This window comes from Taudactylus pleione, unplaced genomic scaffold (genome assembly GCF_031769625.1).
Source record: "Taudactylus pleione unplaced genomic scaffold, aTauple2 ptg000814l, whole genome shotgun sequence".
NCBI lineage: Eukaryota > Metazoa > Chordata > Amphibia > Anura > Myobatrachidae > Taudactylus > Taudactylus pleione.
Genome location: NW_028285216.1, coordinates 29,185 through 173,363, shown reverse-complemented (window position 1 = coordinate 173,363; position 144,179 = coordinate 29,185). Strand labels below are relative to the sequence as shown.

Sequence of the window (144,179 nt, the reverse complement as noted above, 5' to 3'; positions counted from 1 at the left end):
CCATTTTGGTAAATAAACAATTATTAAGAGCTGTGGACCAAAGTAGCACTGCCTTTTCACCACCAGGATTAATTCAAATTCTAATTCAATTTTATTAAATTTGGCTGTGACCTCTTTTTTCCATTCTATACAGTTGTCTGTGTCTTATTTATTATTTAAGTTAAGCAAGAGTGGTGTGTAAAATATTAAAACTATGGGTGGCTTAAGCAGTATTTCAATAGGAAGTTTAAAATGTTTGTTATGACTCAATAATAATATACATTTTTGTACACATACTTTAGTAAATTTACCACTAATATAAATAAAATAATTAACTGTGTAACTTACGTTCATGCTATATTAGCCCAACGAAACTGCACATGTCTCTTTCCGTCTTACTGGATGTCCCACTCTGTCACTAAAAAAATTGTTTTTTTGTACAAAGAACAAATGCACAAATATTTAAATAATGTATTATTAAACCATTGGGTCTGCTTACCCTGCACAGGAAAAATCAGAGTCCAGCCCGGTCTAATTTCAGAGAAGTTTAATGTTATGTTACCTCGGAAGGATTTTGTATATTGTCCTCTTCCGTCACTAGTACTTTGTAATTTTCTTTGCAACTTTTTTTTTACTTTTAGTTTACTAGAATCAACTTTAAGCTTTAACTAATTTATGATTAAAGAAAGAAATTTCTAGATTCATTATTATTTATTTATTTATTAACAGTTTCAGTTAACAGTTTCAGTTAACAGTATATTCAGTTGTGCTTTACAATTTGAAACAACATTAATAGAACAAGACTGGGTTGTAAGAGACAGACATAAAGGTAAGAGGGCCCTGCTCACAAGCTTACAATTATTCAACCTTATTCATGGAATGGGACTTAGGGCCTGATTCAGAGCTGAACGCTCTGACCAGAGCGCTCGCTCTGAAACAGGGCCCTCCTCCATGAAAATGGAGCGGCCTCCTGGCCGCTCGTATAGCTGTGGGTGACCACCCACAGCATATGCGAGCGGCCAAAAAGATGGTCGCGATGGTCTTGACCATCACAACCATCGGACTTGTGATGGAGACCTTGCGGTAGGGTCTCCCTGCCACAAGCCCTGGAGTGATTTTGGCTTTATCAGAGCCAAAATCACTCCCACTGACATCACTAGTGATGTCAGTGGGGCCGGCTTCAGACGGTAGGCGTTCCCATGGGAACATCTCCGTCTGGCAGGCACGCCCACCAAAGGGGGCGTGCTGTCAATCAACATCGACAGCACGCCACCTTTGGTGCAAGACCCGGAGAGATGGACAGCCCGTCGCTCCCCGGGTCTCGCGCATGCGCACGACGGAGCTCCCTCCGTCGTGCGCATGCGCAGTGGGGAACATCGACCCACTTGCGAGCGTACTGCTGCTCGCGAGCGGGTCTGAATGACCCCCTTAATTTTAAATGTATCCAAATGTCCCATTCCGTCACATGCAATTGCCCTCTAGTATTCAGTGGGTTATGAAGTTTTGTTAAAATCTTGTGAATAGAACTAAGCGTTTCATACCTAGTTCTTGAATACTAAGGAGGAATTAAATAAGCAGTGAGACTTACAACAGGCTTTTAGCTCCCGGGTTAAGTCTCTGTAACTATTCAATGATATGGTAAGTCCTGCTGCTAATACGCGGTAAGGCATAGTTTCTGGGCTAATTACCCAGAGCTATGCAATAACTGCGTGCAATAAGCCCGCGGTAAGCAGATTTCTGATCGCACCCTCCTGAGGTAGGAACAGATATCTGCATTAAGTGCACCCTTAAGCTTACAGGTCTGTGGTAGGTTTCGCAGCCAATTGAATTACCCCCTAAGGGACAGATTCAATTAGCTGCCAGTCTCCAGACTAACACTATGCAGGATGTTAGGGAAGCAAAACTTTGCTTAATTTTGTAAATACTCCATAGATCTACGATAAAAAATTAAGTGGAATCTCACAGCTAATTGAATCTGCTACTAAAGGGTCATGATCTATTACCACCCATTTGATGATTACAAAGTTGCCAATGAATTGTTTAGTACTGGAATTGCTTATACTACATATTTCTTTACAGTAACACATATTGCTGATGAACACAAAGAGGAAACGTGTAAAATAGAAGTGCTGCTATAACATCTGACTTTTAGAAAATGGTATTACAGTCCTTATGCCTATTTTTTGCAATCCCATTTGATGTTTGAACTCCAGTGGCAGAAGAACTTCATCCAGCACAAGAAGGAGTGTTTAACACCACCATCTCTGTATACACAAGTAAGACAATTTATCATTATATTGTGTATGAGTTTTTAATCTACTTGGGAATAAAAATATTTTAAAATTGTACTGCTGTATCATACTGTAGTTCCCTTTTGAACCTTTTATGTTCCTGAGGTATAGTGATCCATACACCACCTTCTGATTGTGTTCCTTTTATTGGAAACTAGGGGCTGACTACTTTTGATACCATTGACACAGACAAGATTATATGAAATATATATTATCTGGTAAGTGCATTGTTTGCAATTAATGGACACACTTCCCAAAAGTACTTCACCACTAGATAATCTCTGTATTTATTTTCCCACTATATGCAATCAGTATGAATGACCGCAGGACGTCAGCCCGGCGGTTCAAATCCCTATGCCGGCAGCCTGATGGGTGAAAATCCAGACAGCGCAGTATAGTATACTATCCCTACCCCTCTTCCGCCCCTAAACCCTCCCATTAATGTGCCTAACCCTAACCCCCCCCTTCCCGCACCCTAAACCTAACCCTCCCGGAGGGTTGCCTAACCCTAACCTCCCCCCTAGTGCCTAAACCTAACCTTAACCTTCCCGGGGAGGTGCCTAACCCTAAGTCCCCCCCAGGGGTCCCTAAACCTAACCCCCCCATTCCCAGCTAAGTGTATACTCACCCCCGGTAGAGGACGATCAGTCTGGCATCCTCTCGGTATTTCGGCGCCTATGTTAAATCCCTCGCCGGGATTAGAGTGCCGGGATTGAGACCGGCGCCCATGCAGCCGCCGGTCTCATAACTACGTTCCCACTATATAGGTATTATTATATTTATTAACATCTAATTGTATAGCACCAGTATATTTTGTTGTGCTTTACAATTGGTAACAAACATGTTGATAATACTGAGACAGTGACGGATTGGATCTGAAAACCAGCCCGGGAAATGTATGGAAGAAGCCCTAATGGGGGTGGAGTCTGTTGAGGGTGGGTCCTCGTAAAAGGGCAGGACACTCTCTTCTCAAAAGATATTTTATATATATAAATATATATATATATATATATATATATTCAAAACGTGTATAAAACACTGCAATACAGTACTGTATATATTAATATGTATATTATATATGATATATATAATATATGTGCGTATATAAAAGATCATATTATAATTGATATATACACAATATATCTATAAGTATATATATATATATATATATATATCTCATATGTACAGTATATCTCATATACATATATATCTGTATCTCATATAGTATTGTATATTAATCATTACCTTCATTATTTTAATGACATCTGGCTGGCCGCCTCCCTCCTCTGTTCAGGCTGGTCACTGCTAGGCTGGCTGTCTGGCATTGTGCTGCAGTCGGTGCCTGTAACTGTGTCTGGTCACTGTGGCCAAGCTGGAGGCGGGCCGCAGAGTGACTGGAGGCGGAGTCATCAGTGGTGACTGTCGGCCCCGAGCTCTGAAAAGGCTGATGGGAGGAGCTGCTGCTGCTGGGCATGCACAGCAGCTTTCCCGCCGGCCATTTTTTTTACTTTCACTAAGCTTCTGCACATACGCAGAAGCTCTACATCTGCCCGATCGGAGCTAAGCTCCGATTACGGCCGTGGAATGGGGGAGCGGAGGCACAGGGAAGGGTGAACCATTGAAGGGCAGGCTGGGCAGACGCCGACCACCAAAGGACCAGCCCAGTGCGAACCGGCCTGGTGTCCCAGCGGCCCAATCCGCCCCTGGACTGAGGGGTCTATTCATCCTTACTCAATTTTTACAAAAGCAGGTAAAAATTAACATTTTCGCCTGCTTTTGTATAAATTAAGTGTCAGGGCCATTCATCAAGTTCCAGTTCCCGGTATCTAATTACCGGGTCCGGCAGCCCTAGTGTAATACGGGGCAGCTGGCAGGTGGTTCTCCTTGCTGCCATGAGCTAAATTCGCTCGCAACAATCTGTTCCATGAGACATCAGGCCACTCGCCATTCTTTATCCAGTACAGTCTGCAACCTGCATTACTGGAATTGCCAGCCATTAGGTCAGTATCACTCCCAGTCGTCCGTGATATGGTTAAGCAGTTCCTCAATATCTGGAGAGAGGTAAAGAATTTGTGCAGAGCCTCTTTGATGTATAAGGAGTGGTGTTCCTACATCTTGTGACACCTGGTGCGGGTAGGGGTGGACACGCCAGCAATAAAGGAGGCGTGACCTCACGAGTGGGGGCACGCCCAAACCCCCGTTTTGTCACAAGATGCGGACTGCCCCATGTAATGCTACAGTGCAGCACCTGGCTCCTGAGGAGGAGTCGGTACTTTGGTGTCACCCCTCGGCAGGGTGACACCCGGGTGCGGTCCGCACCCCTCTTGTGACGCCACTGGGTATAAGCTGTTTGCGGATAGGAAAAGGAAGAAGGTTCCATTACTGAATGCTAGTGACAGAGTCTGATTGTCAAACAAACATCTGCGACTGAAGGTGCCCATGATGAAGTTTTGGTCCCAGGTTCATGGGGCCATACCAGATTCTCCAAGTGATCAACCCAGTGTCATATCGCCTGAGACTTCCTGGCATGCTTAGGATACAGAATGTCTCCCTCTTGAAACCGCTGATTCTGAATCCGTTTTCGGGACCCTGTGACCCTCCTTCAGCTATTCTAGTCAATGATCAGGAGGAGTAAGAGTTGAAGCAAATTTTGGACTCCAGAGTTTCTCAAGGTACAGTTTAATTCCTGGTAGACTGGAATGGATATGGTCCTGGGGATCGCTGTTGGGTCAAGGCCTTGTATATTCACTCAACTCCTTAGGAAATTCCACCAGAAGTTCCCTAACAAGCCATTTGTGAGGTATTCGGTGCCCACCCCTGGAGGAGGGGGTAATGTCACAGCATGCCAGATCCTGGCATCTACTTACTGATGTACTACGGGGTGGGTGGTTCCCAGTGCCCGCTTCTGCAAGGTCCGGCCAGCTCTCCTGCTCTGCAGCTGCTCGAGGCACACTGCGTGCAGTCTCTGTGGCTCCCGTTACTGGTTGGCAGCTGAGGCTCACATAGGACTGCGCGGGCCACTCAGAGAAAGGTGACATCACATGGGTGCCAAATTCAAGTCTCCTCCTATATAAGGAGGGTACTCAGGACACTCTGGTGCCAGAGTATAGGTTACCAAACCATACTCCAGTGTTTCCAGTGATTGCTGCCGCTCGTTCCTGACCTTGGCTTTGGTCATGACCAGAATTCATCTTCTCCCTGATACTGCGCTTGTATTCCAGTTTTGAACTTGGCTATCCACAGTGACCTGTTTTTGTCTGCTTCTTGTTATCATCTTGCTCGTTTTGGTCTGACCCAGCCAGTAAGGTATTTACCATAGCAGGGCTATAATGTTGCTGCAGCTGCCAGGACTTGGCAGCTGAGCTCCCAACGCATCCTAAAGACACTCAGGTAAGCTCTCTGGTGGATCTGCAGGATGCCAAATTACTATTTTGTGCTGTGGGAGATACAGACAGGAGTTTTCCTGGGTGGAAAGCTGACGGGGGGATGACACGACTGCATTGTGGTTAATGATTTTCTTAAAAAAACATGAGTGGAGCGAGGCACTGAGAGTACCAACTACTGTATAAACAAAGCTATCCTTAACACATCACATCCTCTGGGTGGCAGCTCAGCCGGTGTTACATATATATACTATACCTGCAAACAGTGGATGTAATAACTTGTCCATATCCATGTTGTGTGTAGAAAGTAAATGTTTTCTCTATGACCTGGCTATATCAATGGAACATAAAGCTGTAATTGGCAACTTCATTTACAGTATGCGGCTGGATTTTGGAGTGCATAGATTCAGTATCCAGACAATGGTAAGATCAGCTGGGTGAACCTTAAAAATGTCTTACCATTTTCATGAGGACAATTGTATTTACTCTCGGAACTGCAGATTTTACATTTCATTTATTACATTGCTATATGAACCACATGACTAGTTCAAACCTCAAACACCAAGAGGACCAAAAATGTATGAAGCTGTGTCAATAAAGTTGATTTATTGATTAACATTCTGATGCTGGGTACACACTGAAACGATGTGTACCAGAACGGTTACGGAACCGAAAGGCCAACATGTCGTATCCTGGGTACACATTAGAACAATGTAATGAATGACAAAACAATCTCTCATTCTGACCTACATTAACATGCATGGAGCTGCAAGCAATATCATCAGGAGCGGGATATATTGAACCCAAAAATGTGGTAAAACCCCCAGAAAATGCCAATTTTGGGGTTTTACCGCATACCCCATATGGGCTAAGCACTGGAATGCGATGCATTTAGGTGCTTCGTCCCAATGGGTAACACCATCTTCAGGTGGCATTACCCAATAAAAGCTTATGGGTTTCTTTTCGGGATGCTCCCCTTGAGAGGGATCCAATCGAATCCCTCCTATCACCGCCCACAGCCTGCGTCCTTCTGCGCATATGCAGAACAGGGCCGTTTCTAGGGGCAGGCGCCGCCTCCGACCTCTGCAGCAGAAACAGCCTATTAACTGCCGGGCACCCGCTGAGATTCAGTTACCAGCGGGCGCCTGGCACAGCAGAGCAGAGCAGCTGGAGAGACTGAGGCTCCGGCTTCCGGCTCCCGGCTCCCCCAGTGTGCACTATGGGAGGACATCATGATGTCTTTCCCATAGTGCAGAGGAGCAGCCGAGCGGAGTGGACCCCGGAGCGGGGCTGAAGGTAAGTATTACTGTTTTTATTTATGTGCAGGCAGCCTGGGGACATTACTCTGGGGGCACTTCTACTGGGGGCATTGCTTAGGAGGTACCACTACTGGGGGCATTACTCAGGGCCCAGGGGCACTACTGGGGGCACTACTACTTGGGGCTTTACTACTTTGGGCACTAGTACAAAGGGAGCATTACTATTGGGGGGACTAATACAGGGTCATTAATTCTGGGGACACTATTACAGGGGGCATTACTATTTCGGGCAATACAACTGGGGACACTACTACTGGGGCACTACAACAGGGACCATTACTATTGGGGGCATTACTGATGGGGGCATGACTACAGGGGGCACTACTAATGGTGGCATGGCATAGGGGGCACCACTCCTGGGGGCACTACTACTGGGTGCACTGTATAAAGGGCACCACTACTGTGGGCTCTGCATAAGTTGCACTACCACTGTGGGCACTGCATAAGGGGCATAAATACAGGGGACACTGCATATGGGGACAACTACAGGGGGCACTGCATAATGGGCACTTTTGCCTGAGAGCCAGTGGGGGGGAAGCCTAAGACCTGTCGGGATGGAATAGCAAGGGAGGGGGCTGGAATGAAGTGTTTGTTATGTGAATCTTGTTTTTTCAATGTGTTTTATGTGGTTCTGGATTGAATAATGTATTTGAAGTGGATGTGGTTTTAAAACGTAGTTTATGTGCCTCTGGCTTTTCCAATATATTATGTGGAAGTGGTTTGTTGCAGTGTATTTTATGTGGATCTGGCTTTTATTTTCAATGTGCTGGGTTCGCTCCCAACGCGACTAAAAACGAGTGTGATGCAAGGTCATACTTCTGCAAATGTCACACCAAAGGCATGCACACAGAAATGCGGCGTGGGCTTGTGACAGCTAGGCCACACCCCATTTTTTGAGCGCATGCTGTTTGGCTTTTGTTTAGCTACATATATTTTTCAGCGCTTTGCCACTAATAGGTTAGCCAACCCAGTACTCAGTAGTCACAGTGGCTGTAATTCTGTGGTCTTTCGAGATCACACTCCCTTACTGTGATACCACACCCCCTCATGGTGAGGCCACGCCCACTCCACAATATTACTGCTTGGGGGGGGCGCATTTTGACTGCTCGCACTGGGAGCCTCAAACCCTAGAAACTGCCCTGATGCAGAGGGACACAAAAGGATGTACCCGATGAGAAGTGGCATGTGATGCTTAGTACATACCCCACCAGGTTTTAAGTGCAGTACATAAAACCAAATGACATCGCATGCGACTGCGGGAGCATGCACCCCATGCATGCACACTACACGATATGCACGATATATCGTTACGATTTCGCCAAATCATCTCAGTGTGTACCCAGGTTAAGATCCATTGATTTTGCATACATATGAAAACACTTAAAATAAATGCACTTGATCATACTCAAGAACTATCTCTTCTGGAGCTTTATATATAAAAGTCAGTAATTAGATATTAAATATTGTGATAAAATTTCCCTGTTATATAGAAAGCCTTCTTTGGATTTTAATATGCAAAATTCAGTTATCAATAATTACTATCTAATTTAGACCTGTAATACGGGTTTGTCATGGACTAGTCATATGCAATGGAGTGTCTAGGGATTTGTGCATATTGATTCAATTTAAATCTATTAGCCTTACAGTCCTTTGGATAGACGAAAAATGAAAATGAATTGATCAGTATGGAGAGACGGTGGTGCAGAAGTCACGGCTATCTTAATATGAAAGAACAAGCAACATGTAGGACATGTTTTACTGCCCGTGCCAGGCGCCACGGCTCCTTTATCCACTATAATAAGACGGTCATGAGAACTGCAGTGGTATCTCCCATTACATTCCAATCATCTTTATTTAAGCCCCCATCTCCTCTCTGTTCAGAAGTCAAAAATTTAGCGGCATAAGAACTAAATTAATTCACATTTGTATGCATAGCCAGACACATACAATATAGTCCAAAATTACAATGAAGGTGTCACTGACAACATATGTAGTAAAATTTGGCTGCTTTGTATAAAGGGTCATAACAACCACCAATGATAAGATAAAAAATGACAAAGCAAGTCAAGGCCTTATTCCTCTGTTCCAGTCAATATTAATTTAAATAGTAGCTGATCAATATTTGCTGTAACCTGTCATGACCCTGTTCTCCTTTCCTTACTCTACTATCAGTCAGAATCCTACACCTAGGCCTTGAGGGAAAATCTATGCATCAAGTGATGTGACGACCCCAGCACTATAATTAATGCAAGATTTGGTGACCGACAATAATGTTTTCTGTTTGGTTATTACAGAATGTATATTGCACTACTGAAGGACCCAGTCGTAAATTTGTAACTCTGCAAATGCTTGTTGCCTGTACTAACCCAACACAAACTATCAATCTCACAAAAAATTGCTTGTGTTTACCTTTGACTATATAAAACATGAATAATACGATACCTTTTAAAATATTGACTACTATTAAACTATTTATATTTCATAAATACTACTTCTGCCAGTTTTAAATCCACACCAATCAACAGTGACCAGGTTAGTTTAACATTATTATTGAAAGATATGAAATATCGAGAAAGACATCTTATATATAAAATTCATTGGTGTGTTTGTTTATTTGTCTGTTTGTCTGTCCGGTTATGCATTCGGACACCCCTGCACTGATTGGGTTAAAACCAATGCAAGGTGGTCCAGTTGGATCCTGGCCAGGTTTTTGGGGGCTGAGGGTACTGGTCGGACCTCTCATTGGTGTACACTGGGCAGAACTTTGACCCGGGGAGCCTGTTCTGAGCTTTCAACTGGATAGATTTGGATGAAAACTTTACAGAATGGTAACATTGGATCCCCAAAGACATACTAGAGGGTCAAGGTTGGACCTCCTGTTGCGTATGCTGGACAGAACTTTGACCCGGGGACATTGGCCAGAACTTTGACCCTTAAGCCTGTTGTGGGCCTTCCACTGGATGGATTTGGATGAAAACTTTACAGAGGGGTGGCAATTGGTCATGGATGCCTAATGGAGTGGTTGGGGTCCTGGTCAGACCTCATGGCGGAGTGCGCCGGGAAGAACTTTGACCCAAAGAGCCTATTCTGGGCCTTCCACTAGATGGATTTGGACGACATCACATAATTTGGACAAAAACTTCACAGAGTGGTAATATTTGATTCCAGAAGACATACTAGGGGGATTGAGGTCCCGGTTGGACCTCCCTTTGGTGTACGCTGGGCAGAACTTTTACCCGGGGAGCCTGTTCTGAGCTTTCCACTGGATGGATTTGGACGAAAACTTCAGAGTGGTAACATTGGATCCCAGAAGTCATACTAGGGGATTGAGATCCCAGTTGGACCTCCCATTGGTGTACACTGTGCAGAACTTTGACCCGGGGATGCTGGGCAGAACTTTGACCCAGGGAGCCTGTTCTGGACCTTCCACTGGATGGATTTGGCTAAAAACTTCACAGAGGAGTGGCAATTCATCTGGGATGCCTAATGGAGTGGTTGGGGTCCCAGTTGGACCTCACGGCAGAGTGTGCCAGGCAGAACTTTGACTTAGGGAACCTGTTCTGGGCCTTCCACTGGATGGATTTGGAAGACTTCACATAATAAAACTTAATAACTTGAAAATGTAAACCCGGGCACTGCCAGGTACTTCAGCAAGTTTTACATAAATTATCAATTATAAGTTCTACTTCCAGATCACTGCGAGTAAAGAATCAAATATGAAAAAATCCTGAGTAAGACAATTTCAGATGGTATTAGAAATGTAGCAGATAAATGATGGACGTTCTTGGGCAGTGACTGGGAGGTGGCTACTAGTGCAAAAATACAGTGAGTGTATTATGGGAGTGTTGCGGGCGTGTCAATGCAAGCGGCTGCATTCACAGCTGCACAGCTGCAGACATAGGAAGCTATGGTCAGATGGAGAAAGTGCCATAGTATAAGGACTCACCAACAGAAGGTGTGCTGGCTGGGGAGACAGAAGGGATGCTGGCTGGGGAGACAGTGCGGGCTGGAGTTGCAGAAACATGGGGAGGGCGGAGGGCCCTGCCTATTTTGTCACTCCTGGGCTCCACAATTTCTGATGGCAGCCCTGGTAACACCTTACCCCCTCTCACCCCTGTAGTAACACATTCCCCTCCCTCTCGCATGTTGTAACACATTGCCTTCCCTCACCCCATAGAAACACATTTGACATTCCCTTCACTCACCTGTGTAGTAACACATTCCATTCCATCGCATGTATAGTAAAACATTCCCCTCCAGAACCTGTGTAGTAACACATTCTCTTCCCACAGTTCTATAGTAACACATTCCCCTCTTACTGCTGTTATAACACATTTTCCTCTCTCACCTCTATATTAACACATTCCCCTCCCTCACCTCTATTGTAACACATTCCCCTCCCTCACCTCTATAGTAACACATTCCCCTCCCTCATCTGTGTAATAACACATTACCCTCCCTCACCTCTATAGTAACACATTCCCCTCTCAATGCTATTGTAACAAATTTTCCTCTCACCTGTGTAGCAACACATTACCTTTCCTTGCCTCTAGAGTAACACATTCCCTCCCCTCACCTCTACTGTAACACATTCCCCTACCTCAACTCTATAGTAACACATTCCCCTCTAACTGCTGTTGTACTACATTTTCTTCTCTCATCTCTGTAGTAACACATGCCCTTCCCTCACTATTCAAATAGGGGAGCAACATCAACTGCCAGTGATTTTTGGCAGCACTTGGAATGACAGTTGGTGTTTGTCTCATTGTGGCTGTAGCACAGTTCAATATTCAGGCAGTCAGGACATTGCACAGGGTGAGTGAACATATTAGCCTTTTCACCCCTTTAGTAGTCAAATTTAAAAAAAATACCTTCTTAGTGGAAATACCTTCTAAGTCATGGAAGGAATATTCTCCCCGATTTTTATGTTTCTCGGTCCCGGACTTTGGGCTGGGCGTAGATGAGTCAGTCAAGACATTTGATTTTATATATACCGATTTGCATAAACTCATACCCTCCAACATTTTCCAGTAAGACAGTACATGGAGGTGTGACCGCAGATAAAGGGGCGTGGTCATGGATAAAGGGGCGTATCCATGGGGCTGGAGGCATTGGGCGCTGGCTGGTTTAGAACTTGCAGTAAGTGTTATACTACATGTTCTGTATGCTGGCACAGGCGACGGTCAGGGCAGAGAAGCACAGAGGTCGGAGAAGATCCGGCTGTCACTCAGCAGCGCTGCGGGCGTCCTGTGTCCCAGCAGCGCTGCTTAACTGCTTAAGAAATCTGGTGAGTGTACCAACCCGGTACAAAACGGTACAGCCCCATTTGCCGGTACAGACCATTAAAAAACGGTACTGTACCGGCTAAAACGGTATAGTTGAGGGTATGTAAACTTGCAGACGGGTGACTGCCAATAGAAGCTGCCACATTTGCTTTTGCATGCAACTCATAGTCAGGCTCTAATGAGCCATTATTACAGAGACCAAATTGGAAGAGGGGAAAAAACCTGATTGGTTTTATTGAGAACCTTTAATTGTACAAATAAACCAATTTTTTACCATAGTGCATAGTTTGAGGCATAAGATAAGGGTTTGCAGAGGGGCAGACATGTGCCAATGGGACTCACTAGCAGAATAAAGTAGTAAAGTTGCAACTAGGTCTGCGGAACAGTGCGTTATGCAGAGCGAGGTTCGTGAAATAAGATAAAGAGGAGTAGCAGGCACATTTTTACATGCCTTACTTGCTGGGCTGAGGGACATTGTCAGTTTACAAAAATATTTTTGCACCAGTTTAGAGCTGGTGAAGATTAGGCTTTGACTTCCAGTTTCCAGTTTCACTTTGACAGGCTGAAGCACATATCTATGTACGTATTTCCCATTGTAATAACAATCTTTATACTAATACTAGTTTAAGCTACATACTGTAGGCTCAACAGATCAGCATTTTAGAATAACAATTTCAGTTAAATGGGTGCATTTACAGTGGTAGGAGATTGGACTATTAATGTGAAGTTTACACTCCTGAATAGAGCACCTCTTCAGATTTTTCTCTCATCACTCACCTAGCTGCACATCTAGGGTTGATGCTGACTTGGGCTTATACCTGTTTGCTTAGCTTAAAATTCATACATTTTCATCAAAGCCATCCAACTCTCATCTTAGCTTGCTGCTGGAATGGGTTCGATTCCCGTCAGCGGCAGCCCGACAGGAGCAGAGTTCGAAGCAGCGGAAGCCCGACAGCGCTGGAAATCCCAATCGTGGATAGGTAAGTATAGACTAACCTAACCTAACCCCCCTAACCCTAACCCTCCTTAGGGGTGCCTAATCCTAACTTCCCCCCCAAGTGCCTAACCCTAACCACCCCCTTCCCCGCTGCCTAAACCTAAGTCCCCCGGGGGTGTGCCTAACCCTAAGTCCCCCCCGGGGGTGCCTAACCCTCCCTCCCCCTAGCCTAACCCTAACCCTCCCGGGGGGGTGCCTAACCCTAAGTCCCCCCCGTGCGCCCTAAACCTAACCCTCCCCCCCGCGGCTGTCCACTCGCGGCGCCCGGCATCACTACAATCATGATGCCGGGCGCCGGTCTCCCGGCGTCGGGGAAATGCGGGCGTCTACATCTAGACGCCCGGCATTTCACCCATGCCGGGATAAGACAGTCGGGAAGCCGGCTGCCGGTATTTAGGCAGTCGGCTTCCCGATTGCTTCCCCTTGCTGCTACATGCTTCTTCCTCCCTGTCTACCCCATCTGTGTCAGACCTGTTTGTTTGCCCCTCTCCTGTAGAATGTAAGCTCTTATGAGCAGGGCCCTCTACCCTCTTGTGCTTCTCCTTACTTTACTTTCATCTACTTCATACTCACCACTAGGGCACCTAACACTTGAAATGATTTGCTCTGTTGCTTATTTGGGTGTTATGGTACCTAATGTAGCAATGTATGTTATCCTTGTCCTCATCCTGTATTGTATTGTACTGTAAGTCACTGGTCAACCTATTTGTTTATGTACTTTGTAAGGTGCTCCTGAACACTTGTAGCATCATATACATAAATGATAGTAATGATAAATTTGTATGACACATGACGGGCGGCCCCTGATATTTAAGTATCCAACTCGCTGTGAGTAGCGAGAGGTGGTATAAAAAACCACCAGAGCAATTCATCATTGCTCCGGTGCAGAGTCAGCTGATTCGAATATATCAGATGTCTCAGCGATCCATAGCAGTGAAACTTAGCACTGCCAAGTCTGGCTTAGCTGTACTACTGTGCCTGTGTGAACTGGGCTTCACAAAGGTACACAAAGCCCCCCGTCTAGTGGAATGAGCTGAACAGGGGTGGAGGGATCTGAATGGGGAAAGGAGGGAAGGAGCAGGGGTGTGGGAGCAAACACCATCTGAAGATGGCGAATGGTCCCGCAGATGAATTTTTGTCCCATAATAGTGTATGGGGACAGTGGGAAAGATCGGGGCTGAAAGGTAAGTAGGATATATCAGTGATATCTCCTGCATTACCTTTATAATAAACTAGCTGAAGTACCCTGCGTTGCCTGGGTTTAAATCTATAAGTTATTATGTGATGTTGTCCAATCCATCCAGTGGAAGGCCCAGAACAGGCCACCTGGGTCATAGTTCTGCCCGGCGCATTCTGTTGTGAGTTTCGACCAGGACATCAATCCCTTAGAATGTCTTCTGGGATCCTAAGTTACCACTCTGTGAAGTTTTTGTCCAAATTATGTTATGTCGTCCAAATCCATCCAATGGAAGGTCCGGAATAGGCTCCCTGGGTCAGAGCTCTTCCCGGCGAACTCCATCATGAGATCCGACCAGGACACCAACCACTCCATTAGGCATCCTAGACCAATTACCACCCCTCTATGAAGTTTTCATCCAAATCCATCCAGTGGAAGGCCCAGAGCAGGCTCCCCGGGTCAAAGTTCTGCCCAGCATCCCCAGGTCAAAGTTCTTCCCAGCATACACAACAGGAGATCCAACCAGGACCTCGACCCCCTAGTATGTCTTCTGGGATCCAATGTTACCATTCTTTGAAGTTTTCATCCAAATCTATCCAGTGGAAGGCTCAGAACAGGGTCCCCGGGTCAAAGTTCTACCCAGTGTACACCAACGAGAGGTCCGACCAGTACCCTAACCCCCCTAACACCTGGCCAGGATCCAACTGGACCACCTCGCATTGATGTAATCCCAATCGGTGCAGGTGTGTCCGAATGCATAACCAGACAGACAAACAGATCAATTAATTTTATATATAAGCCCCGATACTTAATTTCTACAAAAGTAGGTGAAAATGTTAAATTGGCGAAATTTAAAAACCAACACTTAAGCTGGGTACACACTGTGCCGAGGGTTCGCTAATGGGGGGATCCACTGACACAGCGGACGATCGGGCCCACCTAGCTGAGCTGTCAGTCACCGGCGGATTACAGATGATGTGCTGCATTGCAGATGCCATTCACAAACATATCGGGGGTACACACCCGCCAGCCGTTTCACTGAACGTAAGATATATCACCCAGTCAGGGCCGGCGCAACCAGCTCAGCAGATCCTCCACTGCAGGGAGGTGCCAGGCTGGAGAGGCACTCTCCATGCAGCTGCTGCTGAGCTGAGTAAGTTCTCGCTGCTGCCGCTGTGCCTGTTGCACTGCATGACAGGCAGCAGCAGCCTACTGCAGAGAAGCAGAGAAGCGCTGCCGAGTCTGACTGGCTCTTCATACAGTGTGTCACAGTCCCACCACTTGCTGATCAGGAGTACGGCTGCCTGTGCTGCTCAGTGCTGATGCCCCAGGGATCACTCCCTTCTGCCTGAGAGGTCTCCACCCCCTCCTACCCTATCCTTTACCCTGACTTTATTATTCTGTCCAATTGAATCTCCTGACACTGTCCCTAACTAGGCTCAGTCACCGCAAGTCTCTGCCCCCTCCTGGCACTACAGTACTCTGACTCTGAAGATACCTCTTGCCTCTAGCCAAGACCCCGCCTCTCAACACAGAGTTTCCGCTCCCTCTACTACTCTTTGTGACTATTCTAATCTACTCCCTCCTGGCTAAGATCCTGTCCCTCACCCGAGACCCCGTCCCTCACCCGAGACCCCGCCCTCTCATATACCCTCTCTTACTTTTCTAATTCACTCTCTCCTGTCCCTTGCCAAGACCCCGCCCCCTTGACCGAGTCTCCACCCCTTTCCCAGTGTGTCTCTGAATTATTTTCCTGTAGTGTACCCTGGAGCTCCGCAGAGACCAGAAACTTCCTCCTTCAGGACAGGTAAGTGCTAATGGAGGGGTAAAAATGTTTAAATGTTTTCTAGGCAGATGGTATGCTTATGCAATGGGGAGGGTGTATTTGTTTTCTACTTCTTGGTGGTTAATAATGCTGTCTGTGCTGAGGGTGGTGCAGTGGAGTAACTATGGAGGGTGCAAGAGCTGCACTTACTTTGGGGCCTGGCGGCCCAGCAAGCAACCCACTGCACCCTTCATAGTTACACCACTGTGCTAGGTGTACTCTGCAGAGAGTAGGTGGGTGGATTGGCGGCCTGTTTGGCCCTGTGTGCGGCATAGCAGCCAATAATAATCCTACATGGAGGTGCATGGTCTGTGCCCGAATCCAACATGGCGACACTGTGCTGGAAGTGTGGCACCGACTGGGGGCTGTCCTGAGTCCATGTGGGCTGGAAGTGCCTGCTCTCCATTTCAGTCGGGAGCTTCAAGGCTGCCCTGCAGTACCCGCAGGAACACTATCATGAGTTGGAGAGGAAGTGATGAAGTGTTGCGGTGCTCAGCCTGAACATGTCCAGCAGCCCCACACCGGGTAATGATCTTCGGGGTGTAATGTATCACTGGAATCCCTTTGACTCCCCACAGCTACTGCAGAACTACAAAAACCAGCATGCCCTGTCAGATCACGCTGGCATTTGTAGTTCCTCAGCAGAGGCACAGGCAGTTTCTATACAGATTGTGTGCCACACGAGCTAATTACTCTCAGCATGCTACCTCCTGATGCCATGCATGTGCTGGGTTACATTACATGTCATAGAGCAACAGATCTGTTATGTTACATTACATGATATCGTATCATGTTGCCCCCCCCCCCCTTATCCCACAGGTTGTGTCACATCCCTGTCAGTGTGTAACATAAAACTACACAAATTTAATATTCTGTCAGTGTGACATGGGAAGCTACATACATGTAACAACATCTTAGTGTAACATAGGAAGCTGCACAAGTAATTATTTGAATGTTATGTGTGTAGCTTCCTATGTCAAACCGACAGAATATTACATGTGTGCAGCTTTCTATGTTACACTGGCGTAATATTCTGTTAGTGTGACATAGAACATAACACGTGTGCAGCTTTCTATGTCACACTGGCGTAATATTCTGTTAGTGTGTCATAGAACATTACATGTGTGCAGCTTTCTATGTCACACTGGCATAATATTCTGTTAGTGTGACATAGAACATAACACGTGTGCAGCTTTCTATGTCACACTGGCATAATATTCTGTTAGTGTGACATAGAACATTACATGTGTGCAGCTTTCTATGTCACACTGACCTAATATTATCAGGTGGTCATTGTGACGCTCTCTGCATTATTTGGCAGTCACTGTTACACTCTATGCATTATCTGACGGTCATTACTACGCTCTCTGCATTATCTTGTGGTCACTGCGATGCTCTCTGCATTATTTGGTGCTCACTGTTACAGTCTGCATTATCTGACGGTCATTGCTATGTCTGCATTATCTGGTGGTCACTGTGATGTTCCATGCATTATCTGGTGTTCACTGTGACACTCTGCATTATCAGGTGGTCACTGCAATGCTCTCTGCATTATTGGGTGGTCACTGTGATGTTCCCTGCATTATCTGGCGTTCACTGCGACACTATCTGCATTATTTGGTGGTCACTGTTACGCTCTCTGCATTATCTGACTGTCATTGATATGTCTGCAATATCTGGTGGTCACTGTGATGTTCCCTGCATTATCTGGTGGTCACTGTGATGTTCACTACATTAACTGGCGTTCACTGCAACACTCTGCATTATTTGGCAGTCACTATTATGCTCTATGCATTATCTGACTATCATTGCAATGTATGCATTATGTGGTGGTCACTGTGATGTTCCCTGCATTATCTGGTGGTCACTGCGATGTTCACTACATTATCTGGCGTTCACTGCAACATTCTCTGCATTATTTGGTGGTCACTGCTACGCTCTATGCATTATCTGACTGTCATTGCTATGCTCTCTGCATTATGTGGTGATCGCTGTGATATTCCCTTACTTATCTGGCATTCACTGTGGTGCTCTCTCTCTGCATTATCAGGTGGTCACTGTGGTGCTCTCTGCATTATTGGGCGGTCACTGTTATGCTCTCTGCATTATCTGACTGTCATTGCTATGTCTGCATTATCTGGTGGTCACTGTGATGTTCCCTGCATTATCTGGTGGTCACTGCGATGTTCACTACATTAACTGGCGTTCACTGCAACACTCTGCATTATTTGGTGATCACTATTACGCTCTATGCATTATCTGACTGTCATTGCTATGTCTGCATTATCTGGTGGTCACTGTGATGTTCCCTGCATTATCTGGTGGTCACTGCAATGTTCACTACATTATCTGGCGTTCACTGCAACACTCTCTGCATTATTTGGTGGTCACTGTTACGCTCTATGCATTATCTGACTGTCATTGCTATGCTCTCTGCATTATGTGGTGATCGCTGCGATATTTCCTGAATTATCTGGCGTTCACTGCGATGCTCTCTCTCTGCATTATCAGGTGGTCACTGCAATGCTCTCTGCATTATTGGGCGGTCACTGTTACGCTCTATGCATTTTTTGATGGTCATTGCTAAACTCTATGAAATATCTGGTGGTCACTGCGATGGTCTCTGCATTATTTGATGGTCATTGCTAAGCTCTGCATTATCTGGCATTCACTGCGACACTTTCTGCATTATCTAGTGGTCACTGTGATGCTTTCTGCATTATTTGTCAGTCACTGTTACGCTCTGTGTCATTGCTACGATCTCTGCATTATCTGGTGATCACTGCGATATTCCCTGCATTATATGCTGGTCACTGGGATGTTCCCTGCATTATCTGTCATTGCTACGCTCTCTGCATTATATGGTGATCACTGCGATGTTCCCTGCATTATATGGTGGTCACTGGGATGTTCCCTGCATTATCTGTCTGTCATTGCTACGCTCTCTGCATTATCTGGTGATCACTGCAATGTTCCCTGCATTATAAGGTGATCACTGGGATGTGCCCTGCATTATATGGTGGTCACTGGGATGTTTTCTGCATTATCTGACTGTCATTGCTACGCTCTCTGCATTATCTGGTGATCACTGCGATGTTCCCTGCATTATATGGTCACTGGGATGTTCCCTGCATTATCTGACTGTCATTACTATGCTCTCTGCATTATCTGGTGATCACGGCGATGTTTCCTGCATTATATGGTGGTCACTGGAATGTTCCCTGCATTATCTGACTGTCATTGCTATGCTCTCTGCATTATCTGGTGATCACTGCGATGTTCCCTGCATTATATGGTGGTCACTGGGATGTTCCCTGCATTATCTGACTGTCATTGCTATGCTCTCTGCATTATCTGGTGATCACTGCGATGTTCCCTGCATTATATGGTGGTCACTGGGATGTTCCCTGCATTATCTGACTATCATTGCTATGCTCTCTGCATTATCTGGTGATCACGGCGATGTTTCCTGCATTATATGGTGGTCACTGGAATGTTCCCTGCATTATCTGACTGTCATTGCTATGCTCTCTGCATTATCTGGTGATCACTGCGATGTTCCCTGCATTATATGGTGGTCACTGGGATGTTCCTTGCATTATCTGACTGTCATTGCTACGCTGTCTGCATTATCTGGTGTTCACTGCAATGCTATCTGTATTATCTGGGGGTCACTACAACACTATCTGCATTATCTAGCAGTCAACTTTACTTTAAAAGTAACTCCAGCCGATACGGTAAGCCGACACTGTGCAGCAGAGGTGCCAGGCTGGAAAGGTGCCACTGCCGCCACCTCCATTTGCTGTTGTGCACGCTGAAGGCAGTCACTGTTTCTTTATAAAAGCTGGGAGTAAGGGTGCAAATGTAAGTATTGTAGGGGGGCGCCGAACACCCTAGCACCGGCCCGGCGCCTAGTGTATACCCTGCTTTAGTACATGTATCCCTATGTACCCATTGAGTTTTGTAAACGAGAGCCTGTGTAACACTTGTTATTGGTTCTGTTTGAGTTCCAGGATAATATACTGATAATATAATATTCCTACATGATACAATTCTGCTTTAATAACACAGAATTTATGTGAGCGATGAAAAAACTCTGCAGTTATTTAAAAGACGGGTTTGCTGTTATTTTTATTTTACTGTGTAATAACAAAAGACAATTGTTGCACTGCACCTCAGATAATAAAGTAATGTTATGCTGTATAAATTGCAACTTGCAGCAATGAACGGGTTAACGTGTGCAATGCAGATTTTTGTTTTGTTTTTTGTTCATGTTAACAGCATCAACGTAATCAACATTGCCAGGTCTCCAAAAGCAGTGCTCGGCGGATTAGTATCTATTCCAGACCTCTGGGGTTTCCCTCCTTCTTTTCCATTCTGCAGACTGATTTAATGCGTGTGCATGGTCAGACTCTGCACAGAATCCTAATGTAAGCAGGAGGTGCCTGCAGTGTACAGGGAGATCCCATTCCCAGTCCCCTACCCCCACCGTACACACCACATGGCATTGCTCATTCTGCGGCACCAGGCAGGAGGGGACCTGTACGCATTGCTGACTATTACAGCTGGCACTGCATCAGCACATTGAAGGCTGCACTTCAGGTTTTAGGTTTCCAATTCCAACAAGTCTTTTGACCTTGCCAAGTAGGGAGAACACCGCATTTATTTGTTTAGGGATAAACAACAACATAAAAAGAAAAAAAAAATTCACTGACAACATGTAGCTATAAATGTATGTATATGTAATCTGTGACAGTTTGCATGTATCATTTAGATCAATATGGGCTTCAATGATACAATATTTCTTATTCTTTGTTGCAGCATTTTTCCGCATGCTCTTTTTACTTTGAAATGAGAAAGTGGACAGAATTGTTGTGTGCAGTCTCTCTCTACGTTATTTTGTACCTAGTTTCTCATTTGTGAGATGTCTTCTATCTTTGTAAGTAGCCTGTCTCCTGTGTACAGTCTCTGTGCCCCTGGGCTCAGCACTCAGACTGATCAATATGTGAGATCCTGGCTGAAAGTCACCTTCACGCAATACGGGAGGAGGGGGTAATGTTTTTTATGTTGTGTGTGAGCTGCTCATGTGCCTATATTGTAAGCTGTATGCACCATCATGACCTTTTTCGCTATTGCTTCTGTTATTGGACAGCATACTTTATCATTAAAGGAAGTGTGCTTAATGTGGCAACATAATGCATGCAACTAATGTATTTTCTAATGCCTTCATAATGTTAACTAAGCTTTAGTTGCCAGTATCATTGCACATGACAATTATAATTATTTACATTATATCAATAATAGTGGAAAATGTGTACTATAGTACCAATCTGTTAAATAAATAGCTGCATTACAGGTTATGATTGCATATTTCAATAGCCCTGACGCTCCAGTGAGGTGTTGCAGGCTATTCTGTGACAGCTGAAATAGAGAGAAAGGGTTATGCATTTGGGAACAAGAATATTAGGTTGACAGTTTTAAAGAATCAGAAGTATACAGTAGACCTGAACAATTATCACTTCTGCAGTGTGAACAGTTCTTAGAATGGTATTAAATAAAACATACAGTACAGCTGTAGCAAAGCTGACTATGGTAATATATGGTAATATAATCTAGATTACCTGATATTTGGGGTTTATATAACTAGCAAAACTGCCTATGATAATATAATCTAGATCACAGGTTCACAAACGCGGTCCTCAGGACCCCAAACAGGTCATGTTTTCCAGGTCTCCTCACAGAATCTCAAGTGAAATAATTAGTTCCACCAGTGGACCTTTTAAAACGTGTCAGTGAGTAATGAATACACCTGTGCACCTGCTGGGTGACCTTGAAAATGTGACCTGTTTGGGGTCCTGAGGACTGAATTTGAGAACCACTGATCTAGATGTTGCTGATTATTATTAGAGATGACTACGAAATCTGAAGTGGTATATTTTATTGTAGAAGAGCTAATGACCATATTGCTCTGGAATAAAGGGTCTGATTCAGCTGTGGACGCAGTAGTTATCACAGCTGTTTACATGGTAGTAGCTACGATAGCTCTAATATCGTAATGCAGCAGGAGACGTTATGCATTACGGATTCTAGTTGCATTCTAGAACGCAATATTGGATCATCCGCGATACCTTCGGCCAGCTAACTGACCCGTGGGGTCACACAAGCCGGCCACCGCAGATGCTGAAAAGAGGTTAGGAAATCTCCGTCAGCCGATGGAGATCCTGGTCTCATCTCTCCCTCACAATGCCGTCGTCACGCCTCAGTTTAGGGGAACGGAGGCCATCGACCACCCCCTCCCCACCCCGAAACAGCAGCAGACTGTCAATCACTGACAGTCTGCCGCTGACCTGCGAGCAACATCGCAGACCCGTACTTCACATGCGCAGTATGGGTCCGGCGCAAGCGCAAATTCCCAAACATCGGAACCTGCGTAAAAAACTAAGATGCATTCGCATCTGAATCAGGCACAATGTCGCATATGTTACATTTTGTGACCAAGAAACCATGATGGGCAGCAGAGACGGTATAATGGTCAAAGGTCAGCATTACTGCCTCACAGCACTGAGGTCCAGGGTTCGATTCCCACTACGGCTCTAACTGTGTGGAGTTTGTATATTCTCCCTGTGCTTGTGTGGGTTTCCTCCCACATTCCAAAAATGTACTGGTAGGTTAATTGGCTCCCAACAAAAATGTATCTCTAGTGTGTTTGTGTGTGAGCATGTGGAAGGGAATATAGGGCCTGATTCAGAGCTGCTCGTAAGCGGCCGCTCGTTCGTTCCGAGCGATGTTCGCACAACTGCGCATGCGTACGGCTCGTAATACGCATGCGCGAACCAGTCAGTGCGGTCGAAATTCATGTGCTCGCAAAATAGCGAATGCCTTCTAATTTGAGTGACAGGATGAGGCGTTTGTGGGTGGTAACAGGGGAAGGTGCTTGAAAACGGGAGAGTGGAGATCCGAACGCAGGCGTGCTAAACGGTCAAAACGGGCTTTTTGTGGGAGGGCATAATTAACAAAGCAGCGTCATTGACCACGTCACTTGGTTGTCTTTTAGCCAGAACTGCTTGCATGATTGCGGTAGGAAAATGCTACCACAAGAATAGCGAGCCGTTCGATGTACTCGATTAATCTAATAAATACCCGAGATGACGTATGATGCGAGCAGCCAGGGGGCGTTTTTATCAAAATAGCAGCCGCAGGTTTTGTTCACTCGTTCAGACTTAGAGGCGTCAACAGACCACAAAGAGCGAGCACTTCATTTAAATAGCCAGCCCCTTTTTCAGAACGTCCGTCCGCAAATAGCGTACGGCTCTGAATCAGGCCCATAGATTGTAAACTCCAGTGGGGCAGGGACTGATGTGAATGGGCAAATATTCTCTGTAAAGAGCTGAGGAACATATGTGCACTAAATACATAACTGATAAAAAAATTAATGATGTGCTGGGGAGATAAAATTATAACCCAGCACAATGTTAAAGGGAATGTAGAAAAAGGTAAATGTTCCAAAGAACAGTTTTGAGCTTTTAGATTATCTCTGACTAGGAGGTGAAGAAGGGCGGTTTCAAACATGCTAGCTAATGCTTATATAATATATATCACCAAGATATATGACTTTCTATACATGTCGTTTATTACAAATGACTTATTGACTGAACACACCTCTGTTCCACTTAGAGCTGGGTAAAGTGCAGTGTAGTAGTTAGACCTGGCCATTTTGTATGTGTTTGCTCTTTCTGGTTACTTGTACAAAATATATTTGGACCTTTGAGGCAAGAGCATTCTCTTCTGTACACTCTAGTTTTCTGTATGTTAGGTCATTGAAAATAACATTTAGAAAGTCTTGATTGGTTATTGTAGGACACTAGCATAAAAAGGATACTGTATGTTTTCAGATGCAATTCAACCCAGCATGTTTATAACCTACTGGAATAGTAAAATGGACAGTTTGTTGTAATGAGCTTTTATTATTGTTACTAAATGTTTTTAAATGTTGGATGCAGATAACTGAATACATTACATTTATAGCCATAAAACCTAAATGGTTTTCCTTATGACCACTGGCCCTTTATTTAAGAAAACAAATAATTTCTTCTGGCCTCATTTAGTAGGTACATATAGTACTCTGCTCAGTAATATTGCCCGGTGGGTAGTCGAGGTAGACAGAAGTAGTCATTTGCAAAATTGCTCAGATTTATTGGGTTTGCATCCAGTCGGATATCCTCCAGAACACGCCTGATGAAAGTAAGATCCCGGCTGTCGCAGAAAGTATCTTTATGTATTGTCTGGATGTTGTTATTCTACATGTACACAAAAAAAAAAGTTCAGTGGATTATTAGTAAACAATTTTAATACTTTAATATGCTTCAGCGAAGTAGATTAGAGAAAAGCGCTAGGGTGGAGGCACTTATAAGCAAACATAAGTTGGGCTGCTCAGACAGGGTCATTGGGCCAGTATTCCATTGCAACAGGGTCTTTGGGTTTAGAGGATAGGGCAGTTATGTTCTTGGGTTTGGAGCCCAGATCATTGGGGCCTTCATTCTAGAGTCCAGGGCAACAGTCATAACATGTGGGGCAGAAATTGTTGGGGTCTCTGATAGTGCCATCATCCCAGGCCGCCCTGAAGGAGAAGTAATTTTGGGGCCTACAGGCAGAACAACTACTGTATCTTTGGAACCTGTAACAGAGAGGCAACGACTAAACACTCAGGCTGGTACTAACGTAATAAGTCTAGGTAGAATTATTTTGTCAAAAGCAGAATATCTGTATCAATGGAATTGGACATATCTCAGTACATTCTGGCAATTATATGGCTGAAACCAAAATGTTGTGATTGAAATGAGAATGCTTGTACTAGTGGATCAGGTGGTAGTAATGGATCTAGCGGTATCCCAGGAGATTAGACACTTCAACAGTGTCTGGGGTGCCCTGGAGAGGGGGATCTTTATTGGGGAGGTCCCACCTCCTCAGGGATCCTCGGTCTGGGCGTCATTACACCTCAGTTCAAAAGAGTCCAGTGCTGCGTGTGGAAAATACAGGGGACCCCTACTCATTTAGTCCCTGTATTTCCACAACCAGGACTGGCTCACTGAGCCTGATGCTTTTTTGATGAAAATACAGGGGAACCTAAAGTTTTTCCCCCCCTGTATTTACGCAACCAGGACCGGCTCAGAAAAGCTTGGTGCTGGTTGTGCTTTTAGGGGGGACCTCACATATTTTTTTTTTTTTAACATTTTACTATTTTTTTAACACACAAGCATGAACGGATTTCACAGATCTGTGCATGTTTCTGTGTAACTCAGACCTGCTTAGGCTATACTCGCTAGCCTGAAGCAGGTTTGTTATTTAATGTGTTTTACAGTAGATCAGTAATAGTGTGCAAGTTAAAAACCCACACTCTTACATTGGCCAAGTTGTATCCTCACAATGGGAAAACATCTGGATTCGAGTTTTGCCATTGTAAGGCGGTCGCACAGGGGCGCCACCCATAGAGGGCGCACCCCTCCCCAACATCCCGATTTCAGCGGGACAGTGCTGTCCCACTGTTCCACACGTGGTCCGAAGTGGCCCGCTGGTGGTCAAATCGGGAGGTTGGGGATCCCCGCCGCCACAGCTGTGCGGTGGTGCCAGACCCCCGGAGCGTGAATCCATTCACTGACGGCAGAGGGCTGGGAGAAGCCCAGCCAGTGACTGAGGGCTGGGCTTTACCCCCAGCCTGACGTTATTTGGAGGCGTGCCATGCAGGCCTATGGAAATGTGGTCACGCCCCCAATTTTGGTTGATTACAGGGCGTTATGTACCGGGCCGGCACAGGGTGCTCAGACCCCTGGAGCCGGCTCTGGTTGCGGGGGTGTAAGAAACATGCAAGTTTGCATGTTCTTGCACCATATGACATAGGGTGAGTTCTAAAAAATGTGCGAGTATAGCGCATTTGGCCCCATGTAAGACCAACTTATTTTGACACAAGATTTGTCAGGGTTCAAGATATTTGGGGCCATATTAAATTTGGGGTGAAAAGTACATTATCGGCGATAATTTTTCGCCTATTTTCAATATCCCCGTATTCAATTACATTGACTTTTCGCCGGTGCGAAAAGTCAATGTTAAAAAAAGGGGATAATTTTTCGCCGGCCTATTGCTGGTGAAAAAAAGTGCAGAATTGGGGTTTAGGGGTGCAGGCTTAAAACAAATAGCCTGCACCCTTGGGAATGACCCCTTAAAACGACTTGTGTCAAAAAAAGTAAAAAAAAAAATAGGGACACCCCAAAAAAATTAGTTCAATTTTGGGGTTAAAAAAAATAAAATAGGGGGAACAAATTTTAAACTAACGAAATAAAATCAGAGGGGGGTTCCCAAGTATGCGGCAGGTGTATTAAAGAATGCGGGTGATAGCAGCAGGTGCAATTTTGAAGAATTTTAAAAATGCACCTTAGGGACTTAAGTAGGCTTGCACCCATTTTCATGTACCCCAAACTTGATGCACCTAGTTTTTTTTGTAAAAAAAAAAAGCTAAGTGCTCTTCTTCACCCCTTCTTCACTGTTGGGTAAAAACACTTGCCGTTGCTACGGTATTTAAAAACCATACTTACCTTCCGCAGGCAAAAATGGGGGTACCCATAAAGATAACCCATGTCAGGACATCATTAGGGGGGTCCCTGGATGCTTTCCCGAAAGAAGCGGAATTTTCCCCGATACTTAGCTTTCCGCCGGGTCCCGTTTTCGCAGCTTTCAAATTCTTTACAGGGATAAAGCGGGCGTGCGCCCGATTCTTTATCCCCGTCAAACCTCCGATATGGAGCAAAAAGTCCAGCACGGACTTTTCGCTCACATATTGAATACCCCCCTTAGGAGGATACATATGTGCAGGGGAGAATTTCAGTTGCTGCAAATAAACTGAATAGCAGCACTGGATGTCTGGAACCACAGGGCACCCTAGAGACAAGGTCAGGTAGCAGTATACACAAATAAGAAGCATTGCCAGGTGTAAGGCCAAGGTGACTGAGAGAGATCAGGGCAGGGGATGCAGTCATCAGGTCAACATTCACAATGTCTGTAATCATAATGTCGACGGTTATGTTGGCATGCACCATGTCGACACTCTCAGAATGTCAACATTAGGCTTAGGTTGTGGGATGGGAGGGTTAGGATTAGGCACTTAAGGGGTGGTTAGGGGGTAGGAATAGATGCACTGTACTCCCCAGAACTCTGGGGCATAAGATGACTGTGCCTGCACTGCTCCTCACTTGACCGCCGGTTTCGGGAAGCCGCCGCTACTGTCGGGACCAGGGAAAACACCACTAGACTACCAGGGAAGGTTTGTCAACCTTCTATCATGTCAACATTTCAGTAGTGTTGTCAACATGAATGTCAACATGATCAATACTGCATGTGGACATTTCGACCATCTCGAGATTATTATGTCGACATTATGAATGTCAATGTAGTGTACCCCAGGGCATGAGTGAGGAATCACAGCCAGGAATCCAGGAACTATGAAAGTGAACTACTGCCTAACCCCAATCTGACAGTATTGCTTTGCCAGATACTGTACCGCCTCAATAGGAGTGGTAATCATTAGTATGAGACACAGCTAACTTTGGCGGAGTGGGATTGCAGTGAGCAAGGTTTTTCATAAAGAGAGAAAGACTGAGAAAAGAGTAAACATTTGTGGATACCTGTAGATGAAGACAGCGAAGGCTGACTGGAAGAGAAACAGGGACATAGTCCAGTTTGTTGTTTGACAGATACAAAAACTGCAGCTTTGTGAGATCCTGCAAAAAAGTTAAACCAATTTTTTACCAGAGACAACTAATACAATATGACAATATGAACAACATACTTCAACAGAACTCATACTGCTTTGGCGATTATTGAAATGTATTTTGATTTATGAATTGCATTCCCACTGTGTTCTGTGTCTAAATATTTTTTTTCTCTTCTCCTCTATTCTAAACTGTTGGTTGCAAGAAGAAAAATCATAGTTGTTAAACGCAAGGAAATCAGTGTTTTCGTCACCCCATATAAAGGGTATAGTTTCGGGATTTTTTTTTTACAGAATGGCTCTGAGGAGTTTTTTTTTTACCCAAGATCCACTAGTTGCAGGAGAAGGTCAGTAAAGGTTAATCCTGTAAGATTTCCCAGTTATATGTATACCAAAGTAAGTGTGTTTCAACTGTTATCAATGATTGCCATTGTATAATGTCTGTTAAAGATCTACACCTACCCTGGATAGATCTGTTCCTGCCATGAAGAAGCTAAGAGCATCTTGATCCACATATGTGCAAAATGTAAGTGCAAACCAGGGTGGGCTTCCTGAAGACTAGTTAGGGAGTGTAGATCGTCCAGGAAGCACTCATCTGCTGCTTAGCATTGTAGGGTTTAACCCTGAGACAAAGACCATGCTAATCCCATCACTTAGGCTCCTCCAGGAAGAGCTAGTGTGTGATCCTAACAGATATTGTGGAGCTGCTGCTGGCAGAAGGACATCAAGGAATATGGGCAATACCATATAAGGTAAGTGGTGATGGATAAAATCTGCCCTATAATGAGGTAAGAAAGTACAGCCGTGCCTGGTTTCTGCAGTTGCCGTCATGGACGCGGCCATGACCGTTTACATCACCTGACGACTCTATGTCACAGTTGGTGCTAGTGAGTTACCTGTCTCAGGTGATGAACTGGAAACACTGGAGGGCAGCTGGACTGGAAACGTGGATAACATGAATAGCTCTTTTAATATAAGAAGTGGGTAGCAGTGAGAACTGCCTTTGGTGATGAGTGACTGGAACTGGAAACTTGAAGCGTTGGAGTGAGACCAGAAGGAACTTGGAGGGACCGGACTGGGACCGGCAGGTAGGCTGACTGAGCTGGTTGGGGTACCAGTAGAAGAGCTTGCAGACGGATGGTAGCGTGGAAGCTACTTGTTGTGGCTTGGGAAGTCGTGGGCAGATGTTGGTAGCTGGGTGGCTACATGGAGTGGCTGGATAGCCGTGGGTAGATGCTGGTAGCTGGGTGGCTACGTGGAGCGGCCGGATAGCCGTGGGTAGACGCTGGTAGCAGGGTGGCTACGTGGAGTGGCTGGATAGCCGTGGGTAGACGCTGGTAGCTGGGTGGCTACGTGGAGAAGCTGGATAGCCGTGGGTAGATGCTGGTAGCTGGGTGGCTATGTGGAGCGGCTGGATAGCCGTGGGTAGATGCTGGTAGCTGGGTGGCTAAGTGGAGCGGCTGGATAGCCGTGGGTAGACACTGGTAGCTAGGTGGCTACGTGGAGCGGCTGGATAGCCATGGGTAGACGCTGGGAGCTGGGTGGCTACGTGGAGTGGCTGGATAGCCGTGGGTAGACGCTGGTAGCTGGGTGGCTACCTGGAGTGGCTGGATAGCCGTGGGTAGACGGTAGCTGGGTGGTTACGTGGAGCGGCTGGATAGCCGTGTGGAGAAGCTGGCAGCGTGGAAGCTACTTGGAGTGGCTTGGGAGCCGGAGGTTAGAGATGGTAGCGTGGAAGCTACTTGGTGCGGCCTGGGAGCTGTGTGGAGAAGCTGGCAGCGTGGAAGCTACTTGGAGCGGCCTGGGAGCCATAGGTGAGAGATGGTAGCATGGAAGCTACTTGGTGCGGCCTGGGAGCAGTGTGGAGAAGCTGGCAGCGTGGAAGCTACTTGGTGTGGCCTGGGAGCCGTGTGGAGAAGCTGGCAGCGTGGAGAGCTGAACGCAGCAGGCTTACGAATAACACTGGTCTAGGAAACAGCAGGAGCCTGGGACATACTGGTACACAGAGGTACAGCTATATCACAAGTAGTACACCACAGGACGTAACAAGATGTTCAAGCACTGAGTGCTATTAGAGGAGGATCTATGGGCCTGATTCAGAGCCGCTCGTAAGCGGCCGCTCGTTCGTTTCGAGCGATGTTTGCCCCAACTGCGCATGCGTACGGATCGTAATACGAATGCGCGAACCAGTCAGTGCGGCCGAAAATCGTTTGTTCGCTAAATAGCGAATCCCTGCTATTTTGAGTGACAGGAGGAGTCGTATGTGGGTGGTAACAGGGCAAGGTGCAACGGGGAGTGGAGATCCGAACGCAGGCGTGCTTAAAGGTCAAAACGGGCGTTTTATGGGTGTGCATAATTAATACAGCAGTGTCATTGACCACGTCACTAGGTTATTTTATAGTCAGAACTGCTCGCAAAATTGCGGTAGGAAAAAGCAACCACAAGAATAGCGAGCAGTTCATACGCTGGTCGATGTACTCGATTAATCTAATAAATAGCGGAAATGACGTAGGATGCGAGCGGCCAGGGGGCGTAGTTATCCAAAAAACGACCGCAAGTTTTGTTCGCTCATTCAGACATAGAGGCGTGAACAGACCGCAAAGAGCGAACGGTTCATTTGAATAGCCACCCCTTTTTTCTGAACGAACGACCGCAAATAGCGTCCGGCTCTGAATGAGGTCCTATATACCTAGAGTCTGGCAGCGATTGGTGGATACAGACAGGTGGTCTGGCAGTGGCATTCAGAGTGGAGCAAGGCACAACATGCAGAGGGAGTAATCATCTCTGCAGCCCTTGAGAATCAGGACCACACCTGTGATTCCAATTAAGACTAGCAATGCTCACAGACAGGGCAGAGTCCAGGTGATTAATCGGTGTGAGGAGGAGAGCAGTCTGCAAACACAGGGTTTTCACAGCCAGCATGATTCAGCCAGAGCAGATCTCCCAGGGGAATTACAAACACAGATCCAAGGAGCAGCTGGCAGAGGTAAGTCTCAAAAGGTAAAAACTAGCCAGGATTGTGACAGTACCCCCCTCTTCATGGGTGGACTCTGAACACCCAAACAAATACATAGGAGAACACGAAAAAGTTAGACACTCTTGAAACTGAAGAACTTTCTTCCAAACATGACATTACAGGAGCTTCAAACATAGGGACACCATCTCTCTTGAAACATCTCTTTAGACTTCCTCTAAATTCTTACATTTATTGGGATACCAGGAGTGAAATTTCTTCAAAGGGGATGATTCAAGACCTTCATCGATTCTTCTTTCTGCTGCGAGAACGTTTTGTGCCAGCCAACAGACATGGAACCTCTGGTAACTCCCGTGGAAATATATGACTGGGAAGGACAGGGTCAAATGACAGATGGTGTTCAGGGAATGGAGAATTATCATATGCAGGATTGAGTTCAGATTCCGAGTCAGCATCTAAAGGTAAAATGGAAGGTTTAGTAGGACTTGACCAATGATAGGACTCCTGGGAGGAACTAAGCGAAATATAACCATTTTTTATGGTTTTCTGGGAGGTACCGCAGTATGAAGAGGACAAGGAGGTGGACGCACATCTCATGTTCAGGGATGCCGATTCTATAGCACCACTCTCCTTGGATGCTTCGAATTCAGCATGTTGGCCCTTGAAAACTTGACCTTGTTCGAATTTTAGGGAAGTGGAGGACTCAGCAGGGGATGATTCCTTAGTAGAACCAACAGACTGCTTGGACTGATTTTCAGAACTGAGAATTTCACTAGAATTTCGTTTGACAGGTTTAGGAGCAAACTCTTTAATAACAGCTTCACTGAAAGTTTTTATACTTAGAAGCTCAGGATCTTTTGACTCGATGAAAGGGTTGGCCCAGTCCTTACCTCTATAGGAAGCGAAAAGGTATTTAGTAAAGTTGGTTGGAGTGATACCACAAGCTGGATCTGCTTCCATGATTGTAGCATAATGCTTCAGTAATGCAAAGTATTGCGATAAGTCCCCATCGAAGTATATGCATTCTGGAGTATCCGATGAAGTTTGTGTGTTCGAGGATTGTGAAGTTGATAGCTGTTCGGTACTTGGACTAACTAAAGGAACTGGAAGGAGTCCTGAGGAGCCAGAGACAGTAACTTCAACAATCGAGGCTGAGAACAGACTACAGGAACTGTCATCCTCTGGAACGATATTTTCAGGAGATGCTGAACAGCAGCCATGATCAGGATTAGTAGTACATGACACTTTTCCCTGGGAACTGGAACCTAGAACCCACTCCTGGGGCATGAGACTTGAGACCCCCTCCTGGGGTGCGATAGTTGAGACCCCCTCCTGGGGTGAGGCACTTGAATTCTCCTCCTGGGGAATAGCACTAGAAACCCCATCCTGGGGCATGAGACTTGAGACCCCCTCCTGGGGTGTGAGACTTGAGACCACCATCTGGGGTGCGAGACTTGAGACCCCCTCCTGGGGTGCGAGACTTGAGACCCCTTCTGGGGTACGAGACTTGAGACCCCCTCCTGGGGTACGAGACTTGAAACCCCCTCCTGGGGTACGAGACTTGAAACCCCCTCCTGGGGTATGAAACTTGAAACCCCCTCCTGGGGTACGAGACTTGAAACCCCCTCCTGGGGTATGAAACTTGAAACCCCCTCCTGGGGTATGAGACTTGAGACCCCCTGCTGGGGTGCGATACTTGAGGCCCCTTGCTGGGGTGCAAGACTTGAAACCCCCTCCTGGGGCTCAAGACCTGAGACCCCCTCCTGGGGCGTGAGACCTGAGACCGCCTCCTGGGATGCGAGACCTGAGACCCCCTCCTGGGGTGCAGGACTTGAGACCCCCTCGTGTGGTGCGAGACCCCCTCCTGGGGTGCGAGACTTGAGACCCCCTCCTGGGGTGCGAGACTTGAGACCTCTTCCTGGGGTGCGAGACTTGAGACCCCTTCCTGGGGTGTGAGACTTGAGACCCCTTCCTGGGGCATAATTCTCGTAACCCTCTCCTGGGGTGAGAGACTTAAGGTCCCCTCCTGGAGTACCGAACTTGACACTCCCGGTTGGAGTATGGGACCCAAAATCCCCTTCTGAGGAAGCTGACTCGACTTTTCCTTTTGGGGTATGGAACATGAACCCCCCTTTTGGGATGCGAGGACAGAAACTTCCTCCTGGGGTGAGTGACTCAGAACCCCTGCTTGGGTTACGAGACTTGAGGACCCTCCTGGGGTTGAGACTCTGGAGACCCCTCCTGGGGTTGCCAACTGAGTCCCCTACCAGAACAGGCAAAATCCAGGCTGGGACCAGAACAGGGAGAATCCGGGACGGGACCGGAACATGCAGAATCCTGGCTGGGACCTGAACAGGCAGAATCCGGGCTGGGACCGGAACAGGCAGAATCTGGGACGGGACCGGAACAGGCAGAATCCGGGCTGGGACTGGAACAGGTTGAATCAGGGCTGGGACCGGAACAGGTTGAATCCGGGCTGGGACCGGAACAGGCAGAATCCAGGCTGGGACCGGAACAGGCACTGAGACGTTGACACCTGGAACCACTGCTTGAATTGCAAAGGGAACAGTCTTTGATAAAGTGGTCAGAAGCTCCACAATAGAGACAGAGATGTAAATCTTTACGCCGCTGGGGTTCAGCCACAGAGTGCTTGGAGCGCGGGTAACTTCGATGTCTCTCTTTACTTGGCATGGAAGAATCTTTGGTTCTTAGAGATTCCAAGACAGAGTTTTTAGTTGAGACAGAGGTAGCTCTAAGAAATTCAGGAATGATCTGAAAGATTTTGCTGAGTAGAGCCTGTAGCTGTTCCAGCAGTTGATGGAAGATAGTTAGGGGTTCAGGTAAGATTTGAGTATCATCTAGCTGGTTAGTCAGAATTTGCAGAAGCTGTAGTACTTGATGCTGTACCACCTCCTGTGAATCCAAGCGAGTGATTAGGTTACGGAAAGCACTTGATCCAGGATTAGGTGCTTGATCCGCCACCATCATTAGGCTTGAACATACTGTCACAGTTGGTGCTAGTGAGTTACCTGTCTCAGGTGATGAACTGGAAACACTGGAGGCCGGCTGGACTGGAACCATGGATAACATGAATAGCTCTTTTAATATACGAAGTGGGTAGCAGTGAGAACTGCCTTTGGTGATGAGTGACTGGAACTGGAAACTTGAAGCGTTGGAGTGAGACCAGAAGGAACTTGGAGGGACCGGACTGGGACCGGCAGGTAGGCTGACTGAGCTGTTCGGGGTACCAGTAGATGAGCTTGCAGATGGATGGTAGCGTGGAAGCTACTTGGTGCGGTCTGTGAGCCGTGTGGAGAAGCTGGCAGCGTGGAAGCTACTTGGAGCGGCCTGGGAGCCGTAGGTGAGAGATGGTAGCGTGGAAGCTACTTGGTGCGGCCTGGGAGCCGTGTGGAGAAGCTGGTAGCATGGAAGCTACTTGGTGCGGCCTGGGAGCCGTGTGGAGAAGCTGGTAGCGTGGAAGCTACTTGGTGCGGCCTGGGAGCCGTGTGGAGAAGCTGGTAGCATGGAAGCTACTTGGTGTGGCCTGGGAGCCGTGTGGAGAAGCTGGCAGCGTGGAAGCTACTTGGTGCGGCCTGGGAGCCGTGTGGAGAAGCTGGTAGCGTGGATAGCTGAACGAGCAGGCTTCCGAATAACACTGGTCTAGGAACCAGCAGGAGCCTGGGACATACTGGTACACAGATGTACAGCTATATCACAAGTAGTACGCCACAGACGTAACAAGATGTTCAAGCACTGAGTGCTATTAGAGGAGGATCTATATACCTAGAGTCTGGCAGCGATTGGTGGATACAGACAGGTGGTCTGGCAGTGGCATTCAGAGTGGAGCAAGGCACAACATGCAGAGGGAGTAATCATCTCTGCAGCCCTTGAGAATCAGGACCACACCTGTGATTCCAATTAAGACTAGCAATGCTCACAGACAGGGCAGAGTCCAGGTGATTAATTGGTGTGAGGAGTAGAGCAGTCTGCACACACAGGGTTGTCACAGCCAGCATGATTCAGCCAGAGCAGATCTCCCAGGGGAATTACAAACACAGATCCATGGAGCAGCTGGCAGAGGTAAGTCTCAAAAGGTAAAAACTAGCCAGGATTGTGACACTCTATAGCCAATGGTAGCATGACAGTGGTTAGCTGACGCTGTCCACCAATAATCTGCTACTGCAAAGGATAAAGCCAGACTGCGTACCACAGGAAGTTTTCTGAGCAATGTTGTAATTTTCCAGTGTCTACTGAAGATCTCGTTCCAGGTCCAACCTCATGTTTTCCCTGTGCTTACCAGTGCCAACTATTGTGCAGAAGTACATCCACAACACCTCACCTGTCTGTGGATCATTTGCCACCTCATTGTGCAGAAGTGCGTCCTCAACATCTCGCCTGTCTGTGAACCACTTGCCACTTCGTTGTGCAGAAGTGCGTTCACTATACCTCGCCTGTCTGCGGATCATTTGCCACTTCGTTGAGCAGAAGTGCGTCCTAGACATCTCACCAGTGTTCAGAGCCAGCCTCAGTACCACTGTCACCACAACATCCAGCCTCAGTACCGCTGTCACCACAGCATCCAGTCTCAGTACCGCTGTCACTACAGCATCTAGCCACAGTGTCACTGTCACTACAGCATCCAGCTTCAGGACCGCTGTCACTGCAGCACCCAGCGTCAGTACCATTGTCACTACAGCGTCCAGACACAGTATCACTGTCATTACAGTATCCAATCCTCCGTGCCATTGTGCTTCCTAGATCATCCGGTGTATATATTGGAAGCTATTCAAGGGTATAGCATAATCCTTGTAAGAAGCATCCTCTAGGGCCACGTTAGCAAGGCTCTCTATTCCTGTGAGTACCAGTTACCTGACCAAAGGACCGCGACCTGCCAGCTGGGTGCAGCTAAACCCATATCCTGCTTGGAGGGGTCACTGGAGGACACCTCCCGGCTGCTTAGACTCCTCACCTTTGGTCAGGTCTTGCCAGCGACTGGTACTCGTGGATGAGGAGACCTTGTTTACAGGCCCTACATCTCAGACTTCCTCTAGCCCTGAACCTCAGCTTGCATCCCTCAGTAGGGGATTCCATATAGCTGGTCGTAACAACTAGAAGATTCTCTATCTTCAATAGTAAAGAACTGGATGTCAGTGCTGGTGTTGAAGGGGATATACTCTCATTGATTTGATAATTTCAGTGCGACTGAAGTACTGTAGGAATTGAAAATTCATCCTTCATCTGGATCCATGCGGGTCTTATAGATCTGTATGCCCACGGAAAGTGGAGTGACAGTGAAGCTGGAACCTACTTTGATGGCTGCACCAGGGAAGAAGCCCCTGCAACACTAAAGCAAGCATGAAGCAGATATCCCAGGCTACTAATAGGCTGATATTATGATGTACTCGATACCTTGTATGTTATGTTGCATCTGCAGTGTGATTAACACATTCTTTAAAATGCTTTATTCACGTGTTTTGTATCTACCTAATGTATTGTTTTATCTTTGCCTGGCTGTGTAAATATGTTTCTATGTCCACGATACTGAAGGTGGAAAGTAGTTCAATAAGCCTCAATCTGGTGCAGAAGTCTGTAATCCCCTACCAGTAGGACAAGGTACATATGTTATGTCTGACCTCCTTTAACATGATCAGTATGTTTGAGGTGCTAGTAATGTCTTGTTGATTAGGTCACCTTGAAGGACTCTGTTCGTACTCCAGAGTTTTGCAGCTGATTAAGTTGGGCATCAAGTCTAACTAGGCTTGAGGGCAGCTCAGGTAAACCTCTCAACTGGTTCTCAGTCAGAATAAGTTCCTGGAGTGAGGGCAGCAGATGAAAAGCATCATCATCAATTGTGGACAGAAAGTTACTTGAGAGATCCACATGCTTCAATTTGCCTAGAAACAGACAGAGAAAGATATGAAGAACAATTGTGTGACACCTGTTAGAACATAATACTTCATACTTGAATAGATCATAAAGTAGAACCATTGAGCCCTTATTTGGTAGATAATAAATGGAAAGAGTATACACTTTCAAAAGTTATTTTAAGTGCCAGGCCCTACCTTGGCACCCCATCCCCTTCTGAGTACACTTCAATCTACTTTTACCTATAAAGTCCTCACCCAATCCTCTCCCCTATAAATCTCTAACCTCATCCTCTACACTCCTGTCTGCCCTCTTAGCTCCTCCCAACTGATTACCTTTTCTCACTGACCCACTCCCACCTCTAGGACTTCTTCTGTGCTGATCCCCACCACAGGAACTCACTCCTGCTCCATAGCATACTCTTCACTTCTATGCAAAACTTAAAACAGGCTCTAAAAACCCATCTCTTTATCAAATCTTACAAACTTTTCTCCTAACAGTCTCCTTTTGACCTTGCACACTGACTCAATCCCTCTCTGTCACCCATGTTTGACTACATACATGGACGTAACTAGGGTGGTCGACCAGGTTGCAAAGGTCCCCCACACAATTGCCCTAGTACCATTGGTCCCAGCGGTCTGAAGAGGCTCCCCTGCATCCAGAAGACTGCAGCCGCCAGCGCTCATTGCTAACGCCCGGCTTCACACTATGACCCTGGTAATGTTGCACATGTTATGTAACACGCTGTGATGTTTCCTGTCAGCATGCCTGCACTGGATTGGAGACCCGAGCCGCCACTGCTCAGTGCTGCTGGAATGTGTGAGGAAGAGCTGAGGTAACTGCCCAAGGAATAGGACAAACAGAGGCCGTATACTGTAAACTATGGGGGAGGATCATTACATGCTATACTCTGGGGAGGCATATTATATTCTATACTTTGGGTCACACACATTACATTCTATACTATGGGGTGCACATTACAGACTAAGGGGTCTATTTACTAAGCAGCGTTAGGAGACAGAGTGAAAAGTGATAAGAAAGTGATAAGGTGCCAGCCAATCAGCTCCCAACTGTCATTTTTCAAAAACAGCCTATGAGATGACATTTGGGAGCTAATTAGCTGGCACCTTATCACTTTCTTATCACTTTTCACTCTGTCTCCTAACACTGCTTAGTAAATAGACCCCTAAGGGATCTATTTACTAAGCTTTGGATGGTGATAAATTGGATGGAGATAAAGTAGCAACCAATCAGCTTCTAACTGTAATTTTCAAACACAGCCTGTAAAGTGACAGGAGCTGATTGGCTGGTACTTTCACTTTATATCAAACCAAGGCTTAGTAAATAGACCCTAAGCTTTGTGGAGGGGAGGTATATTAGAAAATATGTTATGGTGAGGGGGGAAGTCACATTACATGTTATGATAAGGGGAGGAGGGAAGACACATTATAAGCTGTACTCAAAGGAAGGGGGCGGGGACATTACTGGTTATACAAATGGGGGGAGCATAATGATGGACATACAGACAAGGTGGGTAGTGAGTACATTACTGGATATACACGATGAGAAGAAGAGGGCAACAGAATATAGAACATACAGATGGAGTAGCATTATATAGAACTTATAGACAGGAGGGGGGTGAGCTTAGTGCAAAACACACATATATGGGGAGTGAGAACAATCGAGAACATACATACATAGAGGAGCATATGCAAACAGGGCTGTAAGGAGGGCGGAACCAGACATGCTGAACCACAGCCACAATCCCTATTGCTGGGTGACCGCTATGAAACATGCTATGCTAGCGGAGCAATCGAGTCCTTTTCTACTGTCCACTCTGGACATCCGCCCAGAACCCGCAATGTGTGGGGATTTGGAAGAGATGTCATGACATCTCCCACAGCGGCATTCGAGTCGCCGGGCCACCTTAGTAGTCTGCAACTCTTCACCCCCAGGCTGCTGGGTCAGGTGAGACGCCCAGACCCATCATTATATTACATCTATACACAGAAGAGGGCTGCTGGGCAAAATGAGACCCCAATACCCATCATATTACTTGTATATACAGGAAGGGGGCTGCTGGGCAAGATGAGACCCTCCAGACCCATTATATTACCTGTATATACAGGACAGGGCCTGATGGGCAGTGGGAGACCCCCAGACCCATTATTATAATACCTGTATATACAGAAAGGAGTTGTTGGGCAAGGTGAGACCAAAAGACCCATTATTATATTGCCTGTATATACAGGAAGGGGCTGCTAGGCAAGATGAGACCTCCCAGACCCAGTATTACATTAATTTATATACAGGAGGGAGCCATGCAGGCCCATAAGGAGGGCGGTTCAGATGCTGGAGCAAAACCTGCCATGTTCACCCGGCACTGCAATCCCTATTGCTGTGTGCCGGCTGCAATGCAATATAACTTTTGTTTTTCCAAGAAAGATTTCAGTGAATGTATTTGCAGTAAAATTATACTGTATTTGCAAACATTACTTTCCTTAATCTAATTTCCTGGGGGTAGGGGTTCTGCAGGGCCGGATTGAGGGCCACATGGGCCTGGAGCTGAAAATGACCAAGGGCCTATTATGAGAAGAGCGGAGGTGTGACCAGTGCCATGTGGGCGTGTACACCCCTATACTCTCAGACCCAATGTCTCCCTAAAAGAAATAAAATACTTAATTTTGTTAGGTAAATAGAAATACAATTTTGTCATACTTATAATTTATGGCCGACTGTGTGGAGAGCAGATGGCCAGTCAACATCATGTTGTCATGACAATGGGCCTATTTTTATGTGGAGGCCTGGAGCTGTAGCTCCATCCACCCCATTGTTAATCTGGCCCTGGGGTTCTGGATGGGGGGTTGCCAATGCTCTTTCTCACACAGGGCGTCAAAATGTCTGTGCAATCATAAGGAATAATGGAAGTCAAGACAAAGAAAAAAAATGGAAGATGGAAAGAATAATCCAAGTAAAATATATACAGTATTACAATTACAAAAGCAATTTTAGGAAAAAGGCTATCTAAATATATACGTGTGCATGTGTGCGTGTATATATATTACGTTCGGATGTGTGCGTGTGTATTTATATATATACGTTAATTTATAGTCTTTTTCTTTTTGTGATTCCCCCCTATTGAACGGCCTACCTTGTGTGCCCCAGGCCCCGGGCCGGATTAAGGGGGGCGACAGGAGTGGTCGCCCCTGGGCCCCCACACATGGAGGGGCCCTCACTAGCAGCGGTGCGCTGTCTGCGCCCGCCGCTAGTGTCCCCTCCGCTAGCGTAGTGTAGACCGCGCAGTGAGCGCGGCCACACTACACAGTGAGATACACACAGCCACCGTCGGCAGCTGTGTGTATGTTACAGCAGCCGATGAGAGTCACACAGACTAGTACTGGGGGCTACTACTGGGGGCACTGTATGCCGAGGGACTACTGGGGGCAGAGCATGGGGGACTACTAGTGGGGGCACTGTATAGGGGGGGACTACTACTGGGGGCAGAGCATAGGGGACTACTAGTGGGGGCATTGTATAGGGGGGACTACTACTGAGGGCAGAGCATGGGGGGACTTCTACTGGGGGCAATATATAGGGGGGACTACTACTGGGGGCACTGTATACCGGGGGACTACTACTGGAGGCAGAGCATGGGGGACTACTAGTGGGGGCACTGTATAGGGGGGGACTACTACTGGGGGGCAGAGCATGGGGGAACTACTACTGCGGGCACTTTATAGGGGACTACTACTACTGGGGGCAATGCTTTCGGGGGAATACTACTGGGGGCACTATATAAAGGACACTGCATAGGGGAGATTACTACTGGGGGCACTGAATAGGGGTGGACTACTACTGGGGGCAATGCATAGGGGGAACTACTACTGAGGGCAATGCATAGGGGGGACTACTACTGAGGGCAATGCATAGGGGGGACAACTACTAGGGGCACTGTATAGGGGGACCACTACTGTTGGCATTATATAAGGGACACTGCATAGGGAAGACCAATACTGGGGGCACTGCATAAGGGGCACTACTACAGGGGGCACTGCAAATGGGGAGGACTACTACAGGGGGCACTGCATAAGGAGGACTACTACAGGGGGCACTGCATAAGGAGCACTGAATAGGGGGGACCATTACTGGGGACATTGCATAAGGGGCACTTCTACAGTGGGCATTGCAAGAGGAGCATTAAGGTGAATAGAAAGAAAAAATCATAGGGTGACAAGAAACAGTGGTATATAGGGTCCCCACAAGTTTGTTGCCCAGGGGCCCCCACAGACCTTAATCTGGCCCTGCCCAGGCCAGTATTACAATACATCCTCAGGAGTAAAAGCATCCGAGTAGTACAGCTGACGGAAGCAGGAATGCATCGCAACGGTTTCAATGAGATGTACTGTAGGACAGGATGTAGTCAAAATACCGATGGCTGGCATGCCATCTGTTCAAATCCCGGCGTCGGAATCCCGACCCGGGACTAAACATAGGCGGCTAAATCCCGAAGCCGGCCTACACACTGATGCCGGAATCGAAGGCAAGCGGGGCGCCCATAGCTGTTAGCCAAGGGATGGTGGGGTGGGGGGTTAGCATTAGGCACCAAGGCGGGGTTAGGTTAAGGCTTTGGGGGGAGGTTAGGGTTAGGTACCTCTGGGGGGGTTAGGGTTAGGCACTAAGGGGGGACAGTTAGGTTTAGGCACCAAGGGGGGATGGTTAGAGTTAGGCACTAATGGGAAGGGTTAGGTTGCAAGAAGGGGGGATTAGGGTTAGGTAGAGAAGGAGGGAGGGTTAGTATACTTACCCGACCCCTGTCGACATTTTGACATCAGGCATCCCGACTGCCGGGATATCAACCCCTGTAGGACAATTTAAATTAAGAAATAAAAATTATACACAATTTGTTTGAGTCTTTTTTGTCAGATTTTAGAAAGGGTATTTTGTGTGTCACTTAACTTATAGCGTCTAAGCATGATTGCGAGATATATGCCTCATTACCAGAAGTTATTACTATTGGGCTTCCAAAACAGGGCAATTAGGAGGGAGGTGGGGTGAGGAGAGATGCTAGTGTTGTATCTTGTCTAGGGTACCAAAATGTCTAGTTATGGCTCTGACTATATAGGTTGAGCAGCTTTCATGGGTACAGGGATGGAAGATCTACAGTGTCTAGATAGACAGTCAATAGGTCGACACCAAATGGTCGACATGCAATAGGTAGACAGTTAAATGTCGACATGGACTAAGGTCAACAGGGTCAAATTTCAACACACAAATGTTTGACACAGAAAAGGCCAATACATGTTTTTTCATCATCATGATTTTTAGGGTTAGGATGAAAGTGAGGGTTATGTTTAGGGATAGGCACATGGCAGAGGGTTAGGCTGTGGATGGGGACAGTTAGGGTTAGGCACTAGGGCCAGGGTTAGGGTGGTGATTAAGATTAAAACAATGTGCCAACCTTTTCTCTGTTGACCAGTTGTGTGTCGACGTTTTGACCCTGTCAACCTTAGTCCATGTCGACCATTTCACCCTGTTGATCTTTTGACCCTGTCTATCTATTACGTGTCAACCATTTGGTGTCGACCTATTGATTGTCTAGACTGTAGATCTTTCAATGCACACCCGCTTTCATAAGCAGAGCCCTTTTCCCTTGTGTTCTCTTCCTTTCCTTACTTATGCCCTCATTTTCTCCCCCATGGCATTTTTTGGCTATTCATAGCTCTCAACCTGCCTGTTACTGCAGCACTGAGTTTCTAGCAACTACCATGTGCATGCTGTATTGTTTTTATATGTACTATTATGTCTGTAAGAATGTATTGTACTTTTTAGTGCAGATTATTTCTGCAATGCCTGTTTCATACTTTTCTATGCACCTTGTGGTACACAATAAACAAAGAATAATAATAATAATAATAATAATAATGTGCTTTGTAAGGGTTGCCTTTTGATTATACTGTGCAACAGTGAAATTGTATCTGACGTGAAAATAGTTATTTGTAATTGAGTTCAACATGCTAAGAACAAATATGACATTTAAAACTCTCTGTTAGCTCTCGGTTCCAAGATATGGCCCATTTACGATGAGGTAGGGAATTTTTTCGTCTATCTATTACGTCAGCGTTCACAGACATATCGCATTGGCTGTGCTGCACAGCTGATGGACAGATATGTCTGCAGACATATCTGTCCATCGGCAGGTGTGTACGAGTGGTCTGCAGACCGCCCGTACACACACAGCGGCAGCCACGAGTAGGGGGGCCGCCGGGACCTGATGGCACAAGCAGATGATGGCCGTTGAGTGTGTATGAACGACCATCATCTGCAGACATATCTGCAGATCACTCGATCTGCATATATATATATATATATATGTCAGGTGTGTACCCACATTTAGTCTGCAAATTTGTCAACTTTTTAAGGATGAAAACTTCGACTTAGTCATCAAGGTTAGTAGGAGAGCAGCTTTGGAAGCCTGTAAAGGGATTCTTGGGTAACACAAGAGATGGAAACTATGTAGAATTTGTGGACAACCAAGTATCAACAATTAGGCTGCAGCATGTCACTCAAAACCCACTTTCTCGGCTCTCATCTGGACTTCATCCCTGACAACTGCAGTGCAATGAGTGACAAGCATGGTGAGCGATTCCACCAAGGCATTTCAGCAATGGAAGGAAGATATCAGGGTAGACAGAACGCTTCTATGCTTGCTGAATGCTGTTGGACAATGATAAGAGATGCCCCAGAAGAGTACAAGCGACAAGCAGAGAGAAAGTGCTCTCATGAGTAGGTCATAATTTGAGATAGTACTTTCGGTTGCTGTATGTTGTTTTGTTTTGTGCTCTTATTTGTGATTGATTGAATTGAAACAACTGTTATTTATGTTGTATCAAGAAAATATAAAATTATTTTAAAATTGATTTTCACTATGACTATATTACAGCTCAAAAACTAGAGCTAATAAAAACATTCTGAAGTTATATTTGTTTTTCTTGAACGTAAATTAGTAAAGTATGAATATTTTTAGAAAGGAAACAAATGAAAATGATATCTTTGTTGTACAGTGTTACCTAGACAAGAAAAAACGTACTGGGATACATTTACGACAGGCTTAAATTCCCATCACAACAAAAAGTTGTCATATTTTGAAAGGTTGGACAAGCTTTGTGGATGAGCAGAAACTCCAGGTGAACAATGAGTGAATTGAGGCAGGCTATAGCTCAACTGAAAAGTGCAAAACTGGTGGTTTTCTGAGATTATTAATGCTTGTACTTTAAGCTGGTAAAAAGAAATATACTCTATGTGTAAATATTGAGATTTAACATCTATTTACATTACTTAATTGTCTTTTCCATATGCACAGCTGCAGGAAAGACAACTCACATTTTTAAAAGTATAATCAATGTGTGGAGGTGATTTATATATATATTTTTTAACATTGTAAATATGACTTTCACTTTTTTATTAATAAGACATTATTCTCCCTTGTGTATCTATTTGTATTACCCTTTTTTCATGCAACATAATAATGTATTAAACATGTTTTTATTACATTATTTACACATTGGGTAATGCCACTTCTGCATTGAGCAATAACACACATGTCTAACACATATCCTACAATTCTGCCAAATACATATACACTAAAATGGCTGGAGTACATCTAGTGCAAGCTTGGGAATAGCACCTTCAGCAACGGGGTGGGTGCCGACAGTGGTGGTTGTATTTATGTTTTCTGTATATGTTTAATATACAGGCTTTTTTTGTTGGCAGTGAAGCTAGGGCCTCCCCGACTTATTAGAGCCAATCCCAGTCTAAAGAGGGCAGCCAGGGCAGTGAGTCAAGCTTGGCAGTCTGTCAGCAAAACCAGATTTGCTCACTTAGCATGAAATTTCGACTCTAAGGGATGTCCATGCCATCCAAGCACAGACAAGTACTGGAGGCATGAAATAACTTAGTGAGAGCGAATGAGATGGCAGTGAGAGGGCCAAGAAATGGCTTGGCAAGGGGCATGATATGGATAGGTAAGGGTCATATGGCTGGGGATATAGCATGATATGTCTGGAAGTTCTTAATCTATTTACTGTGTAGTGGTGACAAGGATGCTCTCTGTATATTGTGGCGGTGACTAGGGTGCTCTCTGTCTTGTGTGGAGGTGATAATGTTAGACTTTGTATTTTGTGGCATTTGTGTACATTTTCCATAAAGGCCCCAACATTCCAGAATTCAGACAAGAAACCAGCAGCAGGTTGTGAAAGCTGCAATAACAAGACAGTCTACCAACAGCCTTATCCTTTAGCCCACCTAATTTTATTTCCAAACCTCTCTCACTCTCTTTATTATTTACCTTGTTCAAAGTGCCATTGCTCCATCTATGCCTGCCATTGAGTGCTATACTTTATAGTTTTTAGTATTGCAAGTGACTCTACATAAGTATACATATGTGCTTTTTCTTGCCCACTTCTTTTTTTTTATACGCATTTGTGTCCACATAGAAATTAGACCCATTGTAACATTGATGACAGTGATTGTTATCATACATTGAAATAAAAGGGTGAAGCTGTGACTTGCACTATAAAATGTGCACTAAAGTCTTCACACTACCAAGAGCAAAAGGGGGCACTCTCTGCCGATCATTTGTGCAATCATTTGTGATCTCCATTCGCTGCATCATTAGTAGAATGAACAAGACAAACAGATGTGCTGAGAGGGGAATTGGGTGGTTTTAGACTACTCAAGCTTGGGCCTGACTGTGAGACCCAGGTGATCTGGCGATGCCCCCTCCAGCAGAGTGCTCATTGTATTAGTGCGGAACATGCCGAGTGATATGGCCTTACTCCCATAATTGCCTATGCTCCCACACGTCTAATAAGGGATCTATAGCTCCTTACTTTGGCTTAAAGGACAGCATTGAACTATGACTCACTGAAGTGACCTCTAGAAACGGGTAGCTGAATTATTTTCTCAGTTATTTCCACACCACAGAGTGTTTTGCTGTCCATGTGGAAAGCATTAATGGCACGCCATAGTAATTATTAAGAAACATGATAAAAGGCAGAGTTAGGCAGTGTAGAAAAGGAACCGCACATAGGATAAATAACTGCAATTATAAAACATAACCCAGCCACCTAAACTGGTTTTTGAGTATCTGATATCTGATTTCAGGACATAATTGATGAAAAAAGTAATGCTTAAAGCATGCAAGACGATGAGAATCTTCCCCACTGGCAAAAAATTTTCCCCACATTTAAAACTCATGCAAACAATGATTTTCAAATATAACCAACATACTCTGACTGTTTATTTAAAATAATGTAACGTACTAGCATTATAATAAACAAGTGATGCTAATATATCTATTTACGCCTGTAAATAATGTCTGTATAACAGTGAATTTCTGATGCTTTAGTGTTTATTAGGAAAACTTGTTCATTCTAAGCAATAATGCAGCAAATACTGTCAATTCTCATAAATGTTAGAAGAATCCACCTGTGACCTATATAATGCCAGCAATGTATTAATGCCTGGGGGTTCCATGTCCAACACCTCCCCCCCCCCCCGCGCACCCCCCTTCCCCACTCCCTCCGCTGTACAGCAGCCCTTCCCCGTACTCTTTGTTGTTGTCGTCTTCTTCAATGTGATATATTCGGAAGAAGATAGTAAAGTACACAAAAGGAAAAAGGTGACCTGCTGTAGACATACCATTCTGGGTCAGAGTGTGTGGTTCAGGGCCTCCCCCTGACCCAGGGGCCTGTGAGCACTGCTAACCCTGAGTTATTGATACACCAGTATCTAAAACAGTTACATCACCAAAGTGAACAACTCTCTTGTGCATCTATAGATTGTGAGCTTATGAGCAGGGCCCTCTTACCTCTTTGCCTGTTATTACCCAGTGTTAAGTAAATGTTAATAAATATATATATTAGGGATGTGCGCCGGACCATTTTTGCCGGCTTTGGATTTGGTTCTAATTCGTTGTCCGGCTTTGGATTTGGATTTGCCAAACTGCGGTGACTGGCTTTGGATTTCGATTTTGAGTTTTTTACAAAAATTGACAAAAAAAGCTAAAATCACATAAATTGGTCTTTTTTTTCTTCCTAGAGTATTATTAACCTCAATAACATTAATTTCCAGTCAATTTAGAACACCTCACAGCTTATAATATTGTTTTCAACATTATTGGCCAAAGGTTGAGGTGAGCTGACTGGTTACTAAGCGACAAAACAGCGGCGCAACGACACAGACACCACAGTGTAAAGCACATCTATGATACATTGCAACACAGCAGTGGCAGAAATGAAAAGTAGTGCACCCACCCAGTGGGGTACGGCCAGCAGAATCACAGTACTTGTTTACAAAGTGGGCTATGGCCCAAGGAGTCACAGTGCACAATCTTATTCACATTACACCGCACATAGTGTCCCTGATTCACATTACACCATAAAGTAGTGTCTCTTATTTATGTTACGACACACAGTAGTGACCCTTTTACACAATGCCCACAGTAGCGACCCTTTTAAACAATGCCCACAGTAGTGACCCTTACACACAAAGCCCACAGTAGTAATGCCCCTTATACAATGCCCACAGTAGTAGTGCCACTTATACAATGCCCACAGCAATAGTGTACCTTACACAATGCCCCCAGCAGTGGTGTCCCTTACACAATGCCCCCAGTAGTGGTGCCCCCTATGCAGTGCACCCAGTAGTAGTATGCCCCCCAGTAGTATGCCCCCCTTTAGCAGGCCCCCAGTAGTATGCCCCCCAGTAGTATGCCCCCCATTAGCAGGCCCCCAGTAGTATGCCCCCCCAGTAGTATGCCCCCCATTAGCAGGCCCCCAGTAGTATGCCCCCCCAGTAGTATGCCCCCATAAGCAGGCCCCCAGTAGTATGCCCCCCCAGTAGCAGGCCCCCAGTAGTATGCCCCCCCCAGTAGTATGCCCCCCATTAGCAGGTCCCCCTAGTAGTAGGCCTCCCCAGTAGTAGGCCCCCCAGACACACATAAAAATAAAAAAAATAAAAAAACGTACCTGTATCCCCGCTCCAGCCACCGTCCGCTCTGCTGCCACGCGACGAGGAGGGAGCCGGAAGACGGAGCTCCTGAGTGAGCTCCAGCCGGCTCCCTCCGTGGAGCAGCCAATGAGCATCTGTGTGACTCTCATTGGTTGCTGTAACAAACACACAGCTGCCGCTGGCGGCTGTGTGTTTGTGTCTGTGTAGGGCAGACCGCTATCACAGCGTCTGCCCTACACTCGAGAAGCCCTGATGTCGGATTCTCTAGCGAGAATCCGACATCAGGCGGCCGCCGTTCGGCCCTGAATCCAAGTCATGCGGGGAACACACGGTTCGGGTAGACTCGAATCCCCTATGTTCGGAGCAGTTCGGATTCCACAGAATCCGAACCGCTCATCTCTAATATATATATATATATATATATATATATATGCAACAATTTTATCACATAAGTTCATAAACAAATCTCTAAACACGCGTAGCTGTGCAATGACATACTTAGCCCTGCAAAGTCGTTGGATCGAACTCGGTTGATCTTGTTAAATCTGGCATACAAGTAAGTAGTCTCCTTGGGTAATGGGGGGATGCTTGTCAGGTCCACATCATCACAATATACAGAGGTTCCGAGGCACACACACACTAAGCAGGTTGGAAGACCTAAATTGTTCGGGAGAAAATACATATTAGAGCTTACAGAATTTATGAAATTCCACATGCTTTTTGGGGAAGAGTGATATCCATCACAAGCTTTTTTATCAAAAGGTAAAAAGGAATTATACAGAATATTATTCAGTGATTTTCTTTGTATTAGAAAAGAAAAAAAAGTGATTTAGTTGACAGATCGCCTACTCCCTGGCTACTTAAATGTCTCTCTGGTTGAGGTACATTCAGCAACGTATGTCCCATCTTAATCAAAAGACTTTCATATCCAGGCTTCTACCGTGCCCTCGGCACAGTATGATGTAAACATATGTATATAACCACAGACCGCACACTGGGAGCACACTGGACCCTGGGTGTACAGGAAGTTAAGTGAGTTGCACAGCCTATATGGCTCTTATGGCTGGGAGTCGAGTGCAATTCCAGTCTCCTAGAATGCTGAACAGGAAAGATGTGCCAGCAGGGCGTGCATGCACAGTAGCGTATGTCATAGGTCTCCTGCTGAGCCTCAGTGAGTCCCACTGCTATATAAACTTGAGGCAGCACAGAGCGCTCCTCATCCAACACCTACTATTATTATTATTATCCTTTATTCATATGGCACCACAAGTGTTCCGCAGAGCCTTACATAGTACATAAAACAAGTAAGTGAACAAGAAACAAGTAACTTACAGTACATTACAGTGCAGGACAAGGACACGATTTATATACATTGCTGCAATAGCGATTAAAGCACTCACAATAAGCAGCAGGGAGTTGGCAGCGTTAGGAGACAGAGTGAAAAGTGATACAATAGTGATAAGGTGCCAGCCAATCAGCTCCCAACTGTCATTTTTCAAACACAGCCTGTGAGATAACTTTTCACTTTCTTATCACTTTTCACTCTGTCTCCTAACATGCTTAGTAAATAGACCCCTTAAGCAGTAATGTTTTTTTTTTTTATCAAAGCCATCATTAACAAAATAGTACCACAGATCTAAAGAGAGTTGGGAATCTGAAAACAATATGTATAAACAAAAGAGAAAGAAAAAAAGACTCCTTTTTGGGGGACACACTAACCATAATAGGCCCATATTCAATTTGAGGTGAAAAGTCCGGATCCGCGATACTTTTTCAACGATGACGTCATTTTCGCCTGTTTTGCTATTACCCCGTATTCAATTTGAAAGACTTTCCGCCTAGGTGGAAAGTCAATGCAATGTAATAGGCGAAAAAGTTTCGCCTATGAATAGCAGGCGGAAAAAAGTGCAGAATTGGGGTTTTGTGGTGCAATGTTGCGGGAACCCCCCTGCAGCCTTCAGACAGTGCCCCAAAGGTCAACTGTGTCAAAATGTTTTTAAAAAACACTTAAGAACACCCCAAAAAATTACTTTCATTTTGGGGGCAAAAAAAATTAAAATATTGGGGGACAAAGTCCCGTTCTCGCGTACTTTCAAATTGAATACGGGGTAAAGCGGGGACGAGCGCGATACTATTCCGCCTACAAAACACGCGATGTAGGCAGAAAGTCCGGGACGTGAAAAAGTATTGCGGCTCGGCTCAAATTGAATACGGCTCGTAATCTGAAAACAATTGCAAGTCAATGGCCGTGAAGTGTAGTTGGAACAGTATCACTTTGCAACCACCAGCATCGCCATTAGAGGTGCTCAGTAAAATATGTGATGGTAGCAGTGGCAAACGCAGGATTTCTAGAGGGGGGTTTCCAAATGCTTGATTTTAGAGCGAGTGTGGCCAGTCCATGAAGACGGCATAATTAGCATTTATCCAGCTTTAATATGCATCATACAAAGTGTATTGTGTGTCATAATTCCAGCATATACGGGACCAGAGATCACAGTAAGTCATTAAATACGGCAGTAGGGCCGACCTGTCTGAGTTGAATGTTATTATATTAGATGTGGGCACCATTCCAGGGCATGGAAGCAAGTCCGGGAGTCTGGGGGAGCAGCAGAAGAACCCAGCACTGCCCTGGACATATACAGTATGTACAGTCAGGTGCATAAATATTGGGACATTGGCAGAATTTTCATATTTTGGCCTCTATTCACCACCACAATGGCTTTGAAATGAAACAAACAAGATGTGCTTTAACTGCAGACTTTCAGATTTAATTTGAGGGTAATTACATCCAAATCAGGTGAATGGTGTAGGAATTACAACGGTTTCTATATGTGCCTCCCACTTTTCAAGGGGACAAAAAGTAATGGGACTATCAACTCAAAAGCTATTTCATGGACAGGTGTGGGCTATTCCCTCGTTATTTCATTATCAATTAAGCAGGTAAAAGGTCTGGAGTTGATTCTAGGTGTGACATTTGCATTTGGAATCAGTTGCTGTCGACTCTCAATATGAGATCCAAAGAGCTGTCACTATCAGTGAAGCAAGCCATCATTAGGCTGAAAAATCAAAACAAGCCCATCAGAGAGATAGCAAAAACATTAGGTGTGGCCAAATCAACTGTTTGGAACATTCTTGCATAGAAATAACACACCGGAGAACTCAGCAACACCAAAAGACCAGGAAGACCACGGAAAACAACTGTGGTGGATGACAGAAGAATTATTTCCCTGCTGAAGAAAAACCCCTTCACAACAGTTGGCCAAATCAAGAACACTCTCCAGGAGGTAGGTGTATATGTGTAAAAGTCAACAATCAAGAGAAGACTTCACAAGAGTGAATATAGAGGGTTCACCACAAGATGTAAACCATTTGTGAGCCACAAAAACAGGAAGACCAGATTAGAGTTTGCCAAACACTATCTAAAAAAGCCATTACAGTTCTGGAACAACATCCTATGGACAGATGAGACAAAGATCAACTTGTACCAGAGTGATGGGAAGAGAAGAGTATAGAGAAGGAAAGGAACTGCTCATGATCCAAAACATACCACCTCATCAGTGAAGCATGGTGGTGGTAGTGTCATGGTGTGGGCATGTATGGCTGCCAATGGAACTGGTTCCCTTGTATTTATTGATGATGTGACTGCTGACAAGAGCAGCAGAATGAATTCTAAAGTGTTTCGGGCAATATTATATGCTCATATTCAGTCAAATGCTTCAGAAATCATTGGACGCCGCTTCACAGTGCAGATGGACACTGACCCGAAGCATATTGCAAAAGCATCCAAAGAGTTTTTTAAGGCTAAAAAATGGAATGTTATGCAATGGCCAAGTCAATCCCCTAACCTGAATCCGATTGAGCATGCATTTCACTTGATGAAGACAAAACTGAAGGGAAAATGCCCCAAGAACAAGCAGGAACTGAAGATATTTGCAGTAGAGGCCTGGCAGAGCATCACCAGGGATGTAACCCAGCGTCTGGTGATGTCTATGCGTTCCAGACTTCAGGCTGTAATTGCCTGCAAAGGATTTGCAACAAAGTATTAAAAAGTGAAAGTTAGATTTAGGATTGTTTAGTTTGTCCCATTACTTTTGGCCCCTTAAAAAGTGGGAGGCACATATAGAAACCGTTGTAATTCCTACACCGTTCACCTGATTTGGATGTAATTACCCTCAAATTAAATCTGAAAGTCTGCAGTTAAAACACATCTTATTTATGCACCTGACTGTACATATTGGGCTCTATAGCTGTGCATCTCTAGCAGTGCATGTTTTCTAAATCCCCTAATTGGTGCACAGGTTATTTATTACTGGCTGATACATATTAAAAGATCCACAGATGGTGCTATTTATTTCAATTATGATACTGAGAAGAACATGCAGTGCTAGTAAAATTCTATTATATTACTATTTCTATTGTGGTCCATTATATTACTATTTCTATTGTGGTGAGCTGGGGAGGGGGGTTTCCAGGCAGAAGGAAACCCCCCTGCGTTTGCCTATCGGTAGGGTACCGTATTCTACCAAGATGTGTGCCTCCCATCATTGTGGCTACACATCACAGAGAATTGAATTTGGGTCATAGATGCAATATTTGTATATCTGCAGAAAGCTAAAGCTTTATATTTAATTTAGGGTTGGCTAAATTACTGACCTTGTTCTGTCATTGATCCAAATATACCAGGTTCTGCTGGCTTTGTAGCAATTGGAGCAACAGTAGGAATCTTGGGTTCCTGGGTTGTTAGTATATTTGTCTTTTTGCGTTTGGGAGCCAGAGTAGCTACTTCAATCTGTGAGGGATTAATATGAGGATTAACATATATCACATAAAATCCAGTTACTGTGAAACAGAGGATCAGCAACAAAACTGACTGCACCATGTAAAAAGGATTAATATGAGTGTGTGGCGTAGATTGGGAATTTGGCAGACACAATTTTGCAATAATTAAAGATACGTTACGACCTAAATGGTTAGAGATTGAAATTTGCCACTTTAAAATGGCTGTGAAGAGGGGATGTGTGAGTGGGAGGAGTGATTGGTCCTCCCTATACACAGCATCATACAGCTCTGGTTTTAGCCTTAGCTGTCAGACAAACCACAGAGCTGCAGGAAAAACTGGTGCACGGTGCAGCCCGAGGCTTCAGACAGAAGAAGAACCAGGCAATTTATAAGTGGTAATGTAGCTGTAAGTGGTAATGACACAATATTCCTTACCAAATGCATAAGAAAAAGACAACACTATATGTACCTATTTATTTGTTTTTAATAAATAAATAAATATGTTCTATTTATTTTTGGGTTTTCTTTCACATTGCACCCTTTTACCTTTTTTGTGCTGTGCTGTGATAATTAGCAAAGCCTTTCACTGTTTATGCTTCTTCTTTCTTAATTCCAGTATGCTTATTATATTTTACTCTCAGATTGATTAATAAGATTTGCAAACATATTTAAATGTATTAAGAAAAATGTGTTGGTAAATGGGCCCAGAAAGCAATCTCCGAATTACGAATAATAAAATATAAATAATAGCAGTGCTGTGAGGACAAATAAAAAATTATACTTCATGTTGAATTAAATAACATGTATTTAAATTTTACTGCATAAAATAGACATACATTCATATAAAAGATATACTGATCACATTGCAGACCCCATTCACCCCCAATTCCTCCTGTAATTGGGCCAATTTCTGTGGTTGTCATTGCAGAGAGAACCCAAGTGTCCTACACTCATTATTATTGTAAATCATGGGAATGTCTAAATCCCCTTCACGGAGAGGACCCTGACGTCATCAGCCAGTGTCCAGCGTCATTCGCAGTGTCCAGCATCATTCCCTACCATCCAAGTGGGTAAAGAGGGGAAATATAACCTTGTGGCGAGCGTAGCGAGCTTGAAGCGTGTCGAGCCCAGCGAGCCAGCGAGGGGACAACTTTCTTCTTTAGGTGGGGACAACTTTCAATACTTGTGTACGTAAAGTACACAAGTACACAAGTACCATTTAAAATATTCATTGGGTTCTCTCTGCAATGAGTCCGTAAAGCATACAAGTACCGATATTAATTATCAAAGTTAATTTCTAGATATATCTTAATGTAGTTGGCAGATGTGACAATTTTCCTATGCAAATAATGGAGACAGCGGTCTGCAGCATTAGTGTGCCTGATAACAACACCAGCGCAGGCACCTTCTTTCTCTTGTCTATTAGTGTGCCTGATGCCTCCTGTGCTAGGAAATTGTTAAAGAGCCATAATACTCAAAATTGCTTAAACCATACACAAACATCCATTTTCCATGTGTTCAGCCTTAATATATAGACCTCCTGATCACAAATAATTATCTCTTTTGTCATCAGTGGGGCACACACACATATGCTGCTGTCTGTCGCACTACACTAATACCTCTTTTACACCAAAGTCCCAGGTCTGAACCAGGATTTGAAATATGTTTCCAACCCGGATCAGACCTGGGACAGAGACTTACCGACTGCGGCGCCAACCCGAGGTATGGCCGGGTCAACATCGTTCACACTGGAGCCAGGTCTGCAGTGACCCAGTTCTTCAGGCATTGCAGATGACACTTTACACTGACAAAAATCCCAGGTTGATGCACGTTTACATGCAAAAACCTGGGATTTTGAAGTCGGTGTAAAAGGGGTATTACCAGATAATCATTACATTATTGTACTTATATCATTATGGGCATGGAGGTAGTTTTAGGACCACACAATTGCCCCTGATATTACGGTGTGTATGGCCAGTGTAAAATATTCCAGAGCATTTTACATAGGAATATATTAGAAAATAGAAACAAAGCATACCCTTTCACCACATAACCATGTTACCAGGTCTCTGTCCCTCCCACCTCAGCCATCTCTACCTTGCTTACTTCCTGCACTCAGGTCCCCCTCTACACACTCATGCCTCATGTCATCTGTCTGTCTCCCCTCTCCCCTAGATTGTAAGCTACTAGGAGCAGGGGCCCTGATTCAAGCGGCCGCTCGTTCGCTCTGACCGATGTTCGCACATCTGTGCATGCGTACGGATTTTAATACGCATGCGCGAAACAGTCAGTGCGGACGAAAATCGTTTGTTCGCTATATAGCGAATACCTGCTATTTTGAGTGACAGAGGGAGGCGTATGTGGGTGGTTACAGGGGAAGGTGCTTGAAAACGGGGGTGTGGAATTAGATCGCAGGCGTGCTTAAAGGTCAAAACGGGCGTTTTAAGGGAGTGCATAATTAATACAGCAGCGTCATTGACCACGTCACTTGGGAACTGCTCACAAAATAGCGGTTGAAAAAACCAGCCACAAGAATAGCGAGCAGTTCATACGCTGTTCGATGTACTCGATTAATCTAATAAATAGCGGACATGACGTAGGATGCGAGCGGCCAGGGGGCGTATTTTTCAAAATTACAACTGCAAGTTTTGCTCGCTCGTTCAGACTTAGAGGCGTGAACAGACCGCATTTAGCGAACGGTTCATTTGAATAGCCACCCCTTATTTTAGAACGAACGACCGCAAATAGCGAGCGGCTCTGAATCAGGGCCTGGGTCCTCCTCCCCACTGTCTCACAGCCTTCTTCTCTAGCACTTCTATGACAGCCTTCACCTTCAGAGCTGTACTGTGTATGGAGAATTGTGTTGCTAATTGTTACTTGTGTTCTGTTTATATTTTGGTTACTGTATTGTAATGTAATGTTCTGTGTACCCTTTACTGTATGTACGGCGCTGCGGACCACTTGTGGCGCCCTATAAGTAAAATTTAATAATAATAATACTATGAGGGACTTAAGGACAGATAGATCAAAGAGTGAAAAGCTGAATTTTCTGCAAAAATTTGCCTGCAATAGGATTTTTTTGGGCTTCACCCTATACAGGAAAGGATTCCCACATGTTATAGCACAGCAGTTGCTATCCCTGGCAGTAGCCTCCGCTGTCGGTTAGCTTCGCCATAATTTTGAAGCTTATGTTACAATATTTCTATGGTACTTGACCACTGTCAGCCTATGTGCAGTCAAACGTAACAGTGATCCTGCTAATCAGTGGTTGATTAACATCTACAGTATATGGCTGTCATATAAGCAATAAAGGATAGCAAGATGCACGCAAAGGGGTCAGTTGCAGTGTCATCAGAAAACATTAAGGGGTCCATTTAATAATGATCGAGTTTTAGATACTTGCATTTTGCAAGTATCCCGCAAAATTTGTTTAGTAAATATGCCCTAAAGTGTTCTCAACTATTGCTTTCAAGTCAATAAGAAACTGTCTTCCCACAACCGATCGGTATTAATCTTATACTGTCAACTTGCTACTTGTTATATACAATCTTTCTCCTCTGTTGATGCTTCATTTTTCTGTGCACTGCACCTTCTATTATTCTTCTCTCCAATTCTGACACCCGCCCCCTCTGTTTTCCTCTCTTGTCTGTGAATGTCTGTTTCATCTCTGTCTCTCTCCCCGCATCTCCCCCTCTAGTAGTAAAGTGTCTCACTTTTCATTCTTTCTTAAAGGAGAATATTTATCAAAATTTACATTTTGACATGTAATGTTTTATTACACAAAATTAAGTAGAAACATTTGTCATTAGAAAAATTGCTTTATTCTGTTGTATTCTTTGTTATTCTGCCCCCTTGAGGTGTAGCCTTTGTACAGCCTATATGTATCACTTATATTTCTCTCCATTAAAATTTTTAGGAGTCTATTTAATAAACTAAAAAAGGCTTTTCTCCAGCATTTTAGCTGGAAAAAGTCTAAACTATCAGCTTTCCAAATTTACTGCCTGATTCAGCATGGATCGCAATTGCAAAGCTGCACGCAGTCTATAGATATGATGTATGTACGCAGGCAGCTTTGTAATTGGGATCCTTGCTCTCATGCAAATACAGCAGAAGGTGTATGACACCCCCTGCTGCATTTGCAATCCCAGCACTGCTGTGGAGGTTGCAGACTGGGATCACCATCGCGACCATAGGTGGTCGATGATGGATGGCACCAGGCCTCCGGGCAGCTGAGGCCACCGGGCAGCTTACTTAGGCTGGCCAGCTTGCGAGCCCAGGAAACTGCATTGATAAAAACACAGATCCTAGGCTGACCACTCCCGGAAAACGGGGCGGTCATAGCCCCGTTCCGGGAACGCCGGCCACCCCCGCACCGCCCCTTGAATGCCTCTGCCAGTCATCACATGCATGCCGGCGTTGGTAACGCTGGTATGCATGAAGATTCCCACAAAGGACCCCTCTGTTGGTAAGAGCAACCCTTTGCGATGGAGGGAATTCTGGGTCTATGACCCAGAAGCCCCTCCGGCGTCCTTCTGCGCATGCCGCGGGGGGTGTTGGGAGGGATCCGATTGGATCTATCAGCACTCTGCGGAAAGAAGCCCTAAGGCTTCTATGGGTAACGCCGTCAGGAAGATGGCGTTACACACCACATCTAAGTCCCTGAGTGCATTGCACTCCATGGCTTAGTGCATATGAGAAATGTGGTCAAACCCACATTTTCGGGGGTTGACTACATTTCTCTCCTTCCTGCATCTCGCCCTTGTTCTTTTTGCTTTGCTCCCAACTCAGAATCAACCCCTTAGATCCCAAATGAAGACCTTATTTATGCATAAAGTTTCAGGCTTGGTTCAGAATTTTGCAGTCTTTTGTGACGGGATTACTGTAGGTATTCAAATACTAAATATGGATTTGTTGCATCCTTAAAACCAACAAAAATACAACAAGGCACATACATAATAAAGATACTGGGCCTGATTACGATATCTACACTATTCTGTTATTTACGCAGTTGAGCAATTATCGGTCAACTGCGCAGGCATCACGGTCGCACTGCACACATGCCAATCTACCTTTGCGGTGCTGCTTTGAGGATTACTTCACTAATTGATTGACAGTCAGGGACTGTTTGGGGGAGGTAATGGGCTGTGGCGGCAGAAAACACAGACCTGTCCCAGCCATTTTCAGGATATGTCGTAGCTTGTGTCTGGGATCCTGTACACAGATAAAGTGGTTCCGATGTCTCAGATCAGTTAGCTATTCTGCGTGACCATAGGGCTACTAAGACGGGTGATTACCAAATGATCTGTGATGGCGGCTGCGTATTTGTATGCACTTACTTGGATCTGCGAAGCCGCTCTGGGCGTCTCAATACATTTCCAGCTGGCTAAAGCATTATCATATTTTCATACCAAAGTTGTGTGAGGGATCGCGCTGTGACTGCATTAGCGTACATCTCTGAATGAGGCCCACTGTGCAATACATATACTGTATCATTAACAGTTTCAGTGATTAAGGATCATATTGGCCTCTATAAAAGTAAAGGGTAAATACATTAATTTGTGGTCCTGACAAAATAGTGTTCCCAGTACAAAGCATTCCTCCTGTAAGCTGTCTGGCAGATGAGTGGCAGTGGACTATTTATCATTCCTTACCAACATAATGGAATAAGGGGAGTTTAGGCAATAAACAGTACAATGACCATCCGAGGGCAAAACCACCAATTTAGTTTTTCTTTTGTGTTGCCTAATGGACAAATGTCTTATGAGAGTGAAATGTAAAGAGAATAATGCAGGGATAATTGGGTAATTAAAGTGCCTGTATATACATCACAGTCTTTTTAAATACAAATATTTATAGAATTATTTTTAAGATACACCATTTTATTGCCCACTATTTTCCCACAGTCCTCCACCGCAGTCGTACATTCTGCATCTTCATGACGATCTCTTTCTCTCCATCAATGGTTTCACTTTATACACCAGACTTGGGAACACACCAATGTTGTCTCACATAATTATCTGTGTTGTCCCATAGCATACCACCAGTGACATTCCTACCCCTCTGTCCTCACACATACATGAACCATACACTGCTTTTCTTTGTATTTCTTATCCACATCTCTCCTGCTCACGCTTCTCTTTCTCCTTTTCCATTTTCCTATTTCTCGTATATAAGAATCTGCTAGCCTGGGGAAACCTAACAATCTCATCCAGAAGTCAGCCTGTTTATTTAGGTACCCTGTCTGAGAGCAATTACTCACATTACCGTATATCTATCCTTACAATGTGTGTAGTTATTCTATTTTGTAGATTAAAGCCAATTTTGTAAATGATCAACATTCCAATGATCTCTCCTCCTGCATCCTCCTCCCATGTCTCTCCCATGCACAACTGTCATACTCTTCTTAAATCGTCGTTTCACACTTCTCTCTTGTTACATACTCATCTAAGAGTAACAAACTCCTCCGTTCACCCTCCGTGTTTGTTGTTTTTATCTTTCATGTGCATTTCCCCATTCCCTGGATTCATGTGCCTGTGACAGGTCTGTGCTCTCTCTGGCTTGTAGCTTCTTGCCCTGATCCGTCTGTCATGGCAGATGCTCACAAATAGGCTCTGATGAAAGCTCAGCCCTGAGAGATCTTTCAGAACTCCCCCCCCCTTATACACCTCACCACCCTTCCTCCACTCTTTTCTCATCAGCATCTGAGAAATAAGTATGCTGACAAACCTGCTGCAAGACACAGGATCAGAGGCATCTTAAGCGAGATTCTATCCCTCCTCCCATCTCCCCTTCTAAAGATCCATCTCTAGTTGTCAGCCTATAGGCTGTACTTCTAGCATTCTTGATCTATATATTTATCTATAGCAAACAATTATGTATGCATTGTATCTTTGACATTCAGTTGTCCGTTTGTCTGTATGTCCATTTATCAATATTACTATTATTAGTAATTATTATAATTTATTATTATTATCATTTATTTATATTTCGCCACAAATGTTCCGCAGCGCCTTACAAAGTACATAAACAAGTTGTAGGCAAGCGACTTACAGAACAATACAATTCAGGACCCGGACATGGATAATATATATTGCTAAATTAGCGACCATAACACCCAGATAAGCAACAGAGCATAAGCAACCAAGTGTTAGGTGCCCTACTGGGGAGTAAGAAGTAGATGAAAATAAAGTAAGGAGAAGCACAAGAGGGTAGAGGGCCCTGCTCGTAAGAGCTTACATTCTAAAAGTTGCAATACTTGTTCTCACCTCAGCCCTTGGTTCATAGTATAGATCTTCATAGTTGTTCAGGTCAACAGATTCTCCATAGTTCTCCAGACTTGGGTCATAATTGCCAAGGTCTAAGCTCTCGTAGGAGATGCTCTCATGTGGTCGGACTTTTTCAGAACTGCGTCTACCATTTTCAGGTGGTGGAGGAGCCATAGATAGGGCCACCGCAGAAATATACAGAGCCACTGAGAGGTACATTGTGGTGACAGGCCTGCAAAACAGCAGTATATATGTAAAACAGCCTATGTACAAGGTTGGTATCCTAATTTCAAAATGTTATACTCAGAATGTTCACAGAAATTAAATGATATGCATGGGACAAAACTGATCTTAATTATATTAACAATTACAAATGGCAAAAAAATACAGAACAACGTATAATATGAATGCATCAAACTGTACAACTATTTTTCTACCCAGAAATTACTTCGGGATGTAGCCATTAGGTCGAAATTTACAATGTCGACATTAATAATGTCGACAGTTATTATGTCAATACTGTTAAAATGTCGAAATGCAAAGTGAAATGTAGACATTATCAGAATGTTGACACTGGGAAGAGGGTGTGGGAAGAGAGGTTAGGGGTAGAGATTAGGGATAGCAGAGGAATACTTATCAGAATGCTGGAGTATCACAGGTTTGACCTGGGAGTGATGAGCACATGACCACAAGCACACGGAAACTGCGCTAGAGCTGCTGCAGCCATCAGTAGCAGATAAGTGACTCATCAGAAACGATTTGTTGACACGTCAACATTTCATCAGTGTCTACATGATGAATGTCAATTAAGTTAATGTCGGCATTATAGCAATGTCAACATTCTTGTGTTGACCTTATAAATGTCAACATATCATACTACAACCAATTACTTCATATCACAGGAGATAAAATTTAATTGATATAGAAACATTAATTACAAGATTTTTCATTAGATCAAAGTAGAGATGTGTGGGTTTGGTTCCCAGAGAACCGACAACAACCAAATTTAGGGGTTCCAAGTCGAACCAGGTCCAAGTTCGAAATCACTTTGGGGTACCGAGTCGAACCGAGTCCAGGTTCGGATCTTCCCAAAGGTTCGGAACTCAGATTTAAAAACCGAACCCAACTGTTTTGGATTACATGTAAATAGGTCAAAATTATATAATTTTAGCTGTTTTTAAAAAAAAATCAGATCCAAAACCAAAATACGAAGATGAATCTGGAGCCAAAACCAAAACACGAAGATGAATCCGGATCCAAAAACAAAACACGGGGGTCAGTGGGTTGCACATCTCTAGATCAAAGGGAATAGCTTAGCTTACTATTGTTATTATATTCCTGTTTAGAGCCCCAACATATTCTGCAGTGCTGTAAAATCAGAGAATAATATCAGACAAACCAGTCCCTGCCCCAGTGAAGTTTACAATCTAATTTCCCTACCACAGATACACAGATACACACACCATTTACTGGCATTAGAATCCAATTAACCTATCAGCATGACTTTGGCCCGAATGTGCAAAACTCATGGGAACAGAGGAATAACGTACAAACTCCAAGCAGATAGCTGCTGAAAAATGGTAACAGTAAAAAAACCACATATGAGTAACAAAATCAATAAATATGCTATTTTCACAAAATCTGAAATGAACATTTAGGGGTAAATTCAGTTAGCAGTCCATGGGTTATCTAGGCATGATAACCTTGTTTGTTTTTACTCGCACCTGTAGTATATTTAACAAGTTGGGTTCTACAACCCAGCATTTTTACCCAAAATTTAAAAGGGCAATGATTTTTACTAGCGAAACACTACTAGTAAAAGCATTGCAAATAGGGAAACTGATAAAAAGCGATCAGCGTGTTTAAAAAAAAAAAAAATATATATATATATATATCTTAAACATGCTGGTCGCTTTTTATCAATTTCACTATTTGCACTGTAACCTATATAGTATACCACCAATACTATATCATTACTGATGTAAACTGACACCCATATTGTTGATTGTTGGGTAATGCGGTTTTTGCATCTGTGAATCACAGATATTTCAGATGGAATTGGTATGAAATACCGCCGGCCGCACGATTCCCGTCAGCAGTAGCCCGACAGGAGCAGAGTGCGACGCAGTGGAAGCCCGACAGCGCTGGAAATCCAGATCGTAGATAGGTAAGTATTTACTAATCTAACCTAACCCCCCTAACCGTAACCCTCCTTAGGGGTGCCTAACCCTAACTTCCCCCCCAAGTGCCTAACCCTAATCCCCCCTCTAAGTGCCTAACCCTAACCACCCCCTTCCTCGCTGCCTAATCCTAAATCCCCCGGGGGGGTGCCTAAGATCTACTATGTGTGGTTTCTAGGGGTGAGCGGGATCAGATTTCTGAAATCCGAACCCCCCCGAGCTTCCCGATCCTAGGCAGATCCGAGTCAGGCTCGACTTTTCCCGCCTGACTCGGATCTGAAATCAAGGCAAAACGTCATCATCCCGCCTTCCAAGTCTCGCGGGTTTTGGAACCTATATAAGGTACCCGCGTCGGCGCCATTTTCTCACTCGGCTGTGGACAGTGAAGAGGGAGGGTGGGAGTTAGGGCTGGCTGGGCTGTGTAGTGTAGTGTAGTGTAGTGTAGTGCAGAGTAGTGTTGTGCTGTGCTGTGCTGCGCTGTGCTGCTGTTGTCCACTACTTCAAAGTCCATAGGGGCTGGCTGTGTTGTGCTGTGCTGCTGTTGTTAATAGGGGCTGTGTCCACTACTTCAAAGTCCATAGGGGCTGGCTGGACTGTGTTGTGCAGTCAGTTCTCCATAGGGGCTGTGTCCACTCCAAAGTCTTGTGCAGTGTCCCAGTCCTAAAGGGGTGCTGTAGTGTTGTCCAGGGGGTGCTCTGTCCATCAGGGGTGCTCCCCCCAAGTGCTAAAAAAATAATATTTTTTGTGTGTTTGTGAATTGTGTGCGCAGTAGCCGCACGTGCATCAACAAAATAGTGCCAAGCGTGCGCCTGTGTCATAAGTAAAGGGCCGGCTGGCTTGACCGTTAAAGGGTGCTGTAACCCCCAAAGTACACTCCAGTCCAAACCAAAAAAAAAATTATTTTCTGTGTTTGTGAATTGTGTGCGCAGTAGCCGCACGTGCATCAACAAAGTAGTGCCAAGCGTGCGCCTGTGTCATAAGTAAAGGGCCGGCTGGCTTGACCGTTAAAGGGTGCTGTAACCCCCAAAGTACACTCCAGTCCAAACCAAAAAAATATATATTTTCTGTGTTTGTGAATTGTGTGCACAGTAGCCGCACGTGCATCAACAAAGTAGTGCCAAGCGTGCGCCTGTGTCATAAGTAAAGGGCCGGCTGGCTTGACCGTTAAAGGGTGCTGTAACCCCCAAAGTACACTCCAGTCCAAACCAAAAAAATATATATTTTCTGTGTTTGTGAATTGTGTGCGCAGTAGCCGCACGTGCATCAACAAAGTAGTGCCAAGCGTGCGCCTGTGTCATAAGTAAAGGGCCGGCTGGCTTGACCGTTAAAGGGTGCTGTAACCCCCAAAGTACACTCCAGTCCAAACCAAAAAAAAAATTATTTTCTGTGTTTGTGAATTGTGTGCGCAGTAGCCGCACGTGCATCAACAAAGGAGCAGCGCCAAGTGTGCGCCTGTGTCCCATAAGTAAAGAGCCGGCTGGCTCATTTCTTAAAGGCTGGTGTAACCCACAAAGTGCACTACTCTCCAGCAAAAATAAAGAAATATTTTCTGTGTTTAGCCGCACGTATATATCAAATCGATATAACATAAATGGAGGACCAAACTTTCTCCGATAAAAATGAAATAGAGAAAGATCAAGAACCACTTCCTCCTAGTGCTGAAGCTGCTGCCACTAGTCATGACATAGACGATAACATGCCATCAACGTCGTCTGCCAAGGCCGATGCCCAATGTCATAATAGAGGGCACATACAATCCCAAATGACAAAGTTCAGGAAAATGACCTTGAAAAAAACATTTAAATCAGCTGAAGAGAAAGGTAAACTTGCCAATATGCCATTGACGACATGGAGTGGCAAGGAACGGCTAAGGTCGATCCCTAGTATGTTCATGACTAGTGGTTCAGCTTCACATGACGATGGAAGCCCTCCTCCCACTAAAAAAATCAAAAGAGTTGAGCTGGCAAAAGCACAGCGAAGAACTGTGCTTTCTAAGAAGATATCACAAATCCCCAAGGAGAGTCCAAGTGTGGTGGTGGTTGCGATGCCTGACCTTCCCAGCACTGGACGGGAAGAGGTGACTCTTTCCACCATTTGCACGCCCCCTGCAAGTGCTGAAAGGAGCACCCACAGTCCACTTGCTGATATGCAAATTGAAGATGTCACTGTTGAAGTACAACAGGATGAGGATACTGGTGTAGCTGGCGCTGAGGAGGAAGTTGGCGAGGAGGATTCTGATGGTGATGTGGTTTGTTTAAATCAGGCTCCGGGGGAGACAGTTGTTGTCCGTGGGATGAAAAAGCCCATCACGGTCATGCCTGGGCAGAAGATCAAACATTCCACCTCTTTGGTCTGGCAATATTTCTATCCAAATCCGGACAACAACTGTCTTGCCATATGTACCTTATGTAAAGGTGGAATAAGTATGGGTAGGGACGTTAACCACCTAGGAACATCCTCCCTTATACGGCACCTGCAGCGCGTTCATAATAAGTTACTGTCAAGTTCAGAAACTTTGGCTAAGACCGTAAGCAGTTCAGGGACACCTAAATCCCGTTGTCCTGTTGTATCCAAGCGCCTGCAAACCACACCGTCAACTCCCTCCTCGTCAATTTCCTCCTTAGTCAGGATCGGAAGTAGTCCTGCAGGCCATGTCACTGGCATGACTGACTCTCCTATCCAGGATTCCTCCGGAGGATCCTGCATTGCTACGCCTCCTGCTGCCGCTGCTGCTGTTGCTGCTGCTGGGAGTCGTTCATCATCCCAGAGAGGAAGTAGGAACACCACTACTTTTACTAAACAATTGACCCTCCAACAGTCCTTAGCGAGGAGGATGAAGTACAACAGCAGTCATCCTGAAGCAAAACATATAACTGAGGCCTTGACTGCTATGTTGGTGTTAGACGTGCGTCTGGTATCCGCCTTTAGTGCAGTGGGATTTAGACAATTGCTGGAGGTAGTGTGTCCCCGGTTCCAAATCCCGTCTAGATTCCATTTTACTAGGCAGGCGATACCGAGACTGTACAGAAACGTCAGAAAAAGTGTCCTCAGTGTCCTGAAAAATGCCGTTGTACCCAATATCCACTTAACCACGGACATGTGGACTAGTGGAACAGGGCAGACTAAGGACTATATGACTGTGACAGCCCACTGGGTAGATGTATCACCTTACGCAGCAACAGCAGCAGCGTCACCAGTCGCAGCATCTCAGAAACGCCAGCTCGTTCCAAGGCAGGCTACGCTGTGTATCACCGGTTTCAGTAAGAGGCACACCGCCGACAACCTCTTAGAGAAACTGAGGGAAATCATCGCCCAGTGGCTTACCCCACTTAGACTCTCCTGGGGATTTGTGATATCTGACAACGCCACCAATATTGTGCGGGCATTACATCTGGGCAAATTCCAGCACGTCCCATGTTTTGCTCACACAATAAACTTGGTGGTGCAGAATTTTCTGAAAAGCGACAGGGGCTTGCAGGAGACGCTTTGGGTGGCCCGAAAAATTTCAGGCCACTTTCGCCATTCAACGACTGCGTGCCGAAGACTGGAGCGCCAGCAAACACTTTTGAACCTGCCCCGCCATCACCTGAAGCAAGAGGTTGTGACGCGGTGGAACTCAACCCTCTATATGCTTCAGAGGATGGAGGAGCAGCAAATGGCCATTCAAGCCTATACATCCACCTATGACATAGGCAAAGGAGGGGGTATGCACCTGACTCAAGCGCAGTGGAGAATGATTTCCGTGTTGTGCAAGGTTCTCCAGCCTTCGAACTTGCCACACGTGAAGTCAGTTCAGACACTGCCAGCTTGAGTCAGGTCATTCCCCTCATCAGGCTTTTGCAGAAGCAGCTGGAGAAAGTGAAGGAGGAGCTAAGACGGAGCGATTCCGCTCGGCATGTGGAACTTGTGGATGAAGCCCTTCATTCGCTTTGCCAGGATTCCAGGGTGGTCAATCTGTTGAAATCAGACCACTACATTTTGGCCACCGTGCTCGATCCTAGGTTTAAAGCCTATGTGGTGTCTCTCTTTCACAAGCCTGCAGAGGTGCAAAGACCTGCTGGTGAACACACTGTCAGCTGAAGCGGAACGTGACACGTCAACAGCTCCTTCTTCATTTTCTCCCGCAACTGGGGCTGCCTGGAAAAAACTTAGGTATCCTAAGCAACCCGCTGGCGGTGATGCAGGGCAGGCAGGACCAAGTTGGACATCTGGTCCGGACTGAAGGACCTGGCAACAATTTCTGACATGTCTACTGTCACTGCATATGATACTGTCACCATTGACAGAATGGTGGAGGATTACATCGGTGACAGCATCCAAGTAGGCATGTCAGACAGTCCATACCTGTACTGGCAGGAAAAAGAGGCAATTTGGAGGCCCCTATACAAACTGGCTCTATTTTACCTGAGTTGCCCCCCCCCTCCAGTGTGTACTCCGAAAGAGTGTTTAGTGCAGCCGGGAACCTTGTCAGCGAAAGGCGTAGGAGGTTGCTTCCACAGAATGTGGAGAAGATGATGTTCATCAAAATGAATTATCAGCTCTTCCAGGGAGACCAGCCACCAGAACGTACAGAGGGACCTGTGGTGGTGGATTCAAGTGGGGACGAGTTAATACTTTGTGAGGATGAGGATGTACACACTGAAGAGGGTGAGGAATCGGTGGATGAGGAGGATGAGGATGACATCTTGCCTCCGTAGAGCCAGTTTGTGCAGGGACACATTAATTGCCAGCTTGTTTTGTGGGGGCCCAAACGAACCAATCATTTCAGCCACAGTTGTGTGGCAGACCCTGGCGCTGAAATGATTGGTTTGTTAAAGTGTGCATGTCCTGTTTATACAACATAAGGGTGGGTGGGAGGGCCCAAGGACAATTCCATCTTGCACCTCTTTTTTTTCTTTGCATTATGTACAGTTTGGGGCCTAGTTTTTCAAACTGCCATCCTGTCTGCCACTGCAGTATCACGCCTAGATGGGTCACGTGTTTGTGCCGCCCACTCGTGTCGCTTAGCATAGTCATCCAGCTACCTCGGTGCAACCTTTTGGACATAAAAACACTATTGTGAGGTGTGAGGTGTTCAGAATAGACTGGAAATGAGTGGAAATTAAGGTTATTGAGGTTAAGAATAGCATAGGAGCAGAAAAACCTACAAATTCTATGATTTTAGCTGTTTTTATGCTTTTTTTCAAAAAAATACAGATCCAAAACACAAAACCCAGAACCCAAAACACGGAAGGGTGGTTTTGGCAAAACCAATCCAGATCCAAAACACGAAGAAAGATCCAGATCCAAAACCAAAACACAAAACACGAAAAGTGGCCGGTGCACACCCCTAGTGGTTTCTTATCAACACTGGAAAAATAAACAGTTCGTCTTTATGAGGGTATTCCTATATGATTTTGTGTGATTAAAAGCATTTCTATATGGTTTATTAAGTCATCTGTTTTTTTCTGCTTTAAGTAACTTTTGTCAATATTTGTGGTTCTATTCCTTAAGAAATTATGCTTTAGATTCTTGCACAAGGTCACAAAAACCTCGGAACATGTTATCAAGGAAAATGCCTATACTCAAGGCCTGTACTTCGATGTTCCCAAAACAATCTGCATGCTCTCAGCACAATCAGCGTTCATGACATGAAACCACAGCAGAATTTGTCAATACACCATCTGGGACATTATTTTGTTTTGTTGTTCTTAATATACCAAGTATTGTTATGTTCCTAAATCACAAACCTTGAAGAAAGGAATATTAAACAATTCTATGAGAATGTACTTATGAAATTTGTTTATCTGAAAAGTAATGTGATTGGCTAAAATGTGTACCATACCCCTTTTTATGTTTTAAAAAAATATAGTTGATTTCTGAATGAGCCCTTAGAAGCAGTTCAATGCAACTTACACTTATGTTAAGTGCCTTTTCTGCTCTCCAGTCGACTGCCTTACTGTTGTCTTCATTTTCAGGTCCTCACAGAACATTGAAGGTGGTTGATAAAGGTGCTAGGACACCCCAGTACCCCGACATTTTCTGGTGGCTTGTCCGGGATACCCCAACAATTTCTACAACTGGCAGAACAGACCTCAAAGTGCCCAGGAATAAGCTGAATAAATTCCGTACGGTGGGTAAGTCACAGTGTACATTTGCACCTTCTTACCCTTTTCAGGTGTTCCTAGAGGTATTTAAGGTGTCCAGTTGTTGAGATTAAGCGGGTATCCTAAGAACCCAATGTTTTTGAGGACATAAAAGTGTTATTTTGTTATAAACTGGCAGAGGGAAATTCTATCGGGATAATTTGTAAAGCAGGATTTAGATTGCAGGGAAACTGTCCTAAATGTACATGTAGTATTGTATTGCAACAACCTAGTGATATAAAGGCATGTCACATAATTGCAGTGACTGATGTCTGTAGGACTACACACATATTTGATCCAGTGCATAGACAATCTATAACTATTTTAAGTAGTCATTTGAATAAGGATATTTTACTGCAAAGGGTGGGGCAAGAGTGGTGTAATTGTCTGACTACCTGGCCAGCTAAACATTACAAACCATTTTATGATTTAATATGTCCATATGTTAATTCTGTTTGCCTAAACCAAAACCTAACAGTTTGATTGAATACTAGTATTGTGGTTTTCAAGATAGCAAACAAGAAAGATATGTTCTGATGAATTTATAACTGTGTGCATAGGCATTGTTATCATCTATGTACTGGTGGTGTTTTATTTTTTAAGAACAGGCATACAAGGTGTAACACACATTGTGTAATATAAGCCATCAGGAATAACTACGTATATTATAATTGCAGTTACAGATTATTATAAATCACATTATATATATGTCCACATACGTATTACTGTTTTTCAGAAGGTATTAAGAATAATCTGTATAACGGGTGTTAAATAGATCAAATGACAGTACATGAGGCAATTGTGATTTGTCTGGGAAGTGTGTTTTATTACTAAACTTATTGTTATATTATTGTGGTGTTTAAAAACTGGGCTGAGTCTGTATGATTTTTTAGATTTCACTGATACGCCATTTTCATGTACAAGTTGTCTGTGACGTTTATTTATAAGCTGATAATTCAGAGATACCGATTTTTCAAGGTAGTTTGCCTATGTTGTTCTATAGGAGGGCTGCTTAGAAACATTTTGCAAGATGAAGCATCACAGAGCAAGCCGTTGAGTCTCCCCTTCCATAAGGTATCATAATCTCTAGTCAGAATTGTGACCTGTAACTCAGAAATGGGGGCACATTAAAGTAAGGATCATCTTCTCCTGGGATCACCTCTAGAGATTGTGAAGGAAAGGGAAGGTAGGGAAGCCACTAAAGGAATACATAAAGTATTCAAGAAGGCAGGCATGCCACCTACAGGATGCTTAGAGGAGAAGGAATGGAAATTGTTTCAAAGCACACATAAAGCATGGATAAAGAAACATAATAAGGAACAACAAGTTGATTTATGTGTAAAAGCTTATAGTAAATATAAGATGGAAGATAAAAACTGTAAAGTCAGTGATGAATTTTATGCAAGATCCAACACCATACCCACAACCCTGTGCACCTGTACAACCATTGATTCCCTATCAAACAGGTCCTAGTACACCATATACTTCTCTGTACCCAAGACCGCCCCATTATCAGTCATTACAGCAAGAAAGTCAACTCCAAAGGGGTACTTTGGCACCAACAGTTGAACCTTTAAATATTAAGAGAGGACTGGACACCCCATGGTCTGTTATGCAGACCCCAATAAAGACACCTGACACATTCTTCCCAGAAAGAAAATGCTCATACTGTGGAGAATGTGTACCTAGTGGATGGGAAAAATGCCCATTCTGTGATAATTTTTTACGCCCTTATGCCCCACAACCTCACAACTCACAGGTTTAACAGGATCCCCAACCCCTTTAAAGGAAAGTACTCTAACAACAATAAAGATTGGAAATGAGCATATTGAAGTCCCTATAAGGTTTCTTACTTCACCCTCTTATCCATATAATCTGTTGGGAGCAAATGTCCTGTTCAAATTGCATTCTAACATCAAGTATACACCAAATGGAGTCATCATGACAGCCGGAGGTGACCAAAGACTTAAAACACAAATTGAGGCTGCAGTATGTTTCCTCGAAGCAGAAGAACAAAGGGAAGAGCCTGATTTAGCATGGCTTCAGCATGTCCCAACACAGGTCTGGTCTAAAGGAAAGAATGATGTGGGACTATTGACTGACAGCCCAGTAGTCCTAAGGCTTAAACCAGGTACTCAACCTATCAGCATCAAACAATACCCACTGAATACGAGACAGACAGCTGCAATTGACTTACAGATTCAACAATATAAAGATGCGGGAGTATTAAAAGAATGCAGATCCCCATGGAGTACCCCATTATTTCCGGTTAAGAAAAGGGCCATCCCCGGAGATACACATGAACATTTTAGGATGGTTCATGACCTCAGAGAAGTCAACAAAAGGTTGGTGATCAACACACCTATTGTTCCAAACCCACACACCCTGCTCAATATGATACCGTCAACATCTGAGTGGTTTACGGTCATTATTTTGGCAAATGCATTTTTCTCCATACCTATTAGAGAAGAAAGTCAACAGATATTGGCCTTCACACATAACGGATGTCAGTATTGCTGGATAAGATTGCCTCAAGGGGGTGCCTTCAGTCCATCAGCATTCTCAGAAGTCATGAGCTTGATATGGAAAGGATGGAGACCTAAGTGGACAACAACACAGTTGATTCATTATGTTGATGACCTGTTGCTGGCCACAGAAACTGAAGACCAGCGTATAGAAAAAACATTATCTTTACTATCCTTTCTGGCTCTACAGATTTGCAGAGTATCCAGAGACAAATTGCAAGCAGTACAAAAGAAAGTTGTATTTATGTGACACTGTATTGCTTAAGGTACAAGACATCTTACAACCAGCAGAACTGAGGCCATACAGAAAGCACCTCTTCCAAAGACTATAAAACAGATAAGAGATTTTTTGGGGACTTATAGGATATTACAGAGAATGGCTCTGTTCTGTCTCTCTACTTATGCAACCTTTGTATGTTGCTCTCAAGAAGAAACAACAAAATGAACCTATCAATCCACAGGAAGTTCATGAGACTGTCCAGGTACTTAAACATGCTATTACAAGCGCACCAGCATTGGGAATACCAGACTACAGTAAGCCTTTTAATCTCTTCTGCCATGAAATGAAAGGACATGCCTTAGGAGTTTTCACTCAGAAACATGGAACAAAGTAAAGACCAGTGTCATATTACTCTGCCCAGCTTGATCCCATTGTTCAGGGAACTCCATCCTGTATCAAAGTAGTAGCAGCAGCTACAATTTTAAAGGATAAAGTTTCAGATATAGGGCCTGATTCAGACCCGCTTGCAAGCGCACAGTGCTTGCAAGCGGGTTGATGGTCCCCCACTGCACATGCACCACCTCCGGCGTGTGCATGCGCGAGACCCATCCAGCTATGGCTGCTCCATCGCTACGGGTCTCACTACAAGATGGGGTGGCTGTCGATGTTGATTGACAGCTCACCCCGTTTTGTAGGCAGGGAGTGGGGGTGGCTGCATGAATGCAGGCAGTCCCTTAGGAATTCCTGGCATTTGTGGGCGGCCCTACTGTAGTGGACTTCCTGCTCTATTAGAGCAGGGATTCCACTCGGGCTTTGGAGAGATGAGACCCTAACACATGAGAGATGAGACCCTAACACAGGGTCTCCTCGAAAGCCTGATGGATAATCACGACGGGCTCCAGGCCACTCGCAAAAGCTGTGGGTGGTCACCCACAGCTTAGCGAGCAATCTGATGAAAAAAAAAAAAATGCCAATCAGACCTGCGAGCAGCCTCCGGCAGTGAGCGGGTCTGAATCAGGCCCTTAGTCCTCGATCATCCTTATTGTTATTCAAGTACCACATTCAGTAACAGAAGTTCTCAATCAAGCCAGAACAAAACACTTGTCAGCAGCAAGATTGACTAAATATGAAGTGGCACTACTCAGCTCTTCAGATGTGACCATCAAGAGATGTACTGTTCCCAATCCAGCCACTCTCCTCCCTATTGATGATTCAAAAGAGGGCAGTGCACAGGAAAATTTGACCAGGGTATCACATACCGAAGCATATCTCCTGAAATAGTTACCCAACAGGATGAGGCTGAAGATATAGATACTGGATATTTGTCTGAGGATGAAGAAAATGTACACACAAAGTGTTTCCTTATAATTGTCTGGAACTTATGGAGACTGATATGAGTATGCTATTTAACATCACAGAAGACTGTCTTCCCAATTCTGACCTTACCTTGTTTGTGGATGGGTCAATATACTATGTGGATGGTTCATCCAGAACAGGATATGCTATTACCTCTCACCATGAAATAATACTTTAGAAAGTTCTATCAGCTCACTGCTCAGCATAAGAAGCTGAACTAAAAGCCCTAATAGCAGCCTGTGTTATGGCTGAAGGACAAACAGCGAACATCTATACAGACTCAAGATAAGTGTGGGGAGTTTCTCATGACTACGGCCCAATCTGGAAGAGTATAAACTTCTTGGGCTCCAATGGAAAACCTATCAAACATGGCGCTCTTATTAGACATTTGTTTTCTGCTTTACAGTTACCTACTATACTAAAGTGGCCATAAACAAAATTCAAGCCCATACCAAGGAACAGATGCCAGAAGTCAAAGGTAATGCTTTTGCAGATGCAGCAGCAAAGGAGGCAGCCCTGAGGGAGTTACCTGTCTGTCTGGCCCAGTTGGAAAATACTACAGAACAATCCCCACAAGAAGCACAATAAGAACATCAGGATACTTTCCAGACTCTACGCAAGTTCCAGGAACAAGCTACACAAGCAGAATATAATACTTGGATTAAAATGGGAGCATACCAGAATGATGAACTTTTGTGATGTGTAGGAAGCAAATTGTGTCTACCAACAGCCCTATACCCAGCTATGCTGTCACTTATACATGGTCCCAATGACCAATACAGTACACAAGCATGGGATAGCACCAGGATTTAACATGGCAGCTACAAGATACACCACAGCTTGTTGGATATGTGGACTTCATAATCCAGGACAAAAGGTAAAGGTACCTAAAAAACACAATCCAAAAGCATACTACCCATTTCAAAAACTACAAATAGACTATATCCAGTTGCCAAAATGTGGAACATATCAGTATGTGTTAGTGGTTATGGACATATTTAGCCAGAAGCTTGGCCAGTAGCCAAAGCAACAGCTAAAACAACAGTAAGGAAATTGATCTCAGAAGTGATATGCAGATATGGAGTACCAAAAGTCAGAGTCAGACAGGGGTACTCATTTTACAGGCAAAATTATGCAACATATCATGAAAGAAACAGGGAAAACCTGGTTAGAATGTCTACCATTAGCGTTATTTTCTGATAGAGTTACACCAATTAGGCCTCATAAGTTGTCACCATTTGAAATTTTGTTTGGGAGTCCACCTAAGACAGGGTGTTATTTTCCTCAGCAATTACAGTATAATCATGGTAATTTAACTGATTGCATGTGTGTTTTATCACAGATTCGAACTAAAATGCATGTTCAGGTTTTTTCTTCACTTCCAGATCCAGAGTCTCTTGCAGGAGCTCATATTTTACATCCTGGAGACTTTGTATATTTGAAAAGACTTGTACGATAAACTTTGGAACCCAGATATGATGGTCCTGTTGACCACGTCTACAGCTGTGAAGCTGGAAGGAAGAGACACCTGGGTACACGCATCATATTATAAAAAAAATTGACTGTGTCTATTGAAGAAGTAAAATGAAGTCATATCCTTTTCATGTTGTGTGGTGTCCAGATATCTATTGATTATTGATTATGCCTGGACACCTGGGGAGCTTTTGCAGCGATTAGAATAAAAAGATGCAAAAAATGAGAATGAAGGAATATTAACGTTTAAATGGATACAAGGAAGGTTAAATAACACATGTGGGCCCTTAAACCACTCTAAAAATTATATCTCACAGGCAGACACCACGCTGCTATGTACTAATACCAGTGTGATAATAAACAGATCCATATGGGTTGATGGAATACACTTTATGCATAATAGACTGACTATTAAAAATTAACACTTTGCATTTCTGCACAGGATGATAGAGACTGTTGTAGTGCTCCCAGTGGTAATGCCCCCAGTGGTAATGTCTCTGTAGTAATGCTCCCTGTAGTAGTGCACCCAATAGTAATGCCCCCTGTAGTAGTGTACCCAGTGGTAATGCCCCCAGTAGTAATGACCCCTGGAGTAATGCCACTGTAGAAGTAATGCCCCCTGTAGTAATGCCTCCAATAGAAATGTACCCTGTAGTAGTGCCCCCAGTGGTAATGTCCCCTGCAGTAATGCCCCCTTTAGAAGTAATACCCCCTGTAGTAAAGCCCCTTGTAGTAGTGCCTCCAGTAGTAATGCTCCTGTCATAATGTCCCCAATAGTAATGCCCCCTGTCATAGTGCCCCCAATTAAAATGTACCCTGTAATAGTGCCGCCAAGAGTAATGCCCTCTGTAATAGTGCCCTCAATAGTAATGCCTCCTGTAATAGTGCACCCAATAGTTATGCCCATTATAATAGTGCCCCCAATAGTAATGCCCCCTGTAATAGTGCCACACACACAAAAAAATAACAAAACACAATACTTACCTTAAGCCCCACTGCTGCGTCCGGTCTGTCTGGCTGCTCTACGGCACTATGGGAGAGACGTCATGAAGTCTCTTCCATAGTGCCCACTGGGGGAGCCGGAAGCCGGCGCTCAGGAGTGAGTTCCAGCCTCTGGGTGCAGCTGGCGCAGCAGGGGAAGGAGCTGGGTGCCCGCTGGTAACAAAATCTAAGCCGGTGCCCGGCGAATGGAGCCTCCCTGCTGCGCCGGGCTGAGGTGGACCAGAGGAGGCAGAACGGATTCTGTCTCCAAATAGAAGTTACGGAACGCAGTTCCGCCCCATTCCGGCCCACTTTAACCCCTGGGGTAAGGTGCAATCAGGGATTTTGCTAGACGCTTCAGGGAGTAAGGGAGATTTCTACTATTTCAAGGAGTCTCCCTGACAGTCAGGGAGAGTTGGGAAGAATGGGTTTATGTATATTGGGGCAGAGCTTTGGTGTGTAAGGGGCAGGGCTTATTTTGTCTTGATTTCATATGTGTATATGTTGGGAGTTAAGCAACTCACTATTACTTTGTAACTTCATGGGGTGCTATCAGCAGTATGGGGAAAGGCTAGGGTGATGTATGTTATTTAGTATATTTTAGGCCTGGTGCTCCATATTACATAAATAAAAACTTTATCCATAAAAACCTTATGCAAAAGGATTTACCAAATCCTGATAATAACTTCCAGCCGTGCATGTTGCTAGAAATGAAAACAAGCTGAAGTTATTCTGCACAGTATTTTATTGTTATTAGTATGACTGGTCACACTCTCCGATATCTTTTCATTGCTAGGTTTATAAAAACACCCTCCGGTACTAACACCACTACTTGTGACATCCAAACTGTTAACATTTCAAAACATTACTGGTTTGAGAATTCTGAAGACAGTAAGGACCATTTAAAAGTTTCACATGATCAGACAGAGTCTGGCCAAAAGAAAGCCTGGGATGTCAAGAGAATTCAAATTGTGGCAGTCTTGACTTCTTGAACAATATACCCCCCACCAGTCTGCTTCTTGGGGATACATAGTGAATAAATATGCATAATAAGACCAGGGTGAAAAGTTTATTATAAAATCTTTTTTTTTTTTATCAAAGTCTGCTTCAACAAGATGAAATCTAGTGCACAGCTGAAACGGAAGGATATCTCCATTGCTTTTAATATGTAGACTAAAACTATTCCCTATGACAACCATGCACACATGTGTCGAAGCCGGATAATTGGCTGAGACAGAGTCGGTTTAAAATTAGATCGGGGCGACGCCATTTTGTGAATGGCAACAAGACACTATTTTGCGACTGGCCGCCCAGCGCCATTTTAGTGAATCACGCCATTATAAGTACATACGGCGATGCTATTATTTATCATCGTACGATTCCCACGCAATAGAAAGAAGTTAAAAGTCCTCATCATATAAATACAGACAGTCACTAAAACATATAAAATGATTAACCCTGCAAAACACGTACCATGGTGTACTCCACAAAACACATAGTCGCACAGCGTTAAAAAGCATCTTTTCCCAATTCCCCAATACTTACACACTACACACTTACGCGAAAGGTTCCTTAACATTAAAGTGTAATATTCAAGGTTTATTCAGTAATGATTAATGTTGTGAAATAAAGGTTATTTGATATCTAATGTTTAGTACATGGTAAGCAGACCGTGTTTGATGTTGTACTGGTCCACTGGGTCTCAACAGATTTCCGGTATCATCGGTGAGAAGATCGCAACATGCGTCTGCAAATTATGGACTATAGAGAGTTAGAACATTAAAATGTACTCTGTAATGTTATAAGCTTAGATTAGCATGCAGCGGGAAAAAGGACACAATGGGCTGTTGGAGGCTGACTTGTGTCCATACAAATTGACCTATGAACTATCCTGTAACAGAAGCACCATGAAGGAGAACCAATGGAATCATGCCAATCTGTTCTATTGTATTTCCTATCCCTGTAAGTGTATATATGTGCGCTCTCTGACCCCAGTAGAGAGTCTTCTTGCTGTGCTGTTGATGGAGGCTTCTATTGCTGATGCCGGTATCTGGGCCCAGAGCGCGTGCATATGTAACAACTGTAACTTGGGTCTGTACGATTTACTTGCGCTAATTGTATTTAGATCACAGCATGTAACCATCTGTTTTTATATTGAATAATATCTTTTTGTGCTTTGGAACCACACTCAAAGTCTGAAAGCATTTATTTATCGACTCATAACGCTGAATAACGATAATATTGTTTAGAAGGTATAGGCAGGAATCGATTGATAGAAGGTATAGAAAGGCAGGAATCGATAGTTGGGGGCTCGCAGTGTGAAATCACGCTACCGGTCACTAGGTAACACTCGGTAGCGATCTCTCAGCAAAAGGGTGGAGGTGCCATAGCAGGAGAACGCATTGTGCTTTCGAAATCTGCTACCACTTTGTTGCTGAGAGTCCGCTACCTGTTATTGTGGCTTTAGGAGCGCTGATTAAAAATCCAGGGACGAGGGAGGTAAAAGTTTGTTTTCCTTCATTGATAGTCTTTTTGTTTGTTAAAAAGGGGAAGTCGCATTATTGTGTATGCGACCAGCCGCACTATAGCGTAAAAAGTCATAATACGTGTTGTGTAAGTAGTCGCATTATTGTGTATGCGACTAGTCACACAATAGCTTATACGTACTTCCGGTATTGCTCCCACGTGTTTTAAACAAAGCCATTGAGAGTGCATTGATAGATAGCATTGTTGTAAGAATCTTGATCAGTGTTGCCATAGTCTGGGAAAACGTGTATTTTTCTGACCAGGAAAAGGGTGTGTAACAATGAGTATTTGTTGGTAGGGATAACATGTTCCCTAGTAGGACCCTTAAGTACTAGGCACAAGGGTTGGCCTAGTAGCTCGGTAGTAGATACATAAGCAGGTGTATTTGTGTCTCTGTTGTAGGTTCGGCTCTCAGTGTGATTACAGTATTCAGTGATCAGTTAGGGTTATTTGAGCATTGTAATTGAACCGCACAGTTTTGGCTAAATTGTGATTGTGAACTGGGTAGAGGGTGGATGAAATCACTGAAAAGGGTAGGTGTTATTGGAATGCCTACATGCTAGCAGTTGAAAGGTAGTCAAAAAGGGAATAGGTGAGTGGAGGCATCTACACTTTCTTCCATAGGTGAGTGGAGGCATCTAGACTTTCTTCCATAGGTGAGTTGAGGCATCTCGACTTTCTTCCATAGGTGAGTGGAGGCATCTAGACTATCCTTCCATAGGTTTGTGGGCGTGTCCTGTTAAGATGTCCACAGGTAAGTGAAAGTATCTTGACTGTCTTTTACCAGTTTAAATCTCCATTGAAAAGCTTAGTGTTCTCCCAGAATGGGGGCCAAGCAAACAGTAGAGATGTTAGATGATGTGCTGCTGTTGGAAGCGCCGCTTGGGTCGGCATGGCATATTATGCATACTAGGTACGGTGCTTATGCAACTAGGTACTGTGATGTATGGTTTAAAATGACGATGAGGAGTGTTAGACCTCTTCCCAGAATTGGTAGCTTTGATAAAGAGGTATTGAACAATGTCCGAGATAGTATTTCTATGGTGCGTTCTCGAATGAAAAAGGTAAAATATAACGAGTGTTTAAAATTATGGCAGCATGAGGGGGATGCGTGGCTTAAAGGTGTGCAAGCGAAGCAAACTAGTGTCATGAGCATGTTACAGGAGAGCGCACCCGCAGCGCCAAACTGTGGTGCATGCGTGCCGTGAAATAGCATGCACATGCAGCAAGGTAGCGTTGCTGAAGGTATTGCCAGTGGTTCACGCGCACGTCCTCCGCCCTATGCGGATGGGGGTGCAGGTACAGTTGTTGTAAAAACCCATAAAAATTTAACAAGTAACATGTACCCTCTCTTGAGTAATCACAAAGAAAATGTTTATGATGCAGATGATGAACCTGTTGTTATGTCTGCCATTTCCCATGCTGTACACATGTTAGATGCTCCATCACAACAAGCACAAGTGGTGCCGCCATTTTCATCAGTAATAATACAGGAAGTGTTAACATCCACTGCACCCGTAGAGGAATTTGTTGAAACTGTATGTAGCAATAATAGACTACATCCCCAGCCAGATAACAAGGTCAAAAGTAGCAGTGCGGCCGGTCTGCACCCCATTCGGACAATAACTGTTTAGAATGGGAATGTGGATGCGAACAGTGTAGTGCCCACAAGGGAGGTAGCAATGCATTGTCCTTGGACAAGAGCGGAGCTAAATTCCATAATGAATGATTTCTCTGATCCTAAAAAGGAATTAGCCAAATGCTAAAGATTTCTAAAGAATTTGGGTAGTGCTCAAGAGCCAAACAATAAAGATTGGCGAGTGGTGTTAAGGGCTTGTCTTCCACACAATACCGACGTGAAAAAGTTTATCATGGATTGCGTATTGGATGGAGATGTTCCCATAACAGACGAAAGTAATCAAGGTAACATTACCCACATTATAACTCAATTGGGTGTATATTTTCCAGTAGCAGTTAACTGGAGCAAAATTTTCACCATAAAACAAAAAGAGGATTATTGTAACTGAGCTCTGCAGGCTATCACCCAGTACACTGGGTTAGAGGATATTAAAGATAGCACTCATCACAGGGGAATGATCATCACTGTACTTATGGATGGTCTAAAAGAAAACCTAAAGACCCGAGTTCAGACCTCACTACCTGGCTGGAGGGGAGTCACTGTAGATACCCTCATAGAATCCGCTATTGAACATGATAAGAACTTCCTTAAAAAGAGAGAGACTCAGAGTGAGAAGCTAATAGCTGTTATTATTCAAGCTCTAGAAGGAATGACTGTAACACCACAGCCAGCAGACACACATGCACCTGCAAAGCTACATGTCCTTACCAATCCTGCACCACCTCAAACACAGCCCTACCCCACTTATAACACACAGCCACAAAACCCATACTATCCACAACCACATTACCCTCAAACTCCTTATCCACACTCTTAATCTTTCCTACTGCTCAACCTACACAGCAACCCTTTCACCCACCCCACTCACGAAGGTGCTTTAACTGCAACCAAGTGGGACATGTAAGTAGGAACTGTAAGGTGAAGAAGGTAGGACCCCCTAACCAGGTATTACTTGGATATCCTCATAAGGGATATACACAGAGTACAGGGAATTTCCAGCAGTCACCAGCTCCAATTGTAGCCGTAAATGCTGTATTGGAGGGTGAGAGTCAACGCTAGGGGTCAGGTCATACCTGTAGTCTACAGATAGACAGGTTAACGGGAAGTACTAGGGAAGAACCAATGATGATATTTGATGTAGCTGGTACTAAATATCCTTTTCTTGTAGACACAGGGGCGACCAGGTCAGTGATAAAACCTCCCACTAACTTACAGGTGACCAGCAAGACAGTACCAGCAATGGGTGAAATGGGTAAAGTGCAACATTATCCTTTAACAAAATCCACAGAGGTCACTATCGGGCCATTGCATACCAGGCATTCTTTCCTCCAGGCAGCAGCGGCTCCTACTAACCTACTGGGAAGGGATTTGTTATGTAAGATGGGATGTGTCATATATTGTACCCCTGATGGTATATTTCTAGATATCCCAGAGAGAGTTGCGCATGAGGTGAGGGATATGTTGGACACTCCCCAAAGGATAATGTATCACTCTACTGGTTCAGGTAAAAATCCATCTCAGGTAGATCAGATGTTATGGGAAAGATTTCTGGACTGCACACCCTGAATATATATAATGGGAGGTGCTACCTGATGAGACTAATTGCACGGCACAAAAACAAACAAATCTCAGGTGCACAACTCTAAATTACTAATAATATATAAATGCAATAAAATTTTGCAATCAATAGAGGTTTTTTGCATAATCTTGGCCAAGGTTATGGGCCTACCCACCATATCCAGGTAACCTCAGTAGGGTAGGTCCCTAACATACTACGATTCAAATCCAGAGCATTGGACACCCCCAAACAAGCCCAGCTAAGCCGCTCCAGGGCACCGCCATAGTAAGAAAAGTGCAGTGTGAAAGAGATAGTTAGGAGCAGCTACTGCTGCATATAAAGAATGAAAATGAAAAGTGAGGTACATATATAATAAACAAACAGTGAAGGGTTAAAATGTGTTATAAAAGAAAAATGTGTTATAATGCGGTGCCCTGAAACAGATCAACAAAGGCAATCCAGGGGGACCCACACCCCAAAAATGAACCAAAGTTGCACTACAGTATATAAAACTTGTAGGACTTACCTAGAATTGTGCCTAATACTAGTGTGCATATTCACTACAAGACTCCATGCTTTTAAACCAATAAGGTAGGGGTGCTAATCCAGAATGAGGGCGTCTCCTTTCCCTCAGGTGTGCAATAAAGCACATTAAATGGAGTATATGGGAAAGATTTCTGGACTGCACACCCTGAATATATATAATGCGAGGTGCTACCTGATGAGACTAATTGCACGGCACAAAAACAAACAAATCTCAGGTGCACAACTCTAAATTATTAATAATATATAAATGCAATAAAATTTTGCAATCAATAGAGGTTTTTTGCATAATCTTGGCCAAGGTTATGGGCCTTACCCACCATATCCAGGTAACCTCTGTAGGGTAGGTCCCTAACATACTACGATTCAAATCCAGAGCATAGGACACCCCCAAACTAGCCCAGCTAAGCCGCTCCAGGGCACTGCCATAGTAAGAAAAGTGCAGTGTGAAAGAGATAGTTAGGAGCAGCTACTGCTGCATATAAAGAATGAAAATGAAAAGTGAGGTACATATATAATAAACAAACAGTGAAGGGTTAAAATGTGTTATAAAAGAAAAATGTGTTATAATGCGGTGCCCTGAAACAGATCAACAAAGGCAATCCAGGGGGACCCACACCCCAAAAATTAACCAAAGTTGCACTACAGTATATAAAACTTGTAGGACTTACCTAGAATTGTGCCTAATACTAGTGTGCATATTCACTACAAGACTCCATGCTTTTAAACCAATAAGGTAGGGGTGCTAATCCAGACTGAGGGCGTCTCCTTTCCCTCAGGTGTGCAATAAAGCACATTAAATGGAGTATATGGGAAAGATTCCTGGACTGCACACCCTGAATATATATAATGGGAGGTGCTACCTGATGAGACTAAACACAGCACAAAAACAAACAAATCTCAGGTGCACAACTCTAAATTATTAATAATATATAAATGCAATAAAATTTTGCAATCAATAGAGGTTTTTTGCATAATCTTGGCCAAGGTTATGGGCCTACCCACCATATCCAGGTAACCTCTGTAGGGTAGGTCCCTAACATACTACGATTCAAATCCAGAGCGCAGGACACCCCCAAACTAGCCCAGCTAAGCCACCCCAGGGCACCGCCATAGTAAGAAAAGTGTAGTGTGAAAGAGATAGTTAGGAGCAGCTACTCAGGAGGAGACGCCCTCAGTCTGGATCAAATGTTATCCCAAATTCCAGATTCGCTTTGGACCAAGGATGGACAGGACACTGGATTAATGGCAAACATAAGTCCCGTAATGGTAAATCTAAAAATTGGTAGGCTAGCTCCAAAAATTCCCCAGTATCCATTTAAACAGGAGGTAGAATTAGGGGTTTATCCCATAATTGAGTGATTGTTACAGCAGGGAATTTTAGTTTGTACCGCAAGTGTAGCCAAAAGTCCCATCTTTCCTGTAAAGAAGAGTGGTGGGAGGGGTTATAGGCTGGTACAAGACCTTAGAGGGGTTAATAAGGTGGTGGAAAGCCAATTTCCCGTAGTGCCAAATCCAGCTGTCATTCTTATGCAGATCCCACCAAATGCAACCCATTTCACTGTCATTGACCTCTGTTCTGCTTTCTTCTCTGTACCTCTTCATCCTGACTGTCAGTACCTATTTGCCTTTACATACAGGGGTGTACAATACACATGGACACGATTGTCCCAGGGTTTCATAGACAGCCCCAGTATCTTCTCCCAGGCCTTAAATGACAATGTTTACAATCTTTTCAACCCACCAATGGATCTGTTCTAATACAATATATGGATGATTTATTGTTATGTTCTGATTCGTTTATGTCATGTTTAAATGATACTAAACTGTTATTACATCATCTCTCAAAAACAGGACACAAGGTTGCTAAGGACAAACTACAGCCATTCCAGTCCAGGGTTAAATACTTGGGACACTGCCTAACCCAGGGGTTAAGACATCTCACAAATGACAGAATCCAGGCCATACAGAACATGACACTGCCGCAGAAACAACAGCAAATTTGTACCTTCTTGGGAATGTGTGGATACTGTAGAATGTGGATCCCAGGTTTTTCTATTTTGGCCTTGCCATTACAGGACTTAGGGGGTCATTCAGATCAGGTCGCAAGCACTGAGCGCTCACAACCAGGTCGATGTTTCCCCACTGGGCATGCGCACGTTGGAGCCGGCTCCGAAGTGCGCATGCGCAAGACCCGGCTAGTGATGGGTGCTCCGTCGCTATGGGTCTCGCACCAAAGGAGGCGAGCTGTCAATGGTGAGTGATAGCTATCCCCATTTGGGAGGCGGGTAAGGGGCGTGGCCGGCCAAATGGAGGCATTCCCAATGGAACACATGCTGTTTGGGGGCGGCCCCACTGACATCAGCAATGATGTCAGTGGGGAGCTTCCTGCTCTATCAGAGCAGGAAGCTCCCTGGGGCTTGCAGTTGATGAGACCCAACCTTAGGGTCTCTGCGCAAGCCCCGATGTTCGTGATGGTCTTGACCATTGCGACCATCACCCTGGTCGATCGACCAGGAGGCGGCACTTAAAAAGTAAGTGGCTGCCCTCATTCAGAGCGATCGCTTGCAGCAAGCGATTGACTCTGAATGAGGTCCTTAGTCTCTTCCTCAAAGCCCAATCGTGTTATACACACAGAGGAATCAGAGCAGGCTTTCCTTAATATTAAGGAAAGTCTGACAAGAGCACCTGCATTGGGAATACCTGCTTACGAAAAACCTTTTGATTTGTACTGTACGGAAGCTGAGGGTTGTGCAGCAGGTGTCCTCACACAATAACATGGTGATGCCAGTAGGCCCGTAGCATACTATAGTGCACAATTGGATGCTGTGGCAAGATCACTCCCAACGTGTTTAAGAAGTGTAGGAGCAACTGCTCTATTGGTCAGTAAGAGTGAGGATGTAGTATTAGGCCATCATATGATTGTCTATATTCCCCATGCTGTATCTGCTTTGCTAAACTCTGCCCAAACCAGACATGTCTCCTCAGCTAGGTTCACAATATGGGAACTGGCCTTAATAGCACCTGCAAACATCACCATCAAAAGGTGCAGTACATTAAATCCAGCTGCATATTTACCATATGTGCAACATGATGCACAAAGGGTGGAGAGAGGTGAGCCGCTGGTGACAGGTGAGTCTTGCAGGTATATTGATGCACATGATTGTATGGAATATCTGAATCAAACCTTTACTACAAAACCTGACATACGGGATACACCTTTAGAAAATGTAGATGTGACATTTTACACAGACGGGAGTTGTCATAGACAAACTGACACTGGAGAGTTATGTACAGGTTATGCTGTGGTAAATGACGAAGACATCATAGAAGCCAAACCTTTAGGCCCACCACACTCGGCCAAAATGGCGAAACTGGTGGCACTAAAGAGAGCATGTGAATTAGCGGAAGGAAATCTGCTAATATCTACAATGACTCTAGGTACGCCTTCGGGGTAGTACACGATTTTGGTGCCCTATGGCGTCTGAGAAAGTTTATGACAGCAGCAGGCACACCAATAGCACATTCCAGACATATAAAAGGAATACTAACAGCAATCCAATTGCCAAAGGCAGTGGCAGTAATAAAGTGTAAAGCCCATACATGTGAGGATGATCCGGTGTCACTGGGCAACAACAGGGCAGACGAAGCTGCAAAATGGGCAGCAGGGTTAAAAATGAATGTACCAACTGAACAAATGATGACTTTTCAAACAATTGACATGCTGAAATTAATTGAGATGCAAAATCTGTGTTCCATTCAGGAAAAGGCAGTCTGAAGGTCCAAAGGATGTGGGCAAGAGTCCTCTGGAGAGATGGACAAGGTAAGCCAGTGGCTCCCAAGGCATACTACCCAAGCATGGCTGAGGCAGCGGACAGGGTATGTACAAATTGGTGAGAGCATACCGGTGCACACTGGGTTTTTCTTCTCAAGCGGAGAAGAGAGCAATGTCCTGTCTGACCTGCTTGAGGAAAACATTGGGAAAACGATCTCTACCGAACCATCCCACATTCCTCCGACTGACGGACCTTTCCAGGTAGTACAAATTTATTTCATCCAATTACCACTCAGCAGGAATCTCAAGTATGTATTACTGTGCACGGATGTGTTTTCTAATTGGATTGAGGTATACCCAGCTGCCACTAATACTGCTACATTTACTGCCAAAAAAATTGTTCAAGAGTTTGTATGCAGATACGGTATCCCTAAAATGATTGCGAGTGATAGGGGTACCCATTTCACAGGTGATGTTTTCCAAAATATGTGTAAACTGATGGGTATTAATAATCGACTTCATACCCCCTACCGACCGCAAGCCAGTGCCAAGGTGGAGAGGATGAACAGTACTATTAAGATCATGGCAGAAACTGGACTAAAATGGCCAGAAGCACTACCGTTGGTCCTACATAGCATGAGGACCACTCCTAGGCCCCCTCTAAATCTGTCCCCTTTTGAAATACTGTTTGGTAGACAATCTCATTTGATTAGGAAGATTTGAAAGGTAACAACGAGGTAACTGTAAAATATCTTATAACAATGAGTAAACAGTTAAAACAGCAACAGCAGAAACTGAAATTGTTGTCCAATGATATGCCTGAAACAAACTATCATGATGTTGAACCTGGAGAATTTGTTATGATCAGAAATTTCTTGCCTTCAGGTTGTTTGACTGATTGGTGGGAAGGTCCATATCAGTTGCTACTGACGAATACAACCTCATTGAAGGTGACGAAGAGAGATACCTGGGTCCATTCCACTCACTGTAAGAAGGTCAACCAACTGGTGGAGATACAAGGCAGAGACGAGGCAGATAACGTGGACCTGTCGATCGTGAGCTTGTTCTGGGATAGTTAACAGGTTTCAGTGAGATATCTGAACTAAAGAAATTTGCAGGTCCTTGCTAGGGCAATGGACTGGTCTGCTGTGGTCATTTTTGTATTCTCTTCCAGAGCTTCCATCATCCTGGTTTGTTCGGGGATTTCTGGTTTCTGTGATGGGAGACCGATAGAGGAGATGGGAGCTAATGGCAGTATTGATGGAGTCGAGAGGAGGAGTGCTATGCCAATCAGGGGAGAGTCTGGCCAATCTTAGTGCAGTAATTTTTAAGAGATCTGTTATTCTGGAAACTCGGAGACAGTGTGAAGGTTTATCGTCTGAGGATTATTGTATGTGTGAGTTCTGTGGGTCCGTAATTGATGAGAATTGCATCCAACGGTGTCAACCTAAGTATAATCAGTATTGGGGTGGGTATCCTTTAGAGGACTATCACATCATGGTGGACAAAATTTTGAACCAAACTGATTGTTGGGTGTGCTCTCACGTACTCCAAGGACAGCATAATGTAGGATTAGTGCCATTCCCATTAAATGTCTCTGAAATTTTGGAATCACAGAGAGGGCATGCACTAGATGGAAAATTTCTTAATTCCAAACCACCCCATTTTAAACTCCACTAGTACTAAGTAGATAAATCACTTTTATGTTTAAACATCACCAACTCCAATGAACCTAGAAGTTGGGAGGTGACTGGGAATAATGAGACGAAGACCTTCTCACTAAGAGCTGATCGTGAGCCTATGAATAATGAACTGTTACGCACAATTAGGTCAAGTGGAAGACACTTCCGGTATAAATATACACTGAGTTCCACCAAAGAAATGATTGGTAGAGTACCAGAAGGGTATTGTGCCAAGATATTACAACGAGAAACTTGTAAGAGTCAAATGGGAGAACCTGAAGTAGGATCACTTGCCAGAGAAATGTGTACGACGATAATGATGTTTACTATTCCTTATATTCTCCCCGATGATGTATATTTTATATGTGGAAGGAAAGCGTATAAGTGGCTCTCTCCGAGTTCCGAAGGTTTGTGTTATTTGGGAAGAGTAGTTCCAGAAGTTATGACCCTTACACATGGTGAAATGCTCAGTATTCATAAAGACACACCATCACCATATCTTCACACACAGTATGAACACACAGACAAAAGAAATATGATAACTGGTGACGTATATAAAGCCACACAGTTAATTAGTGAGACAACTGGCTTTCAAGTTTTGGTAGCATTGGATCCCACCAGGATCGCTCGGGGTACACTAAATTTTAGATATATCCAAGATCTTGGTAAATTAATACATAATATCACCGAGATGTATGATGACACATTCAGGTATACAGGTAGGGAGTTGCAAGCTTACAAGAAAGAACTTGTGCAACATAGACTAGTGTTAAATTACTTAACAGCTGTCACTGGAGGGTATTGCGTAACTTTTCTGCAGTTAAAATGGGAATTTCGAAAGAACCATAATGCTTCAGTGGCTGAACGATACAGAATCCTTGTCATTCGGCCATTCAGATATGATATATTACTTTTATTGTATAAAAGACATTGTTTATAATAAGTGCTTAACACTGATATATTGCCTATTTAGGTGTATGTAATATCTTAGGCCCTGATTCAGACCCACTCGCAAGCGGCTGTCCACTCGCAAGTGGGTCGATGGTCTGCACTGAGCATGCGCACGACGGAGGGAGCTCCGTTGTGCGCATGCGCCAGACACGACGAGCGAAGGAAAGTCCTTCGCTCGTTGTGTCTGATCAAAGGGGGCGTGCTGTCGATGTTGATTGACAGCACGCCCCCTTTGGTGGGCGTGCCGGGGGCGTGCCTCCCTGACGGGGGCGTTCCCAAGGGAACGCCTACCATCAGAAGCCGGCCCACTGACATCACTAGTGATGTCAGTGGGAGTGATTTTGGCTCTGATAGAGCCAAAATCAGTCCTGGCCTTGCGGTTGAAAACCTCAACCGCAGGCTCCGGCTCGCAGTTTCGATGGTCGCGATGGTCACGACCATCGCGGCCATCAAACTGCACGCTCGTATAGGCTGTGGGTGGTGACCCACAGCTATACGAGCGTCCAGGAGGGCGCTCCAGAATTATGGAGGGCGGCCCTCATTCAGAGCATGCGCTCTGCTCAGAGCGTACGGCTCTGAATGAGGGCCTTAGCTCTTTCATTTTTAGCACCCTCTTTCTATATTGTTTAGGTATTATTTATAGGCATCAGACTAACAGGGTGCCAATTAGGAGGTGCTGCTTCTATCTAATTTCTTCAATATTGTTTAGATTTTACATTGAGCGCACTCTAGGGGCGTTCTTTGTATATATATATATATATATATATATATATATATATATGTATATATATATTACATACACAGTCAAATAATCTAGAAGACCACCACTCCCTGTTTATATGTTTATAGGTAACACAACATATAAATTACCCCTACCCCATGTGTATATATATGTATATAATAATATACACACATATCACCCTCCCTGTATGTTTCATATTTCATATTGTGGTACTCATCCTCCGATCATTTGGACATATGTACTGTATTGTATCCATCACCTCACTGTCCTTACTATGCTACTTATTCCCAGATTTGCCTTTTATTCCCCCCTCCTCTTGTCTGAATATGTTATCTATTGTGCTCCCCCAGCATCCCTGCAAAATGTAGCTAAACTTCCTTTCTCTCCTCATTTCGGCTTGGCTCTTTGGACAGGCAGGAGTGGTGTGATGTCATCATCTCTCCATGAGCAGATGAAGGTGCAGTCCTGCCGGAGAGCTGAGCTCAAGGTGGAGCAGATGCCATTGGCTCAATCCTGGTTGGCTGTGAAGGATCCCTCCGGGGATCATATGTGTGGCACTGAGCAAGGCACCGTGTGCTTTTAAAGGAAGTTCTCCGACACCCTCCACTATCTCTAATTGTAAAGAAGGAAGGGGTGGGAGTGGGACAGATCTTTGATCTGGCGCACAATACATTGTGGATTGGTCCCGGGTGAGGGGCCAGCCATGGGGAATTAGGGCCCCTGCATAACTAGTATATTTCTGCTGGAATTTTTTCACCTCTCCCTGACGATGGTTGCAGCAGGCGGGCCCATTAGGGATCGCCGGGCCCTAGGCAGACACCTTTTTTGCAGTGGATAATCTGGCTCTGCAGTGTACATGAGCAGGGGTGTATCTACCGCCTGGCTGCGGATGGCTCCACCGGGCAGCGACCACCTTGGCTGGTGCTCTGACAAGTGCCATCCTGGCCAAGGGCCCCTGACACTCAGCACATTTCCAAGACATATCAGTTACCATGCGCCTCAATTGCAACAGCGCCTTTGTGCGTACACCTATGTGCCGTAGGAGTCTTAGCAAATAAATCCCTGAACTCTGTGATACAGTAATTGAAAGGATGCGTTGCGATTCAGTCTCTGCCTAGTGACCATTGCGTGCGACTCTGAATGAGGCCATATCTTGCTACTAGGCAGAGACTGAATTGCAACGCATCCTTTTAATGCATCATACTTGAAATTGCACAGGTTGTGTGGCTAATTAAATCTAGTTACAAAAGGATTCCACTGAAACACATAAACTGTATAGTATGACCAAAACTCATGCTTTGACCAGTATTCAATACAGATGCTATACATATAAAACAGTCATTAGTATAAAACATAGTCACACAGGGGCCTATTCATGATGTTAATTATCGGCCCGGATTCCAGAGCAATTCATCATTGCTCTGGCGCGGTGACAGCTGATGTGAAAATCTCTCCTTTTTAGAGTGGTGAATGTTTTCATTGCTCCTTTCGGAGCAGTGACGGGAGTGCGCATGCGCGACCTACAGGTCACACATGCGCACAAGAGCCCCGACATCCGGGGGAAGGAGCCAGAGGGATCCCTCTTTGAGACCTGGGATTCCTTCCCATAGGGAAGGAGCGGGAATTGGGAGCATTCAAGTTCCGAAAATATAATATTTTCGGAGCTTGATGAATTCTGTCCCCATACTAGTGTATGGGGACAGCGGGCCATTCCGCCAGAGGAAGGTAAGCGGGAGATATCTGTGATACTAGTGTATGGGGCGGGCGGGCCATTCCGCCAGAGGAAGGTAAGCAGGAGATATCTGTGCTACTAGTGTATGGGGACAGCGGGCCATTCCGCCAGAGGAAGGTAAGCAGGAGATATCTGTGATACTAGTGTATGGGGACAGCGGGCCATTCCGCCAGAGGAAGGTAAGCAGGAGATATCTGTGATACTAGTGTATGGGGACAGCGGGCCATTCCGCCAGAGGAAGGTAAGCAGGAGATATCTGTGATACTAGTGTATGGGGACAGCGGGCCATTCCGCCAGAGGAAGGTAAGCAGGAGATATCTGTGATACTAGTGTATGGGGACAGCGGGCCATTCCGCCAGAGGAAGGTAAGCAGGAGATATCTGTGATATCTCCTGCTTTACCTTTGTGATGAATGGCCCGAATACTTAATCTTTACAATTGCAGGTGAAAATGTTAATTTTCACCTGCTTTTATAAAAATTAAGTGATGATGAATAGGCCCCACATTCTATCATAAAATGCAAATTGCAAATCTGGTGGTTGTAATACAATGCACAGCCTTAATTCTTGTGGCTAGTATACAATACAAACTTCATTGTAGTGGGTAGTGTAAAATAGAGACCCACAATTACGACACACCTACAGTATATAATGCACTCCATATAATGCAGACCCCAATCGATGTGACTAGTAAATACAATGGAAACCCAAAGTTATGCAACATGGTGCACTAAAACTGTTGTGAAACTACAAATCACAGCATGTATTGCCAATTCAAGACAAGTAGTAAATGCTAAGACTTCTTGTTGTGGAAGGGAAAGTCAAGACTTCTTGCTCCACTGTATTTCACCTGTTCCCATTTATAGAATTACCATCCATCCCTTTAGATCTGTGGGCCCCATTTAACAACGATCTTTATTACTAGTGGCATATTTTGTTTTGTATTGTAGTGATACTAACCAATATGCCTTTGGTATTCTACATTACTTATCCCTCTGACGAGGTTCAGCAATGTCCTCCTCCTTGGCGATACTCCACTCTGTTGCTGGCAGTCTATAGCTGTCTGTGATGGGCTTTTGTGTCATGAGCATGTGCGACGGCCAGTCTGCGTATGCTCATAACACTTTCACCCAGCGAGGGCTTGGCAATGCCTGGAAGGCTTCGCTAAAGCCTGAAACACTGTTGCTGGGTCCACATTGCTGGCAATATGGACTGTAGTGCTATCAACATGTATAGATGGTATTAGCGGTCCAGTGACAAACAGCAGTAAGCTAAGCTTTACCGATGTTTGTTAATTACTGAAAGGAGGACATAACCCTTTTAGCTAAAGGGGTATGCCTCTTTGTTAAATGGGGTCCTATATATTAAAACTATTAACTATGACACCCATACTCCTGCTAGTTTGTACTAAAAAGGCCATATATTTCTTGTATACCAAGCCTAGATGCCAATCCACCCTTTGTGAATGTTTTAATTGCATAGGTTCTGTGCAATTAAAGGTTCATTAAATCAAGTTAAGATAGATATGAAATCCCAAGAGCCACATAACCTGTATGCTGTATAACTGTATACTGTATCTAGAGATTATTCTGGTGACCAGTATTCAATACATATGGTTTGCATTCTGTTAGTTATGATAAAACTGGGCAGGCGGGGGCACTGCGGAATACTTGTATGCCTTTCCGGGCAGCAGAGAGCAGCACCCGATTTTCGGGAGCCTCCCAGCCGTTCCGGGAGGGTAGGTAAGTATGACAGGTTTTTGCATAAAATGTTAATAAAAAGACTATAAATAACACAACTAAAACATTAACTTTACATTAATTGTTTGCATTTCTTTTCCATACTAATAGTATAGTAGCCTGTATTATGCCTATTTTTTTATTAAGTAGTTATATTGTCTTTATCTTTATCTTGTAATGTTTTTCTGTCAATCTGTATCATTTGCCGTTGTATGTATAATAATGTTTGTATATCTAAAGTAGGGGTGGGCAAATCACGGTCCGCTGCCTCCTACCACTGCATAATGACCAGCCGCTTGTCATTGCGCTACCTCCAAACTGTGAGCTGCCGTTAAGTACAGTTGCACACAGCCTGGTGCACCTTAATGCTCCCAGCTACACACTCACATGCAGTTCTGTGGTGCAGTGCTACTATTCATCACTAACGAACTGCCGTCTGCCCCATATCAGAGCAGAGGCATGAGCGCATAATCTGACGAAGCGGAACAGCCATGCAGCACTGAGTGATGGAGACAGCAGAATGATTTTTCACCATGACCCAGCCGTTATATCCCCTATAAGCAATAAGGCAATATTATTTATAACTGTAACATTATACTGGATGGTGTTTGTTTGTGTTTTGCACAGTTTTTTCCTTTCTGACTTCCAGTGGTTTTGCAGCGTGATATCTTATGTTCATGCTTTGAATGAAGCCCCTTGTGTTTTTTTTAATATGTAATCTGGGCCTGATTCATTATGGATCGCAAATGCAACAGCATACGCAGATCGGCCGATGTTGTGTACTGCGTATGCACCGCAGCGTGCGTGTGTGAGTTAGCATTGCCATTGCACTGCATTCACCTACGCAGAAAGGAATTCATCGCAGAGTGAGTGACAGGCTGTGAGTGTTTTGGGGTGGTGACGGGGAAATGCAGGCGTGCCTGTCCGTTTGAACGCCGTTGCATGGGCGTGCATAAATTAGCCACTGCGATGGCATACGCAGCTTGAGTACACACTGTGTGCAATGAGGTTAGCAATTTCTGAGTATGGTCAGACCTGTTGTAATTACAGATGAGCGGTTCAGATTCTGTGGAATCCGAACGCTCCGAACATTGGGGATCCGAGTCCACCCGAACCCTGTTTGGGTGTTCACCGCCTGACTCGGATCGTTCGGGGCCGAACGGCGGCCGCCTGATGTCGGATTCTCGCTAGAGAATCCGACATCAGGGCTCCTATTGTGTAGGGCAGACCGCTGTGATAGCGGTCTGCCCTACACAGAACAAACACACAGCCACCAGCGGCAGCTGTGTGTTTGTTACAGCAGCCAAATGAGAGTCACACAGACTCTCATTGGCTGCTGCACGGAGGGAGCCGGCTGGAGCTCACTCAGTAACTCCGTTTCCCGGCTCCCTCCTCAGCGCGTGGATGCAAAGCGGATGGCGCAGGAGCGGGGACACAGGTAAGTTTTTTTTTACTTGTGTAAGGGCCGGGGGCGCTACTGGGGGGGGTCTGCTACTGGGGGGGGTCTGCTACTGGTGGTGCGGGGGGGCCATACTACTGGGGGGGGGGCCTGCTACTGGGGGGCCACACTACTGGGGGGGTCCTGCTACTGGGGGGGTCTGCTACTGGGGGGGCATACTACTGAGGGGCCTGCTACTGGGGGGTCTAATACTGGGGGGGCTGCTACTGGGGGGGGGCATACTACTGGGGGGGCCATACTACAGGGGGACCTACTACTGTGGGGGGCCTGCTACTGGGGGGGCCATACTACTGGGGGGGCCATACTACTGGGGGGGCCTACTACTGGGGCGGCCTGCTACTGGGGCAGCCTACTACTGGGGGGGCCTGCTACTGGGGCAGCCTACTACTGGGGGGGCCATACTACTGGGGGGGCCTACTACTGGGGTGGCTGCTAATGGGGGGCATACTACTGGGAGGGCATACTACTGGGGGACCTGCTAATGGGGGGCATACTACTGGGGGGGTCTGCTAATGGGGGGCATACTACTGGGGGGCCTGCTAATGGGGGGCATACTAGTGGGGGGGCATACTACTGGGGGGCATTCTACTGGGGGCACTGCATAGGAGACCCTACTACTAAGGGGACTGCATAGGGGCACCACTGCTGGGGGCATTGTGTAAGGGACACCACTACTGTGGGAATTGTGTAAAAGGGGTACTACTGTGGGCATTGTGTAAAAGGGGCACTACTGTGTGTCGTAACATAAATAAGAGACACTACTTTATGGCGTAATGTGAATCAGGCCCTATGTGCGGTGTAATGTGAATAAGATTGTGCACAGTGACTCCTTGTGCCGTAGCCCACTATGTAAACAAGTACTGTGACTCTGCTGGCCGTACCCCACTGGGTGGGTGCACTACTTTTAATTTCTACCACTGCTGTGTGGCAATGTGTCATAGATGTGCTTTATACTGTGGTGTCTGTGTCGTTGTGCCTCTGCTTTGTCGCTTAGTAACCAGTCAGCTCACTGCAACCTTTGGCCAATAATGTTGAAAACAATATTATAAGCTGTGAGGTGGTCTAAATTTACTGGAAATTAATGTTATTGAGGTTAACAATACTCTAGGAAGAAAAAAAGACCAATTTATGTGATTTTAGCTTTTTTTGTCAATTTTTGTAAAAAAATCCAAATCCAAAGCCAGTCACCGCAGTTTGGCAAATCCAAATCCAAAGCCGGACGATGAATTAGAACCAAATCCAAATCCAAATCTGACAAAAATGGTCCGGCGCACATCCCTAGTTGTAATTGTGTGTGAGGGGCCGATGTCACGAGATTTTCCCGATGTATATTCAGGACTACAGAAAAAAGGATATTCCCAGCAGCACACTGCAATAATATCAGAAAAAATACTTGAATCCTACATGATAATAGAAATTCAGTGGTATTAGTTACATACATTTGCAAATATATGATTAAGTGCCGGGCCAGCGTCAAGGCTCCTCAATACCAGCGTCCCTAACATTCAGGGGTTCACGACTGAGGCGCAGTATGTCTAGATAGACACTAGATGTTAGTTAGTCAATTGGTCGACAGGGACAAAAGGTCAACAGGGTCAAAAGGTCGACATGTAAATTGTCGACACAAATATGGTCAACATAATTTTTTGTTTTCTTACCCTAATCTTCACCCTAACCCTTCCCTTGGTGCCCAACCCTATCCCTCCCTCTTTGTGCCTAACCCTAACCGTCGGGGTAGGTGCCTGACCGTCACTGTCCCTTCTAGTGCCTAACCCTCTGGTAAGTGCCTAACTCTAACCCTCCCTCCTGGTGCCTAACCCTAAATATCAGGGTAAGTGCCTAACCCTAAACGTTGGGGTAAGTGCCTAACCCTAACCCTCCAGTAAGTGCCTAACCTTAACTCTAAACCTAACCCTAAAGAAAAGTTTTAAAAAATCACGTGTCGACTATTTTCATGTCAATCTTTTGACCCTGTTGACCATTTGTACACGTCAACCTTCTTACATGTCAACATTTAGTGTGTCGACCTTTTGTCCCTGTCTATGCTTTGTCCCTGTCGACTTATTTACTGTCTAACATCTGGTATCTATCTAGACATTGTCTACCTTTTTTGACCGGATCCCAATATGTTGTATGAGGAGTTTCATAATGCCTTTGAAGGATTACCTACAAGCTATTCCAGCAACTGTGAAATATAATCCATCATTTACCCTACATAATGGCTCTTTTTCCGTTGTTCTGTATCGGATCTGTATTGACTAAATTTTTTCAGCATACTGTAAATGTCACAGTCTCACTATAGATTATATTATTGCCCATTATTAGTAAAGATGAGCGGGTTCTGTTTTCAGAAATCCGAACCCACCCGAAGTTTGTAGATCTGAGTCGGATCCAAGCCAGCTCGGATATTTACGCCTTACTCGGATCTTTCAAATCGGGGGAAAACCATAGAGACGAAATCTCCCGGCTTGCGAGCTTTCGTCTCTCTTTATATCAGGGACGCGGCGGGCACCATTTCACTCTGACTGTGGAGACTGAACAGCGAGGGCGGGTAGTGTAGGGCTAGGGAGAGGTGATGTGTTGTTCTGTCTGCTGTGTCCTGTTCTGTCTGCTGTGTCCTGGGCTGGTGCTGATCCATTCTGGGCTGGTGTTGTTGTGATGTCTGCTTTGTCCATCTGGGCTATTACTGATCCATCAGGGCTGGCGCTACTGCTGTCACTGTGCTGTCTGCTGTGTCCATCTGGGCTGTTGCTGATCCATCTGGGCAGGTGCTGTCTGCTGTGCTGTCTGTTGCGTTCATCTGGGCCCAAGTTCTGGACCCCCCCAAAAAATAAAAATATATTTTTTTTTGTGTAATATATATTTGTCTGTGTGCATGTTAGGCTTAACCGCAAAAGATCTAGCAAGTCGACAACGCAACCTAGTGCTGCCCGACTCCAGTCATCATCAATCTGTGCTCTGGGCCCAAGTTCTGGAGCTGGAAAAAAATAAAAACATATTGTCTTTTTTTTTAAATAATTGTCTGTGTATCTGTGCGTGTTAGGCTTAGACCCGCAAGATCTAGCAAGTTGGCAACGCAACCTAGTGCTGCCCGACTCCAGTCGTCATCAATCTGTGCTCTGGTTGTGGACCGGCAAAAAAAAAAAACATAGTGTACTTTTTGTAAAAAAAATTTCTGTGTGCGCACAACTGCACGTGTGTGAATTTTGTAACCGCACCTTGGCTACACTATTGGTGCTTGTGACACTGCTTCAAGACCGCAGAAAATATGGCACCACATGTTGTAGCTGCCGCCAGCAGTGCAAGGCCATCAACTTCCTCGTCCTCTATGAAGGCCCATGCCCCATGCCCCAGGGCTCAAGTCACGCCATCGATATGGTAAAGCTACTTTTACTGAAGTTAAGAAAAAAAAATTGAAAGGAAATTTGCCATTAGATAAAAAAAAATTGGGAATATGCCATTCACTACACAAAGTGGCCTTTCTTTATGAAGGCTGCTGGTTCTGATTCTGATAGCCCTTCGGAAAAAAACAACTGTGTGCCCTGAGAAATCGAAATCACAAATTCCCGAGGAGAGTGCAAGTGTGTCCGCGGTTGCCATGTGTAAGCCAGACCTAAATACTAGTGTACTGAAGGATCCTCCAAGTTCCAACATTTGTGTGCCCTCTGTAAATGTGGGGAAGGGCAGTCAACATCTTGCAGACGTAGTCAGTGAGGATGCTTCTGTGGAATTGCACATAGAGGAGGAGGATATTTTGGTAGTTGAAGGTGCTAAGGATGTTGATGATGAAGATGTTGGGGATGAGGATGTTGATGCCGAGGATGACCTTTGTGTAAGTAAGGCAATAGCTGTTGCCCATGGATTGAAAAAGCCAAAGCCCATTGTTGTCATGCCGAGGCAAAAGACAAAAAAATCCAATTCTCACGTGTCGAATTATTTCCACCCCAATCCGGACAACAGTTGTCAAGCCATATGTAATTATTGCAAAGCAAGAGTGAGTAGAGAGAGGGACCTAAACCACCTAGGAACCTCCTCCTAGTTATGTCACTTGGAGCGCATTCATCAAATATCAAAGTGTATGTCGCCAAGTTCCAAAAGTCAAAACGTAACAAGTGTCACCTACCTGCTTCCTCTCTGTGGGATCCAAGCTCCTTCGATCTCCAACACCAACACATGCATCATCATCAACTTCCTCATTCGTGATCGGAAGTAATTTAAAAAAACAAATGTCCTTTGATAGAGGAAGTAAGTATTACAGCTGACACCAAGTTTCACAGCGGATCACTGACGCCATGACGGCTGTGCTAGTATTAGATGGTGAAATAATAAAAATGAGGATGATAGTGTGGAGGAAGTGCAAAAGGAGAATGAGGGGGAAATTTGTGTCCTATCTGATGCTAATGTGGATGTTGATGATAAGGATGTGGTTTGTGTAAATCAGCCACCAGTGGCAGCAGTTCTTGCTAATGATAAAAAGAAAGACAGAAAAGCAACGTCTTGGGTGTGGAATTATTTTAATCTAAATTCTGACAACAGTTGTGAAGGCATCTGTTCCATTTGTAAAGCCAAAGTTAGCAGAGGATGGGACGAAAACCATCTAGGCACCTCCTCCCTGTTACATCATTTGCAACGAGTTCATGCAATTTGTTTAACAAAATTATAATTTGTAAATTAATGACAAGCAGTCCAGTATCAGCTACCAGCAGTTTGGACCAGCACATGCAATCTCCACCACAAACACCCTCATCATCAACCTCCTCCTTAATAATTGAAGTTAGTCCTTCCAAAAAATGTTTTGTGGGGCCCCAAACAAACCAAGGAGTTCAGCCACGAAAGTGTCAGTCATAGTGGCTAAAGTGCTTGGTTTGTTAAACTGTGCATGTCCTTTTTAATAGCCCACATAAGAGTGGGTGGGAGGGACAATTCCATCCTGCACCGATTTCCTTTACATTTGGCACAATTTGGGGCATTGCTGACTGACATTATTATAGTTCATTAAACTGCCATCCTGTCTGCCACTGCTGTGTGGCAATGTATCATATTTGTCCTATATTTTTTTAAACTGCTGTGCGTTTGTGCTGCTGCTCTGTTGCTTACTTTAGCCAGCCAGCTCGCTGCAGCCTTTGGCCTGTATTGGTGAAAAATAGTGAAATTAAATATAGTGAGCTGTGAGGTGATTAAAAATGCCTAGAAATGCCTGAAAATTATTGTTATTAAGGTTAATAATACTGTAGGAACAAAAACAGGCCCAAATTATGTGGTTTTAGCTGTTCATGTCATTTTTTGGAAAAAATCCAGATCCAAAACCTAAAAACAAAACACCAAGGAAAAAAAATCCAAAACCAGATTCAGATCCAAAACCAGGGGAGATCCAGATCCAAAACCAAAACCAAAACACGGGGGTCAGTGCACATCTCTAATTATTACTGCTCACTCAAATTTCTATTGCAAACATAACCTCTCCCTAATTGACATGTTTGTCACACACCTCTCCCTACAATTTGCTGCTGTAGGCAACCACTCCCTGCAATTCATATTGCACAATGTAGACTATCCCATAATTTATGCTTATCATTGCTTCATACTACACTTGTTCCTTTATTTAACCTACGAATTCAGGATGATCCAGATAGCCTGGCCATTAGTGATTACAATGTATATCCACAATGTAATGGTATTTCTTTACATGCAGTGTGATACTACTGTACGTACGTATGCAAAACCTGTTTGTATACTATAGAGTAGCACTAATGTTGTGCCTGACCCTAACAGGTTATATATCACATTTTTCCATGTAACACTACAGATGTCTCTCTATATATCTGCTGCTTCTTGAAATTGTGGTGACTGAGTTTGTTTAATATTTAATGAATGGACCAATTTTACATGTTATTGAGTTGCTATAACCAGAAAAAATTAGGGATGTGCAGGCTCGGATAGGTTCGAGTTTGCACGTGGAGTTCGGATTTTTCCCTCCAAAAAAACGGAACTCAGAACGAGGCAAAACGTCATCTTACATGGACGAACATCATCATTCCTTGTCTTTTGTCCAGGAATGATGATGTTCGTCCATGTAAGATGACGTTTTGCCTCGTTCTGAGTTCCGTTTTTTTGGAGGGAAAAATCCGAACTCCACGTGCAAACTCGAACCTATCCGAGCCTGCACATCCCTAGAAAAAATGTTTTCTATTTCCCAGCTCACTCAAGTCAATTAAGTATTTGACATTGTTGACTTATTTTGGTTGCTACAGAGCCTCATGTTTAGTGAAATATCTGAATATATAGCCTATAGTTAAGAACAATGCATAGATTATTATACTAAATTTTTTATAACGGAGCACAAGGGTTCTCCAGCGCTGTACACAGGGGAGGAACATAGCAACATTGCAAAGTACAAAGTAGCTACATACAAGAAGAACACAACATCACATATACATGACTAAAATCTGCAGTTTATGTAATTACACAGAGGGAGAGAGGGTCCTGCAGAGTGCAGAGGGGCTGTGGATGGACACAAGTGAAAATAGGGAGCAGAGTTGGATATTGTAGAGGCCAGAAATGTAGGAGAAGGGCTGTAGGTTGGCTAAAGAGATGAGTTTTGAGTACATGTTTGAAGGCTGTGAGTCTGTGTGAATGTCTGGGAGGACTTTCCAGAGGATAGTAGCAGCATGACAGAAATCAGCAGACATGTATAAGGGGAGGATTGTTTGAGGTCTTTGAATGTGAGTGAGAGGTCTTTCAATTTAATTCTGAGAGGGACAGGGAGCCAATGGAGCAATTGGCAGAGGGGGCAGCAGAGGTGGAGTGTTGTGAGAGGAATATGAGGCGTGCAGCAGAATTAAGCACTGCGACCTATAGTGCATCAAGAAAAATTATGTAAAGAAATTGGAGGGAAGACTGTGAAAAAATACAGTATATTGATGGTGGTAAAATAACTTTTACTAAGCATTCAGTTGTGTCCACAAACACAGCTATCCTCAAAATGTGCCTAGTAGAACAGTTTGGCAAACCACAGACTTTGTAACTAAGCAGCGTCATACGTGCTGCCACACAGTTTTGCACCAAATTAGCATTTTATTTGCATTACCAATGCGACAAAAATACAATGCATGAGTATCCTGGGCAATGAAATTGCATGTAGCTGTGTGAGGCATAGACGCTAATCTGAGTATAAAAAGGCAAAAGACTGAGGGCCAATACAAGGGAGCTGTACCATGCATAGCACCAGGGAGCTGTACCATGCATAGCACCAGGGAGCTGTACCATGCATAGCGCCAGGGAGCTGTACCATGCATAGCGCCAGGGAGCTGTACCATGCATAGTGCCAGAGAGCTGTACCATGCATAGCGCTATTAAGTTTTTCTTAATCAGCTACTTTATACCAACTCAATTGTGACAAAAATACTAATCCAGGACATTATAAGTGAGTTTAGATGCAGTTATGTTGTGACAAAGACTCTAAATTCAGAAATAAGTCTGAAAGTCCATGAAACACTGCCCATGGCTGATTATCTAAATTGTGCCATGCATCTCATGCCATAAGGTAAGTGGGAGATGTACTAAGGCTTGGAGAGAGATAAAGTGGAGAGAGATAAAGTACCAACCAATCAGCTCCTATAGTAACTGTCACTTTACAGTCTGTTTGAAAAGTGACAGGCGCTGATTAGTTGGTACTTTATATATCTCCACTTTATCTCTCTCCAATGCTTAGTACATCTACCCTTAAAAGGCTAGGTGAATGAGGACACAAATTAATGTCGATGCTGCAGCAGAACACTGGAGCACATTGGCACGTAGGAGCAGAATTGGGTGGGACATATCAGCCCAGGCTAATCCAAGCAGTACATGATGGTAGATCCCTGGGAAGGGACAAGCCACCAGGAAGCAGACCAACAACTTTGGCACTGGCTGTTATTTGGCTGGACCTGCCATGATTAGCTGGATCATTTTTTTTAAACTCTTTTCATGGCCCAATGAAGTCATAGGCACAGTCGGCTCAGTTGGAAAAGTCACATAGAGGCATATGGCCAATCCACCCCTGCACATGAACTTGTTACCCCTACCTTCTTGCCTGTATTATCCATCCTATCCTGTGCTGGTGCCCCTGACCTTTGGTTTCACCTGACCATTCTCCAGATCCTGATTCTGTACTACTCTATTGGTTCTATCTGGCTAAAAGCCTCAGTGACGTAGAAGCCAATACCACTTTGCAGCTGTACCTGATGAAGATGGGTGTCAATTAGACTTCTTGGCACTGCCAGCTTTAACTCTCTACTGGCTAAAAGAATCCAGATAGCAGTTGAGACGGCAGGGAAAATAAACTTGGGATGTAGTTAAGAAACTAATCCAACTTGGGAGACTCGCGGACGCTGGTCTCAATGCCGACGCTGGAATCCTGACAAGGGATTAAAGATAGGCATCGTTATATAGAAGCCTATCTTAATCCCGATGCCAGAATCCAGGAGAACGCCATCCCGGATGAAGGTAAGCTGGGCTGCATTTAGTGTTAGCTGGGGGGGGAGGGTTAGGTTTAGGTAAGTTAGCGGGGTTATTGTTAGGTTTGTTTGATATTGGGATTGTTGGCCCTCATGAGTTGTGATATACTTTTACCTATGACAAGTGGACGCTGGTTGTTTGCCGTTCTTTCTTCTGCCACCACACCTATCATTGTAACAAAAACATAGCTGACCATTTATATTTGAACGGCATAGCTTGGTCTTGTGTGATTATTTAGTTAAGTATAGTTTAAGTTTATGGGACACATCTATTATCTGACAAAAGAAGTTTACTACTGGCCACATTTTCTCAAATATCCATTTAGTCTTCCCCAACAAGCGTTCCCGCAGTATTTGTTTAACATTTCACTTCATATGCTTTTTAGTTGACTAATTGGGGTCGATAGGATTTCGCTATGTAAAAAAGATTAGACCTATGTAGAATGACCATCTATGACAGAAAGATTCAAATGTGGTAAAGTGTAAAACTAGTGTAAATAGTTTTAAATAAATGTTGAAGATGAAGATATTGATAAAAAATATTTAGAAGGAATTACAAATGTAATTTTAATATGAGTGGAAGAAAAGACTATGGAAGTCAAATTGTAAAGAATTAAACACCAGGGAATTACAACATGTGATTCCAATACCGGGCGCACCTCTTCTGAAATATATATACGTGTAGTGGAATAGTTAATAAACAAACCTTAATAAATAATAAAAGCCAATATATTAAGACAACCCAAAACTTTTTACACACGCTGCTCTCCAATAAGCAAATCTGGATTGCTTAAACTAAGAATGAGTATATGACATGTGCCAATGATAACGTGCACCCATTGTGCATTATCATTTGCACATGTCATATACTCAAATTGTAAAGAATCATATGCCACCTGTTAGCCATGGATGAAGGAAAGCTGTTGTTTCCTAGACTACAATTAAAGGCTATGGAGAACTATGGGCCTGATTCAAGACGGGTCGCAAATGCAACCGCGTTTAAGCAAATCGGCCGATGGTGCTTACTGGGCTGCGACAGCATTGCGTTCGCACCGTGATCACGCACGCACATAGAAAGCCATCGCAGAGTGAATGACAATACGTCAGCGTTTGGCGGTGGTGATGGGGGAGTGGTCGGAGAAAAGCAGGCGTGCCTGCCCATTTGAACGCTGTTGCATGGGTGTGCATAAATTAGCCTCTGTGACGGCATACGCAGCCTGAGTACTCACTGCGTGTAACGAGACTTGTAATTTCTGAGACAGGCCAGAGCTGCTGTAATTGTTGCGAGAGGGGCCGATGTTACTCAATGTTACTTATGTATACACAGGACTGCAAGGTCTTACGAATGTGAGAAAGTGGTAGTGGGCGTCTCTATGCTGGCTGAGCAGTTGCAAACATTAGCATATTTTGTCAGCTGAATTGCGTGCAATTACGCAGCCAAGTTCGCAATAGCGATGCATGCTAAGTCAGGCCCTACATAATTTATTAGCATAAACCCATTGAGAAAGTGAAATTTCCAATATGGGATGAATTTTGGTAGAAGGTGGCTGCTGTTGCTTTACGATAGAAGAGAGGAGAGGGAGAATGGTAATCCAAACTGTTGTGTATAGTAGGTTGAGGAATACCAATGGACACATTAGGCAAGAATTTAAATGTCTTAATTAACACTTAAAATGCAGTACACAAATGTTGTATACTAGCAAATAATAAGATATATCTCATTCATACAAGGTAACAAAAGATCAGAGCCATAAGGAGGGCTGTGCCGTTGCACAGAGCCGAGCACCCGGCCTGGGGACCGTACTGATGCAGCCCCTCGGCCTCTGCATCTGGCTAGCAGGCTGTATGGAACAGCACCCTGCAGCCAGTATCAGTGCTGCAGTGAATTACATTCCGGCCACGCACCCTGCAACATGTACAACTGCTCAAAGAGTCCTTAGGATTCTCCGCCAGTGCTGTGCTGCTTTGGTTATGGCACTATGCCCTCCCACCCCCCAGGGGTGCAGCCTTATGACAATATGTGCTCAGGGGGAGCCCTGTTACTGGGTTGGTGTAGAATATTTTAAAACTAGAGAAATATAATATTCCCAAATTTTGCTGTTTCGAATCTGGACTCGTGTTAAATGGAAAAATGTGAAAGAAATGAAATGAAATTATATTTGGACTAAATTTTTGAAAAAGGAAATAATGCATCTTGTTTCAGCCAGCTACCAACCAAGGCTGGTTTTAAGCCTTTAGGGAAATCAAAGTCATTAAAAAGCGCGATGATTTGAGAGGGCTCAGGGTAAAAAGAAAATAATGTATTGGGTACAGATTATTTTATACAAGGTTGAGTGATTCATGTTAAAGGTTCTGTGTTCTGTGTGCAATAGTGGCATGAGGGAGTTATATTGTTCATAACCGCATGAGGGACAATAAGGACATAGAGTATTATTGTGTATACTGGCACAGGTGTACTGTACACTGGAATGAGAAGTGTACTGTACATTGGAATGAACAGGCCCGCTGAGAGCCGCGGCGGGCCCGGGTAATAGGGTGCGTGGCCTAATCGTGGGAGGCGTGGCCAGGGGGGCGCTCTGGGCCCCCTTAGCCTTGCTCAAAGCCAGCCCCGAGCAGTCTCCACTGCAGCTCAGTACACAATGTGTGCTGGGCTGCTGTGAGGGAGGGGGAGCGGCACCGAACCTGGGCCCCCGCCGGGCCCCTCAGGAAGCCCGGGCCCCGGTAATCTGCCCCTGGGAATGAATACACTCTATTGGCATCAGACTATACTACATACTGGGCATGACAATGATTCTCCTTTTCTAATTGGAGGTTGAATTAAACAAATTGTAGCAGAAAGTAAAATAAATGAGGTAAGGGGTATAAGTAACAAGTTGAGAGTTCTGTGAAGCAGCAAGATTTTGGCCAATAGTTGTAGATTTAAAGCGGCAATAATTTAAAAGGCACATCGGACTCAGAAACCCACTTGCACTCCCGCTGACGAGCGGTCGAGAGCACGCCTGCGTGAGACCTCTACCAGTGAGTACACATATCAATCACTCAGGGGTGTATCTAGGGATCTGAGCGCCCCTGGCAAGGTAATGGAAAGACGCCCCCCATCCCCCATAATTTCAGGAAGTGTCCCCAGTATTAGTCCCCTCTATGCAGTGCCCCCAGCAGTAGTCCTCTATATGCAGTAACCCCAGCAGTAGTCCCCTCTATGCAGTGCCCCCAGTAGTAGTCCCCTCAGTAGTAGTCCCCCTTATGCATTGCTCCCAGAGTAGTCCCCCCTATACATTGCCCCCAGTAGCAGCCATCCCCCCCATAACGTGCCCCCAGCAGTGGTCCCCCTATACAGTGCCCCCTAGTAGTCACACTCCTCCCCCTGTGCTGTGCCAGAAAAAAAAACAGACACACAGAAAAAAAAAATAGCAACTTACCTGATCCCCGCTCTTGCCGACGTCTGCCACTGTCCACTCCTCTGGGCCCGCTCTCGCTCTGCACTATGGGATGGGAAAGACGTCATGACTTCTCTCCCATTACCTGCTGCAGGGGGAGCCGGAAGGCAGAGCTCATGAGTGAGCTCCAAACGGCTCCCTCCGTGGACGCAGCAGCCAATGAGAGCCTGCCTGACTCTCATTGGCTGGCTGCTATATGAAACACACAGCCGCCGCTGGCAGCTGTGTGTGTTTATTACTGTGTAGAGCATACAGCTCTCACTGCGGTCTGCCCTACACTTGTGGGGCCCGGGGGACTAGCGGGGCTAGTTCAAGCCCCTGAGGTAGTCCACCCATTGGCTGCTAGTGGCACTGCCGGACAGCACCCCCCCCTTTGGCCGACGCCCCTGGCGAGTGCCATCCTGGCCAATGGGTAGATACGCCCCTGCAATCACTCATTCCACATTGCATATCTATGTCCTAAGGGCCTGATTCAGAGCCGGACGCTATTTGCGCTCGCTCGTTCAGAAAAAGGGGCCGGCTATTTAAATTGAGCGCTCGCTCTTTGCGGTTTGATGACGCCTCTATGTCTGAGCGAGCGAACGAAACATGCGCTCGCTATTTTGTAAAGACGCCCCCTGGCCGCTCGCATCCTACGTCATCTCCGCTATTTATTTGATTAATCGAGTACATCGAAAGGCGTCTGAACTGCTCGCAGTGCTTGTGGTTGGATTTTCCTACCGCAATCATGCGAACAGTTCAGGCTAAGAAACAACCAAGTGACGTGGTCGATGACGCTGCTTTGTTAATTATGCACACCCTTAAAATGCCCGTTTTGACCGTTTGGCACGCCCGTTTTGACCGTTTGGCGGCGGCCATTTTCCCTGTACTGCACATGTGCAAATGACGGGAGAATGGCCACCGTGCCATTTTCCAGTAATTTTACAGCGCCGGATCCCGCACCGACGTGGTACTCCGGAGAGGTAAGTAATATTATGGGTGCAGGGTGTGTGGTGTGGACCAGGGGCCCGTGTTCCCCACACACCCTGCACCCATTATAGATACACCCCTGATCTGCAGTACATCCCCTTGAGTGGGACATTTGAAGTGACAATAGGATTGCTCAGAACATCGATGATGCGACCAATGGTGCATTTCTGTATGCAAACAACAGCCATGAGACATCCCTTGTGGGTGTCTTAATACAAGCCGTGACAGGATTTGTGTCCACCTCTGGATAAGGCCCAATATCCGCCCCTTTATCCCACAATCAGACATCCTTCACTCATACAATAATAGACACAACACCAAGCATTGGAATGAAAATGGCTGCATCTTTTTTATTTAAAATCTTAGATTATTAACCCTAAGTGAGAGGGGCATACTGGGCAACCCATTGCCACCAGGCCGTGTATATCGCATCACATGACCCACAATATCAGGGTTATGTTAACTATGTGCATCAAATATTTAAACCTGAAGGGATTCCCACCTATCCCAAGGAAAATTATCCTGAATTGTGCTCTGGGGGTTTGATTTATACAATGATTATAGATTTACAGAATGTAGGCTTTATACGTTCAGATGTGCAAGGTGACCATCTATGTGCACTTAGAGATGCATCTGTATTTGTCACTGGAACTGATGTCGTGTTGTTTGGTCTCCTCTGCTCTGCATAGCATGCGCACGGCATCTCACTGTGCAGGGAAAGTCTGGGGGCAGTCCAACATCTCCGGGGATGCTGGACTCGCCCCTGGAGTGATGTAACGCATAGGTCATTCCCCTTTTTTGGACGCACGTGCCTTTGGCGCGCAGATGTCCCGACCACTGAATCACCAATGTTGGGAGGTATGGGAACTGGAACCCGGTATGCAGTCATATGACAGGCGGCCGCAAGACCACCGGTCACAATCCCGACAGCGGAATGCCGGCTAGGGATTTATGATAGGCGTTGAAATACCGTTGCCTATCATAATCCCGACGCTGGAATGCTGTGGACGCCATCCCGAATGAAGGTAATTCCGGGGCGCCCTTAGCGTTAGCCGTGTGGGGGGGGAAGGGTTAGGATTAGGGAGTCTAGCGGGGTTAGGGTTAGGTTTGGGGTGGGAGATTAGGTTTAGGCACCCCTAGGGGGGAGGGTTAGGGTTAGGCACCCCCTGGAAGAGGTTAGACTTAGGCACCCCCGGGGGTAGAATAGGGTTAGGCACTAAGGGGGCAGGTTAGGGTTAGGCACCACTTAGGGAGGGTTAGGGGACGGGACAGGGGAGGTTAGGATTCCCTGTCGGAATTTTGTTCCTGTCAGGCATCCGCTGTCGGGATTTGAACCGGCAGCATTTCAATCCCATTCTGAGGAACTCATCACCTCTCATATTGCAGCTGGACACCTTACACATGGAAGCATTTGCTCCTGCAAAGGAAGCCTGTGAATTCTAACTGTATGAAGCTACTTGTAATTTAATTTTCAGTATAAAGTAACCACTGCAGCTGAGCAGATCTATGTAGTGTTTGGCTGAAACCAAACACTACCTAGATCTGGGAACCATACATATAGACTTGCTAAAAGCTATGTTGTTGAGGTGGATGGAACATTGTACGAGCAAAGCAGGCATTAACTACTGGGAGTTCATGTACCTGCAGTACAGTACAGCCTCCCATACCATCTGCTGAAGTTGTTCAACAGCCTCCTACATTGTTGCGCTGTTTTGCACCCAGACATCTGTGTGGTTGTAATGCTAAAATGGAGGATGTAGATATATCTGTACAGTATGTGCACTTAAAAATTATGCCCATTTAGTGACATTTGGTTAGTGCCTATAAGTGTACTTGTTCAACAGCAAAATGTCTCTGAAAATGTAAAGTTTTGGCAACCATGCTTTGCCATCTATGTGTGTACATCTGACTTATTGTTAGATAAATGTAGGCTGCTGTTTTTCAGTTCTCCACAGAGTGCTGGTACTGCAGTATAATTAGTCACTTTGGCCAGGAGAAATCCAGGCACTGTAACATTAAGCCCTTGTGGTACAGCAGTCTGGCATGGATTTTATTGAGCTCTTTGAATGTGTTTACAGTCTCTGTATAACTTATCATATAGCTGCCATTTTTATTATGTGTTGTAATAAATGCATTTATTCTATTTTCGACATTTTGATAGCAACATAACAGAAAGAAAAATACAAATTTTGCTCTCTTCTATTTACCGTGAGTCATCTATAGTTATTAGAACAATGGAATGAAAAAAAATAGTGTTTGGAGGTGGTAGTTGATATTGATTGCTTTTGCTAACGTACTGTAAGCTACACTTTTTACTGACTAATCAACACGTTTTTGTGTCTTCTATTTTATGCCATCCATCAAGAACATAGCTTTTGCTCACAAATTACTTTTCGTATAATATAAATATTATTTTTCATATCATATTCTCTGTTATACGCTACTGTATCCAGCCATCAAGATTGTGGTGGGACAGTCCCGCTTTTTGGCCATGGTGTCCCGCGGTGGTGGTGGGGCTTGGGAGGACTTTTCACACCTGCTGCTCTGGTTAGCAGAGCAGCGGTGAATAGATGCTGTGCACATGCCCAGCAGATCCCAGAGCAAAAACAGGGGACATGGCTCGTGGGCACAGCATCTCACACGAGGCCAAGCTCCCTTTTCCGGGCACACACCTAGTTCCAGAAAGTTGGGAGGTATGCTGTATCGCTACATCTGAGATTTCATTACACCTCATCCCTGAGTGACTAGTGAGAGAAGAGGGGGCAGAGCCTGTGATGGAGTTGGAAAGGGGAGTATGTGTTGCCATACTTGCCAACTCTCCCTGAATGTCAGGATCCCGACTGTCGGTATTTCATACTGATTCCTGCTGAACATGTCCTTTTTAACGCCACACTCATAGGTGCTGCTTTAACAGTCTCCCTGAATTTTTTTTCCAAAAGTAGGCAGGTATGCTGCAGGGTAAGATGATATAATAATATAAATATTATTTTTCATATCATATTCTCTGTTATACGCTACTGTATCCAGCCATCAAGATTGTGGTGGGACAGTCCCGCTTTTTGGCCATGGTGTCCCGCGGTGGTGGTGGGGCTTGGGAGGACTTTTCACACCTGCTGCTCTGGTTAGCAGAGCAGCGGTGAATAGATGCTGTGCACATGCCCAGCAGATCCCAGAGCAAAAACAGGGGACATGGCTCGTGGGCACAGCATCTCACACGAGGCCAAGCTCCCTTTTCCGGGCACACACCTAGTTCCAGAAAGTTGGGAGGTATGCTGTATCGCTACATCTGTTTTTTAACGTCTTTAATCTTTTACACAAGGCCTTAGCGAAGGTCGTGTGGCAGTTGCCGTCACCCAGGGCATGATACCCTGGGAAGTGGCACGGCCACTGGCCGAGCCAAAAATGCTGCTGTGCTGCCCATCTTTTGTAGTGCCAGAGTTCTTTGGCTGCAATACATGATGCACATGTGGTGCGCACGACTGTCCCCCGCTGCTCCCCTCCAACAGGGCAGACCAGTAGGCGGGGAATGAGATTTCATTACACCTCATCCCTGAGTGACTAGTGAGAGAAGAGGGGGCAGAGCCTGTGATGGAGTTGGAAAGGGGAGTATGTGTTGCCATACTTGCCAACTCTCCCTGAATGTCAGGATCCCGACTGTCGGTATTTCATACTGATTCCTGCTGAACATGTCCTTTTTAACGCCACACTCATAGGTGCTGCTTTAACAGTCTCCCTGAATTTTTTTTCCAAAAGTAGGCAGGTATGCTGCAGGGTAAGATGAAGGCGGCAAATTAAAATGTGAAAACATCGATCCATGCCGTCCACTGTGTGATGTGGAAATGTCTCTCCAGATTTCTTTGTACACTATGTAGATAAAAGTGATTGGACACTGACAGCAAATAGATCAACGAGACTTTATTGATGTCAGGACTATGTAGGCCCACCACCTGCAGTGATTACTGCAGACACCCTTCTTGGAAAACTGTCCACAAGTTCCTGGACAACAGCAGGCGGTATGTCTTCCCATTGCACCTTAAGTACAGTGACCAACTGTGACACTGAAGAAGGTCGAGTCGGCTTAGAACACACTAGTTGCTCCAATTCATCCCAGAGATTCTCAGTGGGGTTAAGATCTGGACTCTGAGCTGGCAGTCCATCCGGGTTACCGTGTACTAGTTCATTGTCGCCCTGGAAACATGACAGGTGGCATTGTTGTCCAAATTAAAACATTTGTTGTTTCCATAGAGCTGCAAGTGCATGGGCCTCCCTATGAAATGTTCTTGTTGAAACTGCCACATTAGTGGCCATTTGGAATTTGTGTGCAGTGGTATGAATGCTATGCATTTTGTTTGGGCGGGGGTGTCCAATCATTTTTGTCTACATAGTGTTTGTAAGAAAACACTATGGGGGAATTCAATTCAATGCGAATTGAATAGCGTCGGGAGGGAGCACGCTGTTTTGTTGGAGAATGCTGGTTCTTGCAACTTAACATGGGTGTTTAGGCACGAGAACCGGCTTTTTCTGACTAAAGTGCCGGGCACGTGGCTGTTAGCGCCGCACTAAGCAGGAAAACAGCTACGCGCCCCGGAACTTTTCGCGGATTTCTCCTCGCATCCCCAGGGGAGTGCGAGAAGAAATCCTTAGCCCGCCCACACAGCACAATGTATTGAATAGCTTCGGGAGCTCCTTTCCGCGGCTATACAACATCGCTTTGAATTAAATTCCCCCCTATGTCTGTTCACTTTGTGCACATTACTGATGCCACCAACCTGGGCAGGATAAATTGTGTCTGTCTGAGTTGTAGTATTTAACACCTTGGATGCTGGGGTCAGTGCTGTGTGTCAAGCTGCTGTTTATAAGTGACATGGAAGGCACCAATGGAGTATATAACTGCTTAGTTTTGCTGTTGATATTTATTTATGCGCTGTGTAAGAACCTCATTGGAAGAGATAGCCACTATCTCCCTATCTGTGCAGAGATTACTGTAATTTACTACTTGTACTATTGCCTGGATGTCAGTATAATCTGTGTTATGAATTCCTAGCCACATAATGGTATCTCCTCCACTCTCCCTGTCAATATAAAGCCTTTCCTTCCCTGGCTGTAATTCTCCATCCACCCTGTCACAGTGACTGTCAGCCAATGTGCTATTGTCATTAACCCCTTAGTTAGCATTATCATTAAAAAAAATTACACAAAGAGAGGAAGAAAAAAAAAAAAATCTATCTCACTTTCTGGGACCAATCAGAATTTACATCTCCAAATGTCTCTTAAATGCCCCTCAGACTTCCAAACGTGCCCCATATGTGTAATCAGACTACTTCACATGGAAATATAGTATTTGACAGCAAGAGTAGTGGATAAGTGTAACCTCCCATCATTATTATTATTATCCTTTATTTATATGGTGCCACAAGTGTTCCGCAGAGCCTTACATAGTACATAAACAAATAAGTGAACAAGAAACCAGTGACTTACAGTACATTATAGTGCAGGACAAAGACACGATTTATATACATTGCTGCATTAGCGATTAAATCACTCACAATAAGCAGCAGGGAGTCAGCAATCAAGTGTTAGATGCCCTTGAGGGGAGTAAGGAGTAGAATAAAGTATAAAGAGAAGCACATGAGGAAAGAGGGCCCTGCTCATGAGAGCTTACATTTTAAAGGGGAGGGACAGACAAACAGACGTGACACAGATGCGGTAGGAAAGAGCATGCCGCATATGTGCCATCTGACACCTCAACATGCCCCTTATGTGTCATGACACCCCTCCACATGCCCATTATATGCCAACAGAATCCTCCCCATGCCCTTTATAGGCCCTCAGACCCCTCTAGCTGCCCCTATTGTGCCATCAGACCCCTTCACATTCCTCTTATGTGCTATCAGATCTCACCACATGCCCCTTATGTGCTATCAGGACTCTCTTCATGTCCATATCTGCTATCAGTCCCTTCCATATATTTAGTGGTGAGAACTAGTAGGTCAATAACAATTGATTGTTCCCCAGAAAATAAAGAAACAAAACAACACAATATTACCTACAAGTATAACTGATACAATCGTCAATATAGGAATACCTATAGTGTAATGAAATATTCTGGTGCTATCTATATATTGATTGAAAAAGGTCTGTCCCATCTCCTACATACACGCAGTGGGAGCTGGGGTGCACGCATATAGGGATCAACTGAAATGAAGATAAGTATTGGGGTTGGGGCAAAACGGGATGGACAGAGTTTAGCTGATGGAGTGGGGGGAGGTGGGACAGAGTTGCATAGAGGGGGTCTGAGTGTGTGTAGGGCGTCAGACTGAAGTCATTTACTAGTAAAATAATGTATATAAATTAATAAACTACTTCAGCCAGCACACCTGACTAGCAGTGCAGGGGAATTTAAACATAAAGAGTAAAAACACCCTTTTTCTTCAATTTCTCATCCTCCCCAATCCTGGATGCCCACTTTACTATAAATCAATTGCGTCTAGGAGCGTCCATAGCTAACCTTAGGCAGCAGCAAATTCCAAGTCGCAACATACCAAGTGCAGACAGTTGAAAAACCAAAACTCCAAATATATCGATTTTTGTATCTTTGGGCAGAGCAGAGTAGGGCAAGCACAGGCAAAAGACAGTAAGAGCATGTTCATGTAATTCAGACATCATTTAAGGTAGAAGGAGGGAATATCACTTGTGGATATTGGAGAGCAGGTGCAACGATATGCAATGATGATGACTATCAGCGGAAATGTTTTGTCGATTTTGATTGGCTTCTTGAGAATTGGACCAAACCATTCGCAGTGGCAAACACAGGATTTCTAGAGGGAGGTTTCCAAATGCTTAATTTTAGAGTGATTGTGGCCAGTACATGAAGAGGGCATAAGTAGCACTTATCCAGCTTTAATATTGTTATGATCCTCTAGCAATTTGCTAGGACCGAGATGGAGGTATTGGAGATATGTGGCACAAAGAAGAACAGTCACAAGCAGAATATTAGAATAATGGCAGTTTACTTGATAAATACCATGGTGGACCAGGAGGGCCAGTACAAACACAACATGTCCATGATGTAATAAGGAGCTGAAACAATAGGACAGTCAATAGAATATACTGTAGACTTACAGTCCAAACTAAAGTTGTTAAATGGCCAGGAGGCCTAGTTGACAGCGATGCTTGAAACATGGTGTAGAAGCAGGATTGCTGGATGGCTGGAGGGCCTAGTAGACAGTAATGCTTGAAACGTGGTGATGAAGCAGGATTGCTGTATGGCCTGGAGGGCCTAATAGACAGCGATGCTTGAAACGTGGTGTTGAAACAGGATTGCTGTATGGCCTGGAGGGCCTAGTAGACAGCGATGCTTGAAACGTGGTGTTGAAGCAGGATTGCTGTATGGCCTGGAGGGCCTAGTAGACAGCGATGCTTGAAACGTGGTGTTTGGTGTTGAAGCAGGATTGCTGTATGGCCTGGGTGCCTAGTAGTCAGCGATGCTTGAAACGTGGTGTAGAAGCAGGGTAGCTGTATGGCCTGGAGAGCTCTGCAGACAGCAAAGCTTGAACCCAGGGTACTTGGGTCACTTAGAAGCCGGTGAGCAGCATACTCGCAGCATGTACAAATTATAGCTGGAAGTCTGGATGCACAGAAAGCAGGTTGCATAACCAAAAGTTCCACATGAAAACTCTATAGCCGACAGGGCGGCGACAGTCCAGGAAGTTCAAATAGGATCAGCTGCCAATCAGGCAACACTAGGAGGAAACATGTGAAATCCTCTGACGTCTGGGTCTCCTAGCAACCGGCAACGAAGAAGCATGGTCAGGAGCAGGAGGAATACTGGCAGGAGACAAGTCCTGGACTGGACTTGTAACAAATATGATACATACAAAGTGTATCGTGTTGCATAATTCCAGCATATACAGGACCAGTGATCACACTAAGCCAATAGATGCGGCAGTAGGGCCATCCTGCCTGAGCTGAATGTATTTTTTAGATGTGGGCACCATTCCAGAGCATTGGAGCAAGTCCTGGAGTCTTGGGGAGCAGCAGAAGAACCTAGCACTTCCCTGGAGATATATATACAGTACATATTGATCTCACCCTCAAAAAAAAAAGAAAACATCCCATTTGCAGCGCCACGCAAATCTGGGGGAGGGGGGGTGCGATCAGAGTGATCACTCTCCCACACAGGCAGAGGAGGCTGCTGTAGCAGCGAGCAGTCTCACCGCTCCCATTACAGCCCAGCACACAGCAGCCTGCGCTGGGCTGGTGACAGGGAAGAGAGGGGGGGGCTTTGAGAGACCTGGGCACCTACCGGGCCCCTCCAACAAACCCGGGCTCGGGTAATCAGTACCCGCTCCCCCTCTTGGCACCCATGATTATATGGTATTAATAATTAACCCTATTGATGGTCTATAGCAGTGCACCCCTAACAGTGCATGTTTTTCAGATCTCCTAGTTAATGCACAGGTGTATTTATTAATTACTGACACATTTTAAAAGTTCCACAGGTGGTGCTGATTATTTCATTGGTGATACTGAGTAGAACACTCAACACTAGTAGAATTCTGTTATATTACTATTTCTATTGTGGCCATAGTGTGGGCTAGGGAGTGGGGTCCCCCCCCTGCATTTGCCTATGATTCGCATTCTAGCTATATCATATCAAGTTGTGGCTGTCTGTTCCCATTACTCATATACTGTATACATAATTTAATTACATCCAACAAGTTGCTTGCCATTTTTGCCCTGTTCCTCAAATCACTCCAGAATCATAATATGATGCTTATGTTTTGGGACTGTAAGGAGCAGGACAGAGATAGAATGTTCCTTATTGGAGGTATTTCACTGATGTGTGCAATGATGCCTGCGCAGTGGTGGGATTGGATGTAAGAATAAAGTGGAATGATCTGAAGACTAACTAAATTCGCTTAGTGAAACTTCTATATTCAGCTCCTGTGACTAGGATAGATGTCAACGGCTACACTATGGCCCTCTTTGGTTTGGGTTGTGGAACACCCCAGTACTGCCCGCTCTATCTGCCCTGTTTTTCTTTAGCCTTAGCACCAGTCATCTGTCTGATTTGTAGTAACTCTTGTACATATGGTCTACTTATGGGAGCAGTCACTGTTTCTATCACTTTGTATGCGGATGATATGCTATTATTTTTGGTGAATCCAGGTGATTCTGTATGTCTTAACAGTGGTCAATTGGTTTGTGGATTTTTCTGGCATAAATTGGGACAACTGTAATATTTTGCCACTGGGCTGGGAAGTGCAGTGCCTCGGGATACATTACCTGCTGCTCATTAGTATGGATGACTAATGGTGACAAATATTTGGCGATATGGGTGACACTGGATACTTTGGAATAGGTTGGACTGTATATAAATCCAGTGACCAAATACCATAAAATAAACCCCATGTGTGGAAGAAACTCCCTCTCACAATGATGAGGCATATCAATCTAGTTAAAATAGTCTCGCAGCTCAAATTTTTATACCCCTTGCAGCACTCTTCTATTTATCTACCAGGCATAAATTGCAAATAATAACTGTGTACCTGGACAAACGATGTTGCAATGCAAGGGGTGCAAATACATATATTTTTTTATGCAGGGTAAATACTGGCTGCTTTTGCATGTAGCCCACAAATTCTGGACAGCTGTATTTTTAATCTTTTAAACCTTCAGTGCAACATGGTTTTACCAAGATGCACAGTTTTTTTCTCTTTCTTACTCTATTCCCAAATCTGAATCAGGTCCATAAATTGGTACATCTTCTCCTAGATTTGGGATAACATGCGGGCAAGGATTTAGCTTTGCACTCTCCAAAAACACCAAGGCTAATGATAGGCTAACTCTACCTGATTTGGGTTTATTACCTTTCCTCCTAATGTCCTAATTTGCTTGAATGGCTTAAAGATCCACCTGAGAAAGCACTTAAAGTTTTTTTTTGGGTTGAACAAATGGATCTCTCCATGGGAACCTTAGAGAATCTCCTCATTCGACATAATACTAGGTCTGTGGCTCCCATTCTTTGACAGGCTTCACCCATTTGGTACAAGACACGTAGAGCCAAATATAATGGGGTGAGAGTTTAAAAAATGTGAGAGTTTAGCAGTAAATTCTCACACTATTACATTGATCGAGTTGTATTTTCAAAATGGGAAAGTATCTGGATGAGAGTTTAAATTGTGAGAGTTTTTTTAGTCTAAAAAACATGCAATTTTGTATGTTCTTGGACTCTATTACATTGGCTGAGTTTAAAAATTGTGAGAGTTATCTGCTAAACTCTCACATTTTCTAAACTCTCACCTTATTACATTTGGCCCCTGGTCTATTGGAATGTATTATGTACAACACAAGTGGTGATGAGATTCTGGTGGGGTAAACTCAGTTTGCCCGAAATTGTTAAGGCTCACACACACTAGACAATTTGCTGTATGAATGATATTGGTGAAAAATTTCCCTTGAACTTTCCATAGTGCAGGGCAAACGATATTGGGTGTACACACTGAAAGATATCTTCTAGTGTGTATGTGGCTTTAGTCTTGTTATTCTATGCTTGAATGTGCAGAGACTAACAAGGGTCAAATTTATTAATGTTTTTGTAAACTCCTATGAGAAAACAACAGGCACAGAAGTGGTTAATGAGGAGCTAACGAAAAAACAACAGGAACAACCTATTATGTTTTGAGAAAGAAAAAAAATACCATTCAGGTGTAGTCTTAGAGGTCAATATAAAATTAGGTGCGAGGTGCGAGTTGCTATTTTCTCTTGGAATTCGCATAGTGAATTAATTTTGCAATCCAATTAGCAACTCGCACTGAATCAGTCAGACTGAATTCGCATCTTTCCATTCGCACCTACCTGAGGGTGAGAGATGGAAAGGAAAATCTTTATTTTAATGTTAAAATGTCGGGACACTGTGCTGAACCCCTTGAACACCCTCCTAATGACAATTAGCTTAATTAGTCCAATAATTAAATGTCATTTTTTGGGTTTAAACATTTTTTTCCTCAAATTACCCCCAAATCAACTTTTTCGGTAGTTTATGCACCCCAAATTTAATTACAATATTTTTTTAATTGAAAAATAATTGTTTTTTTTTATCTTTTTTTAAATTTTTGAAGGTGCCTTCAAAGTACCCCAAAATCAGCTTTTTTCCTACTGTTTTTTTTTGCATTTTTCGTTTAAATCGTTTGAGATTAAATAAAAATAAAAAAGTTTTTTTTATATAATTTTAAAACCGACAGTACCTATCTATTGCCCACAAACAGCCTTCTATAGGGTTCTGCTAATGAAATTATCCATTTTGGGGGGTCCAGGATGGTCTCCCCACTTTTTCACGTACTTCTCTCACATCTCATTTAGAAGTAAATTCGCACCCCTTTGCTGCGAGTAGTTCGAATAGGCATTTTTAATTGGTTTGGAGAATTCTTGGGAGCGCGTTTCGATGCGAAGTCTGTGAATTTCAAGAAACTAACTTGCTACACTCAATGCACACCTAATTGGATTAACCCCATATTGCAATATGCACCCTTGAAACTGTTCTGTCTGTTAAGTATCCCACGTTTAGTACCTGGATAACCGTTCTGTAATGTTTATAAATCCAGTTAATCAAATTTTGCATTGTAAATTGCAAATGCAACTAAAATTCATTATATATTTTTAATATATGTTATGGAGTCCAGAAATAAGTTTAATTGTTTGTTGACCTCTTAAGTAAGGCAACATTTTGCTATTGGAGTGTAGCAATGTGTAGCAAGTCTTTAAGTACATACAAATTAAGGTTTTAATTACTTTTTTTTAAATGTCACAGGTGTTTCTCTACTCCCCTCCTGCTCTGTCCAGGAGCATAGAATATGATCAATGACTGTATTTGGCATGTTCTAAAGAGAAAAAAGCTCATAAGTATTTATGAGGGTTTTTTTTCAAATTCCATTCCGTTGAATGGAAGCATGTTGTGGTGTTACCAACTATGTTTGGCATCTAGGTGTCATTTCAATTAGACATTCCTGCTCTAAATGTCTGACAGTGACATATTGGCCAATGCCATACTGAATAATAGTATTAGTATTTGTTATGTAAAATAATCCCTGCAACATTTTGGCCATTCATAATAAACTTGTCTAATCAATTTTTTATCTAATTTTAAGACATAGTGGCAAAAATAATGGGATAGGTGCCTAGTATTGTGTGGGACCCCCTCTAGTTTGGCGAAGTGTAGCAACTCAACATGGCATTGATTCCACAACTGGACGGAGGATCTCTGGAGAGATGTTGACCCATTCCATCTGGATAGCTTCCCACAGCTCCCTGATATTTGTAGATCCAGTACCTTGGGTGCAAATGGACCTCTCCACCACATCCCATAAATGCTTGATTGGGTTCATTGGGTCGGGCAAACATGGTGGCCACATCATTTGTCGGAACTCTTCAGAATGCTCCTCGAACCAATTCTAGACAACTTGGGACTGATGACACAGTGTATTATCTTTCTGGAACATCTCATAGTTGTGGGGGTATATGAAGTGCATGAAGGGATGCAAATGGTCATCAAACAATGCAAGGTAGTAGTTATCGGTCAATGATGTGTTCAGGCGGACCAGCGGACCCAACCGATGTTTCATGACCACAGTCCACTCTATTATGAACCATCACCAGCCTACATGATGCCACATGTTGCCAGTCCTTTAGGGTCCAACCAGCTATGCCACAAGCCCAGATGCCTCATGGCGGGTGAGTTTTCTGTTCACATATCCCATGAAAGCAAAAAATCTCTGCACTGGCCTACTGGATATGCACCAGGTACCTCCCGCATTGAATGTGGATGTGATTTCAGCCAGTATAACTTGTCTGTTACCACAGATAATTCTGGCCAGATGATGCTGGCCAAGATCATTAAGCACCTGTGGTCGGCCACTGTGCTGTCCACGGTGGGTGGTAATGGCTTTCAAGAGGTATCCCAGTACACATGTGGCAACATAGATTGAGGAATGTTGAATGTGTGCACAACTTTGGAAATGGACTGTCCCATCTGTCAGGCACCCACTATCATGCCCCATACGAACTCTGTTAATTCACGTCACCTTGCCATGAGCAACCTAGCTGGTGTTCAAACTAACTCACAAGATGTCAGACTACAACTGATGCAGGTCTAGGCATTTCCAAGATATTACAGTATGGTGGCACCACCTACCATTACCTTGCATACTGCTATCCCATGACTTTTGGCACTTCAAAGTATATAAATTTGTAAAGTGGTGTGGTATAATGAGTAAAATCCCACCAACATGATTGGACACACTAGATCACGTGACCATGCATTACTTCCCTACAACCACACACCTCCCAGTGTAACCGTACGCCTGATCTACTTCCCACTCATCAAAGCCTCAGCTATATTACTCCACAAGTAAACAATAACATCTCTCATAGAGAAACTGCTCACAGAAAAGCGGCACATCACTGACTCACTGACAGAATTACAAATTTATGACTGAAAAAGTTAAATAATGTAAAAATTACTGCATAACTCAAAGGACCTGACATCAATTCTTACCAAAGATGACTGGTACAATGATGATCTATTCAAAGAACTTGAGCAGGAGTTATCTGAGAGCCATTTCAGAATCCAGCACAGTAAACAGTAAGTAGATATGCCAGCATTGACCCTGAAAAAGTATTAAGCACTTGCTGCCAGTACAATTTACTGTTCAACACATGTTTCTTTCCAAAATGAACCACTCCTAGGGGTCTATTCATCATTGCTTCATTTCTACAAAATATGTGCAAAATTAAAATTTTCACCTGCAATTGTAGAAATTAAGTTATCGGGCCATTCATCAAGAAGGTAAAGCAGGAGATATGGAAGGAGTCCCGGATCACGAAAAGAGATCTTTTCGGATCCCTCCGTCCCTGTCCAGCTCCTTTCGCCGGATGTCGCGGCTCTTGTGTGCATGCGTGATCTGTAGGTTATGCGCACTTGTCTCACTGTTCCAAAAGGAGCAGTGGAAGCCACTTGCAGAGACAGCTGATTTTCAGATCAGCTGTCTCCACGCCGGAGCAATGATGAATTGCTCCAGCACTCGCAGCGTGTTAGTATGTTAATTATTGGGGTCAGGTCGGACCCCGATAATTAGCATAATAAATAGACCCCTAAAAGTGAATGAATGTTCAACTGTTTTATTCTCTTACACTGTTATCCTGGGAAATATTTGTTCATTAAAAATAATTCAAATTAAACAGCCTATTCTGAACTATTGTTATCTCATATTCTGTATCTGATTCACCCTACATCATCTCCACATAGATTTATTTTGTCACAACAGGGGCCATTTTATAAGAGAGATATACCACTCTTGGGTGTTTGGTCGCGTTCTGCTATACGGCACACGCCTTGGGTGGTTGAGCGCATACCAAGGAATGCATATATCAGATGGCGATCACACACCCAAGAGTGGCATATCTATTAAATATATGTATATATAGAATGGTACTCAAAAAATGTGTCAGAGAAAGCAAAACATTTATTGTGCATTAGCAAAGAATGTTGAACCTAATGCATGTTGTTTTTTTCTGTTTCACTCACTGCATAGTAATGTTTGTTGTCTGCTGCCCACTATCAGACTAGTGGCCAATTAGGTTGTCCAGTAATCTAATTACATAGAATCCAATGCCTGCACACACACAGATGGCTGTCATTAGCCAACTGCATTTTCTGGCAGCATACCTGATGAAAATAAGAATGGCCCACATTTGGAGCAATACCTAGGCAATGTGGTCAAACTGCCTGACATAATTGATTTAACTTGCATTACAAAACCTATGTAACGCCAACACTATTAGATGGTTGGTGGATATATTTTGTATATAGCACAGTAAAAAGACATCAGACTAGGGAGACAAGGTAACTGCATGCATTTCCGCAATGTAGGAACATTTATTGGGCACTAATACTAATAAATGATAATAATTTACATAGATCAATTCTCCCCAATGAGTCAGTACAAGAGATGTTTTTAAAACTCTCTATATACAATTCTATTGTCCCTTTTAATGAAGCACAGTGAGCACTAGTGAGTTGAATGGAAGGGTGCAATGTTTTAACATACAACTATAATGCCAACATTGTCTGTGTAAGTAATTGCTTTTAACGAAGATAAGAACTGGTTATGAATACATTTTCATCAGTTCGCAGACTGCCAAGGATTACTCCTGGGACTGTGTAATCCTTCTATAAAATATGTACTTATATTAAAGTACATATTGGTTTTGCAAAATAATATGTCGTTAAAATGTCCTACTATTTTATTTGAATAGATGAAAGAATCTCATTGTACAACTTGTTCTTTAAAAAATAAATACGGCGCCCTCAACCAAAGCTGGGTTTGCCCTGGCGATATAATGAGCATGCATGCTTGATTGCTTCATAGCTATGTTAATAATGGCAGCCTTTTATATTAGCTCAGGACCTTTTTTTAAAGGCTGTTGCTTCTACATAAGAGAAAGTTATTTCAGTTACTGTATCACAATAGTCTTGTTAGAGCATTCATTACACTAGGGATTTTTATTTCTAATGCTAAACCATGACAATTTGTGTTATTTCTTCCCTCACCCCATTTCAGCAAATTGTGCCATCTTCTTACCTGTGTGCCAAGTGGATCAGCAAGAGTGAATCTGTTCAAACCACAAGCCCTGTTCAAAACACAAACTGAATAGGGGCTCATTGCTATGTGTGTGCTGAAGAGAGTGGAAGGGGGTAGGATTTGGGAGCGCAACCAATCTGGTTTATTGTTGCAGCTGTCAGGCGGACCCCTTACAATAGGACCTAATGACCCAAGGCCTTTGTATTACCCAATTAGGCTGAGTTGTGGTTTTCGGAAGGCGGGTGGGGGGTGTTGAATCAAGGGCACTCAGATATTTCTCAAAAGACAAAACCTTCCTGTCTGAACCTGTAACCAACACAACAATGAGGAGCAGCAAGGGGCTTAGTTAGTTTAACCCATTTATGGATGCAAATAACTGTTAATGTAGTATTTCTAAGCTACCTTAAATAATTTTTTTATGTAGAAAATGTATGTATTTTTCGCTAATAATGCTTACTTTGATTAATATTATTAGCTAATTTCAATGTAATGGTAAATACTGGGAGGGGTGACATCTATGAGAGGGGCATAAACAAGAAGACTGGAAAAAGAAGTGGCAAGGGTCTCATAGGGATAACGGTGTCATTTTGCTAATGACATATTTTAAAAATGTCTGATCCTCAGTACAGTACATTGCTCACCCAAAATGTACTGTATAAAAGCAGGTACAGAGCAACAGTTTGCATGTGTGGTCTTATCAAACACAGACGCTTGTCTGAGCCTAGCTTCTGCCTTGTGTTGTTGATTCTATAGCTGCCACTAAACTGCAATAAAAAGTAAAAAGTAACACATTAAACCATTTTAACAAATGCAGCTGTCTCTGTGTACATTCTTTCAGTACTTCTAAATAACTACTGGTGCTTAATATAGCAGTTGTACCCTGTCTCCTCACATATGCCATAATATGTTTACTTTATCTGCATGAAGTCACATAAAGCAATGAATTTAAACACAATAACATTTACACAACCTGCAACTTTCCAGCGCTTATTGCACTGAAATTATGACAATCATCTGAAAAGATAGAGATCAAAGGGTTTATTTACTGAGAAGGGTTTTAAAACCTGGAGCTTCCGATCGTGTTTATGCCCCAAATTTAAAAGGACAATGATTTTACTAGCAAAACACTGTTAGTAAGATCATTTACCTTTTAAAATCCGGGAAAAGACACGATCGTGAGCCCCAGGTTTTAGAACCCAGTTATTATAAACCCCCATGTACCAGTTCTAGACTCAATCTGCAGGAATAGCTGAGCTCATGATCATCATATTCCTTTAATATTACATTTAATTTTTTATCATCCATGGATCAGGGAGTACATCATGATAGATGAAAAAGAAGATGTGAACAACACAAAGCATCATTGTTCAGAGCAAAATAAATAGTATATCATAATGTGAGTTAGCATAATTAATTAAGAATCCTTTTAAGCAGAGTCTTCTGGAAATGGTAGTGTTAAACTGTATACAAGCTATATATTAGCTTTTGTGCTTCAGTTCGTATAAACTGGAATTTTGCAGGGCAGTTGAGGACATAGAATGCTGTGAGCCCAATAGTTAGACATTAACAGCTCTACAGTCTGTTCCTACACAACAGACGATGGTGTTATGAACATACAGTAGTGCCCTACAGACTTGTACTTAGGGAGAAATCATAAAGACCAAGGCCTTCTTGACACAAAACAGAGGGCAGGACTAGTGACTTTTTTTTAGTTAAATCAGTTGCAGCCTCTAAAATTCACATATCAAGGCTGCTAATGTTATATTATATTATTTTTTTATTTGTTACTAGTAGCAGTAGGAATTGCCTACTTTGTCCCTAGAGCACTGTCGTGTGCAACGAAAAGAGAAACACTGAGGGCCTGATTCAGACCCGCTCGCGAGCGCTAAGCGCTCGCAAGCGGATCGATGGTGGCACCGTGCGCATGCGCACGACGGAGCCGGCTCAAAAAAAACAGAGGGCCGGCCCTGATTCAGAGCGAGCGCTCTGTCAGAGCGTCCGGCTCTGAATCAGGCCCTAGTGTATAGTATTTCATCTAAGGCAGCAAAAAAGGTACTATATAATATAACTACAATCCTGCTCCACTATAAAATGTCTGTTGCCTTTTCTTTTGAGCTCATGCATGTCATTAGTGTTGGAGTATATTGGGGGAGGAGGAGGCGGACGTCAACGTCACTGCGTACTTTTAATGCCTAGGCCGATTTTTAGTCCAGATCCAGCCCTGCAGACAGTATATAAGGAATACAGCATACACATGTGTATATGCCCGGTGTCACCCGGGTAGACCTAAGATATTTACTATCTCCATTTTCTACATCCCATTTTAACTTATGTTATATGCTTAGCTCCTTTTATGCCTCTGGGGTAAAGGAGTGTGGTAGTATCCAATTAAATAAATTTAGTTTTTTTAAACTTTTTTCTTAACATGAATGATTTAAATGTGGGTTATAAGTGTAAACCTTTTTTTTCTATTCTTAAGGATTTCTTTGTAAACCACATTGGTGGTTCTCTCCTCAGGTGCTAGGATCACTAGGCTGCTGGGTGAGCTCGCTCTGGAGCAAGACACATAAAACTGCCTATGTGAGAAGCATTCTTCTCTGAAGTGTATCCCTGCTGCCTTCAGCAACTGCCCATGGGACTTTTTTATGGTCATTGTAAAGCAGACCTTGAGGGGGAACGGCAGCCTCTTGAACTAGAATGGGTACTCTGATGGTATGAGTGGTATGCGTGGTATGAGCACCCACTGCCCCCGAGCACAGTGGTGCATATGTACTAAAGGCTTTTCTCTGTCTTTTACCTGCTAGCACTAATAGGCTAGAATATCAGCCTAGAATATGATTGGCCAATTTATCTGTCAGTGTGCACCCAGCTTTAGACTCTCCTCAGGGATTTGTGACGTTTCTGAGCACACGGTTGGTTGTGCCTTAGTGGTTCTCACATTTTTTTACACCTCTACTAGAGTAAGAAGGGCTTACATCGTCACAAGAAGCAGAAGAACATGCCTCACTGACAGATACAGAACCACCATTTATAAATATAGGCCACGGCCTTAGCCTTTCCTGGCCACATCGTGTGGAGAATGGCATATTGGCAATTTTATGTTTTTCTGTAGCCAACTTTCCCTTTGATGTTTTTTCATCACCACTGTAAAATATTGGTTCTTTGAATTTAGATACCCTGACTTAAACCTTCTATGCCCTTGGGCATCAGCTTTAGATGATTACTTTTATCATCATGACTGGTGGTAGCTGCTGCATCAAAAGAATTTGGTTGTTGCTCCTGCTCTTCTCTTCTAAACTGATCATTATCCATTTGTAAATTTGCAGCACAGCTCACACTGCGGGGATTCAAGGGCCTTTGTACGTGAACTAACTCACTGTGGTACAGCTCACAGAACAGAAAAGTACAAGTAATAATAGAACAAAATATATATATATTCTTTTTAAACTTTATTTTATACTTTTATACAGTGCTTGTGCGAAGTTAGCAAACGCAGTGGTCTATTGTCTGTGGAGTCACTACAGCACCAGTCTTTGACAGGACAGGGAGTGGTTGGACACAGCCACTGGATGAACGGGATCGGTATGAAATACCGCCAGACGCATCCCGAATCCCGACGCTGGAACACTGACAGTGAAGATCCCGACAAGTAAGTATTTTCTCTATTTACCTCCCAATCCTAACCATACCTTAGGGGTGCCTAACCCTAACCTCCCCCCAAGTGCCTAACCCTAACCCCCCCTGTAAGTGCCTAAACCTAACCCCCCTTCCCTGCAGCCTAAACCTAGGTCTCCCGGGGGGGTACCTAACCCTAACCTGCCCCCAGGGGTGCCTAGCGCTAACCCCCCCTTCCCCTAGCCTAACCCTCCCTCTAGGAGGCCCTAACCTAACCTTCCCCCCCAGAAGCTGTCTGCACCCGCCGCCTGGCTTACCTGCGATCAGTATGCTGGGCGTCGGGCTTCCAGTGTAGGTAAAATGACAGGCGTCGTGACCTCAACGCCTGTCATTAGACCCCTGCCGGGATTAGACAGTCGGGAAGCTGGCGGTCAGCATTTCGACCGTCGGCTTCCTGACTGCATCCCGGCTGGACAACACAACACAGCCACTGGTCGGAACAGTACAAAAATAAATATAATTTTTAAAAACTTTTTATAACAATTTTCTTAAACTTTGTGACACTGCAGTGTCACAACACTTATGTGAATGCAGTGCGGTACAGCCTGCAGCGTCACAATGCTTATATTGATACACTGGGGAATACAAAGATAAGCAAAAGAAGCAAAAAGTATTCCTGTTAACGGGGCACACCTCAAAAAAATTCATAAAATATATATCTTTAATTCATACATTAAAAATATAGGAGTCAAACAGCTAAAAATAATGTATACAAGTAGAAATCTGGAAAGGATTATTCCAGAGTAAACATATATAAAGAACAATACAATATAGAATAAAGACAAATTTAAACGCAGTGAATTAGTGATATGTGATCACAATTACCGCAAAGGTAACTATCGACAAAAATATATGCAAAAATCAACAAATAACAGTGAATACACATAATTTAAAATGTCCATAATAGTCTAATTAATTAAATCTCTGAGGCGTCCCTCAGTATGCTGGGATAATTAATTTAATAAGATAGGGTACCAGGTCTCCCCAATATAGAGCACATGAATAACAGGGAAAATAGTACCTATGTTCTTATGAACAGTGGAATCTGCTTTTCTCAATCTTGCAAAGCATAGGATTGGGAATTAGAGTTTTAGAGTAAGGACGCAGTGAAGTAAGTGAAGCAGCTGCTTCTGCTGCCGACGCTGGTATGTGGTGTCACACTGTTGCAAAGCAGTGCAGAGTGTAAGCGCTGAGCCGCAGCCAGTGAGAGAGCAGGAAGAGGAGAGAAAGTACCTGGTCTGTAGTACAGCTGATTTAGATACAGCACTTACTTGGTTGCCGTGCATCTACGTGGCCCCTCCCATTTGAAAATACTATTGGTAGAGAGGCCATCCTTCATCTGAGTTACAACCAATCAGCGAATAGCTGGTACTATTTACATCAGGCTAACTGGATGTATGCGAGCTTCCTCTGAAAAAGCTCCCGGCGAAACGTGCGTTGGCACCTTTTGACGGGGTACCTCTGTGCGCACAGACCCCTGCACCATTGACCACTGACCTAATATCCTGTTGGGAACAATATTGTCACTGTGTTTATATGGATGCACTGGGATACTGTCAGGAACGCCGTTACCGGGTCCCGATGCAGAGCCCAGTCAACTGCGCTACTTACCACTGGTCTCTGGTTCCTGGGTCGGGGCAGCTGCCAGTCATCTTTGCAGCAAGACTCCAGCCACAGGGTGCAGGTCTTCCCCTCCTCGCTGACTAGCGTCCCTTGTGCAGTGTGATGTCATCCTCCAGGGTTGCCGGCGGGGTCTTCAGTACATGGGCACAGCAATCTTGCTGTAGCTGTTTGTTCCAGGGTCCACCAGTCACTTCTGGTTCTCTGGTCAGCTGGGAGTCAGTCACCAATCAGCAACAGGCAGTGCATATATAACCCTTCTTGGATGCTTATTCAGTGCCTGTACAATGTCTTCTCAAGTCCTAGTATTTGGCTCCTGATTCCTTCATGTCTTGGACTTCCTACATATCCCCATATCCTGTTCTCTTGCCTAAAGATGCTACTCTGGGTACTAACCCGGGGCACCTATAGACGCACACCTGCGCATTCCGTCCATATCTCTGTGACGAATCTCAGTGTACTACACCTGGAGTTCGATGCATCTTTGTGTACTCAAAAACCCACACTCATCGCAAGCCAAAGTCATCACAGTCTAGCTGGATATACCTCTATACCTTTGACCTAGAATTCCCGTCTCGTCTTGCTGGGCGAACCCCGGTGATTCAGACTCAGGATTCCTGCATTCGTCTATTGAGGATAATTCAGCATCATCTGACTAGTGTCCTTCATGTAGTGGAGTTCCTACACTATTACCAGTCATTCTACTCCTAATACGCTGCTACCCTCTTGTCACAGATTCTCAAGACACGTGTTTATCATTTAATTTCATTCTTGACTATTAATTCTGTTTCTACCCATTGCTCCCAGCAGTCCTCTGTTTGCTCTATAAACCGCATATTCTTAAAATCAACTTGGATTCTAATCTAATTTTTCCTATGAGGAAAAGCTATCTGAAACCTCCTCAGTTCCTGCTACCATGGTCCCAGCCCACACAGTCTGATTCATCACAGGATGCCAACTTTCCTAGAGTCGTGATAGATACAGAAGCATACACTTGGGTACGGCCTGCAGTATCACACTGCTTACATGGATACACTGTGTGTGCGGCCTGCAGCGTCACAGTGCTTATATGGATACACTGTGGCACGGAAGCATACACTGGGATGTGGCCTGCAGTGTCATAGTGCTTATATGGATACACTGAGGTATGGAATCATACACTGGGGTATGGCCTGCAGCATCACAGTGCTTATATGGATACACTGGAGTATGGCCTGCAGCATCACAGTGCTTATATGGATACACTGGGATATGGAAGCATACACAGGGGTACGGCCTGCAGTCTCACATTGCTAATATGGATACACTGGGGTGTGCGGTCTGCAGCGTCACAGTGCTTATATGGAAACACTGTGGTACAGCCTGCAGCATCACAGTGCTTATATGGATACACTGGAGTACAGAAGCATACACTGGGATATGGTCTGCAGCATCACAGTGCTTATATGGATACACTGGGGTATGGAGGCATACACTGGGGCACAGCCTGCAGCATCACAGTGTTTATATGGATACATTGGGGTACAGAAGCATACACTGGGGTACGGTCAGCAGCGTCACAGTACTTATATGGAAACACTGGGGTAAATTTTTTTCAACATTTTCTTGGAAGCATCCTGAGAGGCAAAAGTGTCAAAGACGTAGAACCTAAGAAAAGTATGGACAGAAGACCACGTGGCTGCCTTGCACAATTGTTCAGCAGAGGCACCACGACGCAACGCCCACGATGGTCCCACAGACCGGGTGGAATATGCTTTCACCATTTTTGGAACAGGGTGATCAGCCTGCACGTAAACCTGAGAGATAGTCATACGTAACCATTGAGCCAGAATTTGTTTATTAGCTAGCCAGCCTCGTTTGTGAAAACCATACACAAAAAGAGCATCAGATTTTCTAAAAGAGTTTGTACGATCCACATAGAAATGGAGAGCACGAACCACATCCAGGGAGGCTTCACCTACAGAAGGGTCTGAAGATTGAAAAGCTGGAATCACAATCTCTTCATTGACATGAAAACGGGACACTACCTTAGGAAGTTAACCCGCCCGTATACGGAGGACAGCTCTATCCTGGTGATAAACCAAAAAGGGGGAGCGACAAGAGAGTGCTGCCAAATCAGAGACTCTGCGTGCAGAAGAGGTAATGAGGAGAAAAAGTGTCTTCGCTGTCAACCACTTCAAATCCACTGAGTCCAGAGGTTCAAATGGGAGAGCTTGTAACCCCTTGATAACTAAAAACAAATCCCACGGTGCCACCGATGGGACAAAGGGTGGCTGCACTCGGAGAACACCCTGAAAAAGCATTCTAACATCCAGCAGAGAAGCAGACTTTTGCTGGAACCAAACTGACAACGCAGAAACCTGTACTCTCCGAGTGGCCAGGCGGAGACCGAGGTCTAACCCAACCTGGAGAAAAGCAAGTACCTGGGAAACCGTAAAAATCTTAGGTCATAATTTCTGTGGAAACACCATTAACCAAAAGAATGCCAAACTCTGTAATAGATGCCGGCAGAGGAAGACTTTCGTGCCCTAAGCATTGTTTGAATCACAGAGAAGGAGAAACCTTTGGCTCTTAAGATGGAAGAATCAAGAGCCACGCCATCAAAGCAGGGGCAGAAAACTGGGAGACAACGGAGGCACCTGCCGCAGGGCGCCAGCACTGAAGGGGCACCTCCTCCATCACCCAAAATATATTCATCCCACTTATGGCTGTAAATATGGGGGATAGGGGGGCACTAAATGATAACTTACCTCCGGGCATCTGGGATAAACTTACACCACTGCATCAAAGACAGATGAAGCAGGTCCGGATGCAGGAAGGGACCCTGCGCTAACAGATCCGGCCATAGAGGAAGAGGAAACGGAGTGTCTATGGATAGATTGTGTATGTCGGTGAACCAAAGGAGCCTGGGCCAAGCATTACTACTGTGTCGCCTTCCTGCTTGAATTTCCTGAGGACCCTTGGGAGGAGAAAAATTGGAGGAAAGAGATACGCCAGCTTGAACCCCACCTCACTGCCAGCACATCCATGAAGGCGGCTGAGGGGTCTCTGGTCCTGGACCCGTACCTTGGAACCTTGTGGTTTTGATGTGAGTCCATGAGGTCCATGTCTGGTAGGTCCATTTGTTTATCAGAAGTTGAAAAAACCCCGGATGGAGAGCCCACTCTCCAGCATGTATGTCTTGATGACTTAGGATGTCCGCTTCCCATTTGAGGACTCCCGAGATGAATGTTGCCGAGATAGCCAGAAGATGATGTTCTGCCCAGATCTAAATAGAACTCAGACTGCGCTACTCATGCTCTTATTGTGAGACGGTAGAATCCACACATACATAGAAATCAGTCATGGCTCCAAGAAAAGAAAAATATATGTATAAAAATGTCTTTATTCTATAAATGATTTATACATTGGATTTAATAAAGACAATTTATCTCACAATTAAAAAATGATAAATGTATATATACCTCATTAGATTGAAAACAGTATTGCCCTAATAGACCTTCATATTTATATTGAGATATTACTCATAAAATAGACACATTAAAATAATATGGACAGTTAAAGTCAATTTGGACCATTAGCACCCAGTGCTGGGTATCACTCCAGTTTAGAGTTCTGAATTAGTATCCAAACAAATACAGTCATGAACAGATTAACTGGCCAGATCTTTATGCTGTTAAGAATAAATTATACCTGTCTTATGTATCAGCGCTGTGGCGGCTTAATAGGATCCAAGATGGAATGAGCAGCTATCAGAGCTGGACTGTTTATAGCTGCGTGATGCTGTAGGCACTAAGGCGTCTTGTCGATGTTGGCTTCCCAGGTAAGGTAAGTGGCTGCCGGAGCTAGGCTGGCGTTACATCAGCAAACACCTTGGTCACCCTTTGTTGTCCGTTAGCCTGCTGTGAACACTGGGCACCAGCCTGTAATCATCCACCTCCATGTAGTGCCGCTATACAAATTAGTGGTCAGCTTGAATTTAGAAATATTGTATCCAATACAAGCCAGGAGCCCAGCATCTATTGCAGCTTCTCCAAAATAAGAGGCCGCCTCCTGTATATGGGAGATATATGTCAGCTGTTCTCTGGTAGCATTCGGTAGAGTATCTTCGAATGCCCCCGTTCATTCTTCAACAGCCTTGGACACCCAAGCCGTGGTCATAGCTGGTCAAGTAACAGCTCCAGACAATAAAAACATTGATTTAAGACATAAGTTTGGTATAGGTAACATAGCATTATGACTAAATGTGTCACATGAGCATCCACAGTAGGAGGGGCTTCCCACTTAGGGCCTGATTCAGCAAGGAATGCAAAGGAGAGAACACAGTATGGGGCTGGGCGTCTGCAACGTGTGCTGCGGTCTCCATGTGCATGCATTGATTAGCATATTCTCGCAGCAGATGGGTGCATGCATCTACATCCGTGCGTTCCTTGCTGAATCAGGCCCTGAGTACATTCAGTAGGTGGGAAAGTAAACAAAGATGTTAATCTTGTTGTAACATGGAACCGTTTATCCGGGTTACTCCATGCTTCTTCCATGAGTTCACTGAGCTGCTCAGACTAAGGAAACTCAGATTTTACCACCTTCTGGTGTATAAACACTGGAGCCTTAGTTCTATGAGCTGGCTCATCATCCTGTATATTTAGGATTGATTTGACCGCCCTCACCAAAGAAGGGACATCCACTGTAAAAGGATAGACCTGAGATAGACCCTGGAGAAGAACCCGGCGCATCATCTGATTCCTCCTATGATGCGTCTGTATTTACATTCTGAGCAGACTGATAAAATTATATTGTCCACTTAGGTGCTTTAGTGACTACCCATTTGTTCACCTGCAACATTTGTTGATATGCAGCAGATGACTGAGCTGTACTCTGACTTGAGTGGGCATAAACATCTATCCAGGATGTATAGGGGGGAACAAACATAGCAGGCTGGAACTGCTGTGGGTATCCCATTAAGAGAGGCAGCATGGGAGTAGCCAAATGGTCCACTAGCTGTGTCATAACCTGAGACAAGGAGGACACCCAAGATATCTCCTGTACAGGGGCTGGTAAACTGGACTGGTGAGATGGTTATTTATAACAAACAGCACACAAATTATCCTGTATAAAGTCCTGAGGAGTCAAGCTCACCAAACAAATTTTACATGAAATCAGCTCCGGGGCCTCAGTTTCCTATTTACCCTTATTCTTTGACATAATAAATAAGTGCAAATGTGACTGCCTTCACAAATAAATAAATGTGAAGTACAATTTGAAAAACACAAAAAAAACTATTCCCCACACACCTGTAGCAAAGGGTTGAGGAGAAATAGTAGTGATAGTTATACCTGACAGTACAGAAATATAGGCAGTAACAAAACAGCAGAGCTAGCAAAAGTCACATACAATGCATATACAATATACTTGCAATGGGCCCTGAATCAACTACTCAAAGCACAAGGCTTGGTAGGATTTTGAGCACTGTATAACCTGGCCTCTGGGAAGAGGTATACAGGGAGACTAGAACCAAACCTCCAGAGACCAGCAGCTTCAGCACAACAACAATAGTGGTTGCTGTGCATCTCATATACAGAGGAGGGTAGGAGGAGCAACCCAGATGTGGGAAAACCTCAGCTGTATTGGCATCTGGGTTGGGGGGAGGGGCTGCTGGGGAGAGCCTATCTCCCCTATACTGTATCAACCCTCAGGTGTGCTGGCCTTATAACATGGCTGCCGCCATCCCCAACACCAGACTGACTTGTCCCGGTGGTCTAGTGGGGGAGCAGATGCAGCGGCTGCCCCACTACAGCAACCTCCGACAGGTCTCTAACTGCTGAAGGTATGGACTGCCACGTGGTTCCCCATGATTCCAGCTGCAGTCCAGGATCCCAGCATTGCCACTAGCCAAGCTCTGCTGGTGCCTGCCGAAATCACCAATCCAGTTACTGGTGTTGTCGCACCGGCAGGGGTAGATGGAGCAGCAGCACAGGCATCCTTTAGGATGCCTAGCACTGCTTGCTCTAAAGTAAAAATAAATCATAAAATAAAAAGCTTGGGACTGCATGAGCAGTCCCCCTGTTGTAACAGTGCATCTGAATCTTGCCGCACCATACTCAAAACTTAATGCCTGTGGCCAGGGGCGGTGTATATGTGGAGGAGGACCTGAGGCATCCTGGGAGCTGAAAGCTTAACTGTTTGGTGCCTATATCACTCTAACCACATTTTCCCCATTGTATCCCTGTGGATCCCTATTGACCCTGAAGAAGAAACACATGATAAAAGTTCTCGGTCTGCACTGGTCTGCATGATTATCAAGTCCCACTCTATGGACAGGTTGAGAAGCCGAGTCCAGGCCCAGTTCGGAAGGAGGCCACAACGAGACTATTGCATCAAGGGCCTGATTCAGACTTGGAAATAGAGTGAGATATTTCTCTCAACTGTGAATTTGAACAAACCATATTGTAATGCAAGGGGTGTAAATACATACATTTTTTTACATGTAGGGTAAATACTGGCTGCTTTTGCATGTAGCCCACAAATACTACACTGCTTTATTATTACTCTACAATTTATATGTCAGTTTGAAAACACTTCTCCCAAATTTAAATCTCTCTGCACATTTTAAATCTGCCCCACCTGCAGTGCAGCATGGTTTCATCAAGATGATTAGTTGAGAGCGATATCTCTCTCTATTCCAAAGTCTGAATCAGGCCCCAAGTCTTTAGGTTTCACTGATTCAGCCAGACCTATAAGGCAGAGGTTGTTTCACCTATTTGAAAGATATCTATTGTTCTGCTTCAGTAAGGCATTGGGAGGGTATCTGGTCAATATCCAGACAAAGGGGAGGCCAGCACTTAGAATACCGGGACCAGCATCCCGACCGCTGGTATCCTAACCCTATTGGGATGCAAGCTTTGGAATTTTGACCACTGGGATCCCGAGCGCCAGTTTCCCGTACCCAACCCATTGGGAGTGTTGTAACAGCTTACCAAAGGCCAAATCCACCGAAGGTTTCAGCTCTGCTATGCTGCACAATTTTTGGTCCAGAAGCAGAGAAATGATGTCAGAGATCTCCTGAGCATGTTACCAGTATCAGTTGTGTCTCCTATGGGTGAAGATGCAGGAGACAGAGGGGTCAAGAGGAGGATGTTTGTCTTTGACTTTAGCAGCAGTGTCTCCTGTTGGAGCCCTTTGCAGAGTTGCAAAGTTGCAGGGGAGTTGCAGCTGTGTAATGGCTTCTAAAATAAAACTAATAGAGCATTTGTTATGGTATAATATAGGGCAGAGGGTATCTAAAGAAAGATGTGATGAGGGATGCAGCTGGAGGGTTCTACGCAAGTATAAGATACAGGTGCCTCCTATCCAGGTTGGCAGAGTAATGAGCAATAAGCTGTAACACTGAAAGTGGAATCGAGTCTGATGATGTTTTTTTTTTAACTCGTTTAGCATCACCGAAACTCGGGTTTTGATGCTTCTGAAACTCACAAATTTACTAAGAAGTGAGATTAGCTGAGAGTGAGTTGGCCGATGGTGAAGCAGATCGAGATTTCTCCCCCGAGTAGAAAGTTTAGAATGAGATTACTCACCCGAGATTGCAGTGTCTTCTCTCTGCCTAACTCTCCCGAACAAGCAGCCTGCACATATCAGTGAGATATGTGAAGTCTGCTTGTGTGGTCTACCTTCTTTCTAAATGACATAGGGTTCCCCCACAAAAGCATAACCAGTCCTGGACTGCTCAGCCAGTCCTGATTCCTAAAAATACGGGAAAATAATGAATAGTGTCTGTGACCGGATGGTCTCTTGCCAATTTCCGATCACAGATTGGGGTTTTGATCCCCCCTGGAACTTGGGGTATCAGGGATTCCCACTTACCATCAGTGACCACCTGTCACTGACTCTGCCCACTGCGCCATGGGCATAACGATGCTGCCACCACCAAACTCCTTCTGCTGCGTATGCATTGACTAACTGCGTCCACACCCCCTGATTCATGTCGGTTGATTCCTCCTGATCCCTCGCAATGGACCAGGCTCTGCACGGTAGCGGACAGAGGGCTTGAACTTGGAGACCCAGAACAGCCGGAGAACGGAATAGCGTTTGGCGCAATTCAGTTGGTCGCAGGATTGAGATGCAATTGTAGTCAAGGCAAGGTGTTTATTGCTCAAAGTCATCCTTCAGGTTGAAGGGGTATCAGCATACAAGAATCTTCTTAACAGCTCTCCTCCACAAAAGATATACAGCGTTGTACAACTTTACCAGGTACAAAGCCTTCTTTTCTGCCACTCCAATACACATTACCACAGGGGGGTAAGTCCGCCCTGGGTTCCCAATCATGCTATCTCACAAAACATAAATAAACACATCTTACATTTCACAGAAATTAACTAAATTTTCTCGTTACCACCCCAGAACAGTTGGCTTTCCTAAAACACACAAACTTTGCATAGACTGTCTCTCAAATGGTAAATATAACATTTCACAGGAACTGATAAATTGCAGTCATTCTTTCAAATACAAGGAACAATGCATAAAACCAGTTTGGCTTTCCCTGTCTTAAACACCTCCAGTACAAAATAAGAGCTACAGGTACTTTAAACACAAACAAATTGTCTTTCCCAAATTTTCTTGGTATTGTACACAGACACAACGGAGCCTTCCCAGCCTGCATTTTAAAGGAAAGGCTTCTTCAGTCAACACCCAACCCTCCACTGCCAGGCTAGGGCAATTACCATATCAATCCCTAGGTGAGGATGTCTAAAGAGCAGTTTGTCTCCAAATTTCAATACATTTTACATTTCTATAAGTGCATAGGCTGTACATTTAAAAGTACATTTCCACAACTGCGTACAGCACAATGACTGATAAAATGCAATATCACCCATAACTCTACAGTACATGGCGTCCTGCACCTACATTGTCCCTTTAAAGATGGTGCCGTGCAATGAGGATTAACCCCTTCTGTCCTGGGGTGGTGATTTTAGCCACGTGTGGTCAGGCTCTGGCCACATGGTCCCCTTGTATTTTAGGAACCAGCACCTGGCTGCTGAGTCAGAGCTGGTTTTAAAAATTGGGGGTAAAAATTGCGGCTCCGGACTGCTCAGTGTGAACTGTCAGGAGCCAGCAGTCAATCAGCGGCCACTAACTGTAGAGCGGCCGCTGATTGGCTCTGGCTCCTGAATGACTGACCAGCCCAGGAGCCGGAGCCAGTCAGCGGCCGCTCTACAGTTATTGGCCACTGATTGGCTGCTGGCTCCTGACAGTTCACACTGAGCAGTCAGCGGCTGGTTAGCGGTGTATGTACTCACACACATACACCGCTAATGTACTGTAAGTGTCTAGTCCAGGTGCCGGTTTATATTTATTGCCAATACATGGGGATGCTACAGAGACCGGCGCCAGGAAGGAGGTGAGTATTGTTTTTTTTTTCAGATACCAACATTGGATTTTACTAGAGAAGAGGGGACCGAGCGATGGGCAACAGGTAAGTATGTGTGAGTGAAGTAGGCGTTGTGGTTTTTAACAATTATTATACAGCAGGGGTATGGGTGCTGGCCGCCTGCAGGCACTTGTAGTTCCACAAGAGCTAAAGGGAAGGCATGCTGGCACCTGTAGTTTCATGGTAAAAAACAATAGTTTTACACTATTTACAATACTATTACCCCCATACCCACCGCTCCAGGGGTGCAGGTAAGAGCCCCAGGCTTCCGACTAAGCATGGGGTGTTGGGAGAGGGGGGACACTTTTATTGGTGGGGTCCCCACCTCCCCTGAAATCCCCGGCTTGGGGTGCGAATGCTTTGGCCGGGGAGACCCGGTGATAGGGGTCCCTGGCTGTGGCATTACACCCCAGCTGGCTTTGAGCCTGGCGCTGGTTTTTAAAATAGGGGGAACCCTATGCAATCCCCCCCTATTTTTAAAACCAGGACTAGCTCAGCAGCCAGGTGCTGTTTCCTAAAATATGGGGGGACCCTATTAATTTTTCCCACCATATTTTTAGGAACCAAGACTAGCTGAGCAGCCCGGGGCTGGTTATGCTTTTTTGGGGGGACCCAATGTCATTTTTTTTTTTAATGAACACTTTAGAGAAGGTTACCAATTAGAAAGGTACACAAATCATACTGATCTGTGTATGTTTCTGGCAAACTCGCAGCTTAGGAGGTGGTCTATTTGAAACTTCTAATTAGCTGCGAGTTTGCTACAATTACACTCAAGATTGTAATCTCGGTTTCTTAGTAAATTCCCAAGTTGTATCTTTTTAATGAAAAGTACTTCAGACATTTGAGGCCGATGGTGAGTTGTATTCGAGTTTGCAATTTCACCGAGTTTTTCAGTGAAAACAGAGAAATCTCTCCCAAACACACCCAAGTTTATCTTTAGTAAATTTGCGAGTTGAGAAAAATGCCTAAACTCACCCGAGATTGCAATCTCGACCAATCTGAAATCTTAGTAAATTTACCCCTTTGAGTCAGCGAGAAGCCATCTGGCAATGGAGTCTGGAGAGGCGGGTGATCCGTTGCTACTCTGCTGTCCTGTGTTTGCTGTATCCGGGCTGGTACCCCTGTTGCTTCACAGGGGTAATTTTTACTAAAGTGAGATTTTTTTTTAGAAAGTGGAGATGGTTGCTCATAGCCAACCCATAGCAACCAATCAGATTCTAGCTATTATCTTAGAAGGTGCTTTAAATGTTAAGTAGAATCTGATTGGTTGCTATGGGCAACATCTCCACTTCTAAAAACTTTAGTAAATTTACCCCCACACGTCCGGGATGTTTGGGAGGCAGGGCAGCATGTGGGGGTGCAGTTTGTATGGCTCCCCCTCTTTTAGTTTTGGGTTGTGCTGCATCTCCAGCTTCAGAACCGCCACTGCCTAAGAATCATATATAAAGGCTAACTGTAGCTCACGTCACTGTGCCTCATGGCTGGAGAAGGCAATATATTCATGCAGCAATTTTTTAGAGCACATTTGATACAAGTGCCTTGAAAGTATCCCCTGTGTAATACCTACCACTTGAGAGCATACATGTTGGAATTATCATGTGCCATAAAGTATACAGCACATAATGATTTATGCAGTTCTGACACTGCTAACCCCCAATGTGAAGAAAATATATAAAAAAAGACAGGACACGGACACAGAAGATTTTAACCCTTTATTACACATTCAGTCACTCAATCACTCTCCCGCACTCACAGTACATACTTACCTACTCCATGGTGCTGGTCGGCCCTTTTGTCCAGTAGGCATCCAAGGGGCTTGGCAAAAAAATAAACTGAATACTCGATCCTGCGGACACAGAAGCAGCTGTATATACATAGCTGATTCATGTCAACCTTCCATATCCTGTGCAAGTCATCCATCTTTGTTTTATATGCTTTACATGTGCTAAAAATATATGTTAATCCTCTGGAGGGGGGACCCCATTTTATTTTTGGGATTCCTACTTTCTGAGGATTGCCAGCCCTGGACTGACCAGTTTGGGGCTGGTGAATGTTTTTGGCAGGGAGACCCCATGCTGTGTGTTTCCCTGCTGTGGCAATACCATGTTGGCGGGTTCAGCCCAGGGCTGGTTATAGGAACATTTTTAAGCCTTTATTACACGAAAAACACAAAAGCACTGCAAAGATCACAGTGATCTGTGCAGGGCTTATGCTGATGAGGTAGTGTATTTAAAACTTCTATTTTGGCCTGAGTTTGCTCCATGTTTGATCGTGTTTGCAAACATGATTCTTTGTAAATCCCTGTGTTGTATTCCTGTCTATGGAAAGTACTTGCGAGTTTGTTCAATAGTGTTTTGACTTGTATTTGTGTGTTTGGCCGTACTTAGCAAATAGAATCGTGCTTATACATTCATGTTTGCCTTTAGTAGATCTCTGTATTTGAAAACCAGGGAAAACACGCATGGGGATGCAATCTCAGCCAGACACGATTCTTAGTAAATATACCATACTTGCCTACTCTCCCAGAATGGCCGGGAGGCTCACGAAAATTGGGTGGCGCTCCCAGCCGCCTGGAAAGCAGGCAAGTCTCCCAGCCGGCCACCTACCCCCTGATCCTCCTCCTGCTTCCCTGCAGCTGGGGGCCAACGACGCGATTGCCACTGAGTTGCGTCATCATGATCCCGCCCAATGCTTTACAATGCTGGAAATCTCGGCATTATGTAGTGGGGGCGCGGCCACGATGACAAGATCTTGTGGTCACGTCCCCTGCTCCGCCCCCTAATGCTGAGTAATGTTCTCAGTCGCGCCCCCCATGCCGTGCCAGGCTGCTGCTATGCCGGCCTCTCAGAGGGGACCCTGAATGTTGGCAACCCTGAATGTCACTTGTATTCATCCATGAAATATAATATCAAATGCACATACCACTTAAGATGATTATTTCTTCATATTCAGTACAATATAGGACATTGTATTTAATATAAACGTTAGCAATACCTATTATATTATTGTGGCCTATTGAGAGAGGAGAGAGAGAGAAAGAGAGAGAGAATGGGGGTGAGAGAGAGCAAAAAAATGGGTGTGTGAGAGAGAGAGAGAGAGAGACTGGAGGGTAAGAGAGAGAGAATGGGGGGGAGAGAGAGAGGGAGATGGGGGGCAGTGGGGGTGAAAATAAAACAATAAGCACACACCAGTAGAAATTTGTACCCTTTGTTTCACTACACGGTGCTTTCCTTTTTTTTCTTGTTTGCTATTGTGGAGGTGGTATTTTGACCCGCGAGTACCAGCAGTGAGTGGCAAGAGAAAATTGTGTTTACAGGCATGCTCTGTGCTCTATTTAAATTGAACAATATTCAATATCTGGTCATACCAGAAGGTGGCGGCCTTTCTCCATCAGTTCAGTGCTTTGAACACTGTTTTTGCATCCTGAAAATTTAGAAAAGAGACAGATAGAATATCTTGCATTCCAAACCTAGTATCTCTAATAAGCAAGAGGCTAAAGTTGATGGATTTTTCAATTGTTTATCTTACTTTTGGATTTTACATTGATTAAGGAGCCTATTAATTTATGGGGGTTTCCAAGATCAATAATAATCTATTTTGCAATATCTCATTTTTCAGAGCTATTTAACAATACTCGCTTGCCAGGAGAGTGCTTCTGAAAAGAGACTACTCCAGCGAAGCACATTCCCCATTGTGAAGTCTTTCAGTGAAAGATGCCCACAGTCAGACACAGATAGGTAGATCTCTTTACTTTAATAATGACTAATTCCATCTTAAGCTACCGGGCCAAGCTTTGGTAACATGGTGCAAATTTGCAAACCCATAGCAACCGATTACATACAGTATTTATTTAAAAAAAAATATTTGTGGCCCTTTACTTTACAGCCGACACACATGACAACTGGGTCTGTGTGGACGTAATTTAAAATGATTAAAGCTTATTTTCTAATTTGATTATGTATATTCTGTACTAGATAAACCTTGATACCCCAGAAGAAATGGATGGGCTGTTAGGGAACAGTTATTCAATCATATAGAGCCTGTTAGTTATATACAAAATCATTGATGTACACCGTAATATATATATATATATATATATATATGCATGGAGGTGCAGCACTCATAGCTTATCCATCCAATAAATAACTGCTGCGGATAGCAAATTGATTTTCAATGTTTCAATATCTTATTCCATTTTGACATCATACCTTGTATACCCATGTCCACCTCGTGAATGCCGATTTGCAGGAGGGACCACTCACCGGCCCTTCTGCCGCCGCTGCAACTGACTTCATCAACAGGAGACGTTCAGTCACATGTTGGAACATCGCGTACAATCACCATGACTACCACCAAACAACTGTGAACATATAATGTAACAAAATGTAAGCTGATATAGCTAACAAAGAAAGATGTTACAAAAAACTGAAAACATTTTACAAAAAATAGCGGACAATAGTTATCAAGAATCCTAAATAAATTAACCAATAATAGCATACAGATTTAGTCCTCAAATATAATTAAGAACCCTTTAATATGTACTTAAAATACTTTCTTAAATACAAAATTACCTAAAACTCGTATATGATATACTATCATTCAAACCCCTAGGGTGGATAACATCCAATTGTTGGATCCATCGGGCTTCACATTGAAGTAACTTCTTTGTATAATTGCCACCTCTAATAGAGCTAGGGATGCAATCTATCATCCTATACCGTAAACTGTGAAGGGGATGATTAAGTTCACTAAAGTGCCTTGCAACAGACTGGTCACTAGTTTTAGATAGAAGAGCTGCACGAATGGCTATCCGATGGTGCGCCATCTGCTCCTTAAATTTGCGTTCGGTCTTACCGATGTAGTTTAACCCACAGGAGCATAAAATTTGAGAAACTACAAACGAGGAATTACAATTATAATAATGTCTAATTTTAAAGATTTTATCTGTGTGGGGATGTCTAAAGGTGTCGCCAATTAATAAAAACTGACATGTTACACATGTTCATTTAAAACATCCTAATCTATTATTGCTCAAAAAAGAGATCTGTTTCTTTTTCTTGTCACAAGAATTCGTTTTGACTAAAAGATCATGAAGATTGCGACCTCTGGACTGGCAAGTCATTCATTTGTGATCTGTAAGTGATAATGTTTCATCACCTTGCACAATTGGCCATAGGTTCTTAGCAGTGCTATTGATCAGTGGTGCTGCTGTATTAAAGCTATTGACCCATGAAAATCTATTAGGAGAATCTTCATAAGACCCACTGTTAGACAACAAATCCCTTCTATCCAAAGACAATACTTTAATTCTACATACAAGAAGACTATTTTTAGAGTATCCCCTCTCCAAAAATCTATCAATAAGAGAATCAATCTGAGATACAGCTGTATTAAAATCACTATTTATACGGAAAATACGTATCATTTGGCAGTACGGAAGTCCATTGATTAAGGATTTAGGGTGGCAGCTTTGAGCTTTAATAACATATTCCTATCATTTGGTTGGTTAAAAATTGTAGTCTTAAAATGACTATCATGTATATAAATATTTACATCCAGGAAATTTGTGGTTCGTGTAAAAGTAACTTTAATGGGGCAATTCATCTCGTTATGATCTTCCATTACTTTAATCAAGAGTGAAATATCAGTCTGCCAAATAAGGAACAAATCATCTATATACCTAGTAAATAAACAAATATTACTGGGCATAATAGGATCTGAAAAAAACACCATAGATTCAATAGAAAATATCAGAATATTGGCATAAGCTGGTGCCACTGCACTGTCCATGGCACAGCCCCTTATCTGGAAAAAAAATTCATCATTATACAGAAAAAAATTATTGTTCAACAGTAAATCAAACAATAACAAAATTATTTCAATCTTAGCAGGGTCAAAATCACTCTTGTTCTCCAAAAGCTGTTTTTCAGCTCTCATACCCAGAGTATGAGGAATAGAGGTATATAAATTAATTACATCAATAGTAACCAACCAACTGTTGATAGGTATATTATCTAAATTCTGTAATTTATTCAAAAAGGATTTTCGTGTCCAACAGAAAAGTATTTTCTTTCTGTACAAGAGGTTGTAATAGAGAGTCCAAAAAGGTTGCAACAGGCTGAAATAGAGACCCATTCGCTGACACAATCAGTCTGCCTGGTGGTGGGTCTAGACCTTTATGAATTTTGGGTATTGTGTAGAACACAGGTTCCAAAGGAAATTCAGGGAGCAAAATGTCACGGAGTTGGTCACTGATGAAACCAGCATCACAAGCCAAATTGAGAACCTCCACTAAAGATTTTTTACAGGCTTTGGAAGGATCACCTTTTAATCTTTTGTAAACAGAAGAATCTGTCAGTTGCTTCATAATCTCATTATGGTAATCCTATGTATCCTGCAGGACAATTGCTCTTCCTTGCTCCGCAGGTCTAATTACAATATAAGTTTATCATTTTGAGATAATGATTTAAGAACTTGATGTTCTTTGGGAGTCAAATTCGGGTGGGAGAAATTAGAAGTATGAATACCAATTGGTCCAATAATTGCATATACTCTATGTCCTAATGCTAGAGTTATTGAAATTAGGTTCAAAATAAGAGCGTTTGCAAAATATCTTACGTTGATTGGGAATATTAAGTGGTTGTGAATTTACATTCTTATTAAAGAATTATTTTAGTTTTAATTTTCGGAACAGTTCCGCTTTCTGAATATTCCAGGTAAACTCATTAAAAGGAACTGTTCAAATAAAAGACAAACCTTTACTTAATAAACTAAATTCTCCATCCGAAAAATCATGTGAAGATAAATTATAGATCAATTCTTTCTTGATAATGGCGGCTGTCCAGGTTGCCCTTTACCTTTTTGATTGTTGCCCCCTTCTTGTGAATTTCCTTTTTGGTTTTCTTTGATTCCAATTTTGTTTGCGCTGGTTCGTGAGCCTAAAGGGCCTGAAGCTGTACTGGATTTCTCCATTTCGCTATTGGAACTCAAGTCCTCCTGTGAGGAATCAGTATCAAGACGTGTCTATTGCTGAAAATAACCATGTTTATTCTTTCTAAAGAATGGACGCTTGAATTCCCGTTGGGAATTGCCTGTTAACCAGTGATAAACAGTATGCTTCTCATAGTGAGCTTCAACCTTAGATAATTTTTCTTTTTTAAAATAAATGAGTTCTCTCTTATAGGAAGAAATTTGTTGTTTCAGTCTATCAAATCAATCATTGTCTTTATCTAAAGACAGGATCGGAAATATTCATTTGTTCAAACGAAGAAATTTATCTCTGATGGTTTGAAGTTCCTTTGTAGATTACTCAATTACTAAGACCACAAGATCAAAGGAGCATTTGTTTAATATTCCTATCTAACGTTTACAAAATTGTGGGTCAAAACGTCCTATTGTTGGATAATTCCGTATTCTAAAGCCGTGAATAATTTTCTTTGACTTATAATAGTCACTTAAAGAGAGGCCGTGGAGATAGAAATCTACCTCTTTTTTCTTCATTCTTAAAAGATCTATATAAATGATATCAGGTGCAATAGATTCTGCTTCATCATTAATGCCTTTGGTATATAGGATAGATTCTACTTCCGACTCTGAAAAGGTATGTATGTCACCAATGGGAAAATGTAAATTACTAAATGCCTCATCACATTTCTCAATTGATTCAGCCATTATAATATACTCAGTCCAGAAAGTTGTATGCACTATAGAATCCAATAACTCAGGTAAATTAGGATCTTGATAATAAAATCATAGGATTTATAAAACAGAATCACCAAGCAAGGTAAATCCTCAAATATCAGCAAGTGC

General features: G+C 44.1%; 1 protein-coding gene across 1 annotated transcript; it reads right to left on the bottom strand.

Annotated features, from left to right (window-relative positions):
• Nucleotides 1–24,227: 24,227 nt before the first annotated feature.
• On the bottom strand, nucleotides 24,228–121,706 carry OPTC (opticin). The gene is made up of 7 exons (XM_088458173.1): nucleotides 121,655–121,706; nucleotides 59,908–60,139; nucleotides 52,517–52,652; nucleotides 48,362–48,520; nucleotides 36,680–36,882; nucleotides 27,929–28,024; nucleotides 24,228–24,553 (listed from the first exon to the last, which is right to left on the bottom strand). The coding sequence occupies exons 2-7, from the start codon at nucleotides 60,124–60,126 to the stop codon at nucleotides 24,383–24,385; spliced, it is 984 nt and encodes a 327-aa protein (XP_088314299.1). The 5' UTR covers nucleotides 60,127–60,139; nucleotides 121,655–121,706; the 3' UTR covers nucleotides 24,228–24,382.
• Between the last annotated feature and the right edge of the window lie 22,473 nt (nucleotides 121,707–144,179).

Excerpts from the sequence above, each read along its gene's own strand:
- OPTC (XM_088458173.1), bottom strand. The coding sequence starts at position 60,126 with ATGTACCTCTCAGTGGCTCTGTATATTTCTGCGGTGGCCCTATCTATG. Across the intron at positions 36,883-48,361 it reads CAACGACTTTGCAGGGCTAA|GCAAATTGAAGCATGTGGAT; the intron begins GTATGTCATTGC and ends GTCTGTTTCTAG. Across the intron at positions 24,554-27,928 it reads TTCGCTGTCTTCATCTACAG|AATAACAACATCCAGACAAT; the intron begins GTATCCACAAAT and ends GTGTACATGTAG.